This window comes from Myxine glutinosa, chromosome 1 (genome assembly GCF_964187855.1).
Source record: "Myxine glutinosa chromosome 1, kmMyxGlut1.1, whole genome shotgun sequence".
NCBI lineage: Eukaryota > Metazoa > Chordata > Myxini > Myxiniformes > Myxinidae > Myxine > Myxine glutinosa.
Window position 1 is genome coordinate 379,180,641 of NC_136261.1, and position 144,179 is coordinate 379,324,819.

A 144,179-nucleotide genomic window follows, 5' to 3' on the forward strand; every position below is an offset into this window, starting at 1 on the left:
GACACCACCATGTTGGCTGCAATACACGAGCCAAAGTTAACTCTGGTTCCCTGTGTTCATGTGGTTTATTCTGCGAGAAACAACACGTGACATGGTTGTGTGATAGGTTTGTAACATCAGACAAGTTTGTAACATCAGATAAGTTTGCTGAACTCTCCTGTTAAATTTGGTTGGTATGGGATGTAGTGATAGTGCTTCGGGCCTTATCGCAAGGTGATCAAAGCAGTTTTGATAAATATTTCATGGGGAACCTTGAGTCTTGTACACCTGGCTGGACATCTTTCCTGTGGGGAGTGAGGAATGGGTGAGACCTTGGTGAGCTTTCGTCAAAGTTTATGGGGGTGCAAAATATATATATTCGGTTATTCTTTCACAAGAAAATAAACTTAAGGTGAAAAACATGTTAAAAACCTTGCTGATGTTATTAAAATAACCACGTGACTTGGCGAGATTTGAATGCGTCGGAAATCGCGCTCTCGTTGTACGAGGCTGCGTCATCACGTTGTCGGTGACGTCACCGATGGAAGCTCCTCCCTATGAGTTCACTTCGCGCTCGCGGGTTTGCACGTTTCTCAAACTTCAGCAGGAGAGGTAACGTGTCCGTACTCGTACCCAGGTTAAGGAATTATCAAATTATTAATTAGAAATGTTGTACAATAATCGTGTTTGTTTCACTCTGGTAATGAAGGAGTGTGCAGAGTGTGGAGAGTGCGATCGGGAAGATGCGTGTGATTCGGCAGGATGACGTCAGTTTCAGCACGCGGTCACGTGCTCTCTGGGCGTGGGCAACCACCCACAGTTTCTTGATAATTGTAGTTTGTTGTTTATGAAGAAGAGGAACCAAAAAGATCAATGTGTAATGTTAAGATAACACGTGGTATGAGGATCCAGTTATTCATTCATGATGACATTACAATGTGAACATGGATAGAGGAAGGAATGAAATATTGTATTCCACAAAAGATAATTCCTGTATAATCCAGAACTTTCCACCGTCTCACAATATATTTATTCAGAACTCCATTACAATCTCATAACCATCACTTGTTAAACTAATACAAAGCGGATCAGCTGGTGCAGTGAGGGCGGGTAACCAATGTACTGTTGGTAGTTGTGTTGGTCACATGCTCCCTGGTCAAGTAACCAATGTACTGTTGGTAGTTGTGTTGGTCACGTGCTCCCTGGTCAAGTAACCAATGTACAGTTGGTAGTTGTGTTGGTCACGTGCTCCCTGGTCAAGTAACCAATGTACAGTTGGTAGTTGTGTTGGTCACATGCTCCCTGGTCAAGTAACCAATGTACTGTTGGTAGTTGTGTTGGTCACGTGCTCCCTGGTCAAGTAACCAATGTACTGTTGGTAGTTGTGTTGGTCACGTGCTCCCTGGGCGAGTAACCAATGTACTGTTGGTAGTTGTGTTGGTCACGTGCTCCCTGGGCGAGTAACCAATGTACAGTTGGTAGTTGTGTTGGTCACGTGCTCCCTGGGCATGTAACCAATGTACAGTTGGTAGTTGTGTTGGTCACGTGCTCCTTGGTCAAGTAACCAATGTACAGTTGGTAGTTGTGTGGTCACGTGCTCCTTGGTCAAGTAACCAATGTACTGTTGGTAGTTGTGTTGGTCACGTGCTCCCTGGGCGAGTAACCAATGTACAGTTGGTAGTTGTGTTGGTCACGTGCTCCCTGGGCATGTAACCAATGTACAGTTGGTAGTTGTGTTGGTCACGTGCTCCTTGGTCAAGTAACCAATGTACAGTTGGTAGTTGTGTGGTCACGTGCTCCTTGGTCAAGTAACGAATGTACTGTTGGTAGTTGTGTTGGTCACGTGCTCCCTGGGCGAGTAACCAATGTACAGTTGGCAGTTGTGTTGGTCACGTGCTCCCTGGGCGAGTAACCAATGTACAGTTGGTAGTTGTGTTGGTCACGTGCTCCCTGGGCGAGTAACCAATGTACAGTTGGTAGTTGTGTTGGTCACGTGCTCCCTGGGCGAGTAACCAATGTACAGTTGGTAGTTGTGTTGGTCACGTGCTCCCTGGGCATGTAACCAATGTACAGTTGGTAGTTGTGTTGGTCACGTGCTCCTTGGTCAAGTAACCAATGTACAGTTGGTAGTTGTGTGGTCACGTGCTCCTTGGTCAAGTAACGAATGTACTGTTGGTAGTTGTGTTGGTCACGTGCTCCCTGGGCGAGTAACCAATGTACAGTTGGCAGTTGTGTTGGTCACGTGCTCCCTGGGCGAGTAACCAATGTACAGTTGGTAGTTGTGTTGGTCACGTGCTCCCTGGGCGAGTAACCAATGTACAGTTGGTAGTTGTGTTGGTCACGTGCTCCCTGGGCGAGTAACCAATGTACAGTTGGTAGTTGTGTTGGTCACGTGCTCCCTGGTCAGTTCTGTTCAGTTCTGTAACTACTGTTCTAGTTGTGGAATGTGTTTCATATTGTTGATGGGGTTTGTTTGGGTTTGTGGGGTGAATATGTGGGTGGTGAGGTGAGTTCATGTTGTGGTGTGGATGTGGGTTCAGTGGAGTTGGGGACGCGGCGTGGAGTTGGGGACGCGGCGTGGAGTTGGGGGCGCGGCGTGGAGTTGGGGGCGCGGCGTGGAGTTGGGGGCGCGGCGTGGAGTGGAGTTGGGGGCACGGCATGGAGTTGGGGACGCGGCGTGGAGTTGGTGGGCGCGGCGTGGAGTTGGTGGGCGGTTGATGTTTTGCCCTCAAAATAAATCGGATTCTGTTGGACCACCATCTCTACCATTTGATGAAGAATCGTAGAGATGTTTAAAATTGTGACCTGCAGGTAAGTATAAGTGAGCGGACAGACAAGCACAAAAACGCACACAAACCAGAGTGATCAACATACTTGTGAAAATATTTTTGGTGAAAACATAACCTCCATCCACCTTAGCTGGCATCCAACGAGGTTGCGCCAAACGAGGTCTGATGGTATTTGAATTTTCTGCTCCCTGTAACAAACTGTTACGTTTGTTGCGGGTTGGTGAGGAAATACCGTAGTGGAGACAGGATTGTATTGGCATCGCATGGTGCGTGGACGCACGATGTATTTAAGTCGGGAAAACTGTGAGCTTTAGATCGTTTACGTGTCACCACACCAGGGGTGGTGTTGTGTTAGGGGTCCTTCACAATTATCGACATTTTCACGAGCGTACAAAATGTACGTTGGGGGCAGGGGGTACGACCCGGCATACCCTTTTCACCCGACATTTTCACGTGTTCTCCGATCGAGCCTATCACTAGAGTATTGTAGTAGAGCGTCCAACCGCCTTCGTATCGTGTCTGCCGTGTGTAGATTTTCGGTCGAGAAGGGAGATTCAGCCACGACATACACAGAGGGAATAACAAGCAAACCGATAGCTGTGGAGCAAACAATATCACTCAACGTTTCGTGACCCGCCACGGCCTAATGATTACAGCGTGGTTTCGTCAATGGCGTCCGTCTCATGCTCTCAGCGTTTCGTGACCCGCCACGGCCTAATGATTACAGCATGGTTTCGTCAATGGCGTCCGTCTCATGCTTTCAGCGTTTCCAAACCGTAATTGAATGTGTAAAGAATAGACCATCTGCAGTACACAAAAAACCTTCATGTTTGTATCGTGACTGTGAATGCCTTTGTGTTCGTCCATGGGGATGTGAATCGGAGAGATGCTGTATCTGCCGGACAAGCAGTTTGGAATCGAGTGAAAGCTACGAAATCGAAAACTGGATCCAAAGGAATTTCAGACGAACTTGTAAAGCTTTTCGAAGAAGCGCAATCGAAAATGGAGAAATGTAAAGAGGAAGAAGCCGATAAAGCCGATAAACAATTCACTGTTGGGTGTTTTGACGTTCGTGAGAAATAATTCGGTATTCAAACATAATTATAATCTTTGTTTTTATTTAATCTGTTCATGATGCTCAAATACCATCGAAAAAATGTAGGAATATTGTGGTGAGTGAATACGTGCCTGTTTGTTTTATGATCTATATCCAAGCGGCACCGAGACAGGCTAGCATCTGACGTTTTACTGTACCTGTATTGGAAATACGTAACTGAGCCATTTCCAGTGAGTAGGCCTACCAATCTGATGAGGTACTGTCAAGGACACTTCGGTATTAAAAGATGCAAAAAATCAACATTTTTCTTCTTCACTTTTGGGGGGAGGAGGGGGGGGGGGGGTCATGAAAAAGTGTACTCTTTGTACACTTGTGAAAATGTCCATAATTGTGAAGGACCCCTTAACTAGGTAGGGTTTAAGGCTAGTTTCTCCCAGCATGCGATTGCCCCCTGTGACCTTTTCCGACGTTATTAGTCACAACTACAACAAAGCTGGCCATAAAACCTCCGATAAACACCAACAACCGACATAACTGCCGACAGAAACCCGAACATTCCCGAGCAGATTAAACCCCGCCTCCAGAAAGAGCAGGGCCGTGAGGCCACGTGCCGAGTTTCATTATAGGTCGGGGTGACGTCAGAGCAAGAAACTTCGAGCAGGAAGAAGAAGGTTCACTCGCTCTCTTTGCTTTGGTGCTTGCCGAACAAGAAGCTGGCCATTGTTGGTTCGGTTAGGTCATGGACATTTGTGCACTTTGGAGGAGAGAGAGCCGAGGAAGAAGAGCGCGTCTCTTGGGTCTTGCTCATAGCCTCTGACTGTTTGATGCTCAAGGAAGAAGTGTCTCAGGATCTCTTTCTCAGTCTTTTGTGCTCTCTCTCGGTCTGGCTTTTGTCTCGGTCGGCCGGGGCTGTCTCGTGTGCGATAGTGAGGAGAACCTTTTGGAGCCGAGTTGCGGCTTGGAGGGAGATGAGCGAAAGAGGACTGGACGCACGAATTACCTCACGTTTGTGGTGCAACTTCGTCCAATCTTGTGCGTTTCCCACATGAGCGGCTTCGGGCCACCTTGTACTGTTGACTTCATTCAACAATGTCGTTGAGCAAGCTGAGTGCCGGCTGTCTAACAGAAACCTTTATTTTCTTCATCTTTCCCCTTGTCTGTTCTGTGACTGAGTGGAGACATCTCAAATTAGATATAGGATTTACCTCACCTTTCATTTTCATCGCATTACATTTACTTTTATTAAATCATTACCGTGGTACTTTCATTTGTTGTGTCTTGTTTGCATGGTGTTGGGTTCGAGAATAAACCCATGTGGCTACGTCCAGGTAAGCACCTTGGTTCCCTCATCACGCGTGATGGACCAACCGCCATTTTCGGCTACGCGCCTCAATTAAGGACCATTTCGGCTATTCGTCACCCAGTGGTTTTAACCGGAGCTGTCAGGACAATACATTAATGGGTTGAGACGCTGAGAGGAAGAGACTCATCCAGGTCTGAAGGGGATTACATGGAAGACTGGCAATGCAAGAAAAGCAAAGCAAAGGAAGATGAGATGGAGTGAAGGAAGCAAAACAAAAGTCTGAAGAAGGAGTCAGAAGCACCTTTTTGTGCCTCGATGACGATATGTTCATCTGACTCCACAAAGCCTTTGTACGATCTTGTTTGGAATATGCTTGCTCTGTGGAGTCTGTAGAAGTTAATATTGGTTACTTGTGAAATATACAAAGGAGAACAACAGTATTTGTCATCATGTCTGATGAAAGTCTTGGGAAAACTGAATATTTCAACTCTAATCTATTGAGGTGCACCTCAATGCATAGACATGGAGGCCTTTAAGATGCTCAATGAACGTGACGAGGTGAAGATTATGTTCAGCCTGATGCTCCCGTAAACAGAGGATACTCTGTCAAAATGCCAAGTGATCTCCTGTGTCAAGGTTTATTGTATAACTTTATTGTTCTTGCATAGATTATGGGAAGCATTGGTGAATGTTGACCTTTCCACACCTGAAGGAATGTGTTGGAGACTGCTTATGGAAGAGATGCAGAACCACTTGATAATTTATTTTACAAAGCCGGTATGGTATTTTACAAAGCCGGTATGGATTTGTGTTTTAATAAATCGAAGGGAGATTGTGTTGAATAAATTCGATGAAAAAAAAAATCACAAGCTGGTCAAACACTTGAAATATGTCCTTCAACCCTGACAAATCTTTCTCCCCCCCCCCCCCCTCTCTCTCTGAAAGTACCGTCTGGCATCCTCTTCCCCCTCACATTTCGAATTTTGGGACTCGGCGATTCTTCTTGCTCTTTCCTGTGCAAATACAGTCATTGAATTTCCAATGAAACTTCACTTTACTCCATTGTTCAAACTATCTTATGATACAAATGGTTTTCCTTTAAATCTTTAATACAGGTGACTGAGTGCTACTTGCCAATGTGATGAACTGAATTCCCACCAATATTTTCCAGAGAAATGTTGTTGTTCAATCCCATTTTCTTAAAAGTGGTTTCTTATGTATTGCCTGAAAGATATTGATGTGGGGAAACTGCCTGCATATTAGCATATCTGTGGCATGGATTACATCTGAGCACAAATACTGCTTCATACACATCACCTGTGCTTGTGGGTATGGCCTTCTCACCGTTGAATGTCTTCATCCAAAAATTGTTTAACAGGCCCAGATTTTACATAAATATCCAAACTTTTGAATGTTTTACATGATGGCCAAATCAACATTCACATCAACATGTAATACAATCACAGTATTGTCTTAAGTCATGCAATTTTGCTTTTTGGGGGGACACAGGATGTGCGTTAGTGTGGTAAAGTTTAAAGTACTGCAACTGATTTAAACAGAAGATAAGGCCTCAATTACAGAGGTACTTCACATATTGGCACTTTGTCAGATTAAGGTACTCAGAATCAAACAAACATCAGGAAGAGTGGGATGTTTTTTGCCTCTCTAAAGGTTCACGCACCATGTACGCTCAAGTTGGCTGTGAGAAGGATTCCTGTCATGTGCAGCCGGAATCGGAACAGCTGACTGTGCTCGTGTGTCGAATGAAGGTTGAGGAGCCGGAAGGATATCCAGAGATTCTGCAGATAAAAATAGAGGATGTGAACTCTTTTGGTCTGGCGGAGGAGCATAGCAACCAGCCGAATGGTGAGTTGTGTGACACTTCTGATGATATCTGTGTTTGTTTCGTGGCTTTTTTTTTTTTACTGCGTTGCCCGTGAGGCAAAGCAGTCCAGAACAGTGTTTGTCCATCCATCCGTATGTATGTATGTATGTCCCCTGAAACGTTTTCCAATCGGAGCTGAGGATCTGGTCACATGACAGGGTGATGTTATTATGTCTTGCGTCATTACGGCAGAACAGCGGCTGACTCTCCACACTCCACCATTTTGATTCCAATTTCGTTCAAGCCGAACATATCGGCGAACCTGTCACTTTTATTACTTCACTTGATCACAATTGCCATGCTCTACCGCAGCGTTTTTCATTCAGTGGGAAACACAAACAAACCGATTGTTAAAATGATAATGAAATATCGAAAGCATCGGCGTTACGTCTCTTCCAACAATATGATTAGTTTGATGCGTATGATGCGTTATGCTTCACCTTAAGACCGCTTCGGACAAATTAAGCCGAGGTTTGTTTGTACAGTAGTGTATCGTTTCAGTAGTATCGTTTTCATAATAATAACAATAATATTGTAAATATAACCATAACATTTTAATCTCAATGTCGTGAATGGAAAGTTAATGGATTGAAGCGGTGTATGGTTCATGATCAGTGATGAGCGTTGTTCAGCACTCATATTAATAACCGAGGCAATAAGGAATTCGCCTCGGTTTTTTGATAGGAAAAACATTTTCGCAACAATGATCACGTAACGTAAATAGAATAGTACATCTAGTCGAAACACTAATCCCTTCGTAGTGACTGTAAACTTACTGGAAGTTAAAATATATCATCTTCTAAAATTTATTTAATAAAGTCGCGGCACTTTTGTGTCCGTTACGTCATTACGTCTATGACTTATTACGACGGCTGAGTCCACTGACCAACATTTTAATTTTCCCGTAGGCCTACACCCGCTCACTACAGGAGCTGCAGGAAGGACTATTCATATTTGGGGTATATAGATAACAGTCGATCTATGGTCGGGTCTCAAGAACATTGGGTGTGTGTTCATTTACCAAGTTTCTTGTGGAGAGATCGCCAAGTGGTTTGAGCTTTCGAGCAAGCACTCCATTCAAAACCGTTAAGGAACGGCTGGCTTGGCAAGCGCTAGTTAGCTGCTTGGTAAATGAGCACACCCCCAACCCATGTGGGCTATATAGACTACATTCGATCTTCCTTCAGTTCTGTAAGCAAAACTTACCCCACAGATTTCGGGATTGCTCCAAATTTCTTTGTTTAATGTTGTAAACACCATTAGCGACTGTTTAAAAAGCTAATCATATGTGTTTGTGGTTTATAATATTTTACAAGCCCCGCTACACTGCTTTTAGACTTTTGGTCTTGTTTGTATACTTTATAGACGCTCCTGAAAGACCCAGAGCAGAATAGAAGGGAAACAAAATGTAAAGAGGAAACAACAACAGAAGAGTATAAGTGAGATGAAGGGGAGGGGACCTGGACACATGGGGGTGAACAAGCTGCACAGAAGTTGAAGGAAACACAGGAAGAAAAGGCAGGGGAAGTGTTGATGATGAAACCAATCAATGAATAAACGAAAAGAGGTGAGGAAAGACAGAGAGTGAGGTGAAAAAGGAAGAGAAAAGATGTGAAAGAGGAAGAGGTGAAAAGAGGAGAGGTGAGATGGGGGGAAAATCACAATGACATGGAAAAAGGGAATGCTTTGGAATGTGGACATTTGGGGTGGAAAAGATCATGGTTGGATGGAGGATGATCTGAGATTGTGATGAACAGCTGTCTTGCAGCTTGAACAGTTTGAACTGTCTTGAACAGTTTTCCTGTATTTTGGGAGTTACACCAAAAGGGGGAGGCTGGTGGACGTGTTCCCTGCAGAACTGCAGAAACCTTGGAGCAGAGGGAGTAGTGAAGGAGGGAGTGGGTGAAGCAATGCATGGAAAGAGCAGACCAGAAAGGAGGCAGGATAAGAAAGAGACACAACTAACCTGTCTGTGCAATGAATGTGATAAGCCCATAGACTCGGCCTCATCGCGGAGGATTCCGACTATCTCTCGGCCTTGGTTCCACAGCATCCAGCTGAGCAAGGTGTGAGGCAGGGGTGCCAGCCCATAGGGTTTGCTGTGTATGTGATCGAGTTGCTGTGTATATGATCGAGTTGCTGTGTATTTTGAGCTGTGGTTGTATCCTCCAGCACAATAAAATTCCCCTCGTTAGGTCAACTGCACGAGTTTCAGTGTATTTTCAGCCGTGGTTCTCTCCTTCAATGTGAGACACTCCCCTCGTGAGGCCAACTGTGCACACTGAAACAGACGTGTGGGGAAACTAGGAAAAATAAAAGCTTTGTGGTGGATTATTCATGCATTATTCGCATTCGTCTCTGCTCGGCGTCTTGGAGATAATTAATCTCGAACAGTCTTGTTGCCTATTTGGGTGTCTGTCTGAGTCCATTACAATTCACGTTTTAAAAGCCAATTCACATTTTTCACCTACCACTGGAGGAAACAACGAATCGGCTCCCACCTCATCAATCATCCCCAGTTGTGACGATCACTCGAGAGTCAATGCGAGGCCCTACTCATCAAAGAAGGCTGTATAAAGCAACCAAGAAAAGCTATGCAACATAAGGCCTTTGCTCTTTCAAGCTCTACCTGAATTCTTGCACAGCGGCAGGCAATTCTAAGTAGCACAAGTATGAAAACCCAACTCTGCAAGTTCACATCAGCCACTGTTCGTCACTTATTGGCGAATCGTCAGCGATAGCTTAGACGGAACGCTGTTCTGTGGAGGAACTCTGTGGGGGCCATTCAATGTTCATTTAGTGTGCAACACTTGGACCATGGTTTGCTGCATTGTTAACATTCATCCGTGAGATGGTGCACACGTTGATGAATTCAATGCATGCGCTAAAACAGGATGGCAGTTTATACGTGTGTCGAGATTTGAACTCAGACAATGTAGCTCAAAGACGCGTGTGCACAACTCTAAGGTATCTTGCCTGTCCAGTCCTTCAATACAATATTAATCAAGACACGATTAGCTCACCTGGAACGTAGTTCCGGGGATGTTATGCGATGGCGTGTTGTCAGTCCGTAAACACGTGCAACTTCTTCTCTGAAACCGCTGACGGAATTGTGGCGATACGAGGCACAAATGATACTTGGTATGTTGTGACTAATGTTTGTTCATGGCATTATGAAGCATTGGGGTTTCAGGGGTCTACCGGGGTCAAACTGGATCCAGGTTTGACCTCCAAAATAGGTATTTGCTTTCTTCTCAGAAACTACACACGCAATTCTGAATAAACTTGACCACAAACTTAATCACCCGTGTTGTACCAAAGTTTGTTCACAGCATTTAAAAAATGGGGCCCAAAAGGGGTTTGCGGGGGTGGTGGAGGATGGGGAGAGGGGGTTGCTTCCCCTCCCCCAAAGGAGGTGTTTAGTCTTTACTCTGAAACTACACACACAATTTCAATGAAACTTGACCACAACCTTAATCACACGTGATGTACCAATGTTAGTTCAAGGCATTATAAAAATGGAGTCTGAGGAGGTATACGGGGTGGGGAGGGGGAAGGGTTGCCCCCAAAATAGGTATTTTTTGTTTGATTGTTTAAAGTCTTATGATTGTTAGTATGATTCTACATGCTGCCCTGTCGTCTAACAACGATTGAAATTGGTTTAAAATACCTTTAGTCAGCGCAGTATACTGCTTTATTCCACGAGGTGAGCGCCCATGGGTATTTCCCCTATTTTTCCAAACCATGACTGAGCTTTTCTCCACTTTCTGACTCTTTTGATCCTTTCCACTCACCTTATCAAAGGTTCACACATCATGGCTTTGGCGAATTCATTCCATTCTCTGCATTTGTCAATACTGGTGAGATACCGGTGATGCGCACGGGTGGGAGGCCAGAAGCAAACAGGCAATGCAGATACGGCGAATGCTAAAGCATGAAACCAATAAATTCCACATTCCTGTAGCATCTTCAGTCGCACATCAGACATGGACAGCAAGTTCGTGAAGGACTTCCATGAAAAACGTACCCGTTTGCAAACATACGGGTACGTTCACGTGTAGAAACATCGACCGTGGGTCCGTGGCGAATCTGCATATGGCGATCCGTGAAGTTCACGTTCATAAAGTAGAAACCATCACGGCATGTCATCATTCACTTGAACTCAATATCTTTTTTTCATTCCAAACAACATTTCACCAATCACAAATCACAAAATAAAGTTTTAACAACATTGTTAACGTTTCTTTCATTGTAAAAACTACCAAGTCAACAGTAAAAAGGATTTTGAGCCGATAGGTGTTCCGGCCTTGGCAAGATCGATGGAGACAGCGATCTGTTGGCTTATACACCACCCAAATAGCGATGTGGAATTCTCTCATGTAGAGATTAAACGTCGTTTGAACTTTGGCCGAGGTCATTATTTACTTTTAATGATGTTTAAATACGAATCAAAATTAAGATAATTGGTTTTGGGTTATACTTTCCGCATATCTCGTGGGATTGTGAGTTGGATAGACCGCGGTGATGGCGGGGAGGGGGTTGACATTCCCTCAAGCAGGGATTCAACCCATGTCCTTATAAAAGGTCTTTGTCTGAGGTCACCGAGTCCAATCGGTGCAGCCGTTTGTGCGGCACCCGGGAAAATAACGTTATGCTGGAGTTCAAACTTGAAAATGATGGAGGCCAAAGCTGAAATTGGAAAAACAATATAGCCTATTTTACTCTTGGGGTTCCCAGGATTACCCACCCAAAATATCTTTGCGATCGGTTCAGCCGTTTTTGCGGTATCTACAAATGGACAGACAGACAGACAGACGGACGGACATTTGGTGAATTATAGTGAGATTGTTGTGTCACTGCCAAACGATGGTGGTGTTATCTCTTCTGTACACGCGAGGGTGGAGGGTAGCTGGTAGCAAGGCTCTTAGCTGCACGGATTCCACTGGGCGTCTTCGAACCCACGAATGACTAAACGCGACAGACAAAGAATTAAAAGTCAACAAATAATAGGTTTAATAAAAGTAATGCCAGGATGCAAACCAAACGGTAAACTAAATTTTTAACCGAGGGACCCTCCCTACGGACTCGAAAACAACACAAGGGGAAAATAAATGAAAGTAATAAATGTGTGTCGTGTTTGTGTGTACTCAGCTTTGAGCGGCCCTCAAACGGGTCACCGAGTCCGTGCGTGGAAAAACACGCGTTGGCGCCAGATCCGTTCCCCCACCAGCCGCCAACATGAAGTGCTCAGGCCCTCGCTCCTTTGTCGTCCCACGCTCAACAAAGCACCGAGGTCTCTCCGGCACACAGCCATCACAAAGCCAGCACCACCGTGATCAGAGGAAAGCATGTGTCCTTCCCTCCATGCAGCCAGGAACAGAGCGAGCGTGTGAATGCCAATGCCAATAGAGACAAAATTGTGACCGCTCACGATGAATGTCTGAACCAGCAGAGAGAGAGGGCAATGCGTGACCGCTTCCCATGAACACCAGGAACCAAGCGCGAGACATGCGACTGCACGCTATGAAACCCAGCACGGAGAGTGCACGAACTGTGACCGCTGGTGACCACATCCACGAACCAAGAGAGATAAAATGGCGCTCCTCAGCCTTTTTGTCCCTGGTGCTCTGACATCATATGATGACATCCACGCATGCTCCAATCAAAGAGTCCCATCGCATCAGTCCATCTCCCCAACCAATCATTCTTCAGGGCGTGGCCTCACGGCCTCTCCTGCCAGCCCTTGTGATGACTCGGCTGGTGGCATCAGTGGTAGTGTTCAAATGTCCTCATCCGGTAGCTTTATTTCGTGTATTTAGTATAGGTGCGGAATGCATGGCTGGTGTTGCATATGTCATAAGGAACAAACGGAAATCCACAGAGGCAATTTACATACAGGGAATTATTCTTTATGCGCTAACTAATTAGCATAGCTCCACCCCTCGCATGGAGACAAATATACAACCTTACCGGACATGTGTGCTGACTTAGTTGCATGAAGGTGGCTCACTCGACATTCGGAGCATGGTAATCTATGCAATCTACCTGGGCTAAGGTATTCCATTGCCTACCCCCATAAATGTAACAATATGTTAATCTGCCACTCTTTCGAGACAAAAAAAAATCAACCAGTCACGTGTCATGTTTCGAATTTGGCAATAAAAGCAGTTTGTTGGAGAAAACCTCTTTCGCCGCTGTGCATTTTTCTTACCTTCTCTGTTTTGCTGGTTGTGATTTTTGGTGGTGGTGAAATTCCCACTGAAGATGTCATCAGCGAGGAAGCATCTCATAACATCCTGGCAGTTTGTACAGAACATAATTCTTTGATATCGTAATGTTTTCACATGATGCCATTCCCGAGGGAAATGTTTTATTTTCTCTTCAAAGCAGATTTTACTGTTTTGATAGAGATTTTAATGATTTTTAAAATGATTTTAATGCAATATTTACTTATTTATTTTAAAAGTGTGGAACCAGCTATACATGTGACAAAGCATGTCTGCTGCATTTAATAAGAGTTACTTTTCCAGATTTATTTGTGAAAGTGGAAGTGAAAACTGAGCACGACATTGATGTCCACCTGGATCGACCCCAACCAAATGATGCTGAAGCTTCTTTCCTCGAGAACCATCGAAATGAAGGTTTCTGTCGATGTCCACACATTTTGATTCGAACAGTTTGATAAATGAACTCTGGTGCGAAGAAAAAAAACACCATGTTATGATTTAATTGCTTTAAGAAATAACCACGATGGTCGATCAATTTCTCAAACATCAATTATCTCTTTCATTATTACATAAAATAGTTTAACCAACAATAATATACCTTGTTGTATCCTATTATCCTTAATTTGTACAATCATCAATTCTGATTGAAGTTTAATTTGACTACTGTTATTATAGCCCCCGTTGGACTTTGTCCGTCCGTCCGTCCGCAACCTTATCTCAGATGTATGGACCGATTTTGTTCATACTTGGCCGAAAGGCAGCACATGATGGTGTTCATATGCACATCATTTTGTTTTGCGTTGCAATCAAAGATGGCCGACTGGTGGCCATTTTAGGTGTAAAAACATTATGTTGAAAATTTCCTCGGCCATTTCTCGGACACGCATTTACTGATGTTGTTCAAACTTGGCAAACAGATGACGAATGATGGCTAACATATGCACATCCTTTGCTTTCAAGATTTGATCCAATATGGCGGAGTGGTGGCCATTTTGTTCCTCAACCGTGTGCCCAAACATTTCTTGACATGCATGGACCGATTTTGTTCAAACTTGACACAATGACAATGCATGAGAGCAAACATATGCAGAAGATTTTGTTTTGTAATCCAACCAAAGATGGCTCACGGACTGGCAGACTGGAATTGGATTAAATGGATGAGGACTAAAGGATTGAATAAAGTAATATAATATAATACAAAATTGTAATAATAAAGCGCGGCGTTACGCGCGCTGCTTGTGAGCAAGGAGGAAGCGGACAAGCGGTAACATATAAACGTCTTTATTGTAAGACTACACTGTAACACTGTACCGCTCCGGGCTGGGCGCCCGGTGTATATCATGAGGCCACGCCTACCCCTCGGACGTGGCCACCGCCCACTTGGTGCGTGGAATGATGTCACCACGCCAGTGGGCTTTTGTGTCCGCCACACGCCCCCCCCCCCCAGAATTCCCGCGCACCTGGAGGGCCAGTTTGCGGGGCAGACGAATGACCCGGCCGAAGCGCCCCCTGGCGATCGGCGGCGTCCGGGGTGCAGGGATGCCAGGTGGGATGCCCCTGGCTGCTCCTGGGATGGGTGCAGGACCGGGGGGCGGCGTGGCGGCGGGGCTGGGCGGTGCCGGGGGTCCGCCCGCAGGAGGGCGGCCCCGACGTGGGGGTCGGGCCACTGGCGGTGGATGGTCCACATCGAGGTGGGCCGGCTTGAGGCGGTCTACCGAAACGCGCTCAGGAGTACCGCCGATGTCCAGGGTGAAGTGCTTCGCCCCGGTCTCCAGCACGCAGAAAGGCCCGTCGTACGGGGGCCGCAGTGGTGTCCGATGGGCATCGTGGCGGACGAAGACGTACTCCGCCGTGCGAAGCTCCGGGGCGACGTGCGTCGGTGGGTGCCCGTGGCATGCCGTTGGCACCGGGGCGAACCTCTGGGCGGTCTCTTGCAGAGCGGAGCGCTGCTGTGCCGCGGACCATGGTGCCGTGGAGTCGGGGAGGAACTCGCCCGGCACCCGCAGCGGTTGCCCGAAGACCAACTCCGCCGCGGATGCGCGCAGGTCCTCCTTGGGCGCCGTCCGGAGGCCCAGCAGGACCCAGGGGAGCCTGTCGACCCAGCCGCCGTCGCGGAGGGTGGCCCGGAGCGCGGCCTTCAATGAGCGGTGAAATCGCTCACACAGGCCGTTAGCCTGGGGGTGGTAGGCCGTGGTTCGGTGCAGCCGGACCCCGAGCCCCTGCGCAACCGCCCCCCAGAGCTCCGAGGTGAACTGGGGGCCGCGGTCGGATGAGATGTCTGAGGGGGCGCCGAACCGGGTGACCCAGGTGGCGATGAAAGCCTGCGCGACATCGGCCGCCGTTGTCGACACCAAGGGCACGGCCTCCGGCCACCGGGTGGTGCGGTCCACCATGGTGAGGACGTGGGTGAAACCCCGCGAGGGGGGCAGAGGTCCCACCAGGTCCACGTGGACGTGGTCAAACCGGCGTTCCGGCACCGTGAACGGGGCCAACGGGGCCTGGGTGTGCCAGTGCACCTAGGCGTGCTGGCACGCGAGGCATGTCCTGGCCCAGCCGCGGACGGCCTTCCGTAGGCCATGCCAGACGAACTTGTCGGCGATCAGCCTTTGGGAGGCCCTCGCGCCCGGGTGGGACAGGCCGTGGATGGCGTCAAACACCTGGCGCTGCCAGCCCGCGGGCACAATGGGGCGAGGACGCCCGAGGGAGACGTCGCACAAGAGGGCCATGCCCGCGCCGTCGAACGGCACCTCGGTGACGCGGAGGCCCGTGACGGCGGTCCGCAAGGCCTGGACGTCGGGGTCAGCGGCCTGGTCTGCTGCCATCCGGGCATAGTCGATGCCGAGGTGGACTGCGTGGGCGACGGCCCGGGAAAGGCAATCCGCCACCGGGTTGTCCTTCCCCGCGACGTGCTGGATGTCCGTCGTGTACTCGGACACGGCCGAGAGGTGACGCTGCTGCCGGGCCGACTACGGCTCGGTGACCTTGCCCATCGCGAAGATCAGCGGCTTGTGGTCGACGAAGGCAGTGAACGCCCGGCCCTCGAGCAGATGGCGGAAGTGCCTGACCGCCAAGTGAAGTCCGAGCAACTCGCGGTCGAAGGTACTGTAACGGCGTTCGGGCGGGCGAAGCTGCCGGCTAAAGAACGCCAGCGGTTGCCAAGCTCCACGCACCCATTGCTTGTGCACCGCGCCCACCGCGTAGTCCGAGGCATCGGTGGTGAGGGCGATCGGTGCATCGGGCGCCGGGTGCGTGAGCATGGTGGCGTTAGCCAAGGCGAGCTTCGCGCCCGTGAACGCCGTGTCCATCTGCTCGGTCCAGGTAACGTCGCCTTTGCCCGGCTTACCTCGGAGAGCTTCGTGCACGGGGCGCAGGAGCTGGGCGATACGGGGCAGGAACCGATGGTAAAAGTTCACCATGCCCAGGAACTCCTGCAGCCCTCTGATCATGCGGGGGTGCGGAAACCCCTTCACCGCCTCCACCTTGGCCGGCAGGGGGACGGCTCCGTGCCTGGTGACACGGTGCCCCAGAAAATCGATTGTGGCGGCGCCGAACTGGCACTTTGCGGGGTTCACAATCAGGCCATGCTGGCCCAGGCGTTCGAAGAGCGTGCGGAGGTGGCGTAGGTGCTCTTCGCGGGACGCGCTGGCGACGAGGATATCGTCCAGGTAGACGTAGACAAAATCCAAGTCGCGCAGGACGCTGTCCATCAGTCGCTGGAACGCCTGAGCCGCATTCTTCAGACCGAAGGGCATGCGCAGGAACTCGAAGAGTCCGAATGGCGTGATGACCGCCATCTTCGGGACGTCCTCCGGCCTGACGGGGACCTGATGGTAGCCGCGTATGAGGTCCACCTTCGAGAAGAAGGACCTGCCCGCCAAACGGGCAGAAAAGTCCTGAATGTGGGGGACGGGGTAGCGGTCGGGAGTCGTGGCGTCATTGAGACGGCGATAGTCCCCGCACGGTCGCCATCCCCCGCCGGGCTTCGGCACGATGTGCAGCGGCGACGCCCAAGCGCTCTCTGAGCGCCTAACGATGCCGAGTCACTCCAGGGTAGCGAACTCCGCTTTTGCCACCGCCAGCTTCGTCGGCTCGAGGCGGCATGCCCGGGCGTAGACCGGTGGCCCGACGGTGGGGATGTGATGGGCTACCCCATGCTTGACGGCCCCCGCCGAGAAGGTGGGCCGCGTGAGGGCCGGTAAGCCGGCGAGGAGGCGGGTGAATGCGTCCGCTGCCGGAAGCGTACAGACCAACGTGGCCGGAACCGAATCGTTCGGCAAGCCGCTCGTTGAGCTGGGCAACGCACATGCGAGCGAGCTGAACGTCTCGGCCTGGACAAGCCGTCTGCGCTTGACGTCGACCAGGAGCCCATTAGCGCACAGGAAGTCCGCGCCAAGCAGTGCCATGGGCACGTCGGCGGTGACGAACGTCCATCGGAAAACCTGCCCTCCAAACCGCAGAGAGAGGCAGCGTTTTCCGTACGTACGGATGGGCGTCCCGTTCGCGGCAAGCAGCGCGGGGCCCCCACCCGCGGCGTGCTTGTCTGACGTGCTGGCGGGAATGACACTCACCTGTGCTCCCGTGTCGCACAGGTAACGGCGCCCGGAGAAGGTGTCCGTTATGAACAGCAGGCTGCTCGAACGGCCGGCGCTCATCACCACAATTGAGCGCCGGCCCGGGCGTTTCCCGACCCGTTGAAGGAGCACGGCGGATGACACCGCCGAGCTTCGTGGCCGAACTTGGCGTGGAACCAGCACCAGGTGGTGGAGCTGGAGGAGCGCGGCTGGCTCCGCCAGGCCGGTGGAGTCGACGGGTTTCCCCGCGGTGGCGGTTTTCGCCGCGGCGGTGGGCGGGGCGTGGCGGCGTTCACGAGGTGCGTATCAGCATGCTGCTGAAACTCAGCATGCTGTAGAAGATGATGCTGTGGAACAGCAGCGTCGAAGGCCGTGACAGCCACGCCAACGCTCGCCCGCGTGTCCGAAGCGGTGAAGTACTTGTCCGCCTCGGCCGCCAATGCTCGGGGTTCCGTTAGCCCGGTCCCGGCCAACGCGAGGCGAACCTGCGCTGGAAGTTGGCGACGGAAAAGCGCCCGGAATAGCGAACCGGGGGCTTCGTCGCCCAACAGTGACAGCATATGGTCCATTCGGACCGACGGGCACGTCTCACCGAGCTCGGGGAGATCCAGGAGGCGGTCGGCCCGTGCGTCGTCCGTGAGGCTGAACGTGGCTAGGAGTAGCCGCTTGAGTGCCTCGTACTTGTGGCCGTCCGGTGGGTGGCGAAGGACGGACACAACTCGAGCGGCCGTGCCGGGCCCGAGGGAGGCGACGACATGGCAGTAGCGCAGGTCGTCGTTGGTGAGGCGCCGAAGCTGAAATTGGGCTTCGGCTTGAACGAACCAGACCTCGGCCTGGGCCTCCCAAAATTCGGGAAGTTTAATCGCCATTGACTTGTCGTTGGCCATTGCAATGGCGTCGTGTTCGGAAGGATCGCTACGGCAGATCCAACGTCGAGGGTCACCAGTAAAGCGCGGCGTTACACGCGCTGCTTGTGAGCAAGGAGGAAGCGGACAAGCGGTAACATATAAACGTCTTTATTGTAAGACTACACTGTAACACTGTACCGCTCCGGGCTGGGCGCCCGGTGTATATCATGAGGCCACGCCTACCCCTCGGACGTGGCCACCGCCCACTTGGTGCGTGGAATGATGTCACCACGCCAGTGGGCTTTTGTGTCCGCCACAATAATATCACTAAATATAATAGTAAATATAAATAACTGAAAGGACTAAATAAAGCTACCCGATGATGACTGATGGACCTTTAACTCCGTATGGCAAAAAGAGTAAAACCATGGGGGCTATGACATTTTTCGCCTTTTTCTTCTTGTTGATTTATTTTACATGTTTATATATGATCTTGGTTCATGGAAAAGTGAGGTGACAAAGAGAAAAAGGCAACAAATTGACAGCAGGGCAGTCAGGCCACAGTTGGATGGAGACGCAAGGAAGTAGTAAAAGCAAGAGGGGAAGGGGAGGAAACAGTCAGCTGACAATCGTGTTTTGTCAGGTTGTGGTTCATGTGTCTCGATAATATTTTGAGTGGGGAAGTGGATGGCATGATATCGTGGTGAACTTTGTAGCCTTGGTGGAAAGAGTACAATTCAACTATATTTGTCTGTATACAGTCACGTGTAAAAGTAAGCACACCCCATGTAAAGTTTTGACTTTTTCAACATATTTCAACATACAGCTAAATGATCTTCCTTTCAACAATATTGACCGATAAAGGTGATATAATATAACAAATATCATGAAACATTTACATTTTGTAGTCCATTGTATAATTTAAAGAAACATAAATGCAAATTTCGCATGTGGAAAAAGTAAGTACACCCTTGGCTCTTATAGGTTATATTGCCCCCTTTGGCAGAAACAACCTCAAGGAGGCGTTTCTAATAACTGTCTACCAGTCTCTGACATCGACTGGGACAAATTTTTGCCCACTCCTCCATGCAGAATTATTTCAGCTGTGCGATGTTTGAGGGGCTTCTTGCATGCACAGCTCGTTTCAAATCCCCCCACAACATCTCGATGGGATTTAGATCCGGGCTTTGACTTATCCATTCCAGAACCCTCCATTTATTTCTTTTCAGCCATTCCTTGGTGGATTTACTGCTATGTTTAGGGTCATTGTCATGTTGCAAGGTTCACCTTCGGTTGAGCTTCAACTTTCCGACAGATGGCCTCACATTATCCTCAAGCACCCTCTGGTACATTGAAGAATTCATAGTGGATTCTATGATGGTGAGCTGCCCAGGCCCTGATGTAGCAAAGCTGCCCCAAACCATAATATTTCCACCACCATGCTTTACAGTTGGTATCAGGTTCTTATGGTCAAATGCTGTCTTTGGTTTTTGCCAAACATGTCTTCTGGGACTGTGGTCAAATAGCTCTACCTTTGACTCATCTGTCCAGAGCACATTGTTCCAGAAGTGCTGGTCTTTGCCTCGGTGTTCATTGGCAAACTTTAGTCTTGCCCTGATGTTCTTTCTGGACAGCAAAGGATTCCTCCTGGCACACCTCCCATGTAGATCAAATTTGTGCAGCCTCTTTCTAATGGTAGACTCGTGCACTTTGACATCAACAGTGGCAAGAGCTACCTGTAGGTACCGTGATGACATTCTGGGGTTCTTGGAGACTTCTTTCAGCATATTGGGGTCTGTTCTCAGGCTGAACTTGCTGGGACGGCCTGGCCTGATCAAGTTGGTAGTTGTTTGGAATCTTCTCCACTTGTAGATGATCTTCCGGACAGTCGAATGATTGATTTCAAATTGTTTGGAGATCTTTTTGAATCCCTTCCCAGACTCGTAGGCATCTATAACCTTCTTTCTGAAGGCCTCAGAGAGCTATTTTGATCTCGGCATGGTGACGCTGCACAGTTCAACAACAAAGAGCAAACCAAACGAAATGTCTGAGGTTTAAATAAGACAGGTTCCTTCAAGAGCCTCTCTAACAATGTTCTTATCATTTGCACCTGACCTGGTGCACCTGATTCTAATTTTAGGTATTTGAAGTAGCGATAAATGTGGGGGTGTACTTACTTTTTCCACTTGCGAAATTTGCATTTATGTTTATTTAAATTATACAATGGACTACAAAATGTAAATGTTTCATGATATTTGTTATATTATATCACCTTTATCTATCAATATTGTTGAAATGAGGATCAAATAGCCTCAAGGAGGTGTAGATCAAATAGATCAAATAGAGGATCAAATAGTGTGACAGTCAGGTGTAGTAACCCTCTACTTTTAACCTCACCCTGAGTGCGACATTTTTAAAACTAGATATGTCCCGCCTGCTGCGTTGCATTCTACCTAACTGACTCACGCCCACAGAATAACTGAATTGCGGAATTAATTTTCCAAACTAAACATTTACGGTGGGGAGCATTATTTACAAAGAACACGACCATTATATTTGGATTATTTACAAAACTACACCCAGGACCTGTCTTTTTGGGAAACAAAAGCAGAACTTTTGAAAAGGAGAAAATCATTGCCATGCAATGCACTGATACACCATACCACAAGCACCAAATTATAACACGCACCAAAAGCACCCTACAGCACCAATAAGCACCATGACACAAAAAAATGCACCAAACACATTTTAAAATAATAAATGATGTCTTCTCCTTGCTTGTCTGCTGGGCCGATGTTTCTGGTTGATCTTCACGCTTGCTGCCTATTTAATAATAAAAGGGCACAAACCGCGTCCACTTTTTAAATTACGGCCAGCAGGGGCCAACTAAGGTGGTCCACCTGCTTGATGCTGGCAGCAAAGGCCCGCTTCCAGCAGAGGTGCCAGGCCCCAAAACGTGGAGTCCATAAGGTGCTAGGCCACAAACGTGTGGTCCATAAGGTGCTAGGCCACAAACGTGTGGTCCATAAGGTGGGCTCGGCCACAGAACGTGTGGTCCATAGGTGGTGTACCAGTGCAGGCCGGAGGCAGCGGAGGTGCGGGCACACAACTGCAGTCACCAGCGCACTCCCCCCGGGCCCAAAATAAACAAATCCGAGAGTGGGGAAAGGAGGACAAGCAAAGCAGCGGGGCAAGATCGCAAGGGTACACATCAATACACGGTAATGCAAGGTGAGGTGTGCAGGAGAGCGAGCCGAGAAAGCTCGTCCCTAGCGTACGTCCCTCCCTGTCACCTAATCTACCCTTGCCCCTACCCCGTATTTACACAATTTACAACTTTACAGGTTTCGTCTCTAACGTCTTGTCCATCCCATTTCCCCTGGTTCCAAATTCATTATTATCAATCCCCCCTAAGGAGGAAGAGATGTAACATAAACAATGTCACCCCACGTCGTGATGCGTCTTACATCCAACCAAACATTTGCTCAAAAATCGGTGTGGAGTCTTCTCACCTCAGGTGAGTAGATGCGGATGGTGCGAAGAGATTTTCAATCCTAAACTACCTTCTAAGTGACATTAACACTCTTTACACTACACGGGGTCTTTCCCTGCCAATCCATTGGCCATCTTTACTCTATGTGGTTCTAAGAAACGAACTCCCATTGAACATACTGTGGCGCTCACCAATTTGGGGTCTCACTCCCCCGATTCTACTCCCTGTGCCCTCACACAATTTCAGGGCTGGGTCGTGTGGCTCCCCTCGCAGGTCTACTTACCTGCGCACCTCCGCCACTGCAGTTGCCTCCCGAGCTTACCTGCTCCTCACCCTAACCTATCTGCTGGAAGGCCCTCTAGCTCTCTCACCCTCTACCGCCCTCTCTGGCGTCGGGCCACCCGGGTCCTCTCCTGGGATCTCGGGCCCCATTGAACTCCACTGGCTCCCAGAGCCTACCTGCGGCCTCACCTGGCCGACAGACTAACAGTGGCGGAGTGCCCAACCAATCACACACACCAACAGGCCACACGCCCAGCCAATTTACTCCACTAATGCACCCAACACAACACTTCTGTGCAACTACCCGCACCACAGATGCCAATATCCAACCACAATTTACCTACTCCCTCTACCTACTTTTAAACTACCCTCCCTGGGTACTCGTGAGGGGGTCCATCCTTCCCCCACTCGCTCCTTCGCACCATCCATTCCACACTACTCATTCCACACTCCACTCACTCCACACCATTGATTCAACACAACCATTCTCCATACACCTGCATTTCACTTGCACACCTTGCAAGCCATTCACTCCATGCAATGCCATTCATCATGCTCACCACAAAGAACTTCCAGCCCAATTCCTCATTTCATCACTCTCACCACAAACACATTGCATCATCTAAGCTATCTTCTCCCTTCTACTGTTCGTGCTCCCCGTCCCCTTATACTATTGCACATCCCTCGTCGTTATCAACCAACTAATCTCTCTATGTCCTCTCTACCAGTATCAATGTCACTACTTAAATCTACAGTTACCTATGGTCATCTTTCTAACTCCTATCAATAACCTAACCCTCCTGGGCTAGTTTGTACAGCCAAAACCCCATAATCTATAGCTCATGTGCCCCCTACGATGTGAGGGATGGTAGAGCCACCATCCCCCTACATCGGGCATCTCCCCCTTATCTCCCCCCAGTCCTCTGGCACTATGAGCCCCCCTCATTAGAGGTACTGGGTCCTGCCTTGGCATCTAAAGCCGAGGCAATCCACGAAGGCGCCTGCTCGCCGGTGTAAGGTCCTATCCGGTCGGCATGGACGATCCGAGGGATGGCTCGTGGCCCCATTTTGATCTTAACGACCACGTCACAGACTTGCGACAGGATGACCCCCGGGCCTTTTTTTTTTTTTTTTTTTTTTTGTATACAAGATCGAGGCTCGTGAAAGAGCGAACATTAATCACACAGAAAGACAAACCGACACATAAAACATATAACATCGGGAGCGGTAGACAAGATGGGGAGAGAGGGGGAAGGACACAAACACAACATTTGAGAGCAGGGACCGAGAGACATGGAGACATCGAGAGATCTGAGAGAGGGCGAGGGCTTTGGGGGGGGGGCATGGGAAGGGGGCGGTGGGAGAGGTATAAAACATATGGACACTGCCAGGACTTCCAGGAAAGAAGTTGGAATTTCAAACAAGGTGGATCTGGGGTGAATTAGCGGGGGTAGAAAAGATCAAGGTTTTGGATGGGGGAAGATAAGAGATGGTGGTGAACAGCTGTTTTAAAGACCTGGAGGGAAGAGTGGGATTGAAGGGAGTGAGGGAGTTTGTTCCAGAGGCGGGAGAAAAGAGGAATGAAAGAGTGAAGGTGAGCAGAGAGCCGAGATTTCGGCAGTTTAACCATCAAAGGGTTGCTGGCAGATCTTGTGCGACCTGTAGGAATATTTGGGGGACAGAGCACAGAGAGAGCTGGGGGTGCAAGGCCGGAGAGGAGTCGGTAGAAGACAGAAAGACCACCTACCTGCCTGCGGTGAGTGAATGAAAGGCCCTCAGAGATAGCTTCATCACGGGAGATTCCAATAATTCTGAAAGCTTTGGTTTCAACAGCGTGAAGCAGAGCTAGGTGTGAGGCAGGAGCACCGGCCCATAGGGGAGAACAGTATTCCATTGAGCTGCGGATGAAAGCCTTGTATGTGGTGAGGAGCTCAGGTGTGCCGAGGAAGGACTTCGCACGACGGAGGATGCCCAGTCGGCGACTGGCTTTGGAGGCCAGCTTGGAAATGTGGTTTTCCCAAGAAAGATCATGGCAGATAGTGAGACCCAAAATCTTGAGTGACAGAACTTCTTGGAGAGGATTGTTGAGAAAGTAGATGGGAGGGTTGTCCAGTCGATCTTTTCGGAGAGACATAGTAAGAGTGTGAGATTTGTCAGGATTGAAAGACATGTTCCACTTGTTTGACCAGTCTGTGATTTTGTCCAGGTCTTCAGAGAGTGAGGAGGCAGCAGACTGCCGATCTGAGGGAAGAGGAATGGAGCGGCAGAGAGTGGAGTCATCAGCAAAGAGATAGAGAGGATTTTCGAGAGAGTCAGAGAGATCATTGATGAAGACCAGAAAAAGCACGGGGCCCAGAACACTGCCTTGGGGAACTCCAGCCTGAACAGGAAGAGGAGATGAGAGAAACCCATTCAGGGCCACACGTTGACGACGACTAGAGAGGAAGTCCGCCAGCCATGCGTGGAGATTTCCATGGATACCAAAGGAGGAGAGTTTGGTGAGCAGAGCGGGGTGCCAGACCGTGTCGAAGGCACGTGATATGTCGAGGGAGACAGCTCTAATTTCCTGTTTGGCATTGAGGACCTCCATCCATTGTTGAGACAGCAGAAGCAGCATGTCCAGAGTAGAGTGACCTGGTCTGAAACCAAATTGATGATCAGAGATCAAGCCATTGGAGAAGAGGAAAGATTTCATATCCGAAGCAATGATGGATTCCATGACTTTGCTGATAATTGGGAGAAGGCTGATTGGTCTGTAGTTGCTAGGATCTGTTTTTGCACCTTTTTTGTGCAAAGCGGTGATGTTGGCTGATTTCCAAGCAGATGGCAGTTGACCTTGAGCAAAAGAGAGGGTGAAGAGAACAGAGAGAGGGTGAGATAGAGCAGCAGAGCAGGATGTTAGGTCCAGTTGCAGAATCAGAGTCGAGGGTTGACAGAAACTTTTCCACCTTGTCAGGAGGAAAGGACACGGAGTCCAGGAGCAGCAGGGTACGACTGGGTATGGTGGGTACAGAGAGGGATGGGTTTGGGACACAAGATTTAGAGGCAAACACAGAGTTGAGGCATTCAGCTTTTTCACGTGCGGAGTCAGCTGTGTAGCCGTTTGAGGTAAGGGAGGGGATGGAGGGGGAACAAACACCAGAAACGGATTTGACCAGACGCCACCAGGATTTGGAAGAGGGAGACAGATAAGAGAGTTCGGTCTTGAGAACGGAGAGATATTGTTTCCTGGCTCTCCTGAGGGTGGACACACACTTGTTTCGGGCTTTGTGAAAGGAAATGAGATTTCCTTCCGTTGGATTTGCTTTCCAGGAGACGAAGGCAAGTTGTTTCTGGGCAACAGCCTCACCACAAGATTCCGTGTACCATGGACGGGAGGAAGGGTATGACAACTGAAGACGAGATGGGATAAATCTGTGCATGAGAGAGAGCAATTTACTTTGGAAGAATTCCCAGGATGAGTTGATGTCAGAGGTGGTAGAGATGGGAGACCAGTCCAGATGATTGATGGCTGCTTGAAGACCGTGCCAGTTGGCCTGAGTGAAATGCCAGACTCGTCGACGCTGAGCAGGCTCCCTGAGGATGGTCAGAGAGATGTCCACTTTAACAAGGACATGATCAGATGATCCGATCGGAGCAGAAGAAGAGCAGCAGACATTTTCAGGGAAGTTAGTCATAACCAAGTCCAGAAGAGAAGATGTTCCGTTGACTGAGATCCGGGTCGGGAAATTGACAGATTGTATCAGTCCCAGTGAGTCGCAGAAGTCCTTTGCTGAAGAGCCATGGCTGGTGAGAGAGGTACCCACACCCAGCCAACTGGCATGGTGACAATTGAAATCACCACATATGAGGAAGAGAGAGTTGGGATGAGTAGATAGAAGTTGGTCCATATCATCAGACAGCGAGATGTAGATGGAGTCATCACTGTTTGGTGGACGGTACAACACACATATGAACAAGAGGTGGGAGCGAAGGGGAAGCCGTAGCCAGAGGTATTCCTGGGGGTGAGGTGGAGAGAGTGCAGTGCAGGGCGAGTGAGGAAGAGAGTTTTTGATAAAGATAGCAACCCCGCCTCCAGGACGAGGCTCAGGTCTATCATACCGGAGGAGGGAGTAGCCTGGGAGAGATACTATGGAATCAGAGACATCATAAAGGAGGAAAGTTTCTGTTAAGCAGATCACGTCTGGTTTGACAGAAGCAACCTGCATGGAGAGATCAGTTAAGTTTGAACGAAGGCCCCGGATGTTTGAGGTCCATACCGTTAATGAAGAGGAAGGGGGAGCATCAGATACAGAACAGGGGGGAGGAGGGGTAGGGTAAGATGTGGAAGAGGTGGAAGAGATAGGGAGAGCTGTTGAAGGTGTGTCAGAGATTTCAGAATAGCTCGGAGAAAGGGAAGGATGGGGCGGACAAAAGGTTTGATGGTGATTGGGTGAGCCACAATGAGGTGTTATTTGAGGAGGGGGAAGAGCGAGGCAGAAGGTTGGGGGAGATGGAGGTGAGAGTTTGAAGGGGGAAGAAGCGGGGAGGACGCTTTGAGGAGGGGGAGTGAGAGGGGGGAAATTGAGAAGCAATGAGGGTGGGGAGATTTGAAGGGGAGGGGTGAGGGGGGAGTTTGGGAGGGAAGGGACAAGGGGAGGGATTTGAAAGGGATGGGATATGGGGGAGATTTGGAGGGGAGGGGTGAGGCAGGAGTCTAGGAGGGGGGGGGCGAGTGGGCGTCTTGGCGGGGAGGGGTGAGGGGGTAGTTTAGGAGGGAGGGGGCAAGGGGGGAGATTTGAAAGGGATGGGTGATGGGGAAGATTTGGAGGGGAAGGGTGATGGGGAAGATTTGGAGGGGAGGGGTTATGGGGAAGATTTGGAGGGGAGGGTGAGATTGGATTTTTGAAAGTGTACGATTTATGGGAAACGAACATTTATTGCAAAATGAGTTTCTTGTGACCTTCGAGTTAAAAATACGTTTAAGGACGCTGGATGGAGGATGGAGTGCAGGAGAGTTTAGGGAATGTAGAAAAAAGGCACTATAGGAGATGGATATTTTTTTGGGGATGAATTGATTTGGTGAGCAAGTCGAAAGCAGCCTTTTTAAGAAGAAGAAGAAAAAGGTGTTATAAAATATGACGGAATACATAACTTGAGGGGAAAGTGTAAACATTGAAGGTTAATGAGTGAAAACTATCTGGGGAAATGGGGGAGAAACACGTGGTCGAAGAACGAACGAACGAATAAGAATGAATAAACGAATGAGAACAGAGAAGGAAATGTTTTTTTTTTTTGTTTGTTTTTTTTTGAGTTGAGATTTACACAAGGAAGTAGGCGATGGGTGAAAAGCCTGGGAATACAGAGAACGAAAGTTATTGGATCACAAACGACGGACCGCTGAGAGAAAAACAAAGCCTCAAGGTTGTACAGTGCACACTGTACAAGGCCTCAAGACACGACACGGCAAACAGACGATCAATTTATGAAAGATAAACACCGAGAAACAACCAAAGTTGCACACAATAACTTCACACACCGAAAGATAAATACAGTTTCGACAAAATACAATTGTGAACAGACTTAACTTCGAAAAACGTGGAGACCGTGTGGAGCTTCGAAAATCCCTCCCACCGTCTCCGAGATCTCGCGAGATCCCTTTCCAGGGAGAGGTGAGTTTTGGGCACCGACCCTTCCGCCTCCGGGGATTGAAGAACCAAATCTTCATCCCCGGAGCGTACTGACTCCCCTGGCTCCAGTGGTCGTACCTGCGCTTCATCTTGGCCCCCGCCAGATGGAGCTGGTGGCGGGCGAAGGCATGGACCCTCTCCATGCCTTCTTCCAGGTAACGTGCATAGCCCTCCCTCGGCGGGATATCTGTGGTCTCTGGCACGGGACCGCATAGCATGTCGGCGGGAGCCCGCAACTCCCGCCCATACATAAGCAACGATGGACTGCGTGCGGTGGCCCCGTGCTAGTTCGGTAGGCCATTAACAAATGCGGGAGATGTTCGTCCCAGTCATCCTGACAGGTGGTGGTGAACAAGGCCAGTTGTTGGACCAATGTTCGATTGAACCGTTCCACCATCCCGTCAGATTGTGGCGCAAGGGCATTGTTCTTGTCTTTCTAATTGACAGGAGTCTGCACACATCTTTTAGTAATTGACTTTCAAAATTTCGACCCTGATCAGTGTGCAGCTCCTGTGGAATCCCATGCCGACATACAAATCCTGCCACGAAGGCCTGGGCTACCACCCCTGCTTCTTGGTTAGGGAGGGTGTCGGCCTCCGGCCACTTGGTGAAATAGCCCATTACAACGAGGATGTACTTAATACCTTGGTGGGTGCGGGGTAGCGGTACTAGAATATCCATAGCCACCTGCTCAATGGGGGCCCCCACCTGGTGTAATTGAAGGGGGGCCCTCATCCTCCGTGCTGGTCCCTTTTTAGCAGTACAGGCATCGCATCTCCGACACCAGTCCTGTATATCGCGGCCCATATTAACCCAATAGAACCTCCGGCGGACCCGAGATGTTGTCTTTGTCCTGCCCAAATGGCCGCCGGAGTGGGTACCATGCACCTGCTGTAATATGGTGTTCTTAAATTTATTTGGGACTATCACCAGCCAGGAAGTTCTCTCAGAGGGAACCTCCACCCACTGGCGATACAAGATGTTATCTTTCAATTCCAGGGTCTGCCACTGAGTCCAATATGCCTTTGTTGGCGCCCCGAGGGGGTGACCTCTTCCCCATTAGGTCTTTGTCCCAATCGAACCCATTCGTACACCAGTCCCAGGACAGGATTCCTCCATCTTGCTCCAAGGGAGCCGTCGGGCGGGCTGACGAATAGGCCGGGCCTCACCGGTGTGGATCTGATGTTTCACCAGGCCCATACATCCAATATCCTCCGGGGACAGGGAGAAGATATCCAAATGGGATTCATTTAATTTGTGTAAGGCCTCCCTCTGTGTACCTCCCAACTCTACGCTACTTCGATTTACCATCTCGCAAATGGGATCGGGCCAATTCCTAGTATTTATTGAAGGCTCCCTCTGGGGCCGGCTCGGCTGGACATTCTCGCCCCTCACTGCCGCAAATTCGTTAACTGGGGTGCAGCCGGCTACCTTCATGCCCCTTACAATAGTGTGTGGATCTGCACTAATATTAATTACGCCGCCGGCCACCACCGGCCCATCCGTTTTTACGAGGGTGCGGCCCACGATTAAACCTGGGATGGACTGTGCTGCCACCGGTTCGACCAGGCCGCAGGACTCCTGCCATGTTGGGTGAGCTGACCATCGGGCCGGCACTATGGCCTTGGCCATCGGAGGGATGGTCACGGCCTCGGAAGGCTCCAGCTCCGTCCTCTCGGCCATGCTCACCCCCTCCAATGGTAGCTCTTCTACTCCCACATGCAAGGTCCCCCGGCACAAATCGATTTTACAACCGCCGGCAGTCAACAAATCCAACCCTATTAAGCATGGGTCACACACCTCCGCCACCCAAACTTCTATTTCCCTCTTTACCGACCCCAACTTGAGGGTTACAAAACCACGCCCTATGATCGGGGCCGTTACCACGCTAGCCAGCTGCAAACTATGATTTTCCAGACGCTGGATTTTATCCCAGCCGTCTGCACTCGAATTGAGGATCACAGGGCTGATGATCATGACGCTAGCTCCTGTGTCCACTTCGGCGTCTACCCTCACGCCGCCAATTTTGCACCGAATTGTCAAATTACCAGTACCAATTTGGCCACAATGAATGACCTGTCACGTCAATGAGGGCGCTTCAACATCCCCTACTACCGAACATGGCCCTGTATGATCGTCACCTTCTAGTTTCCCGGGCCCTGGCGGGGGGGGGGGGGGGGTGTCTGGGGTCGGCTAACCCGACCCGTACGGGGCGGAGTTGTTTGGCTCGGCTGCCGGGTTGCGTCCCGGCGCGGAGCTCGACACTCCCACACATGGTGACCCAGCCGGCTACAATTAAAGCACCTCACCTGGTAAGGTGCTTGCCTCCGGAATTCCAAATTTCCACCTCTGAATGTCCGAATTGGGGCATTTCATCGTGGCCCACCTTGGGCCACCTCAGGGGCCGCCTGCCATGGTCCAGGCCCCGCCAGATGCTGGTCCACCAGCCTCTGGACCATGCTCTCCAGGTCAGGGCCCCCTTCGGGGGCAGACCCCCTGGGGGGCCGCCACACATCACGGGCCCCACCTGGCGCACCACCACGGCGTGTCGCTCGCCTCCCCGAGCCAGGGGCCTCGCTGCTTCCCAACGGGCCGCAGCGTCAGCCGCCTGGCTCAAGTTCTGCGGGCGCGACATGGCGAGCTGTTGTTGGAGCTCCGGATCCGGGAAGGCCTGGATAAAGTGATCCAGCGCCAGGCTTTCCTGGGAACCCGCTGCCATGTCTGAGTGTGCAATCCCGACTGTGCGGCGAATTTCATATGCAAGTTCCCTGATTGTTTCCTGGGGCTTGCATTTTCGCACCGTGAGCTGAGCTTTAACAAGCTCGCTCTGCTGTTCAACTCCGAATCTGTTAATTAAAGCCGCACGGAGGGCTGGCAGGGTGAAATCACCTGGTGGTAAGGCGGTCAGCACCTCTGCCGCCACGCCGCACAGTGCCGCCACAAGGTGTACTCCACCTTCGTCCGGATTCCAACCGTTTCCCTTGCACACATACTCAAACTGCGCCAGGAACGCCCTTAGATCACTCTTACCATCATACGGCGCGAGTGGGACCTTGTGGGTGCCCGAAGACCAGACCCCGTGCATCGCTCCTTGCGGGGTTAGCGCGGGGTCGAACCGTTCGGGCCCCCACAGTACACTATTCCTAGGGGGCTCGAGTGCATCCCCCGTCCCTCTAAAGACTACCCCTGTCGGTGTCGATGCTTGGGTTGCCCCTCCACAACCCGCTGCCCACACCATACTCGCACACCCTGGCTCACCAATACCTCTCGCACTCCCCATGGTCGGACATCCTTGCACACACTCTCTTTCCACACACTTCGGACCAGTCACACACCTCACCATTGGCCTCTCACGAACGCCCGGGTCTATACCAACACCCAAGCTCGCTGAACCTGCCCTCACACCATATACATTTCCGAGCATGTCGCCACTCACCTCGGCGCCTCGTTTTGTTCGCTCCTCCTCCGCCACCTGCAAACTCTTTATTTGCTCAGTAAGTACATCATCACGCTGTGAGCACAGACCTTGCACCAATTCCATAACCTCCTCCTTTATTTCCTTCATAGTCTCCCTCCGTCTCTTTTTAATTTTACTCACCCCTTCCTCCACTTCCTCTAACTTCTGTTTCACCTCTTTTATTTCCCAGTGCGCCCCCTCAATTTCTTCCTCTAAGGCCACCTTGGTCGTCTCTATATGCCTCCTGATGTCCCGGTCTCTTGTCTCCAACGTCTCTGCTACCTCGTCCAGCCTCTTTGTCAGTCCCTCGTGTCCTCTGACATTCTTTCTTCATCGCTATTAGTTCTTTCTTTATTTCCTTCTGTGTCGCTTTCAGCCCCCCTATCACAGCTGTGTTCATCTCTCCTTGCTCCCCTAACTCCTTTTGTCCCACTGTCAGCTGATCTACTCCTCACGTCAGATCTTTTATGCCCCCCTGTAACCTAGCCATACTCTTTCTCACCTCTTTCTCCATGCGCTCCTCACACTGCTTTATCTCATCGCGTACTCCCCCGACCTCTTCGCTCGCCCCACGCCTTATATCCTCCCCCATCTCTCCTATTTCCTTGGTAGATGCCGCCCTCATCTGTTCTAGCTCCCCCTTGTGGGTGTCCAATTTGTTTACTCGTCCAATTTTTACCTCCTCTATCTGCTCCCCCATTCGTTTGATTTCCCGGGCGGACTGCTCCCCAATTTCCCTTAATTTGCCCCCCGTCTTATCTTCTAACCCCGTTAACCCGTTCTTCATCCCTTCCATTTGGTTCTCCTGGGCGGCCATTCTGTTTTCCAGCCCCGTTAACCCTTCGTTCATTTGGCTTCGCACGTCCTCCAATCGGGCCCCTAATTTACCTTCTAATCCTATCAATTTGACCTCTAGTCCCCCAATTTGGCTTCCCAATTGCTCACCCATTCTATTTTCCATTCCCTCACTATCGGCCCTCATTTCTCCCATTTCTTTCCTTAATCTCCCAATTTGATTGCCCAATTGCTCTCCCATTTTATTCATTTCCCTGCTGGATTTGTCTGCCATCTTTTCCATATACCCCATCATTTGCACCATAAAGAGGTCCAGATTCACTGGTGCTGCGGGCGTGGCCCTCACTGCCACGTGCGAGGCGCCGCCATTTTGTGTTCCTGCAAACCCTCGACCGCACCTTCTTCAACCCCCTCTTCCATTGCTCCCACTTCTTCCCTGGGGTCCTGGGTTGATGCTAACTCCTCCTCTACCTCCTCATTTTCCCCCACCGGCATCCAATCGCCTTGGGTATCCATGGCACGACTCAATTTGGATGTTAAATAAAAATTTTGGCCGCTCGTAATTTGGACCAAATTTTTCTAGATGTAAAAAATTTGGTTCGGGTCCCAAATCCCACTCCCCGACACCAATTGTTGCAGATCCGGGGATCGGCGCTCCCCTTACCAAGGGGGGGGGGGTTAGTCCCCTTGTCTTTTGAACTGGCCGATTCCCAGTCCTGGAAATTATAACGCTCCTTTGCGGTGTTGAGATTGGCCAGGGTGATTGGTCAAGATGGATTCCCAAATACCTGCATGCCAATCTCTCCACAAAGCAGGGAGATAATTTCAGCTCGAACCACGGACAGATGGAAGTTGCTGAGCGGTTTAGCAATCCGCGATTCGAGCCGTTAGCAAAAAGACTAACCCGATTCTGAGCGGTTCTAATCGTGCCACCGGTACGCAATTGAGGGAAAGACGAAAGCGATCGAATGAGAGGAAATCAGAGGGTAATAAAGAACAAATATGATTTATTACTATTCTACTAAAAGAGGAAACGAAAGAAGGGCATGTACAGGGAGAAGAGCAAAAGGACACAGGGCAAGCTTACACAGTCTAAAATATCACGCCCAGGGCAATACAGACAGACTTACACGAAAGGGGAATAGCAGGAATGAGGAAAAGGTGCAGGCAGATGGCAGGGGAGCAAGGTCCAGCTCCAGGTTCACGCCCCACTCCGGTCCACGCTTTGGTTCCGCGGCGAAACCCGGCAGGCAGCGCTGTTCATTGATCGTTGAACGCGAGCGGACCTTAGTTATCGGGGTTCATCAATCGGGGAGGGAGGCTTTGAACGTTCCTGACGCGCGGATGTTCGGCAGAAGTCACAGCTAGAAGTTGTTCCTGCACTCAGCTCTCACGCCAGCTCTCTCTCTCGCTCCCGTCCTCCCGTCTCATCTCCTCTCAAGGCACCGCGCTTGCGCTTATATAGTGTCCCTTTTGAAATCAAGCCCGCTTTTAGACACACCCAACGGTGAGCTCGCCTCGGCCCTGGTTGGTCGCGAGGGCTCACCGACTCCTCCCTTGGTGACACGTTGATGGGGCCACGCCTCGCTCTGACAACTCCTCCCCCTTTTTCTCCGCTCTGACTGCATGGTTAATGGCATTTGAGCCAGGCAGCGAACGCTTCTGACAAGCAATGGAACACAATTTATAACTCCCCCCCCCTTCTTCTCCAGCTTGACCGCGTGGTTAATGGTGTTTGGAGCCAGCGCTGCGGCTGGCAGAGACGCGCAATCCAATTTGGAGGGAGGCTAAGCCGCAAAATGAACAGAATTGAAAAGAGGACCTAGGTTATTTGATTAATGCAACGCAGTATCAAACTATTGGAAACAGAGCCTTACCTGAAACACATACTAATGAAATAACTGAAGAAGGTTATATGGTGTCCTACGTGTTGCAAAATGGACTAACTAGGGTGCGACCTTTGACCTTTGGAAGATGGGGATATTTACTAGGAATGATTTACAAGAATTATTATTTACAAGTGAGGGGTTCTCAAAACCGCAACAATATATATATATATATATATATATATATATATATATATATATATATATATATATATATATATATATATATTGTTATGGACACGACTTACGATGTTGCTTGACCGAGCGGAATGGCCGCCGTGTTCGCACAGTTTACCCGATTCTTCCCCAACTCACCCGATTCCACTCGAACATTGACCGAATCGCGCTATGCTAAATCAATGAAGGAAAGGACACAACGGCTGGGATTAATGCAACGACACAAGGGGTACAGTTCTCAAGACCTCCGGAGGAGGATATAATTGGTGATGCAGAAACGGGTAGATTACACGGTAAGAGGTAAAGCACAGAAAAGATGGGCATTTAGACACAGTCTTATCTTATCCCCGACAGACCACAGACAAACGGGACAAGACTGACTTACACAGGGATTGATGGCAAGGAAGGGCAGGCAGTCGATAGCACAAGGTGCACCTTGGCTCAGGGGCAGAATCAACACGGTCCGGTCCAGAGATGCGGGGAGGTATTGTCGCGCTCAGAGGTGGCGTCCTTTTCTCTCCAAGCTGAGGCGCATCTGACGTCACCTCCCTCTTTCTGCGCATGCTCAGCGGGGAGTGACACGCCCTCGGCTCGTTGTCTCCGCCCCAGATGGAATCGGTGCGCCGCTTCCATTGGGTGCGGGGGGTTACCGGGCTCCGCCCTTGACGAGGAGCTGACAGCGAGCCCCTGCGTGGTAACCCCGTCGGAGCACATGTTCAATGGCGGCTAACCAAGCCGGAGTGAGGACGCACACTCCCCGCGCCGCCGCCGCTGTTGTTGTTGTTGTTGTACCATGAGGAAGAGCTGCGGGGAGGTATTGGGAGGTCCTAAACTTTCTAACGGTGCCATACAATCACATTCTGGTGCAACGAAGAGTCAGAATTAATGGAAACGAGTCCTTAACTGACATAGACTAAGAATAACCAGCAAGATGTCCTATAGTTGTCTACGTGAGATGCGGTGGACCTGGATGTGACATTTAATGGGGGAAAAAGGGGGAGGTCGGGTCTACAGAGTGTTGTTTACAGAAAATGGGACTAGGAAATGGGGGATTGGGGATAGTTGGGAAGTATTGGGGAAATAGGGGAATATTTACAAGCGGATATGGATGGATCCAAATCCCATATCCGCAACATTGCACCCTTCTCTACCTCGGGGCGTCCCGACCCGATAATTTTTTACCTACGTTAGTGTGGCACTCAGATGTAGTTCCCTCTACTATTAACTCAACCCTGAGTGCGACAGTTTTACAGATGTTCACAAATGAGTAAATATGTCCCCCTGCGACGTTGCACCCTTCTCCTCACAGAAACACACCCACAGGATAACCGAATTGCAGAAAGAATCCTCAAACTAAACATACAGCCGGTAGGGAGCATCATTTATACAAGACTGATATTTACACTACGATCCAGGACCTGTTCTTTGAGGAACACATGCAGATGTTATGCATAGAGAGAGCACGCATGCCAGCATCGATACACCAACCCACGAGTGCCCTGTGGCCCTCCGGCCTTTAATAATATGCAGAGCACCCCATCCAAGCACCAAAAGCACCACCCCATACATACAGTCAGCACCATCCGGTGCACCAATAAAGTGTTCATAGTCACCGGTGGTGGCGCAGCCGGCCGATGTTCTGCCGCTGGTCTTGCCTTCTTGAAGCACTTGGCCTTCTGGCTTCTTTCAAAAATAAAGAAAGGCGCCAACCGCGTCCATTTCTAAATTGTGGCCATCAGGGGGGCCAACTATAAGTGGTTCACCTGTATGGCATAGGTGCCACGTTGACCCATAGGTCCATCAACGGGTGGTGCTTGCCCGCAAAAGAACTGCGGTCCATGGTGGGTGGCCACAAAAATTGCGGTCCATATGGTGTATCGATCCAGGCAGCAAGCAGCGAAAGTACAGGCCCACAACTGCGGAGCCAGCACCTCTCTCTCCTCTCTCTCTGCCCCAAAGCCAGATCCTCGGAGGTGGGAGACAAAAAGAAGCAAGTGAGTAAGGTGGTAAGGGCGCAAAAGTGCACGCAATACAAGGTAATGCACACTGGGGGCACATGGGAACCAGGTGAGACAGGTACGTTCCTACCGTACGCCCCCCCCCCCCCACCAGGTAACCTACATTGCCCCTCCCTTACCCCTTACTGTATCCACAAAACACAACACTACCCATAAACATCTACTTTACAAATCAACAAACGTCCCTACTGTCTTCCCCGTTCCTCCCATAAACCAAATTCGTCTTCTCTCCCTCCTAACCAATCAAATTTGCCATTTCCAACTCCCATCAAAATTTGCCATCTCCAATTTATCATCAGTCCCTCCTAAGGAGGGAGAGATGGAATCACCCCCAATGTCTCATCCACGTCGTGATGCGTCTCACAAATCCAAACAGCAATTCTTATTTCCTGCAACACAGAACAAAGGAACACAGGTGTGGAGTCATCATCATCACCTCAGGTAAGTGGCTGCGTATGGTGCAACAGGTTCGTCAATCCTAACTATTTCCTAAATGACTTTAACAACTTTACATTACCCGGGGTCTTTCCCTGCCAATCCATTGGCCAACTTACACTATGGGTTCTAAAAACCAATTCCCATTGACCAAACTGTGGTGCTTCTCAATTTGGGGTCTCACTCCCCCGATTCAACACTCGGTGCTCTCGCACAATTTCTGGGCTGTGACGTGTAGCTCTCCCAGCAGGTCTACCCACCTGCACACCTCCACCACTGTAGTTGCCACCCGAGCTTACCTGCTCCTCACCCTAACCTAACTAACTGGGGAAGGCCCTCTCCTGGCTCTGTCACCCCTTGGTGCCCTCTGGCACTGGGCTACCCGGGTCCGTCCTCAGGATCCTCGGGCCCCATCCACAACTACCGGCTCCCAGAGCCCACCTGCGGCCTCACCTGGCCGACATCCTCACAGTGGTGGAGTGCCCAAACAACTACACACACTAACAGGCTACACGCCCAGCCATTTCCACAACACTAATGCACCCATCCACAATACCATTCTGCAACTGCACCACAAAGGCCAATATCCAACCACAATTTACCTATACCCTCTACCTAACACTTACACTACCCGCCCCGGGTACTCGTGAAAGGGGTCCACTCTTCCCCCATCCACACCTTCACACCATGCACACCACTCCGTACCACTTACTCCATGTATTCCACACACCTGTACTTGCACACCTGTGCTCTCACACCTGGTGCCACCTGCACCCTTCTCTCCCCAAGCGCATTCGCGCTGATCCACGACACTCACTACTCCCTCACTGCTCCACACACCTGTCCAGTTCTCACACAGCATCATCTCATCTAACTACTCCCCTCTGCAACTTGCGCTTCCCAGTCGTCCCTTTAAACTATTGCGCTCCCTCGTCATTATCATCCACACTAATCTACCTGCGTCCCCACTACAGGTATCGGTCACTAACTAACCTTAACGTCACCTAATGTCATCTTCGCTGAATCCCTATCAATATCCTAACCCACCCGGGCTAGTTTTCACTGCCATACACCCCATAAGCTATAGCGCATTTGTCCCACTTGGGGAAGGGTGGCAGGGATGCCACCCTTACCCACCAGGCCCATCGCTCATCAATCCCCCAGTCCTCTGGCACTAATAAGCCCCCCTTATTCAGAGGTACTGGGTCCCGCCTCGGCATCTAAAGCCGAGGCAATCCACGGGGGCGCCTGCTCGCCGGTGTAAGGCCTTATCCGGTCGGCGTGGATGATCCGAGGGAGGGCTCGTGGCCCCATTTTGATTTTTACTACCACGTCACAGACTTGCGACAAGACGACCCCCGGGCCTTGCCAGGTAGAGGTGAGTTTCGGGCACCTACCCTTCCTCCTCCGGGGATTGAAGAACCAAATCTTCATCCGAGGAGTGTACTGACTCCCCTGGCTCCGGTGGTCGTACCTGCGCTTCATCTTTTCCCCCGCCAGATGGAGTTGGCGGCGGGCGAAGGCATGGACTAGCTCCATGCCTTCCTCTAGGTGACGTGCGTACCCCTCCCTCGGCGGGTTAACCACTGTGTCTGGCACGGGACCGCATAGCAAGTTGGCAGGAGCCCGTAACTCCCGCCCATATATAAGCAACGCTGGACTGCATGCGGTGGCCCCGTGCTGGCTGGTTCGGTAGGCCATGAGCAAATAAGGGAGATGTTCGTCCCAGTCATCCTGACGGGTGGCGGTGAACAGTGCCAGTTGTTGGATTAAAGTTCGGTTGAATCTTTCCACCATCCCGTCAGATTGAGGTCTTAAAGGCGTTGTTCTTGTTTTCCGAATTGACAGGAGACTGCACACATCTTTTAGCAATTTGCTCTCAAAATTTCGTCCCTGGTCGGTGTGCAACTCCTGTGGAATCCCATGCCGGCACACAAATCCTTCCACGAAGGCCTGCGCTACCACCCCTGCTTCTTGGTTGGGGAGGGCGTAGGCCTCCGGCCACTTGGTGAAGTAGTCCATCACAACGAGGATGTACTTATTACCTAGGCGGGTGCGGGGTAGTGGGCCTAGGATATCCATGGCCACCCGCTCTAGGGGGGCCCCCACCTGGTGTAATTGAAGGGGGGCCCTCATCCTCCGTGCTGGTCCCTTTTTGGCAGTACAGGCGTCGCATCTCCGACACCAGTCCTGTATGTCGCACCCCATATTCACCCAATAAAACCTCCGGCGTACCTGCGATGTCGTCTTTGTCCTGCCCAAATGGCCGCCGGGGCGGGTACCATGCACCTGTTGCAATATATCGGTCTTAAATTTATTTGGGACTACCACCAGCCAGGAAGTTTTATCAGAGGGAACCTCCACCCACTTGCGATACAAGATGTTATCCTTCAATTCCAGGGTTTTCCACTGAGCCCAATACGCCTTGGTCTGTGCCCCGAGGGGGGTGACCTCTTCCCCATTAGGTCTTTGCCCCAATCTCAACCATTCGTGCACTGGCCCCAGTACGGGGTCCTCCCGCTGGGCCGCGCTCCAAGCCAAAGTTCCGAATTCCTCATCTGCGGTTAGTGGCAAAATTGGCCCTCTCACCCGGGTTGCCCGTACAACGAGGGTCGGGTCCGAATCGCCCAATTGTTCCCTCTCCTCGTGTCTCGCACAAAATTTGCAGTTTTCCCCCAGACAAGGACGCCGAGAGAGTGCGTCCGCATTACCATGGTCCTTCCCGGCCCTATGGGCCACATCAAAATCGTACTGCTGCAACTTTTCCAACCACCTTGCAATTTGGCCCTCTGGTTCCTTGAACCGAAGGAGCCATTGCAAGGAGGAATGGTCAGTTCTAACCAAAAATTTCCGCCCGTACATGTACGGGTGGAAATGGTTCATGGCAGCCAGCATAGCCAATAACTCTTTGCGAGTGACACAATAATTTCGCTCGGGCCTACTTAAGGCCCAACTATAGTAACCAATCACTCTCTCCACGCCCTCCTGTGTCTGAGACAAAACTGCGCCCATTCCTTCCTGGCTCGCATCCGTGTCCAGGGTAAATGCCCCGTTGCTAGTGGGGTAAGCTAGAAGGGGTGCGGATGTTAGACACCCCTTCAATTTTTGGAAGGCCCCGTGGCACTCCCGTGTCCAATTAAATCGCGTCCCCTTCTCCGTAAGCCGGTGGAGGGGACGGGCCAACTCCACAAATTTCGCCACAAAGCGCCGGTAGTAGGAGCAGAGTCCCAAAAATCCCCGCACCTCTTTGATGGTACGTGGTGCGGGCCACTCCTCTACCGCTTTAATTTTGTCTGGGTCCGTTTTTACCCCCTCGCAACCGATGACGTGGCCTAAATAGGCCACCTTCTTGGCAAACAAGGTGCACTTACTCGGGTTCAGCTTCAACCCTGCCTGTCTGAGGCACCCGAACACCTGGTCCAAATTAGCTACTGCCTGGGGGAACGTTTTGGCATGTACTGGGACGTCATCCAGGTACACCAGGCATGATTGCCATGGCATGCCGCCTAGTACATGCTCCATCAATCTTTCAAAGGTGGCGGGGGCGTTACACAAACCAAACGGCATCACAGTAAACTGATACAGTCCCTTACCTGTGGAAAATGCTGTTTTCTCCTTCCCTGCCCTATCCATCTCCACCTGCCAATACCCACTCTTGAGGTCCAAAGTTGAGAACCAATTTGAGCCCGCAACGGCATCGAGGGTGTCATCAATCCTTGGCAGGGGATATGAGTCCTTGAGTGTCACGTTGTTTCGCTGGCGATAGTCCACGCAGAACCGCGTGGTCCCATCCTTCTTTTTGAACAGCACAACAGGTGACATCCAAGGACTTCCCGAGGGCTCGATCACGCCTGCGTCGAGCATTTTTTCAACCTGCTCGTCAGCTTCCGCCCTCTTGCTCCAAGGGAGCCGTCGGGCGGCCTGACGAATAGGCCGGGCCTCACCGGTGTGGATCTGATGTTTCACCAGGCCCGTACGCCCAATATCCTCGGTGGACAAGGAGAAGAGGTCCAAATGGGACCCAACCAGTTCATGTAAGGCCTCCCTCTGGGTACCTCCCAACTCTACACTACTACGATTTACCATCTCGCAAATGGGATCGGGCCAATTCCTATTTCTTATTGAAGGCTCCCCCCGGGGCCGGCTCGGCTGGACGTTCTCGCCCCTCACTGTCGCGACTTCCTCAACTGGGGTGCAGCCAGCTACCCTCGTGCCCCTTACTATAGTGCGTGGTTCTGTACTTATATTTATTACTCGGACGGCCACTACCGGTCCGTCCGTTTTTACAAGGGTGTGGCCCACGATTAAACCCGGTATGGACTGCGCTGCCACCGGTTCGACCAGGCCGCAGGACTCCTGCCATGTTGGGCGAGCTGCCCACCGGGCCGGCACTATCGCCTCGGCCCCTGGGGGAATGGTCACGGCCTCGGAAGCCTCCAGCTCCGCTCTCTCGGCCGTGCTCACTCCCCCTAACGGCAGCTCTTCTACTCCCACCTGCAGGATCCCCCGGCACAAGTCGATTTTACAACCGCTGGCAGTCAACAAATCCAACCCTATTAAACATGGGTCGCACACCTCCGCCACCCAAACATCTATCTCCCTCCTTACCGACCCTAACTTGAGGGTCACAGAACCACGCCCTATGATCGGGGCCGTTACCCCGGTAGCAAGTTGCAAACTATAATTTTGCAGGCGCTGGATCTTATCCCAGCCACCTGCGCTCAAATCGAGGACCACAGGGCTGATGATCGTGGCGCTAGCTCCTGTGTCCACTACGGCGTCTACCCCCACGCCGGCAATTTTGCATCTGATTGTCAGGCTACCGGTTCCAATTTGGCCACAATAAATGACCTGTCGCGTCAATGAGGGCTCTCCTCCATCCTCTTCTGCCGAACACCGCCCTACGTGCCCGACACCTTCTAGTTTCCCGGGGTCTGGCGGGGGGGTGTCTGGGGTCGGCTAACCCGCTCCCCCCTGGGCGGAGTTGAGGACCTCAACCGCCGGGGATCATCCCGGCGCGTGGCTCGACAGTGCCGCGCCAGGTGACCCAGACGGTTGCAAGTATAGCACCTCACCTGATAAGGTGCTTGTCTCCGGAATTCCAAATTCCCCCCCCTGAAGGTCCGAATTGGATTACCCGCTCGTGGTCCACCGCGGGCCACCTCCGGGGCCGCCTGCCATGGTCCAGGTCCCACCAGGCGCTGGTCCACCAGCCTCCGGAACATGCCCGCCATGTCAGGACTCACGTCGGGGGCGGGCCCCCTAAGGGGTCCGCCCTCCATTGGAGGTCCCACCTGGCGGACCGCCATTGCGTGACGCTCACTCCCCCGGGCCAGGGGCCTCGATGCTTCCCAACGGGCCGCAGCGTCAGCCGCCTGGCTCAGAGTCTGCGGGCGCCACATGGCGAGCTGTTGCCGGAGCTCAATATCCGGGAGGGCCTGGATAAAATGGTCCAGCGCCAGGCTTTCCCGGGAATCCGCTGCCATGCTAGCATGTGCGATCCCCACTGCGCGGCGAATGTCGTGGGCAAGTTCCCCGATGGCTTCCTGGGGCCTGCGTTTTCGCAGCGCGAGCTGAGCTTTAACAAGCTCGCTCTGCTGTTCAATGCCGAATCGATTAATTAGGGTGTCGCGGAGGGCTGGCAGGGTGAGAGCACCCGCTGGTAATGCCGTCAGCACCTCCGCCGCTGCGCCGCGCAATGCGGCCACCAGGTGTACTCCACCTTCGTCCTCACCCCAACCGTTGCCCTTACACACACAGTCAAACTGCGCCAGGTACGCGCGTAGATCACTCTTGCCGTCATACGGCGCGAGTGGGACCTTGTGGGACCACCTCGTATGCGAGTCGTTGCCCGCCTGCCGGACCCCGTGCGTCGCCCCTTGCGGGGTCAGCGCGGGGCCGAATCGGCCGGGCCCCCACAGTACATTACCCCCAAGGGGCTCTCGTGCCTCCCCTGTCCCTCTAACAACTACCCCTGTTGGTGTCGATGCATGGGTCACACTTCCGCAACCCGCTACCCATTCCATACCACCACAACCTTGCTCACCCACACCTCGCACCTCTTGTTCCATACCCTCCGGACCAGCCATACACCTCACCCTTGGCCTCTCACGAACATCCGGGTCTATCTCGACCTCCAAGCTTATTAAATCACCTGGCGCATCATACGCACGACCATATTGGTCACCACTTACACCGGGTCCTCTTTCTCTTCGCTTCTCCTCCATCACCTGCGAATCCCTCATCCGGTTAATGAGCACATCATCACGATCCGAACACAGACTTTGGACCAATTCTTTTACTTCCTCCTTTATCTCTTTCTTATCCTCTCTCCGTCACTTCTTAATTTCGCTCACCCCTTCTTCCACTTCTTCTAATTTCTGCTTCACCTCCTTCATCTCCTCGTGTGCCCCCTTAAGTTCTTCCTCTAACTCCACCTTATTTTTTTCTATGTGCTCCCGCACCTCCCGCTCTTTAACCTCCATCACCTCTACCACTTTGTTCATTTTCCTCGTCAGGTCCTCATGTACCGTCTGACACTCTTTTTTAATTACCCCTACGTCCTTTTTCATCTCCTTCTGTGTCGATTTTAAACCCTCTATTACCGCTGTGTTCTTCTTTACCTGGTCCCCCAACTCCTTTTGTCCCACTGTCAGTTGTTCTACTCCCAGCGTCAACTCCTCTATGCCACCTTGCAATTTTACAGTCCCCTTTCTCACCTCCTTCTCCATGCGCTCCTTACAGTGCCTCACCTCCTCGCGCACTCCTCCGACCTCCTCACTCACCCCTCTTCTGATCTCTTCTCCCATCACTTGCATCTCCTGCCCAGATGCCACCCTCATCTGCTCCATTTCCTCCCTGTGAGCATCCAATTTAGTTTCTACCCCCATTCTGACCCCCTCTATCTGCTGCCCCATTTGTTTAACTTCCCTTTCCGCTTGGTCCCTCATGTCCCTCAATTTGCCTTCCATACTGTTTTCTAACCCCTCTAACCCCTCTTTCATCCCTTCCATTTGATTCTCCTGAACGGCCATTCTGTTTTCTACCCCCATTAACCCCTCCTGTATTTCCCCTAATCTATTGTCTAATCCCTCTATTCTACTCCCTAACCCTCCGATCTGGGCCCCCATCCTTTGTTCTAATCGTTGGCTATTGGCCCCCATGTCCTCCCTCAATTTCTCGCTATTGGACCCCATTACCCCCATTTGGCCCTCCAATCGCTCACCCTGAGCATCCATCCGGTTCCCCATTACCCCCATTTGGCCCTCCAATCGCTCACCCAATCGCTCACTATCAGCCCTCATTTGCTCCCTATTCTGGGCCATAAGGGCCTTCATTTGTATTTAAAAAAGGTCCAAATCTACCAGCGGCGCTACTACGGTCGCGGTCGCGGTCGCCGTGGCCATGTGCGAGGCGCCATTTTGCAACCCCGTAGCCTCGTGCGCGACGACGCTATTTTGCGAACCTGCCACCCTCACTGCTTCGCTCTCCTCTTGTCCCTCAATTTGGTCCTGGATCGAACCTGCCTCACTCTCCTCTACCGGAACCCAGCCGTCTTGATCTGCCATAGCGCGACTTTCAAAATTCGGGTTTTTATTTTTGTAAAACACAATCAAATTTCGCCGTTAATAATTTCGAGCGCGTGAAGCGCGCTTCGGGTCCGATCTCACTCCCCGACACCAATTGTTACGGACACGACTTACAATGTTGCTTGACCGAGCGGAATGGCCGCCGTGTTCGCACAGTTTACCCGATTCTTCCCCAACTCACCCGATTCCACTCGAACGTTGACCGAATCGCGCTATGCTAAATCAATGAAGGAAAGGACACAACGGCTGGGATTAATGCAACGACACAAGGGGTACAGTTCTCAAGACCTCCGGAGGAGGATATAATTGGTGATGCAGAAACGGGTAGATTACACGGTAAGAGGTAAAGCACAGAAAAGATGGGCACTTAGACACAGTCTTATCTTATCCCCGACAGACCACAGACAAACGGGACAAGACTGACTTACACAGGGATTGATGGCAAGGAAGGGCAGGCAGTCGATAGCACAAGGTGCACCTTGGCTCAGGGGCAGAATCAACATGGTCCGGTCCAGAGATGCGGGGAGGTATTGTCGCGCTCGGAGGTGGCGTCCTTTTCTCTCCAAGCTGAGGCGCATGTGACATCACCTCCCTCTTTCTGCGCATGCTCAGCAGGGAGTGACACGCCCTCGGCTCGTTGTCTCCGCCCCAGATGGAATCGGTCCGCGGCTTCCATTGGGTGCGGGGGGTTACTGGGCTCCGCCCTTGACGAGGAGCTGACAGCGAGCCCCTGCGTGGTAACCCCGTCGGAGCACATGTTCAATGGCGGCTAACCAAGCCGGAGTGAGGACGCACACTCCCCGCGCCGCCGCCGCTGTTGTTGTTGTTGTTGTTGTACCATGAGGAAGAGCTGCGGGGAGGTATTGGGAGGTCCTAAACTTTCTAACGGTGCCATACAATCACATTATGGTGCAACGAAGAGTCAGAATTAATGGAAACGAGTCCTTAACTGACATAGACTAAGAATAACTAGCAAGATGTCCTATAGTTGTCTACGTGAGATGCGGTGGACCTGGATGCGACATTTAATGGGGGAAAAAGGGGGAGGTCGGGTCTACAGAGTGTTGTTTACAGAAAATGGGACTAGGGAATGGGGGATTGGGGATAGTTGGGAAGTATTGGGGAAATAGGGGAATATTTACAAGCGGATATGGATGGATCCAAATCCCATATCCGCAACAATATATATACAGTGGAACCTTGACTTACGAGTGCCCCAACTTACGAGTTTTTCGAGATACGAGCCGTCGCTCGGGCGGTTTATTGCTTTGAGATGCGAGGCGAGATCCGAGTTACGAGCTTTCGCCACCCGGTCACGTGGTTATCTTGCCGTTCAAGTACAGTACGTATCTCTGTCGTATAGCGCTGCGTTTTTGTTTTCGCATTTTGGTTATTTCGAGTTTACGCCGCCAGGTAGGTTCTGGTCACGTGGTTATCTTGCCGTTCAAGTACAGTACGTATCTCTGTCGTATAGCGCTGCGTTTTGTTTTCGCATTTTGGTTATTTCGAGTTTACGCCGCCAGGTAGGTTCTGGTCACGTGGTTATCTTGCCGTTCAAGTACAGTACGTATCTCTGTCATATAGCGCTGCGTTTTTGTTTTCGCATTTTGGTTATTTCGAGTTTACGCCGCCAGGTAGGTTCTGGTCACGTGGTTATCTTGCCGTTCAAGTACAGTACGTATCTCTGTTGTATAGCGCTGCGTTTTTGTTTTCGCATTTTGGTTATTTCGAGTTTACGCCGCCAGGTAGGTTCTGGTCACGTGGTTATCTTGCTGTTCAAGTACAGTACGTATCTCTGTCGTATAGCGCTGCGTTTTTGTTTTCGCATTTTGGTTATTTCGAGTTTACGCCGCCAGGTAGGTTCTGGTCACGTGGTTATCTTGCCGTTCAAGTACAGTACGTATCTCTGTCGTATAGCGCTGCGTTTTTGTTTTCGCATTTTGGTTATTTCGGAAAATTTCATGTTCATGTCGAACATTTCATGTTCATGTTCATGTTTTCATGTTCATGCCATGCCAGGCCACAACTTGTTCAGAGTGCCGGCGATAGCTCGCCTTCTGTTTGTGGAAAACACGGTGAGATCCTTAACATCCAACAACTAATGGGACGCAAACGGGGCGCCCAGTTTAGCGGTACACACATTGATGAATCACCCTGCCTGTGATTCACCCATGACAGGTTATAGCTGGGTCGGGATTCAAACCCAGGCTGGACAGTTTAGACTTTAGAGTCAAGTGTGCGTACCTCCAGTCCAGGCCATCCTGCCAACTTGTATGCTGCATACAGGTGAAATATAAAGCGCGAGATATTTTTATATATACTGTATATTTTTTAAAAAATTGGTGTGGTTTTTGGCGGGCTGGAACGGATTAATAGCATTTCAATGCATTTCAATGGGGAAATTTGATTTGAGATACGAGCAATTTGAGTTACGATCTCGGTCACGGAACGAATTAAACTCGTAAGTCAAGGTTCCACTGTATATATATATATATATATATATATATATATATATATATATATATATATATATATATATATAGATAGATTTATATATATATATATATATATATATATATATAGATAGATTTATATATATATATATATATATATATATATATATATATATATATATATATATATATATATATATATATTGTTATAGATCGCGGTTTGGATGTTATAGACCGAGCGGTGGTTTAAAACCGCGACCTAACAAAACTCACCCGATTCCACCCGAACGTTGGTTGTATCGCACCCTAGCTGCTCAATGAGGGAAAAGACAAAAGCGACGCAATGCAAGAGGAAAACGGAGACAAAAAAAAGGTTTGAAATACTACCACATTTATTCCTACTATTTACACACAAGCAACAAAAAACAATTCAGTTTATTTACAAGTACAAGACGCAGGTGACACAGTGCAAATTTAGCTTATCTACAGACTTAACTTATTACCCAGGACAGAACAAACAAAGACGACTCACACGGGGAATGCCAGGGATGGCAGAAGGTGGATGGCTGGCGGGAGAGGAAAGGTCCAAGGGGGGGTCTTGCAGCACAACCGGCGCGTTCAGCAGCCGCCGTTCCGTTTCGGCCCTGCTCCGAACCGCCGTTCAGGCCCCCTTTGGCGGCTGCCGGGTGTCGCTGCTGCGGCGGCCTCCGTCCGCTGCGTTCCCAGGACTTGTCTCACTGGTCTGGTCCCTCAACCCTCAACCCTCAACTCTTTCTTGCTTCTCTCACTTCTCACCACCGACTCCTCTCTCTGGCAACCGACTGTGACCAACTCCTTGCAACCAACTCCTCCTCTCTTCACAACCCTTCTTTTTCCAACCCAGAGTGCATCTCTCTTTCTTCTTCTTCCCCTCTCCACTTCCGGTTGCGCCCTTTTATAGCGCCCCCAGCGATCACGCCCCCGGCGCTTTGGACACGCCCATCGGGGCGCTCACCTCGGCCCTGGCTGGTCGCACGACCCTCGGGCTCCGCCCCGGACGACGACGGGCGGGCGCGCCCCTCCCCTCCTCTGACGAGGTGGAGACACGCCTTTCTTCCCTGACTCGAGCCTCGTGGTCAATGGCGGTTATTGGAGGGGAGGTAATATGGGCAATCGAGGCTCGCCAATGACGAGAGGGGGATGTAATATGAGGTCATTGGAGGTTTTGGAGGGGATGGAAAGGGAGATTTTTGGGGATGGGAAGGAAAGGGGGTCTATTCTCTTTCACTGGTGCAATGGAGTACTTTTAATTAATGGGAGACACAGCCTTATCCTAAAACACAGAATAAGAGATAACTATCAAAATAAAAGATATATCGTGTCCTGCATGTATGTTTTTTATGGACTAACTACGGGAACGCCCTTTGACCTTTATACAACCACAACGGAGGGAGGAGGGGTGAGTTTTACAACAACCTTTTACAACATTTTACCACCACCACAAAATAAAAAAAACATTCTCATATTCACAACAATATATATATATATATGTATATATATATATAAGAGCGAACACTGGGTCAGCACGTCGCTGCGTCCTTGGACGACTCCTCAGCACCATCCCGACACACAGCATTGTGTGTGCTATGGAATGAGGTGTTTTTACAGCGGCCGGAGTGCAAATTCTGCCACCAACCTTCTTGAGAGAGAACCCAGTACCCTGGTACTCATTTTGCCGACCTCAAAAGGATGACAGGCTGAGTCAACCCCACCTGAGTATTGTGATTTTCTTGGTTCTGACTCACTGCGCCCCGACTATGGTCCACTATGGTCCAACATGGTTTATTTTTCAATTTTCCCAATTTTTCCAATTTTCCAATTTTTTTAAATTAAATTTCCAATATCCCATTTTTTCAGTTTTTTTTTTTTTAATTTCCAATTTTCCCAAAAAAAAATTTTTTTAATTTTCAATTTTTTCATTTTGCAATTTTCAATTATATAATTTCCCCCATTTTTTTATTTTATACTGAAATGCTTTGGCAGGGAGTCTCTAGTTAAATAATCTCAGTGGCCTGCCATATTCTTTATTTTCCTCCGCAGTGCGTTGAGTTAGATTTATTTTCCATAATACCAGCAATCTATCATGACACTGCTCGCTCCTTCGCCCTTTTCATGCATGCCGCTACACTCTCTCTTCCTCTTCTTTCCTCCCTCTCCTCCTTCTCCTTTTACTCCTTTTTCTCCCTCTCTTCCTTCTCCTCTTCCACTCTCTCCTTTCCCTCCTTCTCCTTTTTCTCCCTTTCCTCCCTCTCCCTCTCTTCCTTCTCCTTTTCCACCCTCTCCCTTTTCTCACACTCTTCCTCATCCCTTGCTACCCTTAAAGCATCTCCCCACAGAATAATATACATATGATCATCTGGATTTTGAGCTGTTGTATCTATAATTATTTTCCCCATAATAGGATGATTTAAAAGAGTTTTATATTTCATAACTTTGAAAAGTTGATTTTTATTTAATATTTTAATCAAGTCTCTATTTGTGGGTTTAGCAATATCTGCATATGGCCCGTCCTTAATTGCAAAATTTCCGTGTCTATGTTCTAATTCATGAGGAATTAAAATTTTTGCTCCCTTTTCTCGTAAGTATCCTTGAATACAAAAATTATAATTCTCTTGAAGCCTTTTACCTGCCATTTTATATTAAAATGTTTGTTTTTGAAATATACATGAGATTAATAATATGACAGGTAATGCTGCGCCGCATTTTGCTCAGCCCCGCCCACTTTTGACTAAGCCCCACCCACTTTTGCAAAGCCCCGCCATTGCATCATTTTCAGTTAGGGTATCCCAAATCTTTTAAGTAGACTATTATATTCTTTATTTTCCTCCGCAGTGCGTTGTCGAGTTATTTTCTGTAATGCCTGCAAACTTTTAGCAACCTCATGGTCATGCATATTTTTATATTTTTCCTCCCTCTCTCTTTCCTCACTCTCTTCCTCAACTCCTTCCTCATCCCTTGCCACCATTAAACCATCACCATCATTCCTAACACCATAATCATCATGATCAGGCCTTGAAAAAATTATTTCCAGTAGACTTTGCATTTCTTTATTTTCCTCCTCAGTGCGTGGGTGTTTTATTCCCAATACCATGAGTCTTTTATTAATCTCACTGGTTTCCATATTTTTATATTTTTCTCCCTCTTCTCTTTCTCTCTTTTTTCCCTTTCCTCATTCTCCTTTTTCTCACTCTCTTCTTTCTCCCTCTCCTCGTTCTCACTTTTTTCCCTTTCCTCATCCTCCTTTTTCTCACTCTCTTCTTTCTCCCTTTCCTGCTTCTCCTTTTTTTCTTTTTCGTCCTTCTCCTTCTCCTCCTTCTCCTCCTTCTCCTCTTTCTCCTTTTTCTCCACCTCCTCCTTCTCCTCCTTCTCTCTTTTTTTCTCCCTCTCCTCCTTCTCCTCCTCCTCCTCCTCTTTCTCCTTCTCCTTTTTCTCAATCTCTTCCTCATCCCTTGCTACCCTTAAAGCATCTCCCCATAGAATATTATACATATATTCATCTGGATTTTGAGCTATTCTTCTATCTATAATTATTTTTCTCATAATAGGATACCAATAGGATTTGTTGACAATTTCGAAAAGAGTTTTATATTTCGTAACTTTGAGAAGTTGATTTTTATTTTATACTAGCAGAAGTATCCGGATTCGCTCGGGAGGTTTCATGGGAATTTGGGTTATGAGTGGGTTCCCAACAGCCACTCGGATTTTTTTATTCCAGGTTTACTCCTACAGGCAAATGGCACCTTTATGGTGAGGTGCACCCGCCTTGACATGATACCGTCATTGAGTATTGTGACCTTTTTTAAAAACTAAGAGCTTGCCAGACTCGCAGTCCAGCCACACTCTAATAGCACCACCACTGATAGACCGCAACTGCTTATTCGTCATAGCTTATTTCGCAATTGACCTATGTATCTATCGGACATTTTGGATAATTTAGCCCCACTTATGACTGGCAATTTCACTTCAGCACTTCAGTATAGATCTGAAATTCCAGGGAAGGAGCATTCTCAAGGGCATATTTAAAACTTTCGACATAGCTGTTACTTGAATGAAGCATTTATTGCAGCTTCAAAATTAAATCAAATATTGTACCCTGGTTGCTGTTGTATCTACTCTGGGCCTGTTGTTGAAGATCTCTATCAAAGTATATCTGCAAATACCGAGGCTGTTCATTTGGTTGAGGTTGGAGGGATCCTATTCTGTGGTAAATCAGTCCCTGAACTTTGAATGTTGGCATGAATCCTCCCTCTGTGATGACATTGGTGCTGAATGACGTCATTTGAAAGGCACAATTGTATTTCCGAATATTTTGAAGGAAATGTTTGGACTCTGGAGTGGTGCCAAGAAGAAGATCCTTAAGTGGCTCAGGTGGTTCAGGAAGCATAGTCAGCTGAACTTTGCCATTAGTGGAACACATGCCTGGTGTTTCTTTATCCCACTTTTTGGCGCTACACTTGTCACAAATCTTAGACATGGAACCAATGGTCACTAATTCGTGTGATGCATAATCATGGCTTGGATCATAGTTGAAAGCACCTTGGTACCACTGTCGTGTAGTGAATGGTCTAGATCTTACCTCAGCATGACTTGTCCTATCTCTTTGATGCCTTGTCTGACATTCATCTGGAGGTTCCTCCTGCTGTCGAGTTGACTGTCGGAAGACCTGTTCTTGGAGGCGAGACTGCATCTGTTCTCGTGCTTCTTGCTGCCTTTCAGCTCTTCGTCTGGCAGCGTTTTCTTGGAGTCATGACTGTCTTTCCTCGAGTGTCTGTTGGTCTATAACAGCTGATCGCCTGTGTGCCAGGGTTTGAAGTTCCTGCTGATGGTCCGCATCTGTCCGTGCTTCTCTTCCTGGCTGCATATGGAGGGCTGCAGGCGACTTTCCGAAATTTGGCCCCTTTTTGGGTGGCATCGTAGTCGGGAAAACTGTCGCTATTCGTTTGATAATGGGAAGAGTTGGGAAAAACGCTCGTTTTTTATGGAAAATGTTCGCTTTACTTATAAAATAGGAATAAATTGGAGATTTTTGAAGGTAGGAATAAATCAGAATTTAAAAAAAGGAATAAATCGGAGAAATAGGATTATTAATAATAATGAAGAAATGTGGCGAAAACGTTCGCTATTAAAATGAATGTTGAAGTAATTCCACGGCTTGTGCAGGATTATTAGGAGGGGTGGAGACCTTAGTGAGGCGGAGACTATTTAAATTGTCCAATAGAAAAAGGGTAAAAAATTTTGACCCTTCTAGAAAAGTCTAATATTTCGTGGTCCCGCTTTTTTTTTTTTTCGAGTTTGAGCAGAAGTTCGAGCAGAAATAGGAATAAATCGGAGAAATAGGAATGATAATAATAATGAAGAAATGTGGCAAAAACGTTCGCTATTAAAATGAATGTTGAAGTAACGCCACGGCTTGTAGAGGATTATTAGGAGGGGCGGAGACCTTAGGGAGGCGGAGACTATTTAAATTGTCCAATAGAAAAAGGGTAAAAAAAATTGACCCTACTAGAAAGGTCAAATATTTCGTGGTCCCGCCTTTTTGGGTTTTTTTTTTTTTGAGTTTGAGCTCGGGGGTTGCGATTTCAGTAATTTTAAAGACTGCCATTGGATTCCCCATATAAAACTACCCCTAGTTGTGCACCATTAAGACCTCAAAGTCGGCACATACGGATTTGAATACCTAACGACACCACAAACAGACATTGCCTTTTATTATATAGATTTTAATCAAGTCTCTATTTGTGGGTTTAGCAATATCTGTATCGGGCCAGTCCTTAATTACAAAATTTCCCTGTTTATGTTCTAATTCATAAGGAATTAAACATTTTGCCCCCTTTTCTTGTAAGTATCCTTGAATACAAAAATTATAATTCTCTTGAAGCCTTTTTCCTGCCATTTTAATATAAAATGTTTGTTTTTGAAATATACATGAGATTAATAATATGGCAGGTAATGCCGCCCCATCTTCCCACTTCCAAATCGGTTTGTATTCCTCGGCTTTGTATATTTATCTGATTTTCTTCCTTCTTTGTCATGCAAACCATTGCTTTGCCATCATTTTTTTATTATTCTTGGAATCATGTATTTGTTGTTTACAAATTGTGCTTCCACATATCTCATTATACCCACCATGCGGGGCTTCTTTACTTCTTTACATAGTCTTCTTTATGAGACCAATTAAAATCATGTAGGTCTTCTAAGTTTATTGAAAAGAACCAATTATATCCTAAATTAAACATATCATACCCCCATTTATCAATTATCATATTAACTATATGGCCTTCTTTATAAAAGTTTAATTTTAAGTAGATGGTTAAATTTAATAAGAAAAGGTGTATGGTCTGCAGAACCTGCATCCGATCTTCATGAAACTTGGTTGGGAGGTTGATATCATGATCTAGTTGTGTCCTGCCTCCAGTGGGCGTATTGCACCCATTGTGGGCAGAGCCACCCCCGAAAAGGATGTCTTTTTAGGGGGATAATCGAGTTCAAGCTACATCTTCTCCGAGGGGTTTGGTAGAATCTGACCGGGGTTTCGATATTTGGTTAGGCCAATGTCATGTGTAATGAGCCCCATGGAGCTCGATTTTTCATTTTTCATAAATATATCTTTTTTATTTATTTTTATTTTTTCATTTCATTTTTCACCTAATTTTCGGTATTGTGTAACTAACTAACCTCATAACTGATTGTACATTATTTTCTGTCTCATTTCAAGGTCAGTAACCTTCGTTTTGACATTTCTGGGCCTGGCCTGTCCGGGCCTGTTTCTGTTGTAGTCCGTCCTTTGTCATTGAATACCGCTCGCTCGTGAACCATCGTCGTCTCCTGACTTATCTTCTAAATTCATAATAATATTCTTTGTATTTTTAGACAGCTTTGTTAATTCATCTCTCATACAAGTAATTGCATTGTCAATTTTTAGTTTTTTTACAATATTTTGCGAGTTATATATTTGATGTTGTATTCTTTCCAAATTGTTTAAATGATTTATCCATTTATTTATAAGAAAGATATAATCCATTACCCCTTTTCGTTAGTTTTACACCTACCTGTGCAATAGAAGAAAGCATATCTCCAACGAACAATCCCGCTTTATCAGGTAGGCTTTCAAGCATTTCTGCAAAATCTACAATTACACCACTTCCACTAATTTGTTTCTCCAACTCCTTATTATGTCTTTCCAATTCTTTTTGAGCTTTTAGTTGTGCCTTCCTTTCATTAGCAGTTTTTACCGCTGCTGAAATACCGCCCGTCAAAGCTCCCGTCGCGCTTAAACCAGCAAATAAAGGAATTAGAAATGGAAGAAATTGTCTTGTCTCATTTATTGAATATTTCTTCAACATAGGTTTTGATATTTTAAATGTAAGTGAACCAGCATCATTCAAGGTTTTCACCTGCTTTCCTGTGAGCAAAACATCAATTCTTCTATCTCCTTTTCTCTGAATTGTTTAATGTTAATCATACAAGTCTAATTGATTTTGAATACAAGATCTTAATTTAGCATGATTGATTTGATTATCATGCACATCAGTTGATACTTTACTCATTTATTTATAATAAATAACTAGCTGAATGCACCCGGCATTGCCCGGGTTCTTTGTCAATGAATTTAATCTTCTGTACGTAGGTCTGACGCGAGCCCAGTATCAGTTAGTGCTCAACGATTCCTTGTTCTTTCTTCTGTCGGGCCCCACGCGAGAGAATTTTGAAAGCATGTGTTGCAATCAGTCAGGTATTCCTATAAAGTGCGTAAGTTGTACTTCAAGAGAATTTTGAAAGAAGAAGAAGAAGAAGATTTATTGTGAAATTGGCCCAGCCCAGCCCAGCCTCGTCACATAGCCTATAACCTTCCCGGGGCCCGTCCTGACATTTTTTCTTTCAGAGGTTTACTGCTATCTTTCACTGTTCAGGAGATTAGCATGTGCAGACAAACCAACAAGCAAACAAAAACTTTCTTATATATATATATATATATATATATATATATATATATATATATATATATATATATATATATATATATTGTTTCAGTTTTGTGTTTTATAATAAAGGTTAATTTCCCCTCCTAGTTAGTTGCACTACAACATATAGCCTCATTTAAGCTCAGTTATTTCTTAGTAAATGTAAGTGTAGACCTTTCCTGTGTTTAGTTTTGTGTTGAGTAGGATAATGAGAATGAGGTGCCCTTACGATGCCTCGATGCTTTTGGTTTTGGTGTGAAATACCACGAGGCAGGCCTGAACAAGTCGACCAAGGCCGTAGGAAGGCAGAGGAGGAGCCGATGGTAAGCGCGAGCCGCCAATCAGGGCTCGACGGGAGTGACTTACCACTGCGGCAAAAGGCGGGGTCTGGAACATTCGATTCGGGCTCGGGCGGGGTGACATAACCTTGTGCCCAGAGCCCCCCACCTCAGTTATGAGAGTGGCGCAGCCCATGAGTTCCGAGTCGGTTCAGAGCGCTGAGTTAGAATACGTGAGTCAGATCCCCGAGGAGTCAGAGAGCCAGAGCAGTTCGGGTGAGAAGAGTTAGGAATCGGAGTTGTGAGAAGACGCGCGTGAGATTACGTTGTGTCGAGTCATATCAGAGGAACTGAATAACTCCGTGTATACGAACTTTGCCCTGCTCCCCGTGCTCTGCGCAGTATTAATCGCGCTGTAAAGACGACACGCGCCGGGCCACAGACGCGCGTATTTCCTTCGGCCTGCCTTTGCCGATATATGTGCCGCGAGGATTTTCCCGCCTGCCTGCCTGCCTGCCTGCCTTCGCCGGGATACGTGCTGTGACCGCCAGAGGGCCATGCCGGGTGAGCTGTTCCTGGAGCGACCGAAAAAGGCGCGTTCAGCGCACGAACATTCTTCTTCCAGCTCGCTGTGTGTGTAAGTGGGCCCATTGTCTGGGTAATAAGTTACAACTGTTTAAGACTGCCCTGTGTCTCTTCTACCAAATCATTGTAAATAGTGTAATAAATCTGTTCTTCCTTCTGATTCGACCGTTTCGTCCCTTCCATCATTGACTTAGCATGGTATGAATTAGATCGCTCTGATCGGGTTCTATAAGAAAGGTAATAGCACGGGTCACATGGTACGTCATCCGCTCTGGCGTATGCAATCACACGTGGTTCGTGCGAGACTCGATCCCCGCTTCCGCTGCGGCGTGGGTACTCAAGGTACATGCGAAATTGTCCCAAGACCCTTTTCCATGTCTGCCCGGAAGTGGCAACTCAGTCTCGCGGTTTCGAAGACCCAAGGAGAAAAAGGGGCTTAATCTCCTCTTTGTAAGGGAACGGGCTTCGGAAAACCGCAACTATATATCTATATCTATATATATCTATATATCTATCTATATATATCTATCTATATATATATATATATATATATATATATATATATATATATATATATATATATATATATATATATATATATATATATATATATACATACATATACACATATATATTGTTACGGACCGCGGATAAGATGTTGTTTGGCCGAGCGGATGGCACCGCGGCCCTAACAGTTACCCTGACTAACCCGATTCCTGAACGTTGGCTGAATCGTGCCACAGATATTCAATGGGGAAAAGACTAAAGCGACACGGATGTGAAGAAGAAGAAGAAGAAGACAAAAAGGTTTGAAATGCTACTAACTTTATTCCTACTATTTACACGATCAAAGTAACCAAGGAGAAGGAAGGATAATAAAATAATTTACAGAAGAGGCAAGGCGACACAGCAAAACTTAGCTTAACTATACAGGCTTAATTAATACCAAGGGGCAGAACAAACAAAGACAGACTCACGCGGGGAATGATGACAGGAATGGCAGGAGGTGGATGGCTGGAGGGAGAGGAAGGTCCACTGGAACTGGGTCATGGTCGGGCCGGGAGCGGTAGCTCCATTCCTCCGCGGCCACGGTCGGCACCGCCGTCAACGCCCAAGCTGCGGTCGTGCGAGCTGCCGCGGGACGAGCTCCGCCGGTCGAGTTAAAGCTGCCTGGTGGAGCCAACGCTGCTTGGTGGAGTTTAAAGCTGCTAGTACTGCTCGTGGTACTCCTCTTGCTTGCTCTCAGGACTCTCTCTCAATGCTTGCTCTCAGAACTCGTTCTCCCTCCTCTCTGCTTTGCGCTGCTTGTGTACTGCCAACTCTCTGACGCACCTCTCTTTGCACGTCTCTCTTCAAAGGCTTCCGCGCGCTCTTTATAGTGCCTCAGGCGATCAAGCCGCTGGTGTCCAGGACACGCCCATCGGTGAGCTCACCTCGGCCCTGGTTTGGTCGTGCGACCTCCCGACCCCGCCGTTAGAGGAGGCGTTGGCAAGGCCACGCCTTGTTCCCGGCGCTGGCCCGACTCCTCCCACCTTCGGCTCCGAGATCACCTCGTGGCTAATGGAGTCTTGGGGTGAAATCAACAACCCACAGCTGTAGCAAACCTGACAAACTGCCCAGTGCAGTTGGCAATTGAGGCTTGGAGGGGATGTAGTTGGCAATTGACTATAGGGGATTGTGAACGGAATCTACTCTTATTTCACTTGGTGCAATGGAGTGTCATATTAATGGAAGACAAGGCCTTACCCTAATACACATAATAAGGAAATAAACTACTGAACAGGGATATTATGGTGTCCTTCATGTATGCTTTATGGAACTAACTACGGGAACGCCCTTTGACCTTTATACAACACTGGAGTAAGGAGGGCGATATTTTAACAACAATTTACACAAAACAACAAAAGAAAAAAACCATTCTCATATCCACAACAATATATATATATATATATATATATATATATATATATATATATATATATATATATATATATATATATATATATACAGTACATATAATATATACATATATATATATATATATATATATATATTGTTGCGGATTTGAGAATCCGTGCACTGTGTGTAATTCATTGTTGTAAATATCACCCTCTGTCAATTGTAATGATTCTTGTAAATACCTCCATCAATTTGTGTAAAGATCAAAGGTCGTCCCCTTAGTTAATCCATCGCATGCACGTAGAAAATCATAAGCCCTTCTAAATAGTTATCTCTTTATTCCATGTCAGTATAAGCCTCTGTTTCCCATTAGTTGACTCTGCATTGCACCAGATGGAATAAGATAGTTCCCTTTTCAAGTTTCCCCCAAGTCATCTCTTCAAAGTGCCAGTAACATTGGGCGGTTTTCTGCGGCGTTCGCCACCGTTGCATTGGGCGGTTTTCTTCACTCCAAACTCCATTACGCATGCGGTCAACTCGGGGGAGAAGGGCATGTCCGGCCCATCGTCTTCAGAATGTGGAGCCAGGAAAGCCCCGAACGACCAACCACAAATCAGTGGGTATGGCTTGGTAGGGCGTGTCATATAACCCACGGCGCGACGCCCCCACCTCAGTTGATTGAGGGAGAGAGATGCGTGAGGGGCCAGAGGAGAGAGCGAGTTCTGAGTGAGGGAGCACACACTGAGAAGTTCTGTGAAGGGAGGTGCATGAGCAAGAAACACCATTGGGGAGGATTGTTCATTTGCTTGGCGCGAACGTCCTGCGGCGAATGAGAATCGGCATGCCCTGCTCGCAATACCAACCAGCACTGACGGCAACTGCCGGAACCTACCTCCAAAAGAACAAGTGCGTGCACGCAAACCCCGACATTGTGCCGCGACCCTCGGACCTCCCTGTCACCCGTTCTGTGGACCACCTGAACCTTCTCATCCCTCCAGCCAATCCTACCCGCAATTCCCCAGTTGTGTGAGTCTGCTCGTCGTCTGTCCTCTGTGTTATCTGGGATATAAGCTAAGCCTGTGTAGATAAGCTAGGAATTGCTCTGTGTCCTTCTGATCCTTCCATTTCCCTGTAAATTACATTTCTTTTCTGCTTTGGTTGTGTGTAAGTAATTAATAAATCCCTGTGTTCTTTATTTACCCCTCTTGCTTCTTCACATTCGGTCGCTTTAGAGGTTTCCACATTGAACACCTGTGGCACAATTTGGCCAACGTTTAGAATCGGGTTGAGTCTTTGTTAATGGTTCGAGCCGTGGGCTGCTAATCCGCTCGGCAAATAACATCTTGCCCATTTTCTCGAACGGGGTTGCCCACCTGCTTTGTGGAGGGCGCGGCGGGGGCGTACGGGAATCCTTTGACCGATCGCCTCGGCCAATCCCACCCCACGGAGGAGCGGGGTAGCCTCAGGATCGGTGACGGCCAGTGCAAATAAAAGGGGGATTAACCCCCCCACCCCCGCTAAGGGGGAGCACCGTCCTCCGTTTCCGCAACAATTGGTGTCAGGAGCGAGATTCGGACCTGAAGTGCGCTTAATGCACTCAAAATTTGGAGCGGCCGAAATTCTATTTTACAATCTAAATTAAATCATGCCATGGATAATCAAGGCGATTGGGTGCCGGGAGGGGAGTTAGAAGAGGGGTTAGAATCAACCCAGGACCCCAGGGAGGAGGTGGGAGTAATAATGGAGGAGGAGAGCAATGAGGATGTGGTAGCGGAGGTAGGTTTCAGGCACACGAGATGGCGGCTCCTCGCATGAGGTGGGAGGCGCACAAAATGGCACCTCACACATGGCAGCGAGGGCCGCGCCCGCTGCGCAAATGGCTGTGATAGATTTGGACGCCCTCATGACGTGATTATTAGTGAGGATGGGAGTGTCAAGACAGGAACTGAACGAAGAGATGGATCGAATGGCCAGATTGAAAAAGGCGGGGGAGAACATTGACTGCAGATTGGGCGAGCAGGTCCCAGGGGTACACGATGAGGTGAAGCGGGTTGAGAAGCGCTGGTTGAGCGAAGTGGAGAAAAGCACAGGTAACTGGACCGGGGTAGACATCTCGACCCGGGGTATGGAAAAGCCGGCGACCGCCGAGGTAGAAAAGGAAATCTTATTCGGACCAGCAGTGGTCGAGGGAAAGAAAAAAGAAATTAAGTCCGAATCATTCGAAGCAGTAGTGGGAATTGAAATTGGAGAGACCGGGGGCTCAGAAAAGCACTCGCTGCAGGGAGAAATGGAGACTGTACAAAGTCCATGTTCACATCACGATGCTGTGCTTATTAACCCAAATGAAAGTTTGCAGGTGTTGGAGCAAAGAAGAAGAAGCACCCGGGTGAGTCGTGCTGCATATTGTGCGGGAAGATTTTGTAGAAGGATGTTTGGTGACAAAAGAATTTTCGTGCGCTTGGGATCGAGAAAGCATCCGGGCGTTGGTGAAGGGTCCCTTGTGAGTGGGGTGAGTGGAAATGGCGCGCTTGTGGAAAAAAAGTGTGCATCGGGGAATGAGCATGTTACAAAGCGCGAGTGTGAAACCGAGTGCGAGCGAGAATGCATGTCGGAGTGTACGGAGTGTGACACGGAGAGTGAGTTGGTGGTGGCGCGAGTGCGAGAGGGCACATCGGAGCGCGAGTGTGAAACCGAGTGTGAGCGAGAATGCACGTCGGAGTGTACGGAGTGTGACATGGAGAGTGAGTTAATGGTGGCGCGTGTGCGGGAGGGCACACCGAAGCGCGTGATCGGGTGTGCAAAAGAGAGCACACCCATGGTTGTCACAGAGGATGTGACCGAGGAGCGGGTGTGAGGATGCACGCTTGGGATGAGTGTGCAAGGAAGCACACCTGAGTTGGTTGTGGCGCGGGTGTGGGAGAGCCCATTGAAGCACGTGAGTGGGTGGATGCGAGAGTGCACGCCCATGGTGAGTGTTACGGAGGACGTAACGGAGGAGAGGTGTGGAACGAAGTGTGCGAACGACAAGTGTGCGCAAGAGGGTGCGTGAGAGGTGTGGTGTGTAACAGGGAGTGCGGTGGTGGAATGGATGGAGTGTGTGGAATGTACGGGCGGCGTTGGAACGCCGGGTTTGGTGAGTGTGAAAAGGGTCGCGTATGCGTGTGAGCATGCGAGTAAGGCATCGACGTTAAACGGGGCAGCGTTTAGGGCGACGGATAGCCGACGCGAACACTCAAGACTCGGCATGCGGTGCGCTTTGTTGGATGTGAGGCTCGGCGCGGATCGGTGCTGCGTCGCTTCTCTTTGAAGTGTCGTGCACGATTCGGGTCTGGCACGTTCGAGTTCGCACGGTCGAGTCCGGGCTTTGTCTGGCAAGGTGACCGGTCCGGTTCAAGGGCAGGTAGGAGGAAGCGCCTTGTAGTTGCGGCATTCCGGCCGGGCGAGATTTAGCCATCGGGCCGGAGACCACAAGGATCCGCGCCGAGATGGTGCGTGGAATCTCGGGCCGAGCATGCCGCCTCCCTTGAACCGAATGCCGGACGGACTCAACCTGCAGGCGACCAAACCACCCAAAATCATTGCTTGGCTTTGCGAAGCCAAGTTTTAATGATGTCATGACGCACTGAGAGGCTCAAGTGAGTAGACGTGTGAGGGTGATAGCAGTGGTGAATTTGAAAAGCAAAATTGATGATTGGTAAACTGATTGGCAGATGATTGGCAAATTTTTGATTGGCTGGAATTTGATGGGCAAAATTGATAGTGTGAGATACCCGATGTGATGGGATGGCAACTCTGTCATCTCTCACACTATGGGGCACATGAGCCATAGTTTTATGGGGTTTATGGCAGTGTAAGCTCGCCGTGGGAGGGTTTGGATAATTTATAGGGACCGAGAGACGACCAGAGGTAACTGGAGATTTAAGTAGCGACATTATACAGGTAGTGGGGACGTAGGTAGATTCGTTTGGATTATAACAACGAGGGAGCGCAATAGTCTAAGGGGCGACTGGGAAGCGCGAGTTTTAGAAGGGCACCAGGTAGAGCAGATGATGCCGTGTGTGTGAGAATCTTGATATCGAGCAAATGAGGAATTGCGGGGCACTGCTCGGGAAGGATGTGTGTGTGAGCGTGGGAGAATTTGGGTGCCTGAGGCAATAGTTGGGAGAGTTAGAAGTGTATTGTGAAAAGTGTGAGGTGATTGTGAGTTGTATTGAGCGTGGAAGTGTATGGAGCAGTGTATGAGGAATAATTGTGAATGTGCATTGTAATGAATGAACGAAGAAGCCTGGGAGGAAGGAGGGTGCAGGAGGCACCAGGTGTGATTGCACAGGTGTGCAAATGAACAGGTGTGTGGAATACATGGAGTATGGAATATATGGAGTATGGAATGGATGGTGTCGAGTGAGTATGGTGGAAACTGTGGAGTGGAGTGGATGGTGCGAAGGTGTGAATGGGGGAAAAGTGGACTCCTATTACGAATACCCGGGGAGGGTAGTTTAAGTGTTAGGTAGAGGAAGTAGGTAAATTGTGGTTGGATATTGGCATCTGTGGTGCGTGTGGAAGAATGGTGTTTGGATGGGTGCATTAGTGACGTGGAAATGGCTGGGCGTGTGGCTTGTTAGTGTGTGTAGTTAAATGGGCACTCCGCCACTGTTAGGATGTCGGCCAGGTGAGGCCGCAGGTGGGCTCTGGGAGCCAGTAGAGTTGTGGATGGGGCCCGACGATCCAGAGGACGGACCCGGGTAGCCCAGTGCGAGAGAGGGCACCGAGGGGGTAAGTGTCAGAGAGGGCCTTCCCCAGTTAGATAGGTTAGGTAAGGAGCAGGTAAGCTCGGAGGCAACTGCAGTGGTGGAGGTGTGCAGGTGGGTAGACCTGCTGGGAGAGCCACACGACCCAGTACTGAAATTGTGCAAAGGCACAGGGAGTTGAATCGGGGGAGTGAGACCCCAAATTGATGAAGCACCACAGTTTGGTCAATGGGAATTTGGTTCTTAAAACCGCATAGAGTAAGATGGCCAATGGATTGGCAGGGAAAGACCCCTGGTAGTGTAAAGTGTGTGAATGTCATTTAGGAAGTAGTTAGGATTAAGAATCTCCTCGCACCATCTACATCCACTCACCTGAGGTGACAAAACTCCACACCGTGCCATGGTTTGTTTTTATTATTGTGGTGCAAATGTTTGGAATGTGAGACGCATCATGACGTGGGTGTGACATTGTGTTGTTGTTCCATCTCTCCCTCCTTATGAGGATTGATGATGAATTGGTGATGGCAAATTTAGACAATGGGATTGTGACGAATTTGGTATAGGGGAGATATGGGGAAGACGTGATGGTAGCGACGAATTTGTAAATGTGTAGATTTTTTTTGTGTACATATGGTGTAAGGGCAAGGGTAGAGTAGGTAACAGGGGGGGGGGGGGGTTACGTATGGTAGGGACGAGCTTTTCTCCGCTCAGTCTCCAGACGCACGTCACTCTGCATTGCCTTCGTTGATGTGTACCCTTGTGACCTTACCCCTCACTCACCTGTCTTCTCTGTCTTCCTTCCCCAACCCGAGGATCGTGCTCTCTGGGCACTGAGGGGAGGATGCCGGGGGGCCGCGTCGGTGTGCCCGAATCCTCGCAACCAGCTGCCTGCAGCCACGCACCACTTATGGACCACATGTCTGTGGCTGAGCACCACTCATGGATCCCACCGGTTGGGGCATGGCCCCTCTGCTGGGACTGGTCATGATGGCCCAAGATCTTGCTTGCGGACCCGGTGAGGGGGCACCAAGCCCAAAGGTGAACCACAGATAGTCGGCCCCTGTGGGCCATAAATAAAAAAAAGATGGACGCATTGTGTGCCTTTTTATTTCCATCAAATAGGCCGCAAGCAAAGAACAACACGAAGGAAGTTAACATCTGGAAGAACAATGGCCAGCAGAGGGAGCCGAAGAGCAAGACCACCAGCTGTTGTTTTTTTATATATAACTATGGTGACTGTGCACTCCGGTGCGTTTTGGTGAGTGGTGCTTTGATGATTATTGGTGCTGGTGCGTCGATGCAGCGCAGGCTGTCTCTCCCCTCCCACAGGATTATTTGTGTTCCAAAAAGAAAAATCACAGGTCCTGGGTTAGTTTTGTAAATAATCAAAGTAACGTCACTTGTAAATAATGCTCCCCACTGTTCATGTGTAGTTTGAGAATCAATTCCGCAATTCGGTTATCCCGTGGGCATGAATCTGTTAGGGTGCAATGCAGCAGAGGGACATACTTATTTGTGTTTTAAAAACGGTCGCACTCAGGATCAGGTTAATTGTAGAGGGAATTACACCTACGTGCCACACTAAGTTAAAGTTTTATAGGCCCGGGACGTGCCTGGAGGATGAGGGTGCCGTGTTGCGGATTTGAGAATCCGTGCACTGTGTAATTCATTGTTGTAAATATCACCCTCTGTCAATTGTAATGATTCTTGTAAATACCTCCATCAATTTGTGTAAAGATCGAAGGTCGTCCCCTTCGTTAATCCATTGCATGCACGTAGAAAATCATAAGCCCTTCTAAATAGTTATCTCTTTATTCCATGTCAGTATAAGGCTCTGTTTCCCATTAGTTGAATCTGCATTGCACCAGATGGAATAAGATAGTTCCTTTTTCAAGTTTCCCCCAAATCATCTCTTCAAAGTGCCAGTGACATTGGGCGGTTTTCTGCGGCGTTCGCCACCGTTGCATTGGGCGGTTTTCTGCGGTGTTTGCCACCATTGCATTGGGCTGTTTTCTTCACTCCAAACTCCATTACGCACGCGGTCAACTCGGGGGACAAGGGCGTGGCCGGATCGTCTTCAGAAGGTGGAGCCATGAAAGCCCCGAATGACCAACCACAAATCAGTGGGTATGGCTTGGTAGGGCGTATCATATAACCCGCGGCGCGACGTCCCCACCTCAGATGATTGAGGGAGAGAGATGCGTAAGGGGCCAGAGGAGAGAGCGAGTTCTGAGTGAGGGAGCACACACTGAGAAGTTCTGTGAAGGGAGGTGCATGAGCAAGGAACACCAGTGGGGAGGATTGTTCATTTGCTTGGCGCGAACGTCCTGTGGCGAATGAGAATCTGCACGCCCTGCTCGCAATGCCAACCAGCACTGACGGCAACTGCCGGAACCTACCTCCAAAAGAACAAGTGCGTGCACGCAAACCCCGACGTCGTGCCGTGACCCTCGGACCTCCCTGTCGACCGTTCTGTGGACCACGTGAACCTTCTCATCCCTCCAGCCAATCCTACCTGCAATTCCCCAGTCGTGTGAGTCTGCTCGTCATCTGTCCTCTGTGTTGTCTGGGTTATAAGTTAAGCCTGTGTAGATAAGCTAGGAATTGCTCTGTGTCCTTCTGATCCTTCCATTTCCCTGTAAATTACATTTCTTTTCTGCTTTGGTTGTGTGTAAATAATTAATAAATCCCTGTGTTCTTTCTTTACCCCTTTTGCTTCTTCACATTCAGTCGCTTTAGAGGTTTCCACATTGAACACCTGTGGCACGATTTGGCCAACGTTTAGATTCGGGTTGAGTCTTTGTTAATGGTTCGAGCCACGGGCTGCTAATCCGCTCGGCAAATAACATCTTGCCCGTGGTCTCGAACGGTCTTGCCCACCTGCTTTGTGGAGGGCTCGGCGGGGGCGTACGGGAATCCTTTGACCGATCGCCTTGGCCTATCCCACCCCCCACGGAGGAGCAGGGTAGCCTCAGGATTGGAGATGGCCAGTGCAAATAAAAGGGGGATTAAACCCCCCCGCTAAGGGGGGGGAGCACCGTACTCCGTTTCCGCAACAATATATATATATATATATATATCAATATATATATATATATATCAATATATATATATTGATATATATATATTGATATATATATTTATATATATATTTTTATATATATATATATATATATATATATATATATTATATATATATATATATATATATATTATATATATATATATATATATATATATATATATATATATATATATATATATATATATATATATATATTATATATATATATATATACAGTGGAATATTATTTTTTCTTGACTTGGGTTTACTTTCTTAACACAGTATATCAATCTGGTGAGTTTCTTTTACACTTTGTTGATTTATTTGTTAAAAGAACCTCGTCACTGATTGTCTGTCGCAGCAAGAAGTCAACAACAGGATTATATCACAGGTGGCATGGCAAAATGTACGGACAGGTGCATTTGATGATTGGCTTCACAGTCAGGTATACAAGGGTTGTTACGTTCTGTATTAGTGGAAAACAACTGCTGCACATCTCCAAAAGTTATTGCCGCTTCCTCTGGAGATGGTCCGTCAACTCGACAATGCTGTTTGTCATGGAGTGGTGGCTTTCCGAAATTACGGCATGAAACAGCGTGCTATTGCTCGGCAGTATGGCATCACTCAAGGTCAGGTGTCAAAGATCCTGAAACGAAATCCTCAGAGGGGTGTCCCTACTCCAATCCCGAGGCCAGGATGTCCCCACAGAACCACAAGGAGGGATGATCGCCAGCTGCACCGGTTAGTCCGCAATGGCCATACCAAGTCAGCTAATCGGCTTAGGGCTGAGTAGCAGCAACTGACAAATGTGACTGTATCCAGAAGGCTAGTCAACCAACGACTGGTTCAAGCAGGCTATCGTGCAAGGCGTCCCCTGAGAAAGCCACGCCTGACCAGACATCACCACCAGCGCCGATTGCAGTGGGCCAGAGAGCACCGTCAATGGCAGCCAGGACACTGGAATCACGTGATCTTCAGTGACGATTCTAGATTTCTGGTCTATCGTCAAGATGGCCGCGTCCGAGTGCGCAGACAAGTGCATGAAGCCTACAACAAAGATTGTATAGTGCAAGAGTCCAAGCTGGAGGTGGCGGGGTGACCGTTTAGGCTGTGTTTCATGCAGGGGGCAAAACTGACCTGGTTGTTCTGAATGGAAACCTGAACCAGTTCAAGTACAGGGCCATTCTGGAAGAAACATTGCTTCCATTTGCTCGTGCAGCCTTTCGAGGAAACTTTGTCTTCCAAGATGACAATGCACGGCCTCATCATGCTCGCATGATCCAATACTTTCTTGCTGACCATGGTGTAGAGCATATGGAGTGGCCTGCCATGTCCCCGGATATGAATCCGATAGAGAACTTGTGGGCAGAATTAATGCGTCAAATCGACCACTTGGACCAGCAGCCGACCTCTGTGCGTGACTTGCAGCAGGCTATTGTCACTGCATGGCAAGCAATTCCTGTCCAAACCTTGGCAAATCTCGTGAACAGCATGCCTCAACGTGTACGTGCTCTCCTGAATGCTCGTGGGGGTTACACGAAGTACTGAACTCTAATTTTACTGTCCGTAATCCCAGTCGTAATTAAACTTTTGTTTTTGTTAAAAGAATTTTGGCTAATGTGCAAAATAAAGAGATACTTCTGTAAAACGTACAGAAGTTTAACACAGTACTGTCCATGAATTGAGTTTGATATCAGTTTACATCACTTTCAAGGATCAATTTATTTGTTTCGAAATGTCAAATGTGGTTTTTGTTTCTTTTAAAGGTCACATTAACAAAATCTCGAATAATTTCAACATAATTCCAATGAACTTTTGGTTCTAAGTCAACTTGAAAAGTAAGTTCACCCCCACAAAAAAAATATTCCATATTAAATGCCAAGTCTGTAGAAGACTTAACTCAAAGAAACCACTAAATGTATCATACCTTAAAAGAAGATGTCAACACGTTCCCTCACCAGACATTATATATATATATATATATATATATATATATATATATATATATATATATATATATATATATATATATATATATATATATATATGTATGTATACTGGAGGTGGGGGAAGTTGTTGTGGTTTTGAGAGTGTAAATATAACATCATTAAAGGTTAAAGGTTTGCCCCCATAGTTAGTCCACAAGCAACACGTAGGCCCTTTTAAAACATTAGTTATGTCATAGTATGTGTGAGGATAAGGATATGTGCGATATGTGTGTGAGGATATTTTCAAATATTCCCCCTTGCCCCTCCCCTCCAAATCTTCCCCATCACCCATCCCTTTCAAATCTTCCCCTTTGCCCCTCCCCTCCAAATTCTCCCCATCACCCCTTCGCTCCAAAACTTCCCCATCACCCCTCCCCACGAAAACTTCCCCATCACCCCTCCCCACGAAAACTTCCCCATCACCCCTCCCCTCCAAATCTACCCCCTTGCCCCTCCCCTCCAAATCTTCCCCATCACCCATCCCTTTCAAATATCCCCCCTTGCCCCTTCCCTCACCTCCCTCCTAAACTCCCCCCACACCCCTCCTCTCCGAGACTCTCCCTCGCCCCTTCCCTCCTAGACTCCCCTCTCACCCCTCCTCCTCAAAGCGTCCTCCCTGCTTCTTCCCCCTTCCAACTTTCACCTTCATCTCCCCCCAACCTTCTGCCTCGCTCTTCCCCCGCCTCAAATAACACCTCACTGTGCCTCACCCAATCTCCATCAAACCTTTTGTCCGCCCCATTCTTCCCTTTCTCCAAGCTATTCTGAAATATCTGAAATCTCTGACACACCTTCAACAGCTCTCCCTACCTCTTCCTCCTCTTCCACATCTTACCCTACCCCTCCCCCCCCCTGTTCTGTATCCGATGCTCCCCCTTCCGCTTCATTAACGGTATGGACCTCAAACATCCGGGGCCTTCACTCAAACTTGACTGATCTCTCCATACAGGTTGCTTCTGACAAACCAGATGTGATCTGCTCAACAGAAACTTTCCTCCTTCATGATGTCTCTGATGCCTTGATATCTCTCCCAGGTTACTCCCTCCTCCGGTATGATGGACCTGAGCCTCGTCCTGGAGGTGGGGTTGCTATCTTTATTAAAAAAACTATCTTCCTCACTCGCCCTCCACTGCCCTCTCTCCACCTCACCCCCAGGAATACCTTTGGCTAAGGCTTCCCCTTCGCTCCCACCTTTTGTTCATATGTGTGTTGTACCGTCCACCAAACAGTGATGACTCCATCTACATCTCGCTGTCTGATAATATGGACCAACTTCTATCTACCCATCCCAACTCTCTCTTCCTCATATGTGGTGATTTCAATTGTCACCATGCCAGTTGGCTGGGTGTGGGTACCTCTCTCACCAGCCATGACTCTTCAGCAAAGGACTTCTTCGACTCACTGGGACTGACACAATCTGTCAATTTCCTGACCCGGATCTCAGTCAATGGAGCATCTTCTCTTCTGGACTTGGTTATGACTAACTTCCCTGAAAATGTCTGCTGCTCTTCTTCTGCTCCAATCGGCTCATCTGATCATGTGCTTGTTAAAGTGGACATCTCTCTGACCATTCTCAGAGAGCCTCCTCAGCGTCGACGAGTCTGGCATTTCACTCAGGCCAACTGGCACGGTCTTCAAGCAGCCATCAATCATCTGGACTGGTGTCCCATCTCCACCGCCTTTGACATCAACTCATCCTGGGAATTCTTTCAAAGTAAATTGCTCTCTCTCATGCACAGATTTATCCCATCTCGTCTTCAGTTGTCATACCCTTCCTCCCGTCCATGGTACACGGAATCTTGTGGTGAGGCTGTTGCCCAGAAACAACTTGCTTTCGTCTCCTGGAAAGCAAATCCAACGGAAGGAAATCTCATTTCCTTTCACAAAGTCCGAAACAAGTGTGTGTCCACCCTCAGGAGAGCCAGGAAACAATATCTCACCATTCTCAAGACCGAACTCTCTTATCTGTCTCCCTCTTCCAAATCCTGGTGGCGTCTGGTCAAATCTGTTTCTGGTGTTTGTTCCCCCTCCATCCCCTCCCTCACCTCAAACAGCTACACGGCTGACTCCGCACGTGAAAAAGCTGAATGCCTCAACTCTGTGTTTGCCTCTAAATCTTGTGTCCCAAACCCATCCCTCTCTGTACCCACCATACCCAGTCGTACCCAGCTGCTCCTGGACTCTGTGTCCTTTCCTCCTGACAAGGTGGGAAAGCTTCTGTCAACCCTCGACTCTGATTCTGCAACTGGTCCTGACGGTATCAGCCCACGGGTCCTAAAATCATGTTCTTCCGCTCTTTCACTCCCTCTCCCTGTTCTCTTCACCCTCTCTTTTGCTCAAGGTCATCTGCCATCTGCTTGGAAATCAGCCAACATCACCGCTTTGCACAAAAAAGGTGCAAAAACAGATCCTAGCAACTTCAGACCAATCAGCCTTCTCCCAATTATCAGCAAAGTCATGGAATCCATCATTGCTTCAGATATGAAATCTTTCCTCTTCTCCAATGGCTTGATCTCTGACCATCAATTTGGTTTCAGACCTGGTCACTCTACTCTGGACATGCTGCTTCTGCTTTCTCAACAATGGATGGAGGTCCTCAACGCCAAACAGGAAATTAGAGCTGTCTCCCTTGACATTTCACGTGCCTTCGATACGGTCTGGCACCCCACTCTGCTCACCAAACTCTCCTCCTTTGGTATCCATGGAAATATCCATGCATGGCTGGCGGACTTCCTCTCTAGTCATAGTCAACGTGTGGCCCTGAATGGGTTTCTCTCATCTCCTCTTCCTGTTCAGGCTGGAGTTCCCCAAGGCAGTGTTCTGGGCCCTGTGCTTTTTCTGGTCTTCATCAATGATCTCTCTGACTCTCTTGAAAATCCTCTCTATCTCTTTGCTGACGACTCTACTCTCTGTTGCTCCATTCCTCATCCCTCAGATCGGCAGTCTGCAGCCTCCTCACTCTCTGCAGACCTGGACAAAATCACAGACTGGGCAAACAAGTGGAACATGTCTTTCAATCCTTACAAATCTCACACTCTTACAATGTCTCTCCGAAAAGACCGACTGGACAACCCTCCCATCCACTTTCTGAATAATCCTCTCCAAGAAGTTCTGTCACTCAAGCTTTTCGGTCTCACTATCTGCCATGATCTTTCCTCGGAAAACCACATTTCAAATCTGGCCTCCAAAGCCAGTCGCCGACTGGGCATCCTCCGTCGTGCGAAGTCCTTCCTTGGTACACCTGAGCTCCTCACCACTTACAAGGCTTTCATCCGCAGCTCTATGGAATACTGCTCTCCCCTCTGGTCTGGTGCTCCTGCCTCACACCTAGCTCGTCTTCACGCTGTTGAAACCAAAGCGTTCAGAATCATTGGAATCTCCCGCGATGAAGCTAACTCCAAGGGCCTTTCACTCTCTCACCGCAGGCAGGTTGGTGGTCTTTCCATCTTCTACCGACTCCTCTCTGGCCTTGCCCCCCCCCCCCAGCTTTCTCTGGGCTCTGTTCCCCAAATATTCCTCCAGGTCGCACAAGATCTGCCTGCAACCCTCTTATGGTTAAACTGCCAAAATCAAGACTTTCTGCTCACCTTCACTCCTTCATTCCTCTTTTCTCCCACCTCTGAAATAAACTCCCTCACTCTCTTCAATCCCACTCCACCCTCCAGGTCTTTAAAACAGCTGTTCACCACCATCTCTTATCTTCCCCCATCCAAAACCTTGATCTTTTCTACCCCCGCTAATTTCACCCAAAATCCTACACTTTTTTTTTTTGAAATACCATCTTCTGTACTGGAAGTCTTTGGTCCCCTTGTGTTTTATACCTCTCCCCCCCCTTCCCACGCCGCCTCCCCGCAAGCCCTCGCCCTCCCACACTTCTCCCTGCTCTCAAATGTTGTGTTTGTGTGCTTCTCCTTCTCTCCCCATCTTGTCTTCCGCTCCCTCTTTTTATATATTTTGTTTGTCTGGTTAATTTGTTTGTGAAATAAATGTTAGCTCTTTCACGAGCCTCGATTCAGTACACAAAAATAATAATATAAATTCCACTAGTGATACCTGTGTTGTGTAAAAGAAATAAGTATAGGCCCCGTTCATTTTGCCTCCACCCTCCAAATCTACCTCGTTAGGCAGCATCCATCCCGCACCCCATTTTGGCTATTGCACCTCGCATAAGGATGCCCCCTAGTCAAATTCCACGAGGTAGGCCTGAGAGAGGGAGGAGCGCGGCGTCGAGGTAGGAGCGGCGGAGACAGCAACGGTAAGAGCCAGCCAATCAGGGCTCTAAGGGCATGGCGTGAGGGTGTGGTAAGGGCGTGCCTATAAAAGCGCACGCACAAAGCCCTTGAAAGGACTTGTTGGGAGAGCGCACTGTGAAAGGACTGCAAGGAATCGCGCTTGGTGAAAGGGCTTGCAGAGGATACGCGTGCTAAAAAGGGCTGTGAGGACTTGCACGATTTGCGCTTTGTAAAGGACTTGTATTGGGAACACATACAAATCTGCATTGGGAGCGCATATGAATTTGTATTGGGAGCGCATGCGAATTCGTATTGGGAGCGCATATAGCGCCGGTTCATCTATTACGTACGCGACCGTGGTCGCAAGTAACCGCCCAGCCAGCCTTACCTTTCGCCCCGCATTTAATCCCGTGTGCGCCAACGACCCGCGGGGAGCTTCTGCAGTCCTGACCATCTTCTTCGCGGTGCGAGTCGGGGACCGGAGCGAACTGCCTGGACGCCATCATCCCTGGACCATCAACCTGACCATCTGCAATCCCCGTGTGAGTGTCTGAGGGTGAAACGGGCCCGTGTCCAGGGATAAGTTAAGACTGTATAAGGCTGCACTGTGTGTTATTCTTCTTCTTCATTGTACATAGTGCAATAAACCAATCTGTTCTTCCTGTCTTTCCTAATTCGACCGTATTTGTGATTTCCTCCATTGGGTTAGTGTGGCACGATTAGGAACCGCTCAGACCGGGTTTAGTCATTGATAACGGCTCGGGTCACGGTTCGCTATCACTCGGCGTTTCCATCTATAACCGTGATTTGGGCGGGGCTCATTTCCTTGCTTCCTGGGCAGCGTTGGTAATTAGGTATTAGTGATCAGTCCTATAACCCTACTCAATGCTGTCCAGAAGTGACGTCATAGCCCTGGATCCCGTCAGCTAGCAAAAGACAAGGGGACTAATCCCCCCTATTATAGGTGATATTAGTCACAACACCATTATTTGTATTAATCTGCAATTCAGTTTTTTTCCAAAAGCAAACAATATGCATCAACTTCTTCACTCTCCCCTCTTTCAATGTATCGAGAAGTATCCACTCTATTAGATGTTATTGTTTCCTTTTCAGAACTCAGGTCAATTGTGTAGAGTGTATAAAGTTTTTGAAATGCAGCCATATCCAAAATTAGCTCTTGATTACCATTGTTTCATCCACCTTTTGGTAAGACTTGTAGGCTTCCGCATAATCATTTTTTTCCCAATCAATTTCCAATCTATGTCATGGGTAAAATGTACCATCAAGAGAAACCCGAAGTTGTTTCACCTTCGCATTATCACTCAGCGCATTATTCTTATCAGTACCTTCATCTCCATCTGGTTTCTTAAAAATGAGCCATAGGTATCGTGGCTTTCCTTCAAGTACACCTAAATTCCAAGTGTAGGCAGTATGTTCCAGTTTAACGTGTTGACATCTTCTTTTAAGGTATGATACATTTAGCGGTTTCTTTGAGTTAAGTCTTCCATTTGTTACGTGCTCCTCCCCAAACCCCTGTCACGGTATACCTCCGAGCCCCGAAAGGAGTCACGGCAGAAAGATGTGTTATTATGTGTCAATAACCAATGGTGAAACCACACCAACTGATTGTTACCAAAAAATAAGTATTGTATTTATGTCACACAAGAATAACAGCACAAGTACAATATACTTTCAATTGCACAACCAAAATACCATATAATTCCTATGATGGTACCATCAGTTTCTTACTCAAAAAGTCACTGTGCTCCAAGTGAGTGAAAATAACATTCCCCAAAGTCTCTGTCCCGACACCAAGCCAAAGTCGATCCACGCTTCGGTGGTCGCAAGAAAAAGGTCATATCGAGACCAGAATCCAGGTTGGCTTTCAGTCAATGCTGCCAAAGAGGCGCAAAGGTGCACCCAAAAGGTGACTGGGAAATCACACCTTTGGATATGAATGTTCAACAACTCCCAAACGGAGAACCGCAAATTCCCACTCGAAATCCACATTACACACGCAAACCAGGCTAACAGCTTGGCGCGGTGAAATGGCTGGAGTGAGGCGAAATGGCGGGCGGGTCCGTAATGGAGGCGTACCTGCTCTCCAACAACGATTCTCTCTGGAATCAACCGCAAAACCCGACACGCCGGTTTATCCCTCCCTGCGATCACGACTCTGTCACAGGAATCCCTTTCCTGGGAAAACCAAAGTTCGCTCGTGACCCCCGTTCGCCAGCGTCTCCTCGAGACCTCAAAGCAACTCGGCTTTTCCTCCCCGACCTCTCTTTCTCCGCTTTTTTCTACCTCCTCTTCTTCATCCGGTTTCTCCCGATCCGGTTTCCGGTTTCTTTTAAAACCCTAATTTTTCACCTTTTGAAAACAGTTATCTCCATTTCACTTAAATGATAACAATAATAGTACATGGAATCAAAAATGCTTGCAGTGGATGAAAACCACAAAGACGGAAGTGACAAATCCGTAACACATTCAACATCTCTTCCGTTTTAAGATTAGGAGTATATTCACTAATATACCAACACATTTGATCAACAACAAATTTATTATTATCGCCAAAAGCATTACTAACCCCAAAAAGCAATCTACAGACTCGGCATTTAATATGGAATATATATTTTTTCTTGAATTGGGTTTACTTTCTTAACTCAGTATATCAATCTGGTGAGTTTCTTTTACACTTTGGTGATTTATTTGTTAAAAGAACCATGTCACTGATGGTCTGTCGCAGCAAGAAGTCATCAACAGGATTATATCACAGATGGCATGGCAAAATGTACGGACAGGTGCATTTGATGATTGGCTTCACAGTCGGGTATACAAGGGTTGTTGCGTTCTGTATTAGTGGAAAACAACTGCTGCACGTCTCCAAAAGTTATTGCCGCTTCCGCTGGAGATGGTCCGTCAACTCGACAATGCTGTTTGTCATGGAGTGGTGGCTTTACGAAATTACGGCATGAAACAGCGTGCTATTGCTCAGCAGAATGGCATCACTCAAGGTCAGGTGTCAAAGATCCTGAAACGAAATGCTCAGAGGGGTGTCCCAACTCCAATACCGAGGCCAGGACGTCCCCGCAGAACCACATGGAGGGATGATCGCCAACTGCACCGGTTAGTCCGCAATGGCCGTACCAAGTCAGCTAATCGGCTTAGGGCTGAGTGGCAGCAACTGACAAATGTGCCTGTATCCAGAAGGCTAGTCAACCAACGACTGGTTCAAGCAGGCTATCGTGCCAGACGTCCCCTGAGAAAGCCACGGCTGACCAGACACACCACCAGCACCGATTGCAGTGGGCCAGAGAGCACCGTCAATGGCAGCCAGGACACTGGAATCACGTGATCTACAGTGATGAGTCTAGATTTCTGGTCTATCGTCACGATGGCTGCGTCCGAGTGCGCAGACAAGTGCATGAAGCCTACAACAAACATTGTATCATGCCAAGAGTCCAAGCTGGAGGTGGTGGGGTGACCGTTTGGGCTAATTTTCATGCAGGGGGCAAAACTGACCTGGTTGTTCTGAATGGAAACCTGAACCAGTTCAAGTACAGGGCCATTCTGTAAGAAACATTGCTTCCATTTGCTCGTGCAGCCTTTCGAGGAAACTTTGTCTTCCAAGATGACAATGCACGGCCTCATTGTGCTTGCATGATCCAACACTTTCTTGCTGACCGTGGTGTAGAGCATATGGAGTGGCCTGCCATGTCCCCGGATATGAATCCGATAGAGAACTTGTGGGCAGAATTAACGTGTCAAATTGACCACTTGGACCAGCAGCCGACTTCTGTGCGTGAATTGCAGCAGGCTATTGTCACTGCATGGCAAGCGATTCCTGTCCAAACCTTGGCAAATCTCGTGAACAGCATATCTCAACGTGTCCGTGCTCTCCTGAATGCTCGTGGGGGTTACACGAAGTACTGAACTGTAATTTTACTGTCCGTAATCCCAGTCCTAATTTAACTTTTGTTTTTGTTAAAAAATTTTTTGGCTAATGTGCAAAATAAAGAGATACTTCTGGAAAACTTACATAAGTTTAACACAGTACTGTCCGTGAATTGAGTTCGATATCAGTTTACATCACTTTCAAGGATCAATTTATTTGTTTCGAAATGTCAAATGTGGTTTTTATTTCTTTTAAAGGTCACATTAACAAAATCTAGAATAATTTCAACATAATTCCAATGAACTTTTGGTTCTAAGACATCTTGAAAAGTAAGTTCACCCCCGCAAAAAAATATTCCATATTAAATGCCAAGTCTGTATTTACATTATCATTCCTTTGTAGTTGAAATCGAATTTCAAGTCCATCCAAAACTTTATCATCATCACAAAATCCAAATATACCCTTAAGAGGAACCGTCAAACTATTCTCTGCTTTTGTATCATTGTTGTACATTGTCCTTCTTTGATTATAACCAGGGTCTGCGATTGTTTACGTTGACAAATCAGATATAAAACTACCTGTTCTATCAATAATCTATCTGTTCATGTATTTGGATAAACAGATAGAAACAAAATTCAGATTTTGAAATATTCTCATAATTATAAAAATGATGAAACTCATATTGACCTTCTATATTATAATTTGGAAGAAAATTCACATTATGCTTCCATCAAAAATTTATCAAGATTAACCACTTCACAAGTGTGTAATAGAACTAATAATTGAGAACTTCTTTCATACTAAAGAAAGATTAAACCAGCATTCAAAATACTGTAGCGAACATAAATCCACCGTAATTAATATGCCAAAAGTAGGTTCAAATGTATCATTCAAAGATTTCAACAAAACTATGAAATATCCATTCGTGATATATGGTGACTTTGAAAGTATCCTTGAAAATACAGATCCTGCTTCTCCAAATACCAAAAATCATACACTAGTAAATATCAAAAACATACTCCTTGTGGTTTCTGTTATTATATCAAATCAACCGTAGGTGATAAATACAAGAAGTTAGAACTTTATAGAGGAGAATATACTTCAGAGGAGTTTGTGAGGCGAGTGGAGAGGGATTGTGTTCGATTAACCAAGGTAATGAAAAAAAACAATATACCAATGTGCTTAACAAAAGAAGAGAAAATGATGTTTAGAGATAATAATTTATGCCATATTTGTGATGAGAAAATTGATGAAGATGAAGATGAAAAGGTTGGAGATCATTGTCATCTTACAGGTAAATATAGAGGTCAAGCTCATCAAAGTTGTAATCTTAAGTTTAAACTCCCCTCTTTCATTCCAGTCTTTCTTCACAACAACACACATCATGATGCACATCTATTTATAAATGAACTTTCAAAGACATCTGGAGACATTTCAGCAATTCCTAACACTGATCAGAAATACATTTCATTCACAAAAACGATCTTTATAAAAACAGGATTTGACATAAATAAATAAAAATACATATGATATAACTAATATTAGATTTCTTGACATTTAAATTGATGGCAAGTTCATTATCAAACTTGATATCAAATATTAAAAGCTTTCCAAGTCTTTCAGAGTATTTCACAAATCGAGAAGAGATTGAACTCTTATCACAAAAGGGGATATATCCATATGATTATCTGGATTCATTTGAGAGATTTAAAGAAACACAACTCCCACCAAAATAAAATTTCTTCAATAAGTTAAATAAAACTCATATTTCTGATAAAGATTACACACAAGCCCAAAATGTTTGGAAAAAGTTTAATATAAAGAACCTTGGAGAGTATCATGATTTGTATCTTAAAACTGATGTATTACTATTGGCTGATGTATTTGAAACTTTTAGAACCGTCTGTCATAATAAAAATTCTGATGGATTAGACCCCGTCCACTCTTTCACTGCCCCAGGATTTACTTGGAGTGCTCTGTTAAAAATGACAAAACAGAATTTTGATTTAATCAGTGATGTAGATATGCTATTGATGATAGAGAAGGCTAGGAGAGGGGGAATATCACAAGTCTGTTCCAAGAGATATGCAAAAGCTAACAACAAATATCTTCCTAATTATGATTCTACAAAAGATAGTTCTTGTTTGATGTATGACAATGCTAATACTTTATATGGATGGGCTATGCCTCAAGCCCTACCTTATGGTAAACTTAAGTGGGTTGAAGAGAAAGATTATGAAAAGGGTTTACAGGATATCATTAACTCTACACAAGAAAAATTGGATAAAGATAAAATTGGATATTATTTTGAAGTTGGTTTGAAATATCCTGAAGAACTTCATATTAAACATAAAGATCTTACTTATGCCCTGATAAAGAGTGTCCAAGAAAAGAATGGTTAAGTGATTAATCAACAATCATTTAATACTAAAGGTAAATCAACAGAGAAATTACTTACTACATTATGTAATAAAGGAAATTATGTTTTACACCAAAGGAACTTGAGGCAATGTTTATCAGCGGGGCTGAGAATAAAGAAGATTCATGGAGTTTTACAGTTTCGTCAAAGTCATTGGTTGAAGGCGTATATTGATTTTAATACAAAAAGGAGAACTGAGGCAAAAACTGATTTTGAGAAAGACTTTTATAAATTAATGAATAATGCTGTATTTGGAAAGACGATGGAAACTCTTAGAAATAGACAAAACATAAGACTGGCTACATCTTGGAATCGAGCATCAAAATAAATTCAGAGACCCGGTTTTCAAAGAGCAGAGGTGTGTTTAGAGAAGTTTTGTGCTCTCCATTTGATTAAAGAAAGTATTCAAATGGATAAACCTATTTATATTGGAACATCAATTCTTGTCTTTTCAAAGTCATTAATGTATGATTTATTTTACAATAACTTAAGGAAGAAATATCAAAATGATGTTGATCTACTTTATATGGATACAGATAGTTCTATTTTGAAAATTAACACAGAAGATGTTTATTCAGATGTGATTGATGATATTGATATAGATGATACAAGTAATTAGAAGTCGGGTGATAAGTTGTTTTCTTCAGAATAAAAAGGTTATTGGAAAGTTTAAGAATGAATTGGGGGGTAACGTAATGAGTGTATTTATAGGATTGAGATCTGAAGCTTATGCCTATAAGTACATTGATAATAATATTGAAAGAAGTGATAAAAAGTAAAAAGGAATAAAGAAAATTGTTATTAAAGAATCAATAAACTTTGAAAATTATTATAATTGTTCGACTGTGAAGGAAGAAGAGTTTAGAAAAATGAATACGATAAAAAGTTATAAACATCAATTGTATTCAGAAGAGGTGAATAAGAAAGCTCTTGGAGTTTTGATGATCAGAGATTTATTTTAAGAAATGGAATTGATTGTGTCCCTTATGGATTTATGTTAAGATAATAGGTGATAAGATAAATAAAAACTAAACTGATAAATACAATGAGTTATTGTCTCAAGTGTAAAAAGAAAACGAAATCTAAAAATATCTCATATGTTAAAAATAAAAACAATCGAGTTGATGAAAAAAGGGTATGTTTAGTATGTGGCTCTAAAAAAGTGAAAATTCATTTATAAGAATAAAAGTGGAGGAGATATGCAAAAGTTTTTGTCAGGGAGTAAATTTACAACAACTGGAATTCCATTGGCATTAAACCTTCCTGGATATTCTTTCTGTGGTCCAGGGACAAACTTGGATAAAAGATTAGATGAGGCTGACAATCCTAAACCTTGGTCTCAACTTCCAAATAATGTTGATGAAGTGTGTATGAAGCATGATATTGCTTATGGGAATAGCACTACGTTGAATGAAAAACACAAAGCCGACAGAGAAATGTTGTATAATTTGTCTTTGATACAAAATCCAACGTTGAGAGAGAACGTTGATAGGTTTATTGTGAAAAAATTGATAAGTGCTAAATTGAAACTTGGTCTTGGTTATCTAGGGGTTTCACCATGGACAGAGCCCTCAAAAAACTATTAAGCTCTAATGATGTCATCAAGACTGAGGAGCTTTTGGCTGATGAATTGCATGAACCTATAATCACAAAGCTTAAAAGAAGGAAAGTTTATTCCAAAAGTGTTGATTATATCTGGTCCACTGATTTAATTGAACTAAATAATGATAAGGGATACAAATATGCTTTAACCATTATTGATTTGAGGAGTAGATTTGCATGGGTTGTTCCCTTGAAAAATAAAATGGATAATACTCTTATGTTAGCTTTCAGTGGAATATTTAGTAAAAGCAAAATAAATCCAAAGAAGTTATGGACTGATGAGGGGACAGAGTTTTATAACAAAATATTTGTTAAATTTCTTGAAAATAATGGCATTACATTATGCAGCACTTTTAATGAAGGAAAGGCAGTTGTTATTGAGCGTTTTAATCACACTTTGAAAGAGAGACTTTATAAAAAATTTGCACTAGTCAGTTCTCAACAATGGGTATCGGAAATTCAGGATATTGTTGATAATTATAACAATGTGGTACATTCATCGACTGAAGAAAAACCATCGGAAAAATTACAACATTAGAATATGAAAAGAAGATTAACTTGAGAAAACCCAAGTTCAAAGTTGATGATGTTGTAAGAATATACAGATAGAAAAGTCATTTTGAAAAGGGTCATACAAAGAGATGGACTAATGAACAAAATAACCTTTTTATTCTTTGAGGGAAACAACTTATCAGTTGGCTAATAATTGCTCGTATCCTTCAAGTCACTATCCTCAAGCATATCTGAATAAACATCTTCCGTCTTAATTTCTAAAATGAAACTATCCGTATCCATATAAAGTAGAGAAACATTATTTTGATATTTCTTCTTCAAGTTATTGTAAAGGTAATCATACATTAGTAATTTTGATAAATCAACAACCGTCGTTCCTATATAAATAGGTTTATCCATTGCAATACTCTCTTTTTGCAAATGAATAGCGACAAAGTTCTCTGAAAACACCACTTCTCTTTGAAAACTAGGTTTATTAATTAATTTTAATGCTTGCTCCAAAGATGTAGTAAGTCTTATGTTTTCTCTATTTCTAAGATTTTCCATAGTCTTTCCAAATACAGAATTATTCATCAATTTATAAAAGTCTTTCTCAAAATCAGTTTTTGCTGCGGTTCTCCTTTGAGTGTTAAAATCAATATACTCCTTCATCCAATGACTTTGGTTAAACTGTATAACTCTATGAACTTTCTTTACCATCAATCCTGCTGATACATATTGCTTCAAGTTCCTTTGGTGTAAAACATAATTTTCTTTATCATATAATGTAGTAAGTAATTTTTCTGTTGGTTTACCTTTTATATTAAATGTTCATTGATAATCGCTTAGCCATTCTTCTTTCGGACATTCTTTGGGAGGGGCATACGGTAGGTCGTCGTGTTTATTATGGAGTTCTTCTGGATATTTCAAATCAACCTCAAAATAGTATCCAACTTCCGAATTGTCCAATTATTTTTGTGAGGATGTAACGATGTTTTGTAAAACCTTTTCATAATCTTTCTCTTCAACCCATTCAAATCCTCCATAAGGTAGAGCTTGAGACATAGCCCATCCATACAAATTATTAGCATCATAATACATCAGGTAAGAACTGTCTTTCATATCATCATAATTAGGAAGATACTTATTGTTAGCCTTACCATATCTCTTTGAACATACTTGTATTATTCCTCCTCTTTTAGCCTCTTCCAACATCAAAAGCATATCTTCATCACTGATTAAATCCAACTTTTGTTTCATCATTTTTAGCATGGCACTCCAAGCCAATCCAGGAGTGTTGTAGTAGTGGACGGGATCTAGCCCATATGATTGTTTATTATGACAAACTGTTCTAAAGGTTTCAAAGACATCGTCTAGTAGTAAGACGTTGGTTTTGAGATACAAATCATGATACTCTCCAAAGTTCTTTATGTTAAACGTTTTCCAAATATTTTGTGCTTGAGTATATTCTTTATCAGTTATTTGACATTTAATTAACTTGTTATATAAACATTCTTTAGGGGGAAGTTGTGTTTCTTTAAATCTCTCAAATGAATCCATGTAATCATACAGGTATATTCCCTTTTGTGATATGAGTTCAATTTCTTTTTTATTTGATATATACTCTGAAAGATACGGAAAGTTTTTAATATTTGATGCTAAGGTGGATAATGGTGAAAACTTTCACCGAAAAAACCTCACAAAAACTTGCCATAAACAAAAACTTTGTGTGAAAAACTTTCACACAAAAAAACCTCACAAAAACTTGCCATGAATTTAAATGAGTCAAGAAACCTGATGTGATTCGTATCATATATAGCTTTACCTTTTTTTTTCCATCAAATCCAATTTTTGTGCGGATTGTTTTAGTGAATGAAATGTAGTCCTGATCTGTGGTAAGAATTGTGGAAATGTTCCCATATGTTTTTGAAAGCTCCTTAATAAATAGATGTGTGTCATAATGAGCGTTGTTGTGAAAAAAGACCGGAATGAAATTGGGGGTTTATAATTAAGATTACATTCATTACGAGCCGGACCCCTATATTTCCCGGTGAGATGACAATGATCTCTAACCTTTGGTCCCCCAGTATCTTCCTTTCCATCAATTTTCTTCCTACAAATATGACAGATGCTATTTGGTTGCTTAAATTCTGTTTCTTCTTCTTTTGTTAGGGGGTTCATCGGTTTATTGGTTAATCTCATTATCTTTCTTAAGCGTACACAGTCCTCTTCTAATCGTTTTATAATCTCAGAAGCCGCATCTTCTCCTCTATAAAGTTCTTGTTTGTTGTATTTGTCACCAATGGATGATTTGATATAATAACAGAAACCACAAGGAGTATGTTTTTGATATTTATTCGTGGATGTTTCATTTGGTTTTGAAGAAGCGTCATTTGTCTTTTCAAGAATACATTCAAAGTCAGCATATATCATGAAGGAATGTTTTATAGTTTTATTGAAATCTTTGAATGTTATGTTTGAATCTTCTTCAGGCATCGTAATTCTGACGGCTTTATGTTTACTACAGAATTCTAAGTGTTTTTCTAACGCTTCTTGGCTCCTGTGGGTGAGGGAGTGACTTCGCAAACAGGGGTATATTTTACCCTGATGTTTACTTGCTTGTGAAGAAATTAATCTTGAAATTTTTTTGATGTAAGCGTAATGTTAATTTTCTCCTAAATTATAATATAAAAGGTTAATATGAGTTTCATCATTTTTATCGTTATCAGAAATATACTAATTCTGAAAGTTGTTTTAATCCTTTAGACTATAAACATTAATAGATAGATTATTCATTTTCTCAAATTTAGGAATATCTTTCATGGACATTGGAAATGGTAAACCAGTAATAGTTAACTCATTTTCATATTTCTCATAATGTGATACCCTTTGGATATGATGTTCAGCAGGATGCAAGCGTGGATGAATAGGCCATAGAAAACATTTATATCTTTGTTTTGAATATTAATAAATGCCTTTTTAAGCTTTATATTTTTTGGCAATTCAATGTAAGAAGATGCTTTTAGGGGGTTTGATTTTAGAACATGTATATCGATGAAAAGTATTCTAGTAATAGTAAATCCACTACCCACAAGCGAATGATCTACCTGTTCTTCTTGTTCTATAAGTTTATCATAAATGTCTGTTAATAAGAATCCCTGGAGTGATGTGATAAAGTAAGGTTTTGTTCTCATATAACGTTTTATAATCAGATCCCCTATTTCAGTATTCAATTTTTTTCAATTACATTTTTACTCCCATATAAAATTTAAGGGGTTTAATCTCAGCCAACGTATTTAGGCCATGGGCCGAGCCCTCAAATTCTTACTTTCCGCGGTCTGCGTCAGAGAAGTACTTTGTTTAAACTTTTTTGATCAGCTGGAAGTTTTCCAACAGCATTTATGAATGTTCCCATCTTTAAAACCTGCACATTTCTTCACAAATCTGATAATAAGGACGATAAAATTACCCTCGGAGCAAACGATTTTTCTGGAATAATGAAATGATTGTAAGCCTTACTCGACCAATTATTACGGTTATAACAGAGGCTCCACAAAATTAGCCAATCACAGTGATCGTACAGTGTGTGCATGAAAACGTTGTTGGGACATGGCAACATGGCGCGCTGCATGCACGTTGTGGACCAATGTGCAGACAATCTAATTTCTTTTTCGGACATAAGTTGGGAAACATTTCGTGAAAGTAAAGGGAAAGAGACCTGGACCACCTCAAACTCGCTGGAGTGGGCCAACATCGAGGTAAATGTTAACCGTAAATTTGTACCTTTATGGCACACTCGTACACTACTCCCCCAAAGTACAAGCACATTGGAATAATTATATATTGACAATATATTTAATCACTTCCATGTCTCGTAAAACATTAAAAGAGGTAATTTCAGCGGTTTATTGGAGCCAATTTGTCAACGGTCCTGCACACTACAAATTGCATAGGCCCGCTCACTTCCGGTCGGGTGAATTCTTCACCGCGTTTTAGCACTTCATGTGTGTTGATAAACAAACATACGTATGACCACTGCACTAACTTGATGTCGAGATACTTACATGTTGTGTGTCTTCATTAAGCTTTTTATTGGTTCACGAGTTATCAAGTGACCACTATATGTGTCATGTGTGTGTGTCTGTCTGTCTGTGTGTCTGTCTGTCTGTCTGCAGCATAATTACCCGATGATATCATCCGATCTTGATGAAACTTGGTTGGGAGGTTGATATCATGATCTAGTTGTGTCCTGCCTAGAGTGGGCGTATTGCGCCCATTGTGGGCGGAGCCACGCTTGACAAATATGTCTTTTTAGGGGGTAATTGAGTTCAAGCTACATCTTCTCCGAGGGGTTTGGTGGAATCTGGCAGGGGTTTCGATATTTGGTTAAGGGAGCACTACACTGAACACAGTAAAAACAACACTGAATCACAGTAATGCACTTTTTGATAAAATGTCTTGATTGAAAATATGCAAAACTATATATGTACATGTTGCTTGATATATGAACATTACATTGGTATACATTACATAGCATTATAGTATGCATGGTTACCATGGTAACCAGATGCATACAAATGATGAATTACCACTTTTCAGCTTATATCTTCTCTATGACAAGTCCATTTATGTTCAAACTTGGTACATATATACAATACTAGGAAACAAACATTTTAATTGATGCATTTGTATAATTGGCATTTCGTGTTGCCATGGCAACCATTAATCGGCCAATGAGAATTGACATCCTTTAAATTAAAAACCCAAGGTCATAATACAATAAAACTCGATTAATATCTTTGTTGGGTCATTATCAATATCTGTGCCAAATTTGAAGTGAAAAGACTTAAGAATTCCAAAGTTATAGGGGAAAATGTAAACTAATATTATGTAAACACACATTTGCTGTAAGTGGCCATTGACATCAGGATTCCGTTTCCTATACATTGAAATTACAATTGCGTACAATGCTTTTCCATTATTTCATGAATCTGGAGTTCACTTTGCAAGTTTTTTCATTCTTTTCACCCTTGTACTTGTATGTTGATGGACAAACGCCTCTCCAAACTCCCCACTACCATATGTTTGGCCTTCTCCTTCAATAAAGCTTTCCTCCTTTTTCTTTTTGCCTTTGAAATATTTTCCCGTATCTTTGTTTCCTGAACGGAAGCTTTCCTAGCAGCATCGTACAAACTTTTTTTGTCTTTTTTTCCTGCTGCTGCCTGTGTGTATAGTGCCCCCTTAAGCGAATGTCATGTGTCTAGCCCCACGGAGCTCGATTTTTCATTTTATTTTTTTCCCCCCATTTTTAAAATTTATTTATTTATTTATTTCACTTCATTTTTCACCGAATTTTCGGTATTGTTGAGCTAACTAACCTCATAACTGAATATACATTAATTTCTTTCTCATTTCAAGGTCAGTAACCTTCGTTTGGACATTTCCAGGCCTGGCCTGTCCGGGCCTGTTTCGGTTACAGTCCGTCCTTTGTCATTGAATACCGCTTGCTCGTGAACCATCGTCGTCTCCTGACTTGTTTGTATTATCATGCGTAATGAAACATTATAATAAATGACATTGTTTTCACCTCTATAATATACACATAGAACCACCTTTAGAGGCCATTTTTCCCCGCAGAGCAGGGGTTGGCCTTTTTCGGGCACCTTGGTCCACTTTTTGAAGCAATGTTTTATGGCCAGATGCTCTTCCTGCCGCCAACCCTGTTAGTCGCCTCTTGCGACACACAGGGAATTAGCAGTGAGCTGGTACTCAATTTGCCGACCTCGGAAGGATGACAAGCTGAGTCAACCCCCCTGGCGTGAATTCAGTGATCGACCGGGATTCGAACCCTATCTCATTTCTCATTTCATTTCCGGAGCTTGAAAGTGTTGTGGAAGATCCTAGGATCCCAAGCCGGCACCCAAACCGCTAAGCCAACACCAGGCTTTCCAAGTATCAGTTGTATAAGAAAGAATAATAAAGAAACGTGTCGTGCTACGCTTGAAGAAATTATTACCATCTTCATTGAAGAAATGTGTATGTCAAGGTAGAGGGGTAGATATTGGATACAAATCCTTTTATCTAAGGAAGAGACTTCAGAAGACATATCCGTTTCTGAAGTTTTTGAGATCATCTCACAACAAGAGAGTGATTTAGTGATTGTGGAAGATTTGTCCACAGGCGAAGTGGTCGAGGAGGTTGCTCTCCCACTCTCCTCCGATGTAAGCACTGATGAGACAGGTGACTCGGACACAAACCAAGATGAATCCACACCTCATGTGAATGCAGGGCAATGATGTGGAAGTTTTACCAATCCCAAGTTTGTTCTCAACACAAGAACAAGCTGATACAAGGCTTCTACTTCACTATAAGTGCACTGCAAGTAACAGTGATCACATCATCATCATCAGACACTGAGGTCTTGGTACTATGTGTGGCATTTTGCAAGGACATACTGTATATGCAGAGGTCTAATTCCACACAGGCAAAGGAAGTAATACACGCACAATTGTTGTCCGTCACATTTATTTTTTATTTTAGATGTATATATATATATATATATATATATATATATATATATATATATATATATATATATATATATATATATATATATAAATATATATATATATATATATATATATATATATATATATATATATATCTAAAATAAAAAATTTGGTGTTGTGTAATTTGGTAAATTTGGTAAATTTGGTAAATAAAAAACTAACACAACACTAACACAAAACCAAATTGCAAGTTCACTTCCGTTGAACTTGGGGCTGACTCAGAAGAAGACCTTTGTTGGTCGAAAGCTTGTCGACAATTAAAGATCGACGTCCTGAAGCTACGTCCGCGTCTTATTTAATCTAACGATTGTTTATTCAATACAAATGAGACGCCCTGCTCGTACTTTGGAGTTTCTACTATTTCTTACAGTTATATATATATATATATATATGTATATATATATATATATATATATATATATATATATATATATATATATATATATATATACACACACACAAGATCGAGGCTCGTGTAAGAGCTAACATCAACCACAAAAAAACAAACGGACACACAAAACATAAAATAAAGGGAGCGGGAGACAAGATGGGAAGAGAGAGGGAAGCACACAAGTACAACAGCAGAGAACAGGGACAACGGGAGATCTGTGGGAGGGAGAGGGCTTGGGGTGAGGAAGCATGTGAAGGCGAGGGGGGTGGAGGGGGTGGGGGAGGACCATTTCGAAATTTGACCATTTCGGGAAAGAAGTTTGTTCTGCGTTGATAGGATTTCATTGTTGTACTGGATGCGACACAGTGAGTGCTTTGTATGGTAACGGTAAACTAAAATCTGCAAAGATCTTCACATCAATAAAGACCACTGCTCCATGTTTGAAAAGCTTGGCATGACGTTTACAGTACCGACATCCTTGTATGAAGACATCGAAGCATACACCTGTGACTCCATGGGCAGAAGGGCTGTCACGATGTAAACGAAGCAAGATGCAGAATGTTCAAGACTGGGAGCTGTGGAGAGAAAAGCTTGCCTCCAAACAGAGATGCCTCTAAAGCCTCTAAAGGTTTCTAAAGGGAAAATGGCCTCTGAAGGTGGTTCTTTTTTGTTTCTTCTTAATGCTTCATTTTTGTATTGCCAGTTATAAATATAGGGATGTGGGGTGGGATCACGAGTTCCCAAAGTATACCAGTATGTTTCGAGCCTGGCTAGTCTAATTTACAAGGCAGATTTATACTTTAGTGAATCAATTGATGCTTATAAGCAGTTTGTGAAATATTGGTTGCTAGGGATATTTTACCATAGTAACGGACACCAATAGGAATTATGTATATGAAATAATCCACAAAATAATATCTGATAACATCAGATGATTTGCAAAATCATACATTTGCATGATCAGAGGATTGCAATGCTCAAAATCTCGATTTAGAAGCGTCTATGCAACCGTTGCTAGGGAAAAGGAAGTCCTCACCAACAGAGTTTAACTTCCTCTTTGTTTTTGGCCGTTGCTCATTAATGTGCAAATTTCGAACGTGGGAACACTTCATTTATGGTTCATGTACACTTATTAAACATATCAAGCACATATGCAGATACTTCTCATCGTAGACCACGGAATTCGAAAACCAAGCAGAATTAGTGGACTCGGCCCATGGTCTAATTCTTTACATATCTTTCAACGGCGGGTTTGACTGTTTCGACTGCCTCAGCTATTGATTTTGGTTCTGTGGGTGGTAAATTAAAAATCTTTATTTTAATATGACCCCTAAATGCTCCATCACAGTCCTTAATAGTGTATCCCCACAACTTCATGTGTTTTTTTGATTTAAGATGAGCAGGAAAGCTCCTCTTCAAGACGGTCTTATCACAAACGCGACAATATTTTGTTTCTCGTTCGGGCGGAGCTACCATATGTAAAAGTTTGAGTGTGTGTTTGCATGATTTAAGATGTCTTTTACGTTCACTTTTCTAATCACATTTACAAACATCACAATGCCATGTTTTTGGTTTTTCTTGTTCAAGTGGAGCCATCATCTGTAAAAGTTTGGCTTTGTGTTTGTTGGATTGAAGGTGTTGTTTATAATTGTTTTTATAATCGTGATCACAAACATGACAATATGTTGTGACCCGCTTTTTATATGTCCTCATATTGTTCATTTTATATAAGAGAAAGTTCTTTCAACTAAAATCTTCTTTTTTTTCCACAATGTAAAATGAATAAAATTAAAATGTTGGTGTAAATGTCCACCCCAATGTGTTAAATAAGTTATGACAAATCTTGTCATGAAATTGTTTCCGCTCAATTGTTTTTAAACCAGTAAAATTTTCAAAATTACATTTATGATTATGTTTATGCAATAACTGAAATAATAAATATTTCCTATTCATAAATGTTTTTATATCTCGTGCTTCAACCATATCTTTACCATGTTTTTCATAGTATAGGTTTAATAATGTTTTAAAATCGGTAATTATCGCTTGTTCTAAATGAGAAATATCATCCAATTTCTTCTTGGTTAATGTTACATATTGTTGCGGAACTCCCGAAGCCCGTTGATGTTACAAAAGGGGGGATTAAACCCCTTTTTCCCCTAGGGTCTTCGTGTCCATGAGGCCGAGTCGCCACTTCCGCAGCGAGCGTGGAAAAGGGTATCGGGTCGATGCCGCACATACCTTTGACCCACGCTGCCACAAAAACGGGGACCGGACCTCGCACAAGCCACGCCAATTGAGTACGCCCGAGCGGTGTGCAAATCACGTTACTCGTGCCGTTACTTTTATTGAACCTGATTGAGCGGTTCTATTCGTACAATGCTCAGCCAATAGATGGAGAGGACGGGAACGATCAAATAAGAGGAAGAACACAATTTATTTATTATGTACAATGATCCGAAGAGATACAGAGCAGGCACTTAAGCAATGTTAACTAAAACCCAGACAAAGGGCCCAATCCCTCACGCGGGGAAAAAGAAGGAAGGAAATGTTCACATTCCAAAACGCATCCTGGAGTCATCCACTCCGGACAGCTCGCCCGGCGTCGCCCTCTGGTGTTCGCGGCACGTACGCTGGGAGCGCAGGCAGGGAGGTCGCACGTCTGTGGCCCGGAATGGGTCGTCTTCACAAACGTGATTAATACAGGTAGCAGAGCACAGGGCACAGGGAAAGTTCGTGTACAACGAGGATAACAAGCAATTCAATTCAAGCACTCTGAATTGTTCAGGGGCTGGGCGACTCTCACGTTCTCTGCTTGTTCGGGGCAAACTCTGACACGTCTTTCACAGCGAACTCTCACCTCTCTCTCGTCTGGTGCTGGGGCTCGAGGCAGGGTTTTATATAGCCCCTCCCCAGCCTTACCCGAATGTTCCATGCCCCTCCCCTCGCCGCCATTGTGAGCCACTCCCCTCGAGCTCTGATTGGCGGCTCGCTGCTCACCAGCCACTCCCCCTGCAGCTCCTCCCTTCGGCCTTGCCAGACTTGTCTCAGGCCGAGCACATGGTATTCCAGCCTAATTGAGGCCTACTCACTGGCCTGCTCAACGCAAAACTAACACAGGAAAGGACTACGCTTACATTTAATAAGAAATAACTGAACTACAACGAGGCTACATGTTGTGGTGCATCTACCTATGAGGGGGGGGGGGGGGGTTATCTTTATTCACAAAACCATAACAATATATTAGATTATTATTATCATAATGTTTAGTATATTTTAATTCTTTTAGAAATATAGTAATATGAAATTTTGTAATGTTTGAATATTTCTTCACACTATGCTGTTCGTCATCTAACAAAAGTCTATATGCTTTAAAGTTTAAACTTTTCATTCAGATCATTATAAACCTTTTCTGGTATTTTACAATATTGTTTACCTTGATATTGAGTAATACATTTTTGGAAATGAGAAACTGTAGTAAATATATTTCCCTATTATATTTACTCTCTTATAATCATTATAAGTCATATTAGTGTTAAAACTTAATTGTTGGTCATTACACCACAAACACGTTTTAATATTTGTGTTAGTTATTTCAAAATCAGATAAGTTTTGATTTTTACAAAATGTACAAGTAATATTAGTGATATGTTTAATTTTATATAAAATGGGCATATTCCATAATTTTATCCTTATTATTTCTCCAGCAATATCTAAAAACTCATTTATAATAGATACTTTCTTTTTACAGATTGGATTATGTGTATTCATCGGTGATAATGGTTTAGATAAAATTGATTTATATTCATGTATCAATAATCCTGTCCTTACAATATAGAACATTTTATCCTGATTAATATTCTGTTATGAGTAGTGTATATATGTTGCTTCTGGGACACTCTCATTTTCCCATTGACTTACATGTTAATTTTCCTCTTAACCTCATTGCCCATTAACACCTCTATTTCTCCCACCCTAATCTTTATGAACCATTTGTCTATAGTACCTATCCATAATGTTGTTCGTTAGACCACTCAAACACTACAAATATTTGTTTTCCCTTATAGACCTATAATCCTTCTTCTACATATCATCTGGCAGGTTATCTTTGACCCACTCAAACATCGACCCATTCACTTACATGTTAATTTTCCTCTCACCTCTTTACGAACCTTTTAGCCTTTTGACACCTATCCTTAATGTTGTTCATTAGACCACTCAAACAATGATTCCCCCTTGGTCTTATGGTACTCTTACTATCAATGATCCCGAGTGGACCACTCAAACATTGATCCTACAAATATTTGTTTATGTGTGGGAAATAATTTAATTATCTTGCCACTCCCTTCACCATCTAATATATTAACAAAAAAGATGTTTGAGTTTGGTTCTTTATTAAGATATTTTAACTGAGCTAAGATAAAATGGTAAACCTCCCTCAATGTTCTTGTTTGAGTGCCTCCAGTGCCACATACCATTTTTAAATTAAAGTATATATTTTCCTGACAACCATCAAAGTTTTCTGTCCACCCAAAAATATTTCCATCTTTTTTACCCAATTCACTGGTATTTAAATTAATTCTCTTATTTGTTTTGTAAATTTTTTTACCAGTTGTCTTTTCAATTATACCTATTTGATATTTTTCACATTCGTTATGTGAACCATTTATATACCAAGGTTGATTACACCTCCACTCTTTAGTCTGGTTGGTACTTGGTTCTATCATTTATATAATAGTAAAAGAAGGCGGCGGTAGCCCATTAAAATCCCTAACCCCCTTTTTAACTTATCACTTATATACTTATATAACCATAAGGGAGACTATCAATTCCATTTTCTAAAATAAACCTCTTATCATCAAAAGCCCCCAATGCTTTCTTCTTCACCTCTTCTGAATATAATTTATGTTTATAACTTCTTATTCCATTAATCTTTCTAAATCTTCTTTCTTTGTTGTTAAACAATTATAATAATCCTTAAAGTTTATTGTTTCTTTAATAACATTTTTCTTTACACCTTTTAACTTCTTATCAGTCTTTTCAACGTTATTCACAATGTATTTATAAGCATAAGCCTTAGACCTCAATCCCACAAATTCACTCATGACATTTCCTCCTAATTCATCCTTAAACTTTCCAATCACCTTTTTATTTTTAGAAGAGAACAACTCACTCTCTGGACTGTAATTACTAGTGTCATAGATATTAATGTCCTTTTTCATGTCTGAATAAACATCATCAGTATTAATTTACAAAATAAAACTATCTGTATCCATATAAAGTAGATTAACATCATTTTGATATTTCTTCCTCAAGTTATTATAAAAGTAATCATATATTAATGACTTTGATAAATCAAGAATTGATGTTCCAATATAAATAGGTTTGTCCATTTCAATACTCTCTTTAATCAAATGGATCGCACAAAAGTTCTCAGTAAAGACCTCAGCTCTAGTAAAACTCGGTCTATTAATTAATTTTTATGCTTGTTTCCAAGATGTTGATAGTCTGATATTTTGTCTTTTCCTCACATTTTCCATGGTCTTACCAAAGCCCGCATTATTCATCAATTTATAAAAGTCTTTCTCAAAATCTGTTTTTGACTCTGTTCTTCTTTGTGTATTAAAATCAATGTACCCCTTTAACCAATGACTTTGATTGACCTTTGGAACCCTATGAATCTTCTCTACTCTTAGACCTTTTGATAAATATTGTCGCAAATTTCTTTGGTGTAGAACATAATTTTTCTTGTTATATAATGTAGTAAGTAATTTTTCTGTTGATTCACCTATATTAAATGATTGTTGATAATCACTTAACCACTCTTTCTTTGGACTTTCCTTTTCACAAGCAAATGGGAGATCTTTGTGTAGGTTATGAAGTTCCTCTGGATATTTCAAATCGACCTCAAAATAATAACCAACCTTTGAATCATCCAATTCTTTTTGTGTAGAGATACATACATCTTGTAAAACCTTTTTGTAATCTTTTTCCTTTACCCATCTAAGTTTTCCATAAGGAAGAGCATGAGACATTGCCCAGCCATACAGGTTGTTCACATCATAATACATCAAGTAGGAGCTCTCTACCGATGGATCATAATTTGGAATGTACTTGTTATTTGCTTTAGCATATCTCTTTGAACAGACTTGTGAAATTCCTCCTCTCTTTGCCTTTTCAATCATCAAAAGCACATCAACATCGGTTATCAAATCCAAAGCTTGTTTTGTCATTTTTAACATCGCACTCCAGGCCAATCCAGCTGCTGTGTAGTAGTGAGCAGGATCCAATCCATATCCAGTGTGACAAACAGATCTAAAGGCTTCAAATACATCGGCCAATAAAAGCACATCAGTTTTTAGATACAAATCGTGATACTCGCCAAGATTCTTGATGTTATATTTTTCCCAAACATTTTGTGCGTGTACATAATCTTTATCAGATATATGACTGTTGTTTAATTTGTTATAGAAATTTTCTTTTGAAGGAAGTTGTGTTTCATTGAATCTCTCAAATGAGTCCATATAGTCATAGGGGTAAATTCCCTTTTGTGTTCATAAATCTTTATCTGAAAAATACTCTGAAAGACATGGAAACTCTTTTAGATTTTGAACCAAGTTAGCCAATGGACTTGCCATGAATTTAAATGTATCAAGAAATCTGATATGAGTAATAGGAGATGTGTGAATTGTTTTTGTGAATGAAATGTATTTCTGAGCCGTGTTTGGAATTGCTGAGATACTTCCAGAAGTCTTTGAGAGTTCCTTGATAAATAGATGTGTATCATAATGAGCGTTGTTATGAAGAAAAACAGGAATGAAAGACGGGAGTTGATAATTAATATTACAACTTTGATGAGCCGGATCTCTATATTTACCAGTGAGATGACAATGGTCTCTAACCTTTAGACCTTTACCAATTTTCTTCTCACAAATATGACAGGCAACCTTTGGCTGTCTAAATTCTCTTTTTTCTTTACTTGTTAAGGACATTGGTTTATTGGTTTCTCTCATTATTTTGGTTAATCGGACACAGTCTTTTTCTAGTCGTTTCACAAACACCTCTGGGGTATTTGAGCCTCTATACACCTCTAACTTGTTATATTCACCATCAACGGATGATTTGATATAATAACAAAAACCACAAGGAGTATGTTTTTGATATTTATTTGTGTATGATTCTTTTGGATCTGGAGAAGCAGTATCAATTTTTTCTAAAATACTTTCAAAATCAGCATATATAACAAATGGATGTTTTATTGTTTTCTTTTCATCTTTGAATGTGATCTTTGAGCCTTTTTTAGGCATGTTGATTACCGTTGATTTATGTTCACCACAATAATTTGAATGTTTATCTAATCTTTCTTGTGTATGGAAGAAGTTAAGACAACGCATACAAATATATATTTTATTTGTTCTTTTACATACTTGTGGTTTTATTAATTTTGTAATATCTTTGATGTATGTATAATGTGAATTTTCCTCTGAATTAAAATATAGAAGATTAATATGAGTTTGTTTACAATTGTCAGAAAGCTTTAAAACCTGAATGTTGTTTGTTTCTGTTAGACCATAAACATTAACTGATAAATTATTTAACTTTTCAAATTTAGGAATAGCATTTAAAGTCATCGGAAACTTTAGATCTTTCGTATTTAATGTATTCTCATATTTTTTATAATGAGATACTCTTTCATCATGAAAATGTGGAGGATGTAAGTGCGCTAGAATAGACCAGAGAAAACATTTATTGTCTTTATTTTTGATTTTGATAACTGCTTTTCTATTTTTGATAACACTGGGTAAATCAATGTGAGAAGAAGCTTTTAGAGGATCTGATTTAAGAATATGAATGTCTATGTAAATAATTTTTCCTATATTGAATCCACTTCCTACGATTGAATTATCCACATCTTGCTCTTGTTTAATAAGTTCATCATAGACTCCTGATGTTTTAAAATATTGATATGAAGATATAAAGTGTGGCTCAGTTCTCATGTATGGTGTATCTATAACTCCTTCATCCTTTGTCATTTCTAATTTTACTCCCATATAAAATTTAAGTGGTTTCATTTCTATTAGTGTTTTTTCAATCAACGTTTGAACAGCAGGTTTAACTATTTCTACAGCATCAACTATAGACACTGGTTCAGGAGGTTTGAAGTTAAAGACTCTTATTTTAATATGTCCTTTGAATGCGCCATCAGAGTTTTTAGTTGTGATAAAATTTGATAAATGTTGATTTGTTTTAAGATGTATTTCGAAGCCTTTCTTGAGGATATTTTTTATTACAGGCAGAACAGTGTTTTGTTTCCTTCTGAATAGGAGATAGTAGGTGAAGTAGATTAAATGTGTGTTTGTTAGTTTTAAGGTGGCTTTTGTATTGTTTAAAAATCTTGTTCACAAACATCGCAATACGTTGCTTTGATCATATTGATATAGCAAAATTATACTTTAAGTAAAACACCTTTTTAGAGGCTTTTTAAAAGATGAAACTGTGCTTAAAGTAAAACACTTATAGAAGAAAGTGCCTTTTTACAGGCTTTTTATGTATGAAACTATACTTAAACTAAAACACTTTTTCACTCAGAATCATCTGAGTCATAACTATCACATGAATACTCAGAATCATACTCAGAGTCATCAATAAAGTTACTCTCATAACTATCATTTGAGCACAAACTATTAGCATCATAACTATCATCTGAGTTCAATGAAATACTATCATCACCATCGTCCGAGTTCAATGAAATACTCTCATCACTATCGTCCGAGTTCAATAAAATAGTAAAATCTTCACTGCTGTAATGACTCATATTTAATTAGCAGGAAAAATATTCCCATCAATATCTATATACTTTCTTTCATTAACAGATTCAATCTCTACATTTTTAATATCAAAAGTTATCTTTAAATAATCTCTAACTATCATAGAACGAAATGATATTTCACCAGAAATATTAACATCATTCATTTTACTTAGATCTACACCCTTTGGATTATTAAAGAAAATACAAATGTCTCCTCTAGAAATATTTATGGTCTAATTGGTCTAGAAATATCATTCATTTTCAAAGTATCGTGATCGATCACTTTTTCAAGCTTTGAATAAATTGCCAGGAGTAGAGGAGAAACTTTTGTTAGATTTACTTTAATGGATGTCTTTCCAGGTATAGTTAGAGCTCTTCCTTTAAATGAAATAGAGGGGCTCATGTTATTTTCCATAACTGGTTTTACCCAAAAATGTTCATATTTATCTTTGTTCAATTTAACATCTTTGACATATTTTTCTATATCTTCCACCGAAGTAGAGATTGATTGAAATTTGTCTTTTGTGCTTTGAAACATTGTATTTATTAACGAATAAACTTGCATTTAGTTTATGTAAAATTTACTATATAAATATGATAGAAGGATATTTAGAATTTCCAGACTATCCATATGATAAATTAGAGAATTGTCCGGCTTGTGATAGAATAGGGCTTAATAATGAGGGTTCATATAAACAATGTATTTTCTGTGATTTAATTTTAATTAATGATAATAAAAAAAATAAATATATATAACTCTTTTAAATTAGAACCAAAAATGAATTACTTTACAAGATTAATAAGAGAGATGAATGTTAAGTATTGTGATGATAATACACCATTTCTTTCAAGGGAAGAGACTATTTGTATTGAGGAAATGTATAAGAGTTTAATGATATTTATTATTCAAAATAATTTTACTGGAAATGTTAATACAAGATACTATATAAATAAAATAATGAATTATTTTGAAATTAAACCCGAACTCAGGATAAAATATAGAGTTTCTAAAATAGCTCAAAAAAAGTTAGATGACTTGTTTTCCAAATATATAAATGAATGATTTTTTACCCGTTTGGGAAAATAAGATAAAATTTAATAACCATAAAAACATTCCAAATTCATTGAGATGTCTAATAGTTGGTTCAGGCGGATGTGGAAAAACCTGTTTGCTTTTAAAGATGCTCCTTACCCCCAACTTTTTCGATTATGATAATTTAATTATTTTTACGAAGTCAAGTTTTCCACCCGAGTATCAACTACTATCACAAGGTTTTAATGTGGGTGTTAAAAAGGAAGACATTATCGGTGTATTTAAACTTCAAAACAAACTAAATGATTACAACATTGAGGATATAATACAACTATTTTGTGACACACAGAAATCAAAATCAAATCCCATAACTTGTATTCTCAGTGATAATACGGATGATATACCTTCACCTCAAGATTTAGATAAATCAAAAAAGAACCTCGTTATCTTTGATGATTGTGTTAATGAGAGAAACCAAACAGTAATGGATAGCTACTATACAAGAGGGAGACATTCTTCTTGTAATTGTATTTATCTTAGTCAGTCATATTTTCAACTCCCTCGGCGCTCAATAAGAAACAATACCAATACTTTTATTTTATTTAAGTTAAATTCAATAGATGTAAATAATTTTTGGAGAGATAATTGCTCTACGTTATGTAGTAAAAAAGAATTTGAAAATTATATGAAACACACGATTGGAAAATATAAATATATTGTTGTGAAACAAGATGAGATAGTAACTGATATTTTACACACATAAATGACAACTATTATTATTAATCTTGTGGGTAAATCTGCTTCAGGAAAGAACTTTCATAAATCTAAACTCTTGAATAGTAAAAATGAAAAGATTGTAAGTTTTTTTTAAAAACACCCTATGATTCGTTTTGTAAGTACTACAACTAGAGCAATGCAACCAGGAGAAGTAGAAGGGAAAGATTATTACTCCATTTCAATGGAGAAACATACGCGATTGAGGAATGAAGGTCAAATATTTGAGGAGGTCTCTCTTGGTTCTACAAAATATTCACATTGTAAGAGTGAGTTAAATAAAGTAAAATCTAATGGTGTTGGGATTTTAGAAACGAATCCTGAAGGAATGAGACAAATTATTAAACATTTGTGTGGTGATGGAGTTAAGATTTTATCATTCAGTTTTGATATCAATGAGGAGACAACGCAAACGTATGAAAAGCAGAGATACAAGTATTAGTGAAGAAGAAATAACAACTCGTATTAATACCAATAAAGAATTTGATGAAATATTTAAAGAAAAGGATTTATTTCAACACATTTACTATAATGACGAAGAAAAGGAAAATTTTCCCATTGACCTTTACAATTCATTAAATGATATTTTTCAATAAATAAATACAGAAGATGAATATCGAAGAAAGAGCAAGAAAGTTTAAAGAACATCAAGAGTTGGTTTCAAAAGTTGTAAAGCAACAGGAAGAGATAAAGAAGAAACGGAGACAGAAACTAACTGGTGAAGAAGCCTTTGAAAGAAAACAAGAGAAATTTTTTAAACCACTTTTAAAAACCCAACAAACGATTTCACCTTCAGTTCCCACAGTAGAATTTACTCCAAAAAAACTTCAAATGCTCAAAGATTTTAGGCAAATGACGGCGCAAGAACTTGGAGAATTAGAATATGATGATGAAGGATTATTTCGGAAACTTGAGGAGGTAAATCAACCACCTAATTATGTTGTGGAAGCTCTTCAAAACAATGAATATTCGGCGGGTTCAAAAACCAGAGCAGGTCTCATTCCAACAGAAGAACCAGCACAGTTCCATCTTGTGAAAGAAAAGTTATTGATATTTAATGATAAATTGGTGTTCTTAAGTTCTGCTCAACCAAATGTTGAATTAACTCCAAGATTAATGTTTCTTCTAACAAACTCCGGATTCAGCGGTTCAAAATATTTTGATGGAACCACTTGATATGGAAAATGCGGAAGATAGGGTATATATTGATTTACTAAACTCACTTGATTATGGAGTTTCTGTTGCCGGTAAAAGTAAGAAGAATGAGAAGGAGAAACATATTATTGATGCTTTAAGTAAGCTTGGTTTGGGTGTTAGCTTTCTTCCAAATGACCCATCACAATTAGTTAATAGGTTATTATTGTTGTTAGGTAGTAAGAAGGCTGGAAACAACAATTGTTTTAATGAAGCATCCGCCATTTTAGATCAGTTGATGAATATGAAAATAATTAATAAATGTCAATACAAAGATATTTTATTAGATATTAAATAAGATGAGAAGCACAATTCTTAGTTTTAATTTCACAACGAGTGATTACACAGCTTCATTCCCTTACCCACTACAATTTGACCCCACAAAAGAATATGAGGCTTCTTTGTTGTCAATGGAGACTTACAATACACTTTTTAATATCACAGAGAAAAACAACAAGTTTAGTTATAATCCAGGAAGTGGGTACAAAACTAAAACAGTTTCACCCGGAGCTTACGAGATTTCTCAAATATCTTCTGAAGTCTCTCGCCTTATGAAAGAAAAAGGTGATGAACCAAAAAATATTGTAATAGATATTCAAAAACACACTTCAAAATCGACTATTAAACTTAAAAATAATTATAAAGTTGATTTCACGATTGAAAAATCGTTTAGAGAGCTATTGGGTTTCTCTTCAAAAAAGATTGAAACTAACGGAACGTTTTACAGTGATAATGTCATTCAAATATCCTCCGGTATAAATTCAGTATTAATTCATTGTGATTTGATTGATGGTGCTTATAACGATGGAATAAGAACAAATACAATATTTTCATTCAGCGCATACTCAACCCCGATTGGTTATAAATTTAATATGGAACCAAAAAATCTTGGCTATTTACCTGTGTCAGGAAAAACCATATACAGAGTAAATTTTAGGATAACCGATCAAGATAATCGTATGATCTCCTTTAATGAAGAAATTATATCCATCAGAATTCACCTACGTGAAGTTTTTCAATAAATAAATAATGGTTATTGTGAGAAAACACGAGTTGGGAAAATATAAAGTAATTACAGGGGATGGGATGTTCCTTTCACCATACTATAAGGGTGAAGGTATGTTTCTTGGTAGAGGATACTATAAACCAAAGACACAACGGGGTGTGGGACATCAATTCAGAAATAAAGGAGATGGGATAATTGATACTCTAATGGGTATTGGTTCAATCATTCTTAAACATGAAGACCTAATTGGTTCAACTGCTTCTGCCGTGGGCTCAGTTGTGGGTGCTATAAAGAGTATGAAAGATGCTCAAAAGGAGTCTCATAAATTACAAGCAATCAAAGAAATAAAAAAAGGTAAAACTCAACTATCTTCACAAGAACGACAAAAAATCATTAAAATACTTGGGTCAGGGTTTCAACAATTTTAATGCTATATAAATACAAGTATGGAAGCGATTGATAGTATCTATGATTTGGATGATACGATTATCATTTCAAACTCCACTAAAAAGGAAGACTATTTCAAGGTAAATGCTATAACAGGAACAGACTGGAATTCAAATGGAACAAAAAGTTTTGAAATAAATAATCAACAAACTTACTTGAATATAGCTGATAGTTTCTTGCTGTGTAAATTTAAATTCACTAAGGCTGCGAATAATACTAATGCTACACTCGTAAATGATTTCTTCTGGAAAATGTTTCATAGTGTCCGCCTGTATATTGGAACACAAGAGGTTGAAGCGGTTGATTATGTCTCTGCTACATCTGAAATGATGAAATTTACACTATATTCTTTTAGTGATAGAATGGGTAAGGGAGCTGTTGAAGGTTTTATTCCTGATATGTCAACGGGAACAAACGCTGACCCTGGTTATAGTCAAAGGAAGTCAATGTATAATGATGATACAAAAGCAGAGAATAGTTTTACCGTAGCAGTACCTCTTAAAGGTATATTTGGATTTTGTGATTATGATAAAGTTTTGTATGGGCTTAAAATTAGATTTCAACTACAAAGGAATGATAATGTAAATAGATTGCTTTTTGGGGCTCAAAATGCTTTTGGTGATAATAATAAATTTGTTATTAATGATTTGTGTTGGTATATTAGTGAATATACTCCTAATCTTAAAACGGAAGAGATGTTAAATAGAAGACTTAACTCAAAGAAACCACTAAATGTATCATACCTTAAAAGAAGATGTCAACACATTAAACTGGAACACACTACCTACACTTGGAATTTAAGTGTTCTTCAAGGAAAGCCACGATACCTATGGCTCATTTTTAAGAAACCAGATGGAGATGATAGTACTGATAAGAATAATGCACTGAGTGATAATGCTAAGGTGAAACAACTTCGGGTTGCTCTTGATGGTACATTTTATCCGCGAGATAGATTGGAAATTGATTGGGAAAAAAATGAATATGCGGCAGCCTACAAGTCTTACCAAAAGGTGTGTGAAAGCAACGGTAATAACGAACCTATTTTGGATATGGTTGCATTTCAAAAACTTTATACAATCTACGCAATTGACCTGAGTTCTCAAAAGGAAACTATAAAGTCTAATAGAGTGGATACTTCTCTATACATTGAAAGAGGAGAGAATGAAGGATTTGATGCTTATTGTTTGCTTTTGGAGGAAACAGAATTACAGATTAATACAGATAATGGTGTTATGATTAATATCACATAGGTTTTTTCTCATAAATAAATGAGTCGGAAAGAACTGGTATATGTTAATCAAATCAATCTTAATAAATTAACATCTTGTATTCAAAATCAAAAGCCTTGTATTATTAATGTTAATACAATTCAAAGAAAAGGAGCAGTAAGAATTGATGTTTTACTCACAAGAGAGCAGGTAAAAACACGAAATGATGCTGGATCACTGAAAATTAAAATGACAAAACCTATGTTAAAGAAATATTCAATAGACGAGTCAAGAGGAGGATTTCTCCCGTTTCTAATTCCTTTATTTGCTGGTTTAAGTGCGGCGGGAGCATTGACTGGTGGTATTTCAGCAGCGGTAAAAACTGCTAACGAAAGGAAGGCACAACTAAAAGCTCAAAAAGAATTGGAAAGACATAACAAGGAGTTGGAGAAAGAAATTAGTGGAAGTGGTGTAATTGTAGATTTTGCTCAAAAACTTGAAAGTCTACCTGAAAAAGCTAGATTGTTGGTTGGAGATATGCTTTCCTCTATCGCTCAAGCGGGTGTTAAACTAACTAAACGGGGTAATGGATTGTATCTTTCTCATAAATAAATGGATAAATGGTTTAAACAATTTGGAAAGAATACAACGTCAAATATAGAACTTGCTAAGTATTGTAAAAAACTAAAAATGGATAACGTGGTAATCTGTATGAGAGATGAATTAATACATATAAATAAGAATACAAAGAATATTATTATGAATTTAGACACACAGAATGGTTCTCATTGGGTTTGTATTCATAATAGTCAGGATAAATATTATTTTGATAGTTATGGTATGCCACCGCCTGTTGAAGTAATACAATTCTTACAGAATGGTGTTTATCAAACATTTCAAGTTCAAGAAATTAATTCTAAATGTTGTGGTCAATTATATTTATATGTATTATTTCAACTCAACAATAATGAAAATTTTTATGATATCATTTTTAATCTAATATAAATGACTTATGTTGGAAAAGATGGTTCTATCTTTGGAGAATCCTCTCAGGATATTGATTTATCAAATTATTATACAAAGGCACAGGCTGAACGACAAAAATATAGTATAAGTAAAAATATTAATATGAAGAATACTTATAAATTAATCAATTATCCAAACCCTACAGATGCGAATGACTTAATTAGATACAGTGATTTATCACAATATATATTTTTAAAGAAAACAGCACGTTTTGTTAAACAAGTAAAATTTACAACCACAACACCTGGTTATACTGACCATACACCTTTCCTCATTGAATTTAACTACCTGCTTACAATTGAATTTTATAAAGAAGGACATATAGTTAATATGCGAATTAATAAATGGGGGGATGATATGCCTGATTTAGGGTATAATTGGTCTTTTTCAATAAACATAGAAGACCTACATGATTTTAATCAGTCTCGTAAAGAAGAATATAATCCGCTTGGTGAGGATAAGGATTTATGTGGAAGTACAATTAATAAACAACAAATACATGGTTTTAAGAAAAGAAAAATATATGATAGTATAGCGATGGTTAGCATGACAAAGAAGGAAGGTAATGAGATAAGGATAGAAAGCCGAGGAATACAAACCGATTTGGTAGTGGGAAGATGGGGTGGTATTACCTGTCATAATATTAATCTCACATATATTTCTGATACATAAATGGCAGGAAGAAGACTACAAGAGAATCATAATTTTTGTATTCAGGGATACCTACAAGAAAAGGGCGCTCGGTATTACATACCTTATGATTTGGAGCATATACATGGAAATTTTGTCATTAAAAACTGGCCTTATACTGATATTGCTAAACCCACAAATGGAGACTTGTTTAAAATATTAAATAAAAATGAACTTCTCAAAGTTATGAAATATAAAACTCTTTTAGAAATCATCAACAAATCTTATTGGTATCCTATTATGAGAAAAATAATTATAGATACAAGAATATCTCAAAATCCAGATGAGTATATGTATAATATTCTTTGAGGCTCAAACTCAAGGGTAGCAAGGGATGAGGAAGGATTTGAAGAAGAGAAGGAGGAAAGAGAGAAAAAGGAGAAGGAGGAAAGGGAGAAAAAGGAGAAGGAGAAGGAGGAAAGGGAGAAAAAGGAGAAGGAGGAAAGGGAGAAAAAGGAGAAGGAGGAAAGGGAGAAAAAGGAGAAGGAGGAAAGAGAGAAAAGGGAGAAAAAGGAGAAGGAGGAAAGGGAGAAAAAGGAGAAGGAGGAAAGGGAGAAAAATGAGAAGGAGGAGAGGGAGGAAAGGGAGCAAAGAGAGAGGGAGGAAAAATATAAAAAGATGGAAATCAGTGAGATTCGTAAAAGATTGAGTGTATTACAGCAAATAAATCAATCTCAACGCACCGAAGAGGAAAATAAAGAATTAACGACTCTAACTGAGATAATGATTTTAAAAATGGTTGAGATGAGTTCAGCGAGGAGATTTACATGAAGAAGACAAAGGTCATATAGTTGATGATGCTATTGACTTTAGTTAGTTTTATTTGTAAATAAATGGAGGAGAGAGTGAAGGCATTCCTAAGGATTCTTTATGTTTTAAAAATTAAGATAGAAATGTATGTGTTGAAAACCAAAAAGGTTTTGATACTCTGTCGGACTTTTTCTGATAAATAAATATGAGTTATTGTATCAAATGTAAAAAGAAAACTAAATCTAAAAATATCTCTTATGTTAAAGCTAAAAATAATAGAGTTTATCAAAAAGGAATATGTCAAGTGTGTGGCTCTAAAAAGTGCCAATTCATCTCTCCTAAAAGTGAAGGAGACATACAAAAGTTTCTGTCAGGAAGTAAATTTACAACAACTGGAATTCCAGGGGAACTACATCTACCTGGATATTCTTTCTGTGGTCCTGGAACAAACCTGGATAAAAGATTAGATGAGGCTAACAATCCTAAACCTTGGTCCAAGCCGATAAATAGGGTTGATGAAGTGTGTATGAAGCATGATATTGCTTATGGGAATACCACTACATTGGATGAAAAACATGAAGCAGACAGAGAAATGTTGTATAATTTGTCCTTGATACGAAATCCTACATTGAGAGAGAAAGTTGATAGGTTTATTGTGAAAAAAATGATAAGTGCTAAATTGAAACTTGGTCTTGGTTATTTCCCAAAAAACTATTAAACTCCAATGATGTTATCAAGACTGAGGAGCTTTTGGCTAATGAATTACATAAACCTATAATCACAAAGTTTAAAAGAAGGAAAGTTTATTCTAAATACACTGACCACATATGGTCCGCTGATTTAATCGAACTAAATAATGATAAGGGATACAGGTATGCTTTAACCATTATTGATTTGAGGAGTAGATTTGCCTGGGTTGTTCCTTTGAAAAACAAGAGAGGTGATACTTTAATGTTAGCCTTTAAGCTAATATTTGATAGGAATAAAAGGAAACCAAAGAAGTTATGGACTGATGAGGGAACAGAGTTCTATAACAAAATATTGATGAAATTTCTTAAGGGGGAGGGTATTAAATTATACAGCACCTTTAATGAAGGAAAAGCAGTTGTTATTGAGCGTTTAAATCATACTTTGAAAGAGAGACTATACGAAAAATTCACACAACTCGGTTCTCAAAGATATCGATATAGACCAATCAGCCTTCTCCCAATTATCAGCAAAGTCATGGAATCCATCATTGCTTCAGATATTAAATCTTTCCTCTTCTCCAATGGCTTGATCTCTGATCATCAATTTGGTTTCAGACCTGGTCACTCTTTATTTTTATTTTTATTTTTTTGTATACAAGATCGAGGCTCGTGAAAGAGCGAACATTAATCACACAGAAAGACAAACCGACACATAAAACATATAACATCGGGAGCGGTAGACAAGATGGGGAGAGAGGGGGAAGGACACAAACACAACATTTGAGAGCAGGGACCGAGAGACATGGAGACATCGAGAGATCTGAGAGAGGGCGAGGGCTTTGGGGGGGGGGGCATGGGAAGGGGGCGGTGGGAGAGGTATAAAACATATGGACACTGCCAGGACTTCCAGAAAAGAAGTTGGAATTTCAAACAAGGTGGATCTGGGGTGAATTAGCGGGGGTAGAAAAGATCAAGGTTTTGGATGGGGGAAGATAAGAGATGGTGGTGAACAGCTGTTTTAAAGACCTGGAGGGAGGAGTGGGATTGAAGGGAGTGAGGGAGTTTGTTCCAGAGGCGGGAGAAAAGAGGAATGAAAGAGTGAAGGTGAGCAGAGAGCCGAGATTTCGGCAGTTTAACCATCAGAGGGTTGCTGGCAGATCTTGTGCGACCTGTAGGAATATTTGGGGGACAGAGCACAGAGAGAGCTGGGGGTGCAAGGCCGGAGAGGAGTCGGTAGAAGACAGAAAGACCACCTACCTGCCTGCGGTGAGTGAGTGAAAGGCCCTCAGAGATAGCTTCATCGCGGGAGATTCCAATAATTCTGAAAGCTTTGGTTTCAACAGCGTGAAGCCGAGCTAGGTGTGAGGCAGGAGCACGGGCCCATAGGGGAGAACAGTATTCCATTGAGCTGCGGATGAAAGCCTTGTATGTGGTGAGGAGCTCAGGTGTGCCGAGGAAGGACTTCGCATGACGGAGGATGCCCAGTCGGCGACTGGCTTTGGAGGCCAGCTTGGAAATGTGGTTTTCCCAAGAAAGATCATGGCAGATAGTGAGACCCAAAATCTTGAGCGACAGAACTTCTTGGAGAGGATTGTTGAGAAAGTAGATGGGAGGGTTGTCCAGTCGAACTTTTCGGAGAGACATAGTAAGAGTGTGAGATTTGTCAGGATTGAAAGACATGTTCCACTTGTTTGACCAGTCTGTGATTTTGTCCAGGTCTTCAGAGAGTGAGGAGGCAGCAGACTGCCGATCTGAGGGAAGAGGAATGGAGCGGCAGAGAGTGGAGTCATCAGCAAAGAGATAGAGAGGATTTTCGAGAGAGTCAGAGAGATCATTGATGAAGACCAGAAAAAGCACGGGGCCCAGAACACTGCCTTGGGGAACTCCAGCCTGAACAGGAAGAGGAGATGAGAGAAACCCATTCAGGGCCACACGTTGACGACGACTAGAGAGGAAGTCCGCCAGCCATGCATGGAGATTTCCATGGATACCAAAGGAGGAGAGTTTGGTGAGCAGAGCAGGGTGCCAGACCGTGTCGAAGGCACGTGATATGTCGAGGGAGACAGCTCTAATTTCCTGTTTGGCATTGAGGACCTCCATCCATTGTTGAGACAGCAGAAGCAGCATGTCCAGAGTAGAGTGACCTGGTCTGAAACCAAATTGATGATCAGAGATCAAGCCATTGGAGAAGAGGAAAGATTTCATATCTGAAGCAATGATGGATTCCATGACTTTGCTGATAATTGGGAGAAGGCTGATTGGTCTGTAGTTGCTAGGATCTGTTTTTGCACCTTTTTTGTGCAAAGCGGTGATGTTGGCTGATTTCCAAGCAGATGGCAGTTGACCTTGAGCAAAAGAGAGGGTGAAGAGAACAGAGAGAGGGTGAGATAGAGCAGCAGAGCAGGATTTTAGGACCCGTGGGCTGATGCCGTCGGGTCCAGTTGCAGAATCAGAGTCGAGGGTTGACAGAAACTTTTCCACCTTGTCAGGAGGAAAGGACACGGAGTCCAGGAGCAGCAGGGTACGACTGGGTATGGTGGGTACAGAGAGGGATGGGTTTGGGACACAAGATTTAGAGGCAAACACAGAGTTGAGGCATTCAGCTTTTTCACGTGCGGAGTCAGCTGTGTAGCCATTTGAGGTAAGGGAGGGGATGGAGGGGGAACAAACACCAGAAACGGATTTGACCAGACGCCACCAGGATTTGGAAGAGGGAGACAGATAAGAGAGTTCGGTCTTGAGAATGGAGAGATATTGTTTCCTGGCTCTCCTGAGGGTGGACACACACTTGTTTCGGGCTTTGTGAAAGGAAATGAGATTTCCTTCCGTTGGATTTGCTTTCCAGGAGACGAAGGCAAGTTGTTTCTGGGCAACAGCCTCACCACAAGATTCCATGTACCATGGACGGGAGGAAGGGTATGACAACTGAAGACGAGATGGGATAAATCTGTGCATGAGAGAGAGCAATTTACTTTGGAAGAATTCCCAGGATGAGTTGATGTCAGAGGTGGTAGAGATGGGAGACCAGTCCAGATGATTGATGGCTGCTTGAAGACCGTGCCAGTTGGCCTGAGTGAAATGCCAGACTCGTCGACGCTGAGCAGGCTCCCTGAGGATGGTCAGAGAGATGTCCACTTTAACAAGGACATGATCAGATGATCCGATCGGAGCAGAAGAAGAGCAGCAGACATTTTCAGGGAAGTTAGTCATAACCAAGTCCAGAAGAGAAGATGTTCCGTTGACTGAGATCCGGGTCGGGAAATTGACAGATTGTGTCAGTCCCAGTGCGTCGCAGAAGTCCTTTGCTGAAGAGCCATGGCTGGTGAGAGAGGTACCCACACCCAGCCAACTGGCATGGTGACAATTGAAATCACCACATATGAGGAAGAGAGAGTTGGGATGAGTAGATAGAAGTTGGTCCATATCATCAGACAGCGAGATGTAGATGGAGTCATCACTGTTTGGTGGATGGTACAACACACATATGAACAAGAGGTGGGAGCGAAGGGGAAGCCGTAGCCAGAGGTATTCCTGGGGGTGAGGTGGAGAGAGTGCAGTGCAGGGCGAGTGAGGAAGAGAGTTTTTGATAAAGATAGCAACCCCGCCTCCAGGACGAGGCTCAGGTCTATCATACCGGAGGAGGGAGTAGCCCGGGAGAGATACTATGGAATCAGAGACATCATAAAGGAGGAAAGTTTCTGTTAAGCAGATCACGTCTGGTTTGACAGAAGCAACCTGTATGGAGAGATCAGTTAAGTTTGAACGAAGGCCCCGGATGTTTGAGGTCCATACCATTAATGAAGAGGAAGGGGGAGCATCAGATACAGAACAGGGGGGAGGAGGGGTAGGGTAAGATGTGGAAGAGGTGGAAGAGATAGGGAGAGCTGTTGGAGGTGTGTCAGAGATTTCAGAATAGCTCGGAGAAAGGGAAGGATGGGGCGGACAAAAGGTTTGATGGTGATTGGGTGAGCCACAATGAGGTGTTATTTGATGAGGGGGAAGAGCGAGGCAGAAGGTTGGGGGAGATGGAGGTGAGAGTTTGAAGGGGGAAGAAGCGGGGAGGACGCTTTGAGGAGGGGGAGTGAGAGGGGGGAAATTGAGAAGCAATGAGGGTGGGGAGATTTGAAGGGGAGGGGTGAGGGGGGAGTTTGGGAGGGAAGGGACAAGGGGAGGGATTTGAAAGGGATGGGATATGGGGGAGATTTGGAGGGGAGGGGTGAGGCAGGAGTCTCGGAGGGGAGGGGCGAGGGGGCGTCTTGGCGGGGAGGGGTGAGGGGGTAGTTTAGGAGGGAGGGGGCAAGGGGGGAGATTTGAAAGGGATGGGTGATGGGGAAGATTTGGAGGGGAGGGGTGATGGGGAAGATTTGGAGGGGAGGGGTTATGGGGAAGATTTGGAGGGGAGGGGTGAGATTGGATTTTTGAAAGTGTACGATTTATGGGAAACGAACATTTATTGCAAAATGAGTTTCTTGTGACCTTCGAGTTAAAAATACGTTTAAGGACGCTGGATGGAGGATGGAGTGCAGGAGAGTTTAGGGAATGTAGAAAAAAGGCACTATAGGAGATGGATATTTTTTTTGGGATGAATTGATTTGGTGAGCAAGTCGAAAGCAGCCTTTTAAAGAAGAAGAAGAAAAAGGTGTTATAAAATATGACGGAATACATAACTTGAGGGGAAAGTGTAAACATTGAAGGTTAATGAGTGAAAACTATCTGGGGAAATGGGGGAGAAACACGTGGTCGAAGAACGAACGAACGAATAAGAATGAATAAACGAATGAGAACAGAGAAGGAAATGTTTTTTTTTTTTATTATTTTTTTTTTTTTGAGTTGAGATTTACACAAGGAAGTAGGCTATGGGTGAAAAGCCTGGGAATACAGAGAACGAAAGTTATTGGATCACAAACGACGGACCGCTGAGAGAAAAACAAAGCCTCAAGGTTGTACAGTGCACACTGTACAAGGCCTCAAGACACGCCACGGCAAACAGACGATCAATTTATGAAAGATAAACACCGAGAAACAACCAAAGTTGCACACAATAACTTCACACACCGAAAGATAAATACAGTTTCGACAAAATACAATTGTGAACAGACTTAACTTCGAAAAACGTGGAGACCGTGTGGAGCTTCGAAAATCCCTCCCACCGTCCAATGCCGTCGGGTCCATCACGGGTCCTCTACTCTGGACATGCTGCTTCTGCTTTCTCAACAATGGATGGACGTCCTCAACGCCAAACAGGAAATTAGAGCTGTCTCCCTTGACATTTCACGTGCCTTCAATACGGTCTGGCACCCTGCTCTGCTCACCAAACTCTCCTCCTTTGGTATCCATGGAAATCTCCATGCATGGCTGGCGGACTTCCTCTCTGGTCGTAGTCAACGTGTGGCCCTGAATGGGTTTCTCTCATCTCCTCTTCCTGTTCAGGCTGGAGTTCCCCAAGGTAGTGTTCTGGGCCCTGTGCTTTTTCTGGTCTTCATCAATGATCTCTCTGACTCTCTTGAAAATCCTCTCTATCTCTTTGCTGACGACTCTACTCTCTGTCGCTCCATTCCTCATCCCTCAGATCGGCAGTCTGCAGCCTCCTCACTCTCTGCAGACCTGGACAAAATCACAGACTGGTCAAACAAGTGGAACATGTCTTTCAATCCTGACAAATCTCACACTCTTACAATGTCTCTCCGAAAGGACCGACTGGACAACCCTCCCATCTACTTTCTCAACAATCCTCTCCAAGAAGTTCTGTCACTCAAGCTTTTGGGTCTCACGATCTGCCATGATCTTTCTTGGGAAAGCCACATTTCCAAGCTGGCCTCCAAAGGTAGTCGCCAACTGGGCATCCTCCGTCGTGCAAAGTCCTTCCTTGGCACACCTGAGCTCCTCACCACATACAAGGCTTTCATCCGCAGCTCAATGGAATACTGTTCCCCCCTCTGGGCTGGTGCTCCTGCCTCACACCTTGCTCGGCTTCACGCTGTTGAGGCCAAAGCTTTCAGAATTATTGGAATCTCCTGCGATGTAGTCAACACCGAGGGCCTTTCACTCACTCACCGCAGGCAGGTTGGTGGTCTTTCTGTCTTCTACTGACTCCTCTCCGGCCTTGCTCCCCCAGCTCTCTCTGTGCTCTGTCCCCCCAATATTCCTTCAGGTCGCACAAGATCTGCCTGCAACCCTCTTATGGTTAAACTGCCAAAGTCTAGGCTCTCTGCTCACCTTCACTCTTTCATTCCCCTTTTCTCCCGCCTCTGGAACAAACTCCCCCACTCCCTTCAATCCCACTCCTCCCTCCAGGTCTTTAAAACAGCTGTTCACCACCATCTCTTATCTTCCCCCATCGAAAACCTTGATCTTTTCTACCCCCGGTAATTCACCCCAGAGTCCTTGCAGTGTTCATATGTTTTATTCCTCTCCCACCTCCCCCCAAGTCCTCCCGATGTCCCTGCTCTCAAATGTTGTGTTTGTGTCCTTCCCCCTCTTCCCCCTCTCTTTTGTGTCCTTCCCCCTCTCTCCCCATCTTGTGTGCTGCTCCCCTTGTTTTTTGTGTTTTGTGTGTCGGTTTGTCTTTTTGTGTGATTAATGTTAGCTCTTTCACGAGCCTCGTTCTTGTATACAAAAAAAAAAAAAAAAAAAAAAAAAAAATCTCAAAAATGGGTGTATTTAATTCAGGATATTGTAGATAATTACAATAATACATTTCATTCATCAACAAAATCAAAACCATCGGAAACATTTACAAAATTAGAATATGAAAAGGAGATTAATTTGAGAAAGCCCAAGTTTAAAGTTGGTGATATTGTAAGAATATACAAATGGAAAAGTCATATTGAGAAAGGTTATACGCAAAAATGGACTCGTGAATTATTTAAAATCATTGATGTAATGGATACAGTCCCTTGGACCTCCAAATTATATGATTTAAATGGAGAAGAAATCTTGGGTTCATTTTACTCGCAAGAATTACAAAAAACACAAGTAAGCAGATAATACCCTTGAAAATAATAAATAAATAAATAAAATGTAATGGGGATACGTTTTTAAATCTGTGAACCCCAAACACAGAATCCCACAACTTTTTAGTTGGGGCTTAACTTTTGTGTGTGTATAATGGGGATACGTTTTTAAATCTGTGAACCCCAAACACAGAATCCCACAACTTTTCAGTTGGGGCTTAACTTTTGTTTGTGTGTATGTGTGAGTGAGTCATAATAATATACAAACCCTAACCCAACCCCATCCCTAACCCAACCCCATCCCTAACCCAACCCCATCCCTAACCCAACCCCAACCCCATCCCTAACCCAACCCCATCCCTAACCCAACCCCATCCCTAACCCAACCCCATCCCTAACCCAACCCCATCCCTAACCCAACCCCATCCCTAACCCAACCCCATCCCCAACCCAGCCCCATCCCTAACCCAACGCCATCCCTAACCCAACCCATCCCTAACCCTCACATTCAAAACCCTAACCCAACCCCATCCCTAACCCAACCCCAACCCAACCCCAACCCTAACCCTCACATTCAAAATCCCACCCTAACCCAACCCCATCCCTAACCCAACCCCATCCCTAACCCTCACATTCAAAATCCCACCCTAACCCGAACATAATCTTTTTTTTCCTTTTTTTTAAAATACGTATTTCATTTTTTTTTTTTCCGCTTCCTCCAATTCTGTCTTTCAAGGCTTTCAAGTTTGAAGAAGTAGAAATGGGAAGAAAGAATTTTCCAGCATTTTCTTCCTCGAACTTTCTTGATATTGCTTAAATCAAGCGTCATTAAACAAAGAACATTCTTCATTGCTTTAGAATCCAAAGAGTCTCCAAGATGGACCCCACAGGTAGAGTCTCCAAAATAAAACCAACTTTCCAAGTTCCCAAGGTATAACCACAATCCTGTTGAGCCTCCAAGATAGGTATCACAATCCGAGTCATCAAAACAAAATCCCCATTTCGAGCCTCCAAAAATATAACCATCTTTCCAAGTCTCCAAGGTAGAACCACAATTTTCAGAAATATTGGGGGTTTCCGTGATAAGTCTCACATAGTATAACTGCGGACCATCAGGGAAAACTTCCCTTTCCCAATTTTTTAGGGTTTCTATGATGTGTCTCACATAGTATAACTGCGGACCATCAGGGAGAACTCTCCTTGCCCAATTCTTTAGGGTTTCTGTGATGTGTCTCACATAGTATAACTGCGGACCATCAGGGAGAATTCCCGTTTCCCAATTTTTTAGGGTTTCTATGATGTGTCTCACATAGTATAAATGCGGACCATCAGGGAGAACTCCCCTTTCCCAATTTTCAGAAATTTGTGGGTCTCCAATGTATGACTTGTATTCTGGCTCATCAAGGTAGAACTTGTTCAGTGGGTTTTGTTTTGATAACTCACAACAAGTATCATCATGGTAAAACTCTTTTTCAGGATTTTGTGGATCTCCAAGGTATAACTCTTTGGCTGGGTCATCAAGGTAGAACTCGTTCTGGGGGTCTTGGTTGTTCAAAATGTCTTCAAACAAAAAAATAACTTCATCCCAAGTTGTGTTAAAAGCAGAATTTTCATTTCGTATCTCAGATACAATTTCCTGTGAAAGAAAATAACAATGTATTAATTTAATACAATATTTTTATTTGTATAAATCAAGCTCTATGAATATTAAAATAAACTTTGTTAACTCTTACACGAGTCTCATCTAAAAAAAAAAAAAAAAAAAAAAAAAAAGATTAAATAAATTATTAAATAAATAAATAAACAAACTTACCTCCATTGATAAGAGGTTCGAGTCCAGTTCATCAATCTGAAGGTGGAGTTCTACACAGGTAGTAGCACTCCAAGGAATAGCAAAGTTATCCCATTCCATTTCGGCATAGTAGTCCATTCTCAAGTGAAGCAGAAAGCGTGTTTGAAAAAGCCTGTGTGGTCGGTGCCTTTTATAAGGACTGTGTGTATCATTTCCTGTGGAAATTCCCTGGGCATGTCTTAACTGGAAATGATGTGATGAAAATTCCCTGAAAATGATGTAATGTCTTAACTGAAAATGATACAATGGCAGAGTTTATAAAGTGGGTGGGGCTTAGCAAAATGGGTGGGGCATAACAAAAGTGGGTGGGGCTTAGCAAAAAGTGGGCGGGGCTTACTAAAAGTGGGTGTGGCATAACAAAAGTGGGCGTGGCCTAACAAAAACGTGGGCAGAGCTTAACAAAAAGTGGGCAGAGCCGACCAAAAAGTGTGTGGCACTGGAGGCGCTCAAACAAGAACATTGAGGGAGGTTTACCATTTTATCTTAGCTCAGTTAAAATATCTTAATAAAGAACCAAACTCAAACATCTTTTTTGTTAATATATTCGATGGTGAAGGGAGTGGCAAGATAATTAAATTATTTCCCACACATAAACAAATATTTGTAGGATCAATGTTTCAGTGGTCTACTCAGGATCATTGATAGTAAGAGTACCATAAGACCAAGGGGGAATCATTGTTTGAGTGGTCTAATGAACAACATTAAGGATAGGTACTATATATAGACAAAAGGTTCATAAAGATTAGGGTGGGAGAAATAGAGGTGTTAATAGGCAATGAGGTTAAGAGGAAAATTAACATGTCAGTCAATGGGAAAATGAGAGTGTCCCAGAAGCAACATATATACACTACTGTTATGTTTGTTCAATATTTACAATATTTGTTTTAATATCAACTGATGTTTCATGATAAGTTACAATTAAATCTTTTATCCTATTTAATGTTCCATGAAGTACATCAAATTCCATGTTAAATTTATTAATTATTTCATTATTAATGTTAATAATATCTATTTTTTTTCATTTAAGTTATTCATTTGTATTATAATTGTCATCCTGTTAAATAAAAAATTCAATTTTTTAATTTTTATAATTATTTTTGTGAAAATCAGGAATTTCGGAAATTTTAGGGGGGATTTTAGAAAATTAGAGAAAATCGTGAAAATGTGAAAAATAATTAATGAATTGGTCACTTCCGGTTTGTGGTGAGTCACTTCCTGTTTTAGGTTGGGGCAGTTTCAGTTTGGGGACAAGGGGGATGTGGGGAATGTGGTCTGGCCCAGAACTCTGCTGTCTATACAACTATTGCTATTGAAAGCAATGGGTTGGCACTTCACAATCCCGTACTATACAACACGTGTGGATTTATTATATATTTTTATACATATGAAGTATAAATTATTAATAAATGAATATACAACCATTTTTTGTCGAATGTAGTTTTAAAATAAATGATCAATGGAAGAATGCACTTTTCCAAGATTTGACATTTGGGAAACAGGGGTTAATATTTAATCGTAAAGAAAAAGAAATTATATTAACAACAAATGTGGAATTCTTCATTCCTAAAAAAATTTCAATGGAAGATTAATTATCATTTGAAAAGTTATTCTGGGGTGAAACGAAATATTTTCAACTAGAACAGAAAATTAAAGCCGATAAGAAAAATATTACCAGAAAATATAAATTTAAAAGGTTCTTTTTTTTCTCTTTTTTTCATCGTTTTTATATTCAAACTACCCAAAATTTAGAAGTAATATATAATACATTACTCATTATACTTCTCCTGAACATTGATGTTCTGTCATTAGCTGAAATAGGTCTAACTAATTTTCAGATATCAATGGTTAAAGAATATTTAGATCTATAATGATCTACATGCACGCGGTGTGAGCGAGGAGGACTTGGGAAAAGTGAAAAAAAAAAAAAAAATAGGGAAAATGAAATTAAAATTTTTGGGAAATTCAATAAAAAAAATTTGGATGGACACTTGAGGGCCAAGTCCGAGGTGTATGTAGAAGGGAGCATCTGCTGATGTATTCAAATGTAATGGGGGACGTTCTTAGATCTGTGAACCCCAAACACAGAATCCCCGACACTTCAGTCGAGGCTTTACTTCTGCACACAATTTTGTTTGTTGGTGTGCGTGTGAGTGAGTGATAATAATATTATGCCAACTCTAAACCCAACCCAGCCCTAACCCCAGCCCCAGCCCTAACCCTCACATTCAAAATCCCAACATAATATTTTTTCCTCTTCTGCCAATTCTGTCTTCGAAATCTTTCAAGTTTGAAGAAGTAGAAATGGGAAGAAAGAATTTTCCAGCATTTTCTTCCTCGAACTTTCTTGATATTGCTTAAATCAAGCGTCATGAAACAAAGAACATTGTTCATTGCTTTAGAATGCAAAGAGTCTCCAAGATGGACCCCACAGGTAGAGTCTCCAAAAGAAAACCAACTTTCCAAGTTCCCAAGGTATAACCACATTCCTGTTGAGCCTCCAAGATAGGTATCACATTCCGAGTCATCAAAACAAAACCCCCATTCCGAGTCTCCAAAAATATAACCATCTTTCCAAGTCTCCAAGGTAGAACCACAATTTTCAGAAATATTGGGGGTTTCCGTGATAAGGCTCACATAGTATAACTGCGGACCATCAGGGAAAACTTCCCTTTCCCAATTTTTTAGGGTTTCTATGATGTGTCTCACATAGTATAACTGCGGACCATCAGGGAGAACTCTCATTGCCCAATTTTTTAGGGTTTCTGTGATGTGTCTCACATAGTATAACTGCAGACCATCTGGGAGAATGCGTCAATTCCAGCATTTTCTTCCTCAAACTTTCTTGATGTTGCTGAAATATATGTTTAAAAAAAAAAATACTTATCTAATATTATAGCATACATATAATTTAATTTATTTTCAATCAACTGAACTTACCTTAAATGAAACATCATCAAACAAAGAACAATGTTCATTGCTTTAGAATCCAAAGATTCTCCAGGGTAGAACTCATTCTGTGGGTCTTGGTTTCTTCAAAAAGTCTTCAAACGAATCAATCATTTCACCCCAAGTTGTGGTAAAAGCAGTGTTTTCATGTTGCATCTCAGATACAATTTCCTGTGAGAGAAAATAACAATGTATTAATTGAATACAATATTATTAGATGTATAAATAAACTTTGTAAAAATAAATAAATAAATAAATAAACAAACTCTTACCTCCATTGATAAGAGGTTTGAATCCAGTTCATCAATTTGAAGGTTTAGTTCCACACAGGTAGAAGGACTCCAAGGAAGTGCAAAGTCGCCCCACTCCATCTCCATCTCCATCTCCAGCTCAGCACAGTAGTCCATTTTCAAGAGAAGTAAGAAGTGCGCCTGCGCTTGGACCCTGAAGATTGGTTGGTGGGTGTGGCTTCCTTTGAAAATTCCCTGGGCATGCCTGGACAAGCCTCAACTGGAAATGATGCAATGCAATGCAATGCAATACCTTAACTGAAAATGATGCAATGCAATGCAATGCAATACCTTAGCTGAAAATGATGCAATGCAATGCAATACCCCAACTGAAAATGATGCAATGGCGGGGAGAGTTTATGAAGTGGGTGGGGCTAAGCAAAAATGGGTGGGGCGTCGTCAAAAGTGGGCGGGGCTTAGTCGAAAGTGGGAGGTGGTAAAGAAATGCGATGTGCTTGAACCAACATCAATTAAAAAAATGTTTTAATTGGAGAAGAACTCAACAGCGCCATCTGGTGGGCTGGGACAAAGCACTTCAGTATATAATTGAAAATTGGGGAAATTATATAATTTTAAATGATATAATTTAAAATTTTTAATTGAATTGAAAAAAAATTGAATAATTGAAAAAATAAAATTTTTGGGGAAATTGAAATAATTGGGAAAATTGAAAAATGAACCATGTTGGACCATGTTGAACCATGTTGAACCATGTTGAACCATAGTCGTGGCACAGTGAGTCAGAACCACCAAAATTATACCACTCACCTGCTATTAATTCAACAGCTGAACGGGATTTGAACTCGGGACCATAGTATCCCAAGCCCGCCGCCCGAACCATTAGGCCAACAATTGAGGAAAGGAAACCATTAGCCATTAGGAAAGAGTACAATTCAACTATATTTGGCCTCATGTGATCACTTTTTGTAAATACACACACATACAGTAACCTCATCACCAAACAAGTACATGGATACACCCTTGCAACCAATAGAAATAGGAAAGGTGACTCATCTGCTGTACATTAATGATTTCATGCTCTTCACCACAAATTATGAAATATTGACAATAACTAGTGAAACGCTTCTCCAAGGACATTCAAATGGAATTTGGACTGGACACGTGTGCCAAGTGCACATTTGTACAAGGTAACCCAACAAAAACGGACAACATTAAACTTGACCTTGAAACAACAATACAGCAGTTAGAAAACGAAGCAACATACAAAGCCTTCCCCAGCGCATTTTATAACACTCGTACCCACTACACAAGGGGAAGGAGCTATTCTAATCTTGCACAATGGAAATAACCACACGAAGGGACCTGTATGTACAGTGGTGAACTTTGGAAAAGGTTAGAAAGCCAAACCCATTGCTTAATTTTCACTTGACTACTCTTTTGTGACTTTCAGACTCGACGTGAAAGGAAATTGAGGCTTTCTCCTCGTATGTAGTGTTAAGACAATTAGGTGTGTGGAAAAATCATGGACAGCTAACATTAAATAACTATGGACAGCTCAATTACTATTGCCTATTAGTGGTGTCCTAAAACCACAACAGCATGAATATATTGGGAAAAACCCAAACTTTTGCACAGTACTGTATGTTTACCTCAAGAATAATTTTTTTCTCTTTTGCAGTGGAAGAAATACATATGTACATGTTTGCGTACGTTTGTCAGAATGATATCACAAGTATTGAACAAAATCACATTTTTTACAGGTCATTTCATGTTGTATTTACAGGTGGATCCATTGAATCTACAAGGGAGACTGCACCTACTTTTATGAACAGCGAAGACACAGGCCTGCAGGACTCGCCAACTGAAACAAATAAGAGGACTTTTTACAATGACAACAAAACGAATAATGAATTGTTTGCACATAATAATTTTCACCAGGCTCACAAAGGAGAGAAAGATGAACGCCCATACAAATGCACAAGTTGTGGAAAATCTTTAAATCAGTCATCCAACCTGAGAAAGCACGTGACGATTCACAATTGTGAACGGCCATACAAATGCACAAGTTGTGGAAAATCTTTCAATCAACCAGCCAACGTTAAATCACACATGACAATTCATAATGGTGAGCGCCCATACAAATGCACAAGTTGTGGAAAATCTTTCAATCGATCATCCACCCTTACAAGGCACATGACAATTCACAATGGTGAACGCCCATACAAATGCACAAGTTGTGGAAAATCTTTTAATCAACCAGCAAACCTTAAATCACACATGACAATTCATAATGGTGAACGCCCATACAAATGCACAAGTTGTGGAAAATCTTTTAATCAATCATCCAGCCTTACAAGGCACATGACAATTCACAATGGTGAACGGCCATACAAATGCACAAGTTGTGGAAAATCTTTCAATCGATCATCCAACCTTCCAAGGCACATGAGAATTCACAATAATGAACGGCCATACAAATGCACAAGTTGTGGAAAATCTTTTAATCAATCAGCCAACCTTAAATCACACATGACAATTCATAATGGTGAACGCCCATACAAATGCACAAGTTGTGGAAAATCTTTTGATCATTCATCCACCCTTACAAGGCACATGAGAATTCACAATGGTGAACGCACACACAAATGCACAAGTTGTGGAAAATCTTTTCCTCAGTCATCCAACCTTAAATCACACATGACAATTCACAATGGTGAACGCCCATACAAATGCACAAGTTGTGGAAAATCTTTTCCTCAGTCATCCAACCTTAAATCACACATGACAATTCACAATGGTGAACGCCCATACAAATGCACAAGTTGTGGAAAATCTTTTGATTGGTCATCCAACCTTACAAGGCACATGAGAATTCACAATGGTGAACGCCCATACAAATGCACAAGTTGTGGAAAATCTTTTAATCATTCATCCAACCTTCCAAGGCACATGAGAATTCACAATGGTGAGCGCCCATACAAATGCACAAGTTGTGGAAATTATTTTAATCATTCATCAACCCTTACAAGGCACATGAGAATTCACAATGGTGAACGCATACACAAATGCACAAGTTGTGGAAAATCTTTTAATCGATCATCAACCCTTACAAGGCACATGAGTATTCACTATGGTGAACGCCCACACAAATGCACATGTTGTGGAAAATCTTTTAATCAATCAGCCAACCTCAACTCACACATGACAATTCACAATGGTTAAACACCCAGACGAATGCACAAGTTGAAGAATATCTTTTAATCGGCCATCCACCCTTAAATCACACATGAGAATTCATAATGGTGAACACCATACAAATGCACCATTTGTGGAAAATAATTTAATCAGTCATCCCACCTCAAATCACACGTGACAATTCATCCACCCTTCCAGGGCATGGAGGCATTTACTTATTCAAAATGAATGACAATACAAATGCAAAAGTTGTGGAAAATCGTTTAATCAGTCATCCACCCTGAAATCACACAACAATTCACAATTGACATGACAATTGGCTCCCGGTTCCACTGGAGAGGTAGTGCTCTTCCGAACTCTCCATGTCATCAAAGTTAAGCATTTTCTCATTTGTGTTTTTGTCAAATTTATATTCTTTATTTTACTGTGTATGTGTTTACTGTGTGTTTCTCGTTAAATCTTGGTTTTAAATCGTGCATACATGCGTGCTGTAGGCGTTTTGTTCGCGCAGTGTTTGGGGCCTGGTCCCTTGAGACTTCCCTGTCTCCTCAGCGGTTCTTTCATTGTATTACTTTCATCTTTGTTTTTCTTTTCACCCAATACTTCCCCCGAACATCTTACCCCTCCCTCACCCATGACCACATGTTGTCTCACCCCGCCCCTTTTCTCTCCTTCCTTCATATCTCCTTCCTCTCCAGCCGATACTCACCTTTCCAAATCTAGTTTTCACCATACTCCTTCGACCTTTCTCCTTCTTCGTCAGATCCATTTTCCTTTAAAAAACGTAAGAAAAAAACTTTCCCTTAATAAAGATACCTTAAAAAACAAAATAAAATATATCAACGAAAAATTAAAAAGGAGACCCCTCTTCTCGTACGAACACAATTGCTTATACACCTCCCTGTTCTTTCGTTTTCTGCTCACCTGGCTGTCAATCCCCTATACTTCTGTTCCTCCTTTTGAACCTGTTCTGGAATCCTTCATCCCACTTCGCCTCCATGCCCTCACTTCAGGGAATTTCCCAGATAGTTTTCACGGTTTTGCTTAAAAATGTTTCAACTTTCCCCTGCAGTGTTTTATTCAGTTGTATATTGTAACCTGCTTTTCTTCTTCCACTTTAAAAGGCTGTCTTCAATTTGCTCATCAAATCAATCCAAAAAAAAAAAAACTCTTGCAATTCTTCCTTTCTCCATTCTCAAAACTCACCTTCCACCCCTCCTCTGACGCTTTCAAACGGATCTCTGACTTGAAAATCACAAGAAACCCAGTTTGTAATAAATGTTCGTTTTTCATTAATAGTCCAACACTTTCTAAAATCCCAACTTACCCCTCCCCTCCGAAACTCACTCCTCACCCCTCCCCTTCAAAACTTTCCCCTCACCCGTCCCCTTCAAAACTCCCCTCACTCCATTTTTCTCCAATTCTCCCCTCTCACCCCTCCTCCTCAAAGCTGCCTCCTCCCCACTACCTCTCCCTTCCAACTCGTACCTCCACCTCCACCAACCTTCATACTCACTCTTCCTCCTCCCCACCTCAAACAATGCTTCACTGTGCCTCATCCCATCACCATCAAACCTTTTGGCTTCCTCATCATTCCCTTTCTCGTTGCTCTTCTGCAATCTCCGACACACCATCAACAGCTCTCTCCACCTCCTCCTCTCCCTCAAGTTACCCTACCCCTCGCCTGTCCTGTACTTGATGCTCCCCCTCACTCTTCCTCAACTGTATGGACATCAAACATCCGGGGCCTTCGCTCAAACCTGTTTGATCTCTCCATACAGGTTGCTTCTGGCAAACCAGACTTGATCTGCTTAACAGAAACTTTTCTCCTTCAAGATGTCTCTGATTCCTTAGTATCTCTCCCTGGTTACTCCCTCCTCCGGTATGATAGACCTGAGCCTTGTGCTGGTGGTGGAGTTGCTATCTTTATCAAAAACTATCTTCCTCACTCTCCTTGCACTACCCTCTCTCCACCACACCCCCAGAAGTACCTCTGGTTACAGCTTCCCCTCAGCTCCCACCTTTTGTTCATGGGTGTGTTGTGCCATCCACCAAGCAGGATGGCTCAATTTACATCTCACTGTCTGACAAAATGGACCAACTTCTATTCACTCATCCCAACTCTCTCTTCTTCATATGTGGCGATTTCATCTGTCATCATGCCAGCTGGTTGGGTGTGGTACCTTTCGCACCAGCCGTGGCACCTCGGCCAAGGACTTCTGCGACTCATTGGGATGAACACAATCTGTCAACTTCCCAAGCCGGATCTCAGTCAATGGAGCATCTTCTCTTCCAGACTTGGTTATGACTAACTTCCCTATAAATGTCTGCTGTTCTTAATCTACTCCAATCGGTTCTTCTGATCATGTGCTTGTCAAAGTGGACATCTCTCTGGCCATTCTCAGAGAGCCTCCTCAGCGTCGACGAGTCTGGCATTTCACTCAGGCCGACTGGGACGGTCTTCAAGCAGCCATCAATCGTCTGGATTGGTCTCCCATCTCCACTGCCTCTGACATCAATTCTTCCTGGGAATTCTTCCAAAGTAAATTGATCTCTCATGCACAGATTTTTCCCATCTTGCCTTCAGTTGTCATACCCTTCACTCCCATCCATAGTACACTGAATCTTGTGGTGAGGCAGTTCCCCTGAAACATCTTGCTTTCGCCTCCTGAAAGGCTAATGCAACTGAAGGCAATCTCAGTTCCTTTCACACAGCTCGGAACAAGTTGGTGTCTACCCTCAGGAGAGAAACAATATCTCTCTACTCTCAAGACTGAACTGTCAAACCTGTCTCCCTCCTCCAAATCCTGGTGATGTCTGGTCAAATCGGTTTCTGGTGTTTGTTCCCCTCCATCTCCTCCCTTACCTCAAACAGCAACACAGCTGACACCGCGCATGACAAAGCTGAATGCCTCAACTCTGTGTTTGCTTCAAAATCTTGTGTCCCAAACCCATCGCTCTCTGTACCCACCTTACCCAGTCAAACCCTGCTGCTTCTGGACTCTGTGCCCTTCTCTCCTGACAAGCTGGAGAAGTTTCTGTCAAACCTCGAATCTGATTCTGCAACTGGACCAGAAGGAATCAGCCAACAGGTCCTAAAATCCTGCTCTGCCGCTCTATCACACCCTCTCTATTCTCATCACCCTCTCTTTTGCTCAAGGTCATCTGCCATCTGCTTGGAAATCAGCCAACATCACCGCTTTGCACAAAAAGGTGCAAAGACAGAGCCATGCAACTACAGACCAATCAGCCTGCTCCCAATAATCTTACAGATGATTACGAAACTCCGAAACCTACTCCGAAAATAGGCATCCTCCATCATGCGAAGTCCTTTATGGGAACTTCTGAGCTCCTCACCACATGCAAAGCTTTATTACATGATCCTTGACTGTCTTCGAAAAAAAAAAAATGAAGAAAGCCCATCAAAGCACAAGTTGTGGAAAATCTTTTCATTAGTCATCCACTGTGGACGTAAAATAATTCGTTTACAAATGTTCAATTAATGGTTCTTGTCAAAAAAGAATTTATGACCATATAAGGTAGTGCAGAGCTCGAGAGACCATGTGATTGCCGCAAAGCATTTTGAGCTGGTACTAAAAAAGTGATGAGCACTTGGTTTTCATCTCTGTGTTTCAAAGTTTTGCAATGTAAAAGCTGCTCGTTTAAGACAATAGATCACAGTCTCTCTTGTTTGCCATCAACTGATCACCATCTGTTGTTTACTTGTAAAATCCTCAATGTTAACAGGACCAGGTATCAATTGTGATTTCCCCATAAATGGGCACATCTGTTTATTTCACTCTATATAAGGGGTTCATTTGAAACATTTTGCGAGAGAGGATGAACGCGCATGTGCTGACCCTGTGTTGTTTTGGCACCTCTCTCCGTGTGCACGTATTTAATAAATTATTCAACCAACCTGTGAACTGGTGTGATTTGATTGAGGTTCGAGTTATTCCACGACAGTAAATGGCGATGGGGATGGGATCACAAAACCCCGGGGGTGGGGGGGGGGTGGGGAGGGGGAGTTGGGGATGATGAGGGAGGGGGGTGAGGAGAGTGGAGTGGTTCAGCTGATGTGCTGCAGATGCGAATGGCTGCCCAAATGCGAATGTCTGCCTAAAAGGGAAGGTCAGAGGGCCTTGCTGAGATTCTCTTCCCTGCCCTTTTTGTCATGTCTCATTCACCGAAGTCATGCTCCCCATCTCGAAACTCAACGGGTGACATGATCCAGAGAAATTGTGTTGAATTGTTTATTTATAGGGAATGGGTTATGGAAACATCATTCATTCTAATGTAATATAGGATCGAAATCCCTGGAGCTTCAAGCTAATAGGATCCTTGAAGTCATTGAACTGTGGGAACTAAGGGGCTCCTGCTGATTTCTAAAATCCTTGTAAATTTGTTATCGGATCAGAGTTCCTTTCGGGACTTGGGATCGAGGATTCCAAAAGATTCACGGGTCAGGGATCTGTATGAAATTGGTCAGGGATCCTTGGGATAGAAGATCTCATATGCATACACTGGTCAAGGACAAGTTTAGGTTTAGGGATTTGAATCCCGCTGATCGAATGTTCCATTGCACTAAAGGGTCTGGGATCCCGTGACATTGATCAGTATATGATTGTGGTTGTGTACTTTTGTGAGTGAATTGTTTGATTGACAAAATGGGCAAAATGAACAGACTTTATAAGATGAGTCAGGTAAGTCCTCCTGAAAGGTATAGAGGATGGATTGTTCCCACATGTTGGTGAAATAGTTTTGTGTGCAAGTTCGAGTGTACATGTGTTTTGCAACAGTGCACTTATCATGAATTGTGGGAAAAAGTGGTTTTAAGAGTAAATATTCATGACTCTGTCCAGTCCAGCATGTTGAAGCAGCATGGCTGTAATGAGTGTCCTCAAGGTCACAGCTTTCATGATCCAGAGAATGACAGTCAACATGCTTGAGAGAGAACTGTCCAACTAACAAAAGGGGTTGTGGAAACAACGGACTGATGTAACTCCACATTTGACTTCAGCTGTAACTGAAGGGCTTGCCACTAAGGAAATTGGTTCCATGGTAACAATGATGAAAGTAGTGCCATGAGAAGAGAGGCAACTAATGGTTGATTATTTTGGAAAAGATCTCTGGAAGTTATGGGATGTTGGATATTGTATGGGAAAGAAAGCCGAAAATGACGTCGATTACCATTGAAAGAATTGTGCAAATTCCACGGGCAATGATCGGAGTGTCATTGGAAGTACTGGAGCACGTACACAAATGACTATGGACGACACATCCGAACGAGGTAGGGCAGATTAAGGGGGCACAGCCGGTGACCATCACAATAGACTCTACTAAACCACTGCCGGGATGAAACCAGTGAGCAAGCAACTCAGGAGGATGGAGAGCCAGTCAGGACCAAGTATATACAGTCACGTGAAAAAGTAAGTGCACCCCATATAAAGTTTTGACTTTTTCAACATATTTCAACATACAGCTATTTGATCTTCATTTCAACAATATTGATGGATAAAGGTGATATAACATAACAAATATCATGAAACATTTACATTTTGTAGTCCATTGTATAATTTAAATAAACATAAATGCAAATTCCCCATGTGGAAAAAGTAAGTACACCCTTGGCTTTAAGAGGTGGTATTGCCCCCTTTGGCAGAAACAACCTCAAGTCGGCGTTTCTTATAACTGTCTACCAGTCTCTGACATCGACTGGGAGAAATTTTTGCCGACTTCTCCATGCAGAATTCTTTCAGCGATGCGATGTTTGAGGGGTTTTTGCATGCACAGCTCGTTTCAAATCCCCCCACAACATCTCGATGGGATTTAGATCCAGGCTTTGACTTGGCCATTCCAGAACCCTCCATTTCTTTCTTTTCAGCCATTCCTTGGTGGATTTACTGGTATGTTTAGGGTCATTGTCATGTTGCAAGGTCCACCTTTGGTTGAGCTTCAATTTTGCGACAGATGGCCTCACATTATCCTCAAGCACCCTCTGGTACAATGAAGAATTCATCGTGGATTCTATGATGGTGAGCTGCCCAGGCCCTGATGCAGCAAAGCTGCCCCAAACCATAATATTTCCACCACCATGCTTTACAGTTGGTATAAGGATATTGTGGTCAAATGCTGTCTTTGGGTTTCGCCAAACATGTCTTCTGGTACTGTGGCCAAATAGCTCTACCTTTGACTCATTTGTCCAAAGCACATTGTTCCAGAAGTGCTGGTCTTTGCCTTGGTGTTCATTGGCAAACTTTAGTCTTGCCCTGATGTTCTTTCTGGACAGCAAAGGTTTCCTCCTGGCACACCACCCATGCAGATCAAATTTGTGCAGGCTCTTTCTTTTGGTTGACTCGTGCAATTTGACATCAACAGTGGCAAGAGCTACCTGTAGGTCGCGTGATGACATTCTGTGGTCCTTCGAGACTTCTTTCAGCATTTTCACCTTTCAGCACCTTGCGGTCTGCTCTCGGGCTGAACTTGCTGGGGCGACCTGGCCTGAACAAGTTGGCAGTTGTTTGGAATCTTCTCCACTTGTAGATGATCTTCCGGACAGTCGAATGATTGATTTCAAATTGTTTGGAGATCTTTTTAAATCCCTTCCCAGACTCGTAGGCATCGAAAACCTTCTTTGTGAAGGCCACGGAGAGCTATTTTGATCTAGGGATGGTGACGCCGCACACTTCAACAACAAAGAGCAAACCAAACTAAATGTCTGAGGTTTAAATAAGACAGGTTCCTCCAAGATCCTCTCTAATGATGTTCTAATCATTTGCACCTGAGCTGGTGCACCTGATTCTAATTTTAGGTATTTGAATTGGTGATAAATGTAGGGGTGTACTTACTTTTTCCACATGCGAAATTTGCATTCATGTTTATTTAAATTATACAATGGACTACAAAATGTAAATGTTTCATGATATTTGTTATATTATATCACCTTTATCTATCAATAATGTTGAAATGAAGATCAAATAGCTGTATGTTGAAATATGTTTAAAAAGTCAAAACTTTACATGGGGTGTACTTAATTTTTCACGTATCTATATCGACACCAACTGAACAAGTCCCGATATTGGAGGGCATCAGAATTCTACAGGATGCCATGACTGATCAGGAACATGGATGTGTGCTCAACGATGCTTTTAATGGTGGGTCAATCATGGATGTGTGCTCGCCGATGCTTTTAAGCCTTGTAACTGTGGTTGGCTCATACAACTCATGGGCTGAGGCATATGAGCAAAGGGTGATGGTAGCTAAGGAATGGTATGCGCCAGCATTTAGTCCAGTGGCAGACCAGTGTTGCAAAACGTGTACGATTTGTCCGCAACATAATGTCAGGAAAGCGCAAGGAATAGACGGTCAAGGGGCACTTCCAGCATCAACGGTACCGATTGTACACATGCAAATGGCTTTAATTAAAATTTTGAAATGCTTTATTTTTGTGTAGCACTAATCAGAACTGTTGGAACATTTCAATTCCTTATGATGAAGCCCTCCCGGAACCAGCAGTTGAGAACTGCCATAAGTTTCAAGAGGGCTTTTTTTTTTCGGGAAACAGAATTGAGGCCCGTGTAAGAGGTAACACATTGTTAGCATCATGCACAGACACAAATGAAAACATGCACAGACAAAACGTGCATTGAAGGGAGCGGGAGACAAGAGGGAAGAGAGGGAAGCACAAGCACAACAACAGAAGAGAACAGCGACATCGGTAGATCTGTGGAAGGGGGAGGGCTGGGGGAGGAGGGAGGTGTACATGGTACAAAGCAAATGAACACTTCCAGGAATTTCAGGAAAGAAATTGGGGATTTCAAGAAGCGGATTTGGGGTGTTTTAACGGGGATAGAAAAGATCAAGGTTTTGGATGGGGGAAGATAAAAGATGGTGTTGAACAGCTGTTTTAAAGACGTGGAGGGAGGAGAGGGATTGAAGAGAGTGTGGGAGATTGTTCCAGAGGTTGGAGAAAAGAGGAGTGAAGGTGAGCAGATAGTCTTAATTTTGGCAGTTTCACCAGAAGAGGGTTGCTGCCAGATGGGAGACCAGTCTAGATGATTGATGGCTGCTTGAAGACCATGCTAGCAGTGTATATATGTTGCTTCTGGGACACTCTCATTTTCCCATTGACTTACATGTTAATTTTCCTCTTAACCTCATTGCCCATTAACACCTCTATTTCTCCCACCCTAATCTTTATGAACCTTTTGTCTATAGTACCTATCCTTAATGTTGTTCATTAGACCACTCAAACACTACAAATATTTGTTTTCCCTTATAGACCTATAATCCTTCTTTTACATATCATTTGGCAGATTATCTTTGACCCACTCAAACATCAACCCATTCACTTTCATGTTAATTTTCTTCTCACCTCTTTACGAACCTTTTAGCCTTTTGACACTCAAACAATGATTCCCCCTTGGTCTTATGGTACTCTTACTATCAATGATCCCGAGTAGACCACTCAAACATCGATCCTACAAATATTTGTTTATGTGTAGGAAATAATTTAATTCTCCTACAACTCTCTTCACCATCTAATATATTATTAAAGAAGAGGTTTGAGTTTGGTTCTTTGTTAAGATATTTTAACTGAGCTAAGATAAAATGGTAAACCTCCCTCAATGTTCTTGTTTGAGTGCCTCCAGTGCCACATACCATTTTTAAATTAAAGTATATATTTTCCTGACAACCATCAAAGTTTTCCGTCCAGTCAAAAATATTTCCATCTTTTTTACCCAATTCACCGGTATTTAAATTAATTCTCTTATTTGTTTTGTAATTTTTATTACCAGTTGTCTTTTCAATTATACCTATTTGATATTTTTCACATTCGTTATGTTTACCATTTATATACCAAGGTTGATTGCACCTCCACTCTTTAGTCTGGTTGGTACTTGGTTCTATCATTTATATAATCGTAAAAAGGCGGCAGTAGCCCGTTAAAATCCCTAACCCCCCCTTTTTTTAACTTATCACTTATATACTTATATAACCATAAGGGAGACTATCAATTCCATTTTCTAAAATAAACCTCTTATCATCAAAAGCCCCTAATGCTTTCTTATTTATCTCTTCTGAATATAATTGATGTTTATAACTTCTTATTCCATTAAACTTTCTAAACTCTTCTTTCTTTGTTGTTAAACAGTTATAATAATCCTTAAAGTTTATTGTTTCTTTAATAACATTTTTCTTTACACCTTTTAACTTCTTATCAGTCTTTTCAATGTTATTCGCAATGTATTTATAAGCATAAGCCTTAGACCTCAATCCCACAAATTCACTCATGACATTTCCTCCTAATTCATCCTTAAACTTTCCAATCACCTTTTTATTTTTAGAAGAGAACAACTCACTCTCTGGACTGTAATTACTAGTGTCATAGATATTAATGTCCTTTTTCATGTCTGAATAAACATCATCAGTATTAATTTGTAAAATAAAACTATCTGTATCCATATAAAGTAGATTAACATCATTTTGATATTTTTTCCTCAAGTTATTATAAAAGTAATCATACATTAATGACTTTGATAAATCAAGAATTGATGTTCCAATATAAATAGGTTTGTCCATTTCAATACTCTCTTTAATCAAATGGATCACACAAAAGTTCTCAGTAAAGACCTCAGCTCTAGTAAAACTCGGTCTATTAATTAATTTTTATGCTTGTTTCCAAGATGTTGATAGTCTGATATTTTGTCTTTTCCTCACATTTTCCATGGTCTTACCAAAGACCGCATTATTCATCAATTTATAAAAGTCTTTCTCAAAATCTGTTTTTGACTCTGTTCTTCTTTGTGTATTAAAATCAATGTACCCCTTTAACCAATGACTTTGATTGAACTTTAGAACCCTATGAATCTTCTCTACTCAGACCTTTTGATAAATATTGTCGCAAATTTATTTGGTGTAGAACATAATTTTTCTTGTTATATAATGTAATAAGTAATTATCTTGCCAAAACGAAGTTTTTGCAAGATGTATTAGTCAGCTTGTATGTTTGTTTGTTTTTTTGTTTGTGGTTAATCATTTTTTTTTCACGTTTAGATCACTCTGTAGACCACAGTTATTATTGGAAACTCCTGTAACTTCGCATATCAGAGTCCTATAGAGATACCCTTCAGCACACAAAATTTTGAAGGTCAAGGTCAAAGGTCAAGGTCACTTTGTGGTCAATCATGGAGGTCGATGAAACACTAATTTTTTGAGTAACTTTGATCGGATCGTCTCCAAACTTCATGGGAATCTAGTATATGGTCCGGCGCTCAGCTGATTAGTTTTCGGTGGCGATCGGCCTTGACCTTCATGGTTAGCGCTGGAGGTCGAAAATTATTGACCCCAAGGTCAAATTTTGAAATCGTAGGTACCATATCGAGTAATACCTCATATGAATGCCCTTGATGAGTGCTTCCCAGATCTGTAAACAGTTTGACGCTGTGATGTCATTTGATGACGTCATGACGAAAAAACGGAATTTTCACATTTTGGCAAGATACGGTTCACCCTGTGGGTGACATATTTTTTTTCTGTTGATTCACCTATATTAAATGATTGTTGATAATCACTTAACCACTCCTTCTTTGGACTTTCCTTTTCACAAGCAAATGGGAGATCTTTGTGTAGGTTATGAAGTTCCTCTGGATATTTCAAATCGACCTCAAAATAATAACCAACCTTTGAATCATCCAATTCTTTTTGTGTAGAGATACATACATCTTGTAAAACCTTTTTGTAATCTTTTTCCTTTACCCATCTAAGTTTTCCATAAGGAAGAGCCTGAGACATTGCCCAGCCATACAGGTTGTTTGCATCATAATACATCAAGTAGGAGCTCTCTACCGATGGATCATAATTTGGAATGTACTTGTTATTTGCTTTAGCATATCTCTTTGAACAGACTTGTGAAATTCCTCCTCTCTTTGCCTTTTCAATCATCAAAAGCATATCAACATCGGTTATCAAATCCAAAGCTTGTTTTGTCATTTTCAACATCGTGCTCCAAGCCAATCCAGGAGCAGTGTAATAGTGAGCAGGATCCAATCCATATCCAGAATGACAGATTGTTCTGAAAGCCTCAAACACATCAGCCAACAAAAGCACATCAGTTTTGAGGTACAAATCGTGATACTCACCAAGATTCTTAATGTTATATTTTTGACAAACATTTTGTGCGTGTACATAATCTTCATCAGATATATGACTATTATTTAATTTGTTATAGAAATTTTCTTTTAAAGGAAGTTGTGTTTCATTGAATCTCTCAAATGAGTCCATATAGTCATAGGGGTAAATTCCCTTTTGTGTTATTAAATCTTTATCTGAAAAATACTCTGAAAGACATGGAAACTCTTTTAGATTTTGAACCAAGTTAGCCAATGGACTTGCCATGAATTTAAATGTATCAAGAAATCTAATATGAGTAATAGGAGATGTGTGAATTGTTTTTGTGAATGAAATGTATTTCTGATCCGTGTTTGGAATTGCTGAGATACTTCCAGAAGTCTTTGAGAGTTCCTTGATAAATAGATGTGTATCATAATGAGCGTTGTTATGAAGAAAAACAGGAATGAAAGAGGGGAGTTGATAATTAATATTACAACTTTGATGAGCCGGACCTTTATATTTACCAGTGAGATGACAATGGTCTCTAACCTTTAGACCTTTACCAATTTTCTTCTCACAAATATGACAGGCAGCCTTTGGCTGTCTAAGTTCTCTTTTTTCTTTACTTGTTAAGGACATTGGTTTATTGGTTTCTCTCATTATCTTGGTTAATCGAACACAGTCTTTTTATAGTCGTTTCACAAACTCCTCTGGGGTATTTGAGCCTCTATACATCTCTAACTTGTTATATTTATCACCAACGGAAGATTTGATATTATAACAAAAACCACAAGGAGTATGTTTTTGATATTTATTTGTGTATGATTCTTTTGGATCTGGAGAAGCAGTATCAATTTTTTCTAAAATACTTTCAAAATCAGCATATATAACAAATTGATGTTTTATTGTTTTCTTTTCATCTTTGAATGTGATCTTTGAGCCTTTTATAGGCATGTTGATTACCGTTGATTTATGTTCACCACAATAATTTGAATGTTTATCTAATCTTTCTTGTGTATGGAAGAAGTTAAGACAACGCATACAAATATATATTTTATTTGTTCTTTTACATACTTGTGGTTTTATTAATTTTGTAATATCTTTGATGTATGTATAATGTGAATTTTCATCTGAATTAAAATATAGAAGATTAATATGAGTTTGTTTACAATTGTCAGAAAGCTTTAAAACCTGAATGTTGTTTGTTTCTGTTAGACCATAAACATTAACTGATAAATTATTCAACTTTTCAAATTTAGGAATATCATTTAAAGTCATCGGAAACTTTAGATCTTTCGTATTTAATGTATTCTCATATTTTTTATAATGAGATACTCTTTCATCATGAAAATGTGGAGGATGTAAGTGTGCTAGAATAGACCAGAGAAAACATTTATTGTCTTTATTTTTGATATTGATAACTGCTTTTCTATTTTTGATAACACTGGGTAAATCAATGTAAGAAGAAGCTTTTAGAGGATCTGATTTAAGAATATGAATGTCTATGTGAATAATTTTTCCTATATTGAAACCACTTCCTATGATTGAATTATCCACATCTTGCTCTTGTTTAATAAGTTCATCATAGACCCCTGATGTTTTAAAATCTTGATATGAAGATACAAAGTGTGGCTCAGTTCTCATGCATGGTGTATCTATAACTCCTTCGTCCTTTGTCATTTCTAATTTTACTCCCACATAAAATTTAAGTGGTTTCATTTCTTTTAGTGTTTTTTCAATCAACGTTTGAACAGCAGGTTTAACTATTTCTACAGCATCAACTATAGACTCTGGTTCAGGAGGTTTGAAGTTAAAGACTCTTATTTTAATATGTCCTTTGAATGCACCATCAGAGTTTTTAGTTGTGATAAAATTTGATAAATGTTGATTTGTTTTAAGATGTATTTTGAAGCCTTTCTTGAGGATATTTTTATTACAGGCAGAACAGTGTTTTGTTTCCTTCTGAATAGGAGTTAGTAGGTGAAGTAGATTAAATGTGTGTTTTTTAGTTTGAAGGTGTCTTTTGTATTGTTTATATTCTTTTTCACAAACGTCGCAATACGTTGCTTTGATCATATTTATATAGCAAAATTATACTTAAAGTAAAACACCTTTTTAGAGGCTTTTTAAAAGATGAAACTGTGCTTAAAGTAAAACACTTATAGAAGAAAGTGCCTTTTTACAGGCTTTTTATATATGAAACTATACTTAAACTAAAACACTTTTTCACTCAGAATCATCTGAGTCATAACTATCACATGAATACTCAGAATCATACTCAGAGTCATCAATAAAGCTACTCTCATAACTATCATTTGAGCACAAACTATTAGTATCATAACTATCATCTGAGTTCAATGAAATACTATCATCACCATCGTCCGAGTTCAATGAAATACTATCATCATTATCGTCCGAGTTCAATGAAATAGTAAAATCTTCACTGCTGTAATGACTCATTTAATTAGCAGAAAAAACCTTTCCATCTATGCCAATATACTTTCTTTCATTAACGGATTCAATCTCTACATTTTTAATATCAAATGTTATCTTTAAATAATCTCTAACTATCATAGAACGAAATGACATTTTACCAGAAATATTAACATCATTCATTTTACTTAGATCTACACCCTTTGGATTATTAAAGTAAATACAAATTTCTCCACGAGTATTGTTGATGGTCTTATCATTCTTTTTCAAAGTATCATGGTCAATCACTTTTTCAAGCTTTGAATAAATTGCCAGGAGTAGAGGAGAAACTTTTGTTAGATTTACTTCAATGGATGTCTTTCCAGGTATAGTTAGAGCTCTTCCTTTAAATGAAATAGAGGGACTCATGTTATTTTTCATAACTGGTTTTACCCAAAAATTTCCATATTTATCTTTGTTCAATTTAACATCTTTGACATATTTTTCTATATCTTCCACCGAGGTAGAGATTGATTGAAATTTGTCTTTTGTGCTTTGAAACATTGTATTTATTGGCTAATAAACTTGCGTTTAGTTTAAGTAAAAATTATACTCTATAAATATGATAGAAGGATATTTAGAATTTCCAGACTCTCCATATGTTAAATTAGAGAATTGTCCGGCTTGTGATAGAGTGGGGCTTAATGATGAGGATTCATATAAACAATGTTTATTCTGTGATTATATTCTAATGAATGATAATATGAAATAAAAAAAAACATATAACTCTTTTAAATTAGAACCAAAAATGAATTACTTTACAAGATTAATAAGAGAGATGAATGTTAAGCATTATGGTGATAATACACCATTTCTTACAAGGAAAGAGACTCTTTGTATTGAGGAAATGTATAAGTGTTTAATGATATTTATTATTCAAAATAATTGTAATGGAAATGTTAATACAAGATACTACATAAATAAAATAATGAATTATTTTGAAATTAAACCCGAACTCAGGATAAAACATAGAGTTTCTAAAATAGCTCAAAAACAGTTAGATGACTTGTTTTCCAAATATATAAATGAATGATTTTTTACCCGTTTGGGAAAATAAGATAAAATTTAATAACCATAAAAACATTCCAAATTCATTGAGATGTCTAATAGTTGGTTCAAGCGGATGTGGAAAAACCTGTTTGCTTTTAAAGATGCTCCTTACCCCCAACTTTTTAGATTATGATATTTTAAATAATTTTTACGAAGTCACGTTTTCAACCCGAGTATCAACTACTCTCACAGGGTTTTAATGCAGGTCTTAAAAAGGAAGACATTATCGGTTTATTTAAACTTCAAAACAAACTAAATGATTATAACATTGAGGATATAATACAACTATTTTGTGATACACAGAAACCTAAACCAAAACCCATAACTTGTATTCTCAGTGATAATACGGATGATATACCTTCACCTCAAGATTTAGATAAATCAAAAAAGAACCTCGTCATCTTTGATGATTGTGTTAATGAGAGAAACCAAACAGTAATGGATAGCTACTATACAAGAGGGAGACATTCTTCTTGTAATTGTATTTATCTTAGTCAGTCATATTTTCAACTCCCTCGACGCTCAATAAGAAACAATGCTCATACTTTTATTTTATTGAAGTTAAATTCAATAGATGTAAATAATCTTTGGAGAGATAATTGCTCTACGGTATGGAGTAAAAAAGAATTTGAAAATTATATGAAACACACGATTGGAAAATATAAATATATTGTTGTGAAACAAGATGAGATATTAAAGGATGTATTTTTATTTTAAACATAATTACATATATAAATGACAACAATTATTATTAACCTTGTGGGTAAATCTGCTTCTGGAAAGAACTTTCATAAATCTAAACTCTTGAATAGTAAAAATGAAAAGATTGTAAGTTTTTTTTAAAAACACCCTATGATTCGTTTTTTGAGTACTACAACCAGAGCAAAGCGACCAGGAGAAGTAGAAGGGAAAGATTATTACCTCATTTCAATGGAGGAACATATGCGATTGAGGAACGAAGGTCAAATATTTGAGGAGGTCTCTCTTGGTTCTACAAAATATTCACATTGTAAGAGTGAGTTAAATAAAGTAAAATCTAATGGTCTTGGGATTTTAGAAACTAATCCTGAAGGAATGAGACAAATTATTAAACAATTGTGTGGTGATGGAGTTAAGATTTTATCATTCGGTTTTGATATCGATGAGGAGACTCAACGCAAATGTATGAAAAGCAGAGATACAAGTATTAGTGAAGAAGAAATAACAACTCGTATTAATACCAATAAAGTATTTGATGAAATATTTAAAGAAAAAGATTTATTTCAACACATTTACTATAATGATGAAGAAAAAGGAAAATTTTCCTATTGACCTTTACAAGTCATTAAATGATATTTTTCAATACTAAATGAATGCCGAAGAAAGAGCAAGAAAGTTTAAGGAACATCAAGAGTTGGTTTCAAAAGTTGTAAAGCAACAGGAAGAGATAAAGAAGAAGCAGAGACAGAAACTAACTGGTGAAGAAGCCTTTGAAAGAAAACAAGAGAAATTTTTTAAACCACTTTTGAAAACTCAACACTCACCTACAGTCCCCACGGTAGAATTTACTCCAAAAAAAACTTCAAATGATCAAAGATTTTAGTCAAATGACAGAACAAGAACTTGGAGAATTAGAATATGATGATGAAGGATTATTTCGGCATCTTGAGAAGGTAAATAAACTTTCCAATTATATTGTAGAAGCTCTTCAAAACAATGAATATTTGAAGGGTTCAAAAACCAGAGCAGGTCTCATTCCAACAGAAGAACCAGCACAGTTCCATCTTGTGAAAGAAAAGTTATTGATATTTAATGATAAATTGGTGTTCTTAAGTTCTGACCAACCCAATGTTGAATTAACCCCAAGATTAATGTTTCTTCTAACAAAAGATGGACATGCTAATTCACCTTATTTTGATGAACCGCTTGATATGGAAAGAAAGGAAGATAGAGAGTATATTGAGTTGCTAAATGCACTTGATTATGGAGTTTCTGTTGCTGGTAAAAGTAAGAAGAATGAGAAGGAGAAACATATTATTGATGCTTTAAGTAAGCTTGGTTCAGGTGTTAGTTTTCTTCCAAATGACCCATCACAATTAGTTAATAGGCTATTATTGTTGTTAGGTAGTAAGAAGGCTGGAAACAACAATTGTTTTAATGAATCCTCAGCCATTTTAGATCAGTTGATGAATATGAAAATAATTAATAAATGTCAATACAAAGATATTTTATTAGATATTAAATAAGATGAGAAGCACAATTCTTCGTTTTAATTTCACAACGAGCGATTACACAGCTTCATTCCCTTACCCACTACAACTTGACCCCCTTACCTCATATGAGGCATCTTTATTGTCGATGGAAACTTATAATACCTTGTTGAATATCACAGAGAAAAACAACAAGTTTAGTTATAATCCAGGAAGTGGATATAAAACTATAACCGTTTCACCCGGAGCTTACGAGATTTCTCAAATATCTTCTGAAGTCTCTCGCCTCATGAAAGAACAAGGTGATGAACCAAAAAATATTGTAATAGATATTCAAAAACACACTTCAAAATCAACGATTAAACTTAAAAATAATTATAAAGTTGATTTCACGATTGAAAAGTCGCTCAGAGAGCTATTGGGTTTCTCTTCAAAAAAGATTGAATCTAACGGGATGTCTTACAGTGATAATGTCATTCAAATATCCTCCGGTATAAATTCAGTATTAATTCATTGTGATTTGATTGATGGTGCTTATAACGATGGAATAAGAACAAATACAATATTTTCATTCAGTGCATACTCAACCCCGATTGGTTATAAATTTAATATGGAACCAAAAAATCTTGTCTATTTACCTGTCAGGAAATAACCATATACAGAGTAAATTTTAGGATAACCGACCAAGATAATCGTATGATCTCCTTTAATGATGAAATTATATCCATCAGAATTCACCTACGTGAAGTTTTTCAAGAAATAAATAATGGTTATTGTGAGAAAACACGAGTTGGGAAAATATAAAATAATTACAGGGGATGGGATGTTCCTTTCACCATACTATACAAGGTATGTGGGTAGAGGATACTATAAACCAAAGAGACTACGGTGTGTGGGACATCAATTTAGAAATAAAGGAGATGGTATAATTGATACTCTAATGGGTATTGGTTCAACCATCCTTAAACATAAAGACCTAATTGGTTCAACTGCTTCTGCCGTGGGCTCAGTTGCGGGTGCTATAAAGAGTATAAAAGATGCTCAAAAGGAGTCTCATAAATTACAAGCAATCAAAGAAATAAAAAAAGGTAAAACTCAACTATCTTCACAAGAACGACAAAAAATCATTAAATACTTGGGTCAGGGTTTCAACAATTTTAATGCTATATAAATACAAGTATGGAAGCGATTGATAGTATCTATGATTTGGATGATACGATTATCATTTCAAACTCCACTAAAAAGGAAGACTATTTTAAGGTAAATGCTATTACAGGAGCAGACTGGAATTCAAACGGAACAAAAGGTTTTGAAATAAATAATCAACAAACTTACTTGAATATAGCTGATAGTTTCTTGCTGTGTAAATTTAAATTCACTAAGGCTGCGAATAATACTAATGCTACACTCGTAAATGATTTCTTCTGGAAAATGTTTGATAGTGTCCGCCTGTATATTGGAACACAAGAGGTTGAAGCGGTTGATTATGTCTCTACTACATCTGAAATGATGAAATTTACACTATATTCGTTTAGTGATAGAATGGGTAAGGGAGCTGTTGAAGGTTTTATTCCTGATATGTCAACGGGTACAAACGCAGACCCTGGTTATAGTCAAAGGAAGTCAATGTATAGTGATGACGCAAAAGCTGAGAATAGTTTTACCTCAGCAGTACCTCTGAAAGGTATATTTGGATTTTGTGATTATGATAAAGTTTTGTATGGGCTTAAAATTAGATTTCAACGACAAAGGAATGATAATGTAACTAGATTGCTTTTTGGGGTTGAAAATGCTTTTGGGGAAAATAATAAATTTGTTATTAATGATTTGTGTTGGTATATCAGTAAATATACTCCTAATCTTTAAATGGAAGAGATGTTAAATAGAAGACTTAACTCAAAGAAACCGCTAAATGTATCATACCTTAAAAGAAGATGTCAACACGTTAAACTGGAACACACTACCTACACTTGGAATTTGGGTGTTCTTCAAGGAATGGCACGATACCTCTGGCTCATTTTTAAAAAACCAGATGGAGAGGACGGTACAAATAAGAATAATGCCCTGAGTGATAATGCTAAGGTGAAACAACTTCAGGTTTCTCTTGATGGCACATTTTATCCGCGAGATAGATTGGAAATTGATTGGGAAAAAAATGATTATGCGGAAGCCTACAAGTCCTACCAAAAGGTGTGTGAAAGTAATGGTAATAATGATCCTATTTTGGATATGGTTGCTTTTCAAAAACTTTATACAATCTACGCAATTGACCTGAGTTCTCAAAAGGAAACTATAAAGTCTAATCGAGTGGATACTTCTCAATACATTGAAAGAGGGGAGAGTGAAGAGGTGAATGCATATTGTTTGCTTTTGGAGGAAACAGAATTACAGATTAATACAGATAATGGTGTTATGATTAATATCACATAGGTTTTTTCTCATAAATAAATGGTTGGGGTATAATATGTTAATCAAATCAATCTTAATAAATTAACATCTTGTATTCAAAATCAAAAGCCTTGTATTATTAATGTTAATACAATTCAAAGAAAAGGAGCAGTAAGAATTGATGTTTTACTCACACACACACACAAGTAAAACCACGAAATGATACTGGTTCACTTAAAATTAAAATGACAAAACCTATGTTAAAGAAATATTCAATAGACGAGTCAAGAGGAGGATTTCTCCCGTTTCTAATTCCTTTATTTGCTGGTTTAAGTGCGGCGGGAGCATTGACTGGTGGTATTTCAGCAGCGGTAAAAACTGCTAACGAAAGGAAGGCACAACTAAAAGCTCAAAAAGAATTGGAAAGACATAACAAGGAGTTGGAGAAACAAATTAGTGGAAGTGGTGTAATTGTAGATTTTGCTCAAAAACTTGAAAGTCTACCTGATAAAGCTAGATTGTTGGTTGGAGATATGCTTTCCTCTATCGCTCAAGCGGGTGTTAAACTAACTAAACGGGGCAATGGATTGTATCTTTCTCATAAATAAATGGATAAATGGTTTAAACAATTTGGAAAGAATACAATGTCAAATATAGAACTAGCTAAGTTTTGTAAAACACAAAAAATTGATAATGTGGTTATTTGTATGAGAGATGAATTAATACATATAAATAAGAATACAAAGAACATTATTATGAATTTAGACACACAGAATGGTTCTCATTGGGTTTGTATTCATAATAGTCAGGATAAATATTATTTTGATAGTTATGGTATGCCACCACCTGTTGAAGTAATACAATTCTTATAGAATGGTGTTTATCAAACATTTCAAGTTCAAGAAATTAATTCTAAATGTTGTGGTCAATTATGTTTATATGTATTATTTCAACTCAACAATAATGAAAATTTTTATGATATCATTTAAAATCTAATATAAATGACATGTTGGAAAAGATGGTTCTATCTTTGGAAAATCCTCTCAGGATATTGATTTATCAAATTATTATACAAAGGCACAGGCTGAATGACAAAAATATAGTGTAAGTAAAAATATTAATATGAAGAATACTTATAAATTAATCAATTATCCAAACCCTACAGATGCGAATGACTTAATTAGATTTAGTGATTTATCACAATATATATATTTTAAAGAAAACAGCACGTTTTGTTAAACAAGTAAAATTTACAACCACAACACCTGGTTATACTGACCATACACCTTTCCTCATTGAATTTAACTACCTGCTTACAATTGAATTTTATAAAGAAGGACATATAGTTAATATGCGAATTAATAAATGGGGGTATGATATGCCTGATTTCGGGTATAATTGGTCTTTTTCAATAAACATAGAAGACCTACATGATTTTAATCAGTCTCGTAAAGAAGAATATTATCCACTTGGTGAGGATAAGGATTTATGTGGAAGTACAATTAATAAACAACAAATACATGGTTTTAAGAAAAGAAAAATATATGATAGTATAGCGATGGTTAGCATGACAAAGAAGGAAGGTCATGAGATAAGGATAGAAAGCCGAGGAATACAAACCAATTTGGTAGTGGGAATATGGGGTGGTATTACCTGTCATAATATTAATCTCACATATATTTCTGATACATAAATGGCAGGAAGAAGACTACAAGAGAATTATAATTTTTGTATTCAGGGATACCTACAAGAAAAGGGTGCTCGGTATTACATACCTTATGATTTGGAGCATATACATGGGAATTTTGTCATTAAAAACTGGCCTTATACTGATATTGTTAAAGCCATAAATAGAGACTTGTTTAAAATATTAAATAAAAATGAACTTCTCAAAGTTATGAAATATAAAACTCTTTTAGAAATCGTCAACAAATCTTATTGGTATCCTATTATGAGAAAAATAATTATAGATACAAGAATATCTCAAAATCCAGATGAGTATATGTATAATATTCTTTGGGGCTCAAGCTCAAGGGTAGCAAGGGATGAGGAAGGAGTTGAAGAAGAGAAGGAGGAAAGAGAGAAGGAGGAGAAGGAGGAAAGGGAGAAAAACAAGAAGGAGGAAAGGGAGAAAAAGGAGGAGGAAAGGGAGAAAAAGGAGAGGGAGGAGAGGGAGAAAAAGGAGAAGGAGGAGAGGGAGAAAAAGGAGAGGGAGGAAAGGGAGAAAAGAGAGAAGGAAGAGAGGGAAAAAAAGGAGAGGGAGGAAAGGGAGAAAAAGGAGAAGGAGGAAAGGGAGAAAAGAGAGAAAGAAGAGAGGGAGGAAAGGGAGCAAAGAGAGAGGGAGGAAAAATATAAAAAGATGGAAATCAGTGAGATTCGTAAAAGATTGAAGGTATTACAGCCAATAAATCAAACTCAACGCACTGAGGAGGAAAATAAAGAAATGAAAAGCCTAATGGAAATATTATTTTCAAGAATAACGACGTCAATGTCTTCACTTTCAGGGAGGAGATTTAATCGAGAAAGTGGTGAAGAAGAAGAAGAAGAAGGAAAAGATTATGTGGTTGATGATGTTGGTGTTATTGACTTTAGTTAGTTTTATTTGTAAATAAATGGAGGAGAGAGTGAAGGCATTCCTTAGGATTCTTTATGTTTTAAAAATTAAGATAGAAATGTATATGTTGAAAACCAAAAAGGTTTTGATCCTCTGTCAGAATTTTTCTGATAAATAAATATGAGTTATTGTCTCAAATATAAAAAGAAAACTAAATCTAAAAATATCTCTTATGTTAAAGCTAAAAATAATAGAGTTTATCAAAAAGGAATATGTCAAGTGTGTGGCTCTAAAAAGTGCCAATTCATCTCTCCTAAAAGAGGAGGAGACATACAAAGGTTTCTGTCAGGAAGTAAATTTACAACAACTGGAATTCCTGGGGAACTACATCTACCTGGATATTCGTTCTGTGGTCCTGGAACAAACCTAGATAAAAGATTAGATGAGGCTGACAATCCTAAACCTTGGTCTAAACCTATAAATAGGGTTGATGAAGTGTGTATGAAGCATGATATTGCTTATGGGAAAACCACTACATTGGATGAAAAACATGAAGCAGACAGAGAAATGTTATATAATTTGTCTTTGATACAAAATCCTACATTGAGAGAGAAAGTTGATCGGTTTATTGTTTAAAAATAAGTGTCAAATTATATAAGTGTCAAATTGAAACTTGGTCTTGGTTATTCACCCTCAAAAAACTATTAGACTCCAATGATGTCATCAAGACTGAGGAGCTTTTGGCTAATGAATTACACAAACCAATAATCACAAAGTTTAAAAGAAGGAAAGTTTATTTTAAATACACCGACCACATATGGTCCGCTGATTTAATTGAATTGAATAATGACAGGGGATACAGGTATGCTTTAACCGTTATTGATTTGAGGAGTAGATTTGCCTGGGTTGTTCCGTTGAAAAACAAGAGAGGTAATACTTTAATGTTAGCCTTTAAGCTAATATTTGATAGGGATAAAAGGAAACCAAAGAAGTTATGGATTGATGAGGGAACAGAGTTCTATAACAAAATATTTATGAAATTTCTTAAGGGGGAGGATATTAAATTATACAGCACCTTTAATGAAGGAAAGGCAGTTGTTATTGAGTGTTTTAATCGTACTTTAAAAGAAAAATTATATAAAAGATTCACACAACTCGGTTCTCAACAATGGGTGTATTTAATCCAGAATATTGTTGATAATTACAATAATACAGTTCATTCATCAACAAAATCAAAACCATCAGAAACATTTACAAAATTAAAATATGAAATGGAGATTCATTTGAAAAAACCCAAGTTCAAAGTTGGTGATATGGTAAGAATATACAAATGGAAAAGCCATTTTGAAAAAGGTTATACACAAAAATGGACTCGTGAATTATTTAAAATCATTGATGTAATGGATACATTCCCTTGGACTTACAAATTATATGATTTAAATGGAGAAGAAATCTTGGGAGCATTTTACTCGCAAGAATTACAAAAAACACAAGTAAGCAGAAAATACCCTTGAAAATAATAAATAAATAAATAAAATGTAATGGGGATACGTTTTTAAATCTGTGAACCCCAAACACAGAATCCCACAACTTTTTAGTTGGGGCTTAACTTTTGTGTGTGTATAATGGGGATACGTTTTTAAATCTGTGAACCCCAAACACAGAATCACACAACTTTTTAGTTGGGGCTTAACTTTTGTGTGTGTATAATGGGGATACGTTTTTAAATCTGTGAACCCCAAACACAGAATCACACAACTTTTTAGTTGGGGCTTAACTTTTGTGTGTGTATAATGGGGATACGTTTTTAAATCTGTGAACCCCAAACACAGAATCCCACAACTTTTTAGTTGGGGCTTAACTTTTGTGTGTGTATAATGGGGATACGTTTTTAAATCTGTGAACCCCAAACACAGAATCCCTCAACTTTTCAGTTGGGGCTTAACTTTTGTGTGTGTATGTGTGAGTGAGTCATAATAATATACAAACCCTAACCCAACCCCATCCCTAACCCAACCCCATTCCTAACCCAACCCCATCCCTAACCCAACCCCATCCCTAACCCAACCCCATCCCTAACCCAAACCCATCCCTAACCCAACCCCATCCCTAACCCAACCCCATCCCTAACCCAACCCCATCCCTAACCCAACCCCATCCCTAACCCAACCCTAACCTAACCCCATCCCTAACCCAACCCATCCCTAACCCTCACATTCAAAATCCCAACCCTAACCCAATCCCATCCCTAACCCAACCCCAACCCTAAACCTCACATTCAAAATCCCATCCCTAACCCAACCCCATCCCTAACCCTCACATTCAAAATCCCACCCAAACCCTAACATAATCTTTTCTTCTTCTTTTTTTAAATACGTATTTCATTTATTTTTTTTCCTCTTCCTCCAATTCTGTCTTTCAAGGCTTTCAAGTTTGAAGAAGTAGAAATGGGAAGAAAGAATTTTCCAGCGTTTTCTTCCTCGAACTTTCTTGATATTGCTTAAATCAAGCGTCATTAA

The 144,179-nt window shown here is 42.8% G+C and overlaps 1 protein-coding gene across 1 annotated transcript; it reads left to right on the plus strand.

Annotated features, from left to right (window-relative positions):
• Positions 1–562: 562 nt before the first annotated feature.
• LOC137415951 (uncharacterized) lies at positions 563–121,081 on the plus strand. Its single transcript, XM_078770233.1, has 4 exons — positions 563–591; positions 6,800–6,994; positions 13,544–13,654; positions 118,484–121,081. The coding sequence occupies exons 2-4, from the start codon at positions 6,811–6,813 to the stop codon at positions 119,920–119,922; spliced, it is 1,734 nt and encodes a 577-aa protein (XP_078626359.1). The 5' UTR covers positions 563–591; positions 6,800–6,810; the 3' UTR covers positions 119,923–121,081.
• Positions 121,082–144,179: the final 23,098 nt, after the last annotated feature.

Bases quoted from the DNA above. Each gene is read 5' to 3' on its own strand.
- LOC137415951 (XM_078770233.1), top strand. From the start codon at position 6,811: ATGTACGCTCAAGTTGGCTGTGAGAAGGATTCCTGTCATGTGCAGCCG. The intron at 6,995-13,543 runs GTGAGTTGTGTG...TTACTTTTCCAG, and splicing joins GCATAGCAACCAGCCGAATG to ATTTATTTGTGAAAGTGGAA. The intron at 13,655-118,483 runs GTTTCTGTCGAT...TTGTATTTACAG, and splicing joins CGAGAACCATCGAAATGAAG to GTGGATCCATTGAATCTACA.